At 46.3% G+C, this 144,179-nt stretch overlaps 2 protein-coding genes across 2 annotated transcripts; both read left to right on the top strand.

The window, feature by feature from the left end:
* The first annotated feature begins 74,512 nt into the window (after window positions 1-74,512).
* Window positions 74,513-88,266, top strand: LOC143974739 (interleukin-8-like). Its single transcript, XM_077476423.1, has 4 exons — window positions 74,513-74,683; window positions 80,197-80,323; window positions 84,755-84,838; window positions 87,075-88,266. Exons 1-4 carry the CDS (start codon window positions 74,620-74,622, stop codon window positions 87,091-87,093), a joined length of 294 nt encoding a protein of 97 aa, XP_077332549.1. The 5' UTR covers window positions 74,513-74,619; the 3' UTR covers window positions 87,094-88,266.
* A 25,016-nt stretch (window positions 88,267-113,282) lies between these two features.
* JCHAIN (joining chain of multimeric IgA and IgM) lies at window positions 113,283-140,555 on the top strand. Its single transcript, XM_077476422.1, has 4 exons — window positions 113,283-113,438; window positions 116,292-116,421; window positions 123,210-123,290; window positions 140,163-140,555. The coding sequence occupies exons 1-4, from the start codon at window positions 113,378-113,380 to the stop codon at window positions 140,359-140,361; spliced, it is 471 nt and encodes a 156-aa protein (XP_077332548.1). The 5' UTR covers window positions 113,283-113,377; the 3' UTR covers window positions 140,362-140,555.
* The last annotated feature ends 3,624 nt before the right edge of the window (window positions 140,556-144,179 follow it).

Here is a 144,179-nt window from a genome sequence, read left to right as displayed (position 1 = left end):
ATCCACAAAGTCTGCAGGAACGCTCTGCTTGTTAGCCACTGGAGGTGTCGGAGGACTCATAGGCCCTGGCTGGGTATTAGTCACTAGCTCTGACAGCTTGTATAGCTGATAAGCCTTCAATCTATGTGGTGGTGGATTCACAGTGTCCTTTGAATATAGAAGATCAGTCACAGGGTATTTTGAACTTTCAACTTTCACTCCCTGTTGGGAAGTTTTATGGAAGAGACTTTTTTATTTATTTATTGTTTGTATTTATTTTTATTTTCAAGTCTATATGTTCAATTTTTATAATTTTTCTTTTTTATTGGTTCACTTATTTTTTTATGTCACTTATTCATTCGGTGAATTGGTTGTCTTTGCTTATTCAATAAGTCACTTGTGTGCGTCACTTCACTGGACTATATTCATATGTCCAGTGAAGTGGTTCGTTTTGAAAGTTTGTTGATTTATGCATCAATGGCATTGGCCGCCATTTATAAGGCCATGGAGGTCTGGTATCAGAAATCCAAAGGGACAGTGGAGAATGACCTGGGCAATCCCGAGGTCCTGGCCTCATTAGCAAATTTGAAGCTAACAGTTTCGTTTATGGCTGAGACATCCATCGACTTGGTCAAGGTTCTGGCGAAAGTTATGCTAAACGCAGTAGCTGCCAGAAGAGCCCTGTGGCTGAGGCCCTGGATGTGTAGGATACCATTCGAGGGTCACTCCCTGTTTTGAAATAAATTAGACACAGCCATCGCAAAGGCGAAAGGTGGAAAATAAGAGTTTATCGCCAATGGATGAGGGGTTGCTGCATAAGAAAAACACAACCTTCAGAAACACGGCAAGATCTAGAGGCAGAGACGCCAGGTCCCACAGGCCAGGGAGGGAGTTTCTCTGCCAATGGCCGATCTCTGCGGCAAACTGCAAATCTAGAAGACCAACCTCTTCCCTGGGGCAAGAACCTCAGAAGTCTTTTTGACTACCCACCGGCTCACACTTGCCAGGTAGGAGCCAGTTTATTCAGGTTCCGTCAAGTGTGGGCAAAAAGGATAAAGGAGCCGTGGGTGATATCGACCATCAGGTAAGGTTACACTGGAGATTCCTCAAACAGCTCCTTTGTCTCAACAAAGATGACTTTAGAAAATGAATAACAGGATGTCTTTTGGAAATAGATAAAGACCCTTTTGGAGCAAGAAGCGATAGTCACAGTTCTTCAACAGGAGCTTTTTCCGGAATCTACTCGGCTCTGTTCTTGGTTCAGAAAAAATCAGGGACTTGGAGGCCAGTAACAGACCTCAGGGACCTCAACAGGTTCATCAAGAAGGATCGATGCAGGATGAAGTCGCTCCAAACAATTCTTAAGGTCATTCAACCAGGAGATTGGCTACCATCGGTGAATCTCAGGAATACGTACTTCCATGTGCCCGTGGCCACATTTTACCAGAGATTTCTTTGGTTCACAGTGAGGCAACTTCACTATAAGTTTGTATGCCTGTGCTTTGAGCTAACCACATCATCTTGCAGGGAATCCAAATACATCACTACAAAAAACAAAGCATTTTGTTCCTAAGCCAAGACAAGGACATGCTCCTTGTACACTGGAAGACAACCTTGTTGACGTTCAAGAGCTTTGGTTGGTTGAGCAATCAAGAGAAGAGTACCTTGTGCCTACTCAGTCTCTGGTGTACTTAGGCACAAAAATAGATACTCAGATAGCATCAGTGGCATTACCCAAAGAAAAGATGTCCTGTATCCTGAAGACGATGTTGGAAGCTCGAAAGAAGTTTTACCTACCAACAACAGACTGCATGCGACTTCTTGGTATAATGATCTCAACCATTCCGATGGTCAAATGGGCTCAATGGAACTCGCGCCTCTTCCAAGTGGGTCTCCTAGATCAATGGAGATCAGGGGATCTTGGTCGGAGAATCCAGATCACAGCCCAGACGAGGGTCAACTTGGACTGGTGATCGAAGCAGCAGAATCTTCTTCAGTGCCACTCCTTATTCACAACGAGGTGGCAAATAGTCCAGTTGGATGCCAGGGGAACAGGCTGGGGAGCTCTATACAAGGATCACTGGGCCCAAGGCCATTGGACATTTCAGGCTGGCAATGTGGTTTCCAATATACTGGAATTGAGGGCAGCCTTCCAGGCTCTCCTGGCTTTTAGGAGGCAGATTCAAGGTGAATTGTCTAGCTTCCTATGTGAGGGAATCAGGAAGTGAAGCGCTGCAGCTTCACTGCCTGGTTCCCTACTGTGCATGCACGAGTCGCGCCACGTGACTTCACTGGTGCCCGTTGTGTTCTGGGGAGGTGGGAAGTGATGTATCTGCTGACATTCTGCAACTATCTATGCCCCGAAAGTGGGTGCAGATACCTGTATTATACAGGTATCAGCACCCCACTCCCCCTGAAAGGTGCCAATTGTGGCACCGAAGGGGGGGAGGAATCTGCTGAGCAGAAGTTCAACTTTAGGGGGGAGCTCCGCTTTAAATGTTCTTCATACAGGCATACCCCACTTTTAAGTACACAATGGGGTTTATTTACTAAAGCTGGAAAGTGCAAAATCAAGCTCACTTCAGCATAGAAACCAATCAGCTTCCAGGTTTTATTACCAAAGCTTAATTGAACAAGCTGATTTTATGCTGCGTACACACGATCAAACAATCCTGTGGAAAAGTCCGGCAAACTCAAGTCCGCCAGACAATCCGCCCGTGTGTAGCCTCTGGCGGCCTTTTTTTACCCAAAAGACTTAGAAAGTAGTTTTGCACTACAATCTTACCGCCAGACTCGCATTTCGGCCGACAATCCGGCCGTGCGTATGCCAGTCCGCTGTACTTTTGAAATGAACGGACTTTTCCCGCCCGGAGAAAAGTCCGCTCATTTTGAGCGCGTCTCCAGGTAGCCAGGGCCAGCGAAGGAGGCGTCGCTGGCCCTGTCACCTAGTATGGACTTAAAGGGGAAACCCTACGCCGAAAAATCGGCGTGGGGGTCCCCCCTAGGTCCACATCAGACCCTGTCCGAGCGCGCTACCCGGCCGGCCAGGAAAGGGGGGACAAGCGAGCACCCCCCTCCTGAGCCGTACCAGGCTGCATGCCCCCAACATGGGGGGTGCCTTTGGGAAGGGGGGGAAGGTGCTTTGGGGTGGGGTGGGGGGGCCGCACGCCCCCCCATGTTGAGGGCACGTGGCCTGATACGGCTCAGGAGGGGGGGGCGCTCGCTCGCCCCCCCTTTCCTGGCCGGCCGGGTAGCGTGCTCGGACAAGGGTCTGATGTGGACCTAGGGGGGACCCCCACGCCGATTTTTCGGCATAGGGATTCCCCTTTAAGTCCATACCAGGTGACGGGGCAAGCAACGCCTCCTTCGCTGGCCCCTGCTACCTGGAGACACGCTCAAAATGAGCGGACTTTCCTCCGCGTGTGTGGGCGAGTCCGTTCATTTCAAAAGTACGGCGGATAGTCCGGCAGACTTAGTACGCCCTATTAGTCCGCTGAAAAAGTGCCGTGTGTGGGCAAGTAGCCCGTTCGGAAAGTCCGGCGGACAGTCCGGCGGGAAGTCCGCCGGACTAAGTCCGCTGGATAGTCTGCTACGTGTGTACGCAGCATTAGAAGCTAATTGGTTTCTATGCAAAAGTGAGCCTGATTTTGCACTTTCCAGCTTTAGTAAATAAACCCCATTGTGTTCTTAAAAGCGGCGTATGCCTGTATATATATATATATATAGTTTTTTTTTTTTAGTTTATTGAATAAATACTGCCTAGGCTTTTTATGATGATGTATTGTTCCTATCTTTCTATTGTCAGAAACCTGAAAATGTTCTAATTCTTTGTAATTCTTATTTTTTTTAAAAACCTTCAATAGGAATCATTTTGTAAATGTATCAACTCTTTCATTATTCTGGTTTTACCTCTCTAAGCCATTCTAACTTAATTGGTATTTTCTTTGATTTTCAACGTTCTTTCCAACTTCACTGCGTTCAAAAAAAATGGAATGACAGACATTTTATATATTTTTTTCCTCATCTCAATTATAGCATGAAATAAACATTGCTGGGGTCTTACCCAATTTCATCTTAATTTTGTTTAAATCTTTCTCCCAGTGTAGCTGAATCTTGGGCAATGCCACCAAATAGGCATGTGTTTCCCCACACTCTCTCCAACACTCAGAAGACAGTGCTGAATTGATCTTGGATTATTTGGATGGAACATAATACCACCTAGTCAACAGTTTATAATTAATTTATTTTATCCTCATATCTATTGAGGTAGAATATACATAATCTCTAACTTTATGCTTTAACGGGTTCCGCCCCACGTACATTTACTGCGATAGTGCAGCCCGGCTGCACAAAATCACGTACCTGTACGCGATTTTGTGCATGTGGTTTAGGGGGCACGCGTGCGCTGCTCCTGCTGTGATTGGGCACAACAGGAGCCAATCATAGGGCCACGATGGCAGCTGCGACCCACAGATCTTTCACAGGAGAGACGGATCAGCAGTCTGCCTCTGAAAACAAGGCAAACAGCAGATTTGTTAGGAAGGGAAAGAGATCTTGTGATTCAGCTAAGCTAAATCATGGATCTCTCTTTTCCTTCAGTGTGACACTGCCCCACACAGTTAGTAAGCATCTCCCTAGGGAAATTTTAACCCTATGATTGCCCCTTTGATCCTGGTGTTAACACCTTTGCCATTTATACAGAAATCAGTGCATTTTTTATAGCCCTGATCACTGTATTGGTGTCACTGGTCCCCAAAAAGTTTTACTCAGTGTCAGATTTGTCCACCGTAATGTCACAGTTCTGCTAAAAAATGCAGCTTACCGCCATTACCAGTAAAAAAAAAAATCTCAAAATCTATCCCGTAGTTTGTAGACGATTTTTGCGCAAACCAATCAATATATAAGAATACATATTGGCCTAAATTGATAAAGAATTTTTTTTACCTTTTTTTGTGATATATATTATAGCAGAAAGTAAAAAATATTGTTTTTGTTTTTTTTCAAAATTGACGGTATTTTTTTGTATAGCACAAAACATAAAAATCACAGAAGCAATCAAATACCACCAAAAGAAAGCTCTATTTGTGGGGAAAAGAAGACATAAATTTTATTTGGGTACAGCATCGCACAACCTTGCAATTGTCAGCTAAAATCACACATTGTCGTATCAAAAAATAAATGGCCCGCTCAGGAAATGGGTAAAACCTTCCGGAGCTGAAGGTTTTACCCAATAAAAATAAATAAAAATCTCAAAATCTATCCCGTAGTTTGTAGACGATATAACTTTTGGGCAAACCAATCAATATATATGCTTATTGGGATTTTTTTTTTTTTACAAAAAATATGTATAAAAATACAATTGGCCTAAATTGATAAAGAAATTAGTTTTTTACCTTTTTTTGGATATATATTATAGCAGAAAGTAAAAAATATTGTTTTGTTAATTTAGTTTTTTTTTTCAAAATTGAAGGTATTTTTTTGTATAGCACAAAACATAAAAATTACAGAAGCAATCAAATACCACCAAAATAAATCCATTCAGAAGACATGAGGGCTAGGGGTCCAGGAATGATATCAGCATCCTTTAATGATTTGAAACGCCTAAAAAGAAAAAAAAAAGTATGTCTAAAAAAGTGAGAACTATGAATCTTCCACAAATACAGCCCTCAAACCTCAAATGAAACAATGATGCAAAACATGTACCGTATATACTCGAGTATAGGCCGACCCGAATATAAGCCGAGGCCCCCAATTTACCCCCAAAAAACTGGAAAACTTATTGACTCGTGTATAAGCCGAGGGTGAGACATGGCTGTCCATCCCTGTGTGTCCGTCCATCCCTGTGTGTGTGTCCGTCCATCCATCCCTGTGTGTGTGTGTGTGTGTGTGTGTGTGTATTCATCCATCCATCCATCCCTGTGTGTGTGTGTGTGTGTGTGTGTGTGTGTGTATCCATCCATCCATCCATCCATCCCTGTGTGTGTGTGTGTGTGTGTGTGTGTGTGTGTGTGTGTGTGTGTGTGTGTGTGTGTGTGTGTGTGTGTGTGTGTGTCCGTGCAGCCTTGTGTGTGTGTCCAGCCTACCTGTGTCCCAAGCCTCCGTCCCGAGCCGCCGTCGTCCCGAGCCTCCTCTGTCCCGTGCCTCCTCTGTCCCGTGCCTTCCGGTGTCCCGTGCCTTCCGGTGTCCCGTGCCTCCTCTGTCCCGTGCCTCCTCCGTCCCGTGCCTCCTCCGTCCCGTGTCGTGCCGATGGATCGCCGCTCTTCTCGGCGGCCATTCTACGATTCAAAAGCTGCGCCTCCGTCCTCCGCCTGTGATAGGCGGAACACTCAATTTCCCAGCAGCCTGTGTTCCGCCTATCACGGACATCCTCTCATACTCGTCCGTAGTATGAGAATGAACGGATGTCCGTGATAGGCGGAACACTGACTGCTGGGAAATTCAGTGTTCCGCCTATCACAGGCGGAGGCGGAGAAGGAGGCGCGGCTTTTGAATTTTAATGTCCGCCGTCTGTCTGCTCGATACGCTGATCGAGCAGTCAGACAGCGGTGACTCGAGTATAAGCCGAGGGGGCACTTTCAGCCTCAAAAAAGAGGCTGAAAATCTCGGCTTATACTCGAGTATATACGGTAATACAAAATAGCAAAATAAAGTGCTACAAAATAAACAATGTTTTCACTTTTGCTCCACCAAAAATGCTCATAGATTAAAAACACCAAGAGTCCAATCCACACTATTTGTGTGATTTAAAGTCTAAATTTTTTTTTTTTTTTTTAAACTGAAATTCAATCAAATCTCAAAAGCAGGTATAGTTGAATTTAATTCCAAGAAACACCAGGTGAATCTTCAGATAAGGGTGACTTCACTCTCTTCACTCATTATTTGGACTGATTTACCAAAAATATTTATCTATCTTATTAAGACCCCTTTCACACTGAGGCAGTTTTCAGATGTTTATCACTAGAAATAGCACCTGAAAACTGCCTCCCATTCATCACAATGAGTGCTTTCACACCCGGGCAGTGGGCTTACGAGACGTTCAGAAAAGTCCTGAAAGCAGCATCTATGGGGTGGTTTGGGAGCGCTGTATACACCGCTCCTAAAACGACCCTGCCTATTGCAATGAATGGGCAGCGCTTCCAAAGCACCTGGAAAACACTTCGGAAGTGCCACAACAAGGGAATTTTTAACCCCTTCTTTAAAGAGTGCCCTGCCAGCAGTCTAAAATTGCCACTTACACAGCGCTAAAGCGCCACTAAAACGACCAGCACTTTAGCTCTAATGCAGCCTGGCCCCAGTGTGAAAGGGGTCTAAAGATTAGGCTGACAGAGCTTGTCTTTTCTTCTTCCGATTAGGGCAATACACCAAAACAGCCTCTAAAACCACAGAAATCCTTCGTAGTCTGTTTGCTTCACAGCTCCAAAATGACCCTGCATGGATGAATAGATAGAAAAAGACTCAGGACATATAATACTGTCACCACACTATTTATTATGTAGCGCACCCCCTTAGGAGCCGCAGATGAACTGGGATCCCCCACCCTGCACAGCCAGGCACACCATATTTTCACAGGCACCCCAGAGTCAGAGTTTTTGTTATTTACTGAGGGTTAATAACTTGGATGGGGATGGGTGGTTATGGGTTGGCTTGGCAGAAGTTCCGCAACAACTTCAGAGACATCTTCCTATATACAGTCTATATACAGTCTCCTCACTTTCCTCCTATACACACTTGCATGCTGGCTCCAGCTGAATCACTGTTGGTTTTTCTAACAGTCTCAGTCAGATTTAAGCAAGCAAAAGTCCTTTGCAGGCAGGAACTCGAAACCCCTTGTGTAGCAGAATACAGTCATCAGCTTGTACTTCTCCTCCTGTGGCTACTGGTCCCAGCACCACTGCTTCAGGCACTGCCAACAGACGTGACTGCTGTTTCCCCCTTTCACTAGCCCTCCAGGCTAACTTTCCTCTCCAGTCCTCCATACTGACCCTTTACTAGAGTTGGGGCGGACACCCACTGGTTTGGTTCACGCTTGAACTCTCGAACATTGCAAAAGTTCGGACCCCAACCCTGAATCCCATTAAATTCTATGGGATCCGAATTAGAAATATCGAAAGTTCCCATTTTGAAGGTTTTTATGCAAGTTATTCGCCATAAAAATGGTATCGGGGCACAGGTGCTGCCCTGGGGGACATGTATCAATGTACAATTTTTTTTTAAAAAGATCGTTTTTACAGGAGCAGTGATTTTAATGATGCTTTAAGTGAAACAATAAAATGAAAAAAATTCCTTTAAATGTAGTGCCCGGGGGTCCCCTTAGTCTTCCTGTGGGGCATCTGCACCGTATATAGAACCTGCTGCAGCAAAACTGACATTTATAAAAAAATGAAAAATAAATGACATTCAACTTTCTGGCAATACAATACCATTGCCGGCAATGTAAACACCCCCCCCCCCCCCCACCAAAAACAAACCATACTAGGCCCTTATCCGAGGATGCAGCCCGGCAGGTCAAAAAGGGGGGGGCGAGTGAGCATACCAGGTCACATGCCCTCAAAATAGGGGGTGCTTTGGGGCGAGGGATGCACTGCCCCCCGACCCCAAAGCACCTTGTCCCCATGTTGATGGGTACATGAGCGGCCTCTTCCCAAAAACCCTGGGCTGCGGTTGTAGGGGTCTGCGGGCAGGGGGCTTATTGAAATCTGGAAGCCCCCTTTAATAAGGAATCCCCTGGATCCCGACCTCCTCCCTATTTGAATGAGTATGGGGTACATTGTACCCCTACCCATTCACCAAAAAAAGTGAAAATAATAAATAAAGACAGAAGGCAGTTTTTGACAATTCCTTTATTTAAAAAAAATGTCCCCTGATGTAGATCCATCGTAAATCACGATGCCCCCTGCGCCCACTGCACCCGCTGCCAGCGGTTGCAAAGATGTAGGACGTTCTGGGACCCCTGTGGGTATAGGGCAGAAGTGATGTCATCTTGGGTGGTGGACCTATGCATCTCCTCCAACCCTGTGAGCACTGCAAGCGGCTGTGGTTTTGCCTTTGACATCCAAGAGATATTATGTACTTTTAACATGTGAGTTGTGATAACATTTTTTAATAAACTGTTTGTTTGCCTATTGCTGCACTTGGGATGAGATGGTGCTTTGATGGGATGACACAGGAGCGGTGGGGGAAACTGAATGAGATTTGGACAGAAATCACACCACATTCCTGTTCAAAACGCATATGTTTCTTCACAGTGCAATTTGAGCTGATTAATTTTGTATGGGTTCAAATTACACCGCAAAGGTATTGGTTTCGGGTAGCAGAAGCACTTGAAAGTGTGAGTATTCGAAGAAGTACTCTGTATTGGCACTGATACCAGTATCGGTGCATCCCTGTTACTCACTATACTTGACATAACAAAAATGTGGCAGGACAAGCATGTAAGAAGTGTGATCCTAAATCAGTGGTGGTCAACTTGCTCAGTACAAGGGTCCTTACAAGCAGGGCCATCTTTAATATTGACTGGACCCTGGGCAAACATTTTCTTGGGCCCCCTCTTCCATGCAATTTTGCTCTCCACATGTTTTGTGGCGTACAATAAATAGCAGCTAGACTCAAAATTAGTTTACTGAATCAGATCAGGCAGCAATTGCCTTGTCCCAGTGGATCTTGTCATGGGCAGACTGCTGGGCATCGATACCTGAACGGGGGGCCTGGGGAGACTTCGGCTCAACCCCTTGGAGGGTGGCAATTCAGTCTAGAGCTTGCCCTCGGGCACCATCAGGTAGTCAGGGATTGTCTAGTTAGACCAACAGAACTCACAAATGTATTGCTTATGATGGCTGTAGATGTACTGTGCTGTATTTGTGGATTCGGTGTATGTTTACATTGTGTTTTTCAATAAACTTTTTTCTGGATAAAAAAAAAAGTGAAACAATAAAAGTGAAATATCCTTTTAAATTTCGTACCTATATATATCTATAGTATGCCTGTAAAGTGGTGCATGTTTCCCGTGTTTAGAACAGTCTGAGAGCAAAATGACAGACCTTTGGGTCTGGTATGAATATTAAGGGTAACCCTGAACCAAAATTTAAAAAAAAATTGCGTGGGGGTCCCCCCAAATTTCACACTAGGCCCTTCATGTCTGGTATGGATATTAAGGGGAACCCTGCGCCAAAATAATAAAAGAATGGTGTGGGAGCCCCCCCAAAAATCCACACCAGACCCTTATCCGAGCACGCAACCTGGCAGGCCGCAGGAAAAGAGGGAGGACATCAGGCCACATGCCCTCAACATAGGGAGGGTGCTTTGGGGTAGCCCCCCAAAACACTGTGTCCCCATGTTGATGGGGACAAGGGTCTCATCCCCACAACCCTTGCCTGGTGGTTGTGCGGGTCTGCAGGCGGGGGGCTTATCGGAGTAATGGGGACCCCCAGATCCCAGCCTCACCCCCTGTGTGAAATGGTAATGGGGTACAAATGTACCCCTACCATTTCACAAAAAAGTGTGAAAATGTTAAAAATTACATGACACGGCTTGGGACATCATTAAATAGCTACACATAATATTCAGTAAATAGTATTGCATAAAACTATTATATCCAAGACTGCATGCATGCAACAGGAAAAGGTAAAAGACTGTTGACATGCTACAAAAGATGATTAGAAGCTGCAGAGGTGCTGCAAGAAATGCTCATAGACTGCTTACATGCTAAAAAGGAAGGTCAGAGACTGCTGGCATACTACAAGAGAAGGCCAGAGACTGCTGACATGCAACAAATGATAGTCAGAGATCGTAGACATGCTGTGGAAGATGGTCAGAGACTGTGAACATGCTATAGGAGTTGTTGAACTAGAGATGTTATATGAGCCTGCTAGAGCTCACTGCTATTACAGCCAATTAACTAATCCCCGCTACAACATTTGTGCTTCCCTACACTTAAAAATAACTTGCCAAATGAAGATTCTGCAAACCACCAATGTGAAAAAAAAAGATGAAATATATGGATAGAACACAAAAAAGTAGAATTGCGTGAAAGAAATAAACCAAGGCACTAAAGAAGCCAGTTTAAAGAATATTTTCCTTTGCTGGCCTATAATCATTTAGATAAAGAAAAACATAGAGGACTGTCTGCAGGGATCCAGGGGATATGTAAAATTGCCAAAGAGACACAGTCTAAGCACCATGGTTGTATGTATATGTGCTGTCTATAAATATACTATGCTTTCCCTTTAAAAAGGAAAATAAAGATGAGCGCTACCCTTGAAGGTTTTTTTTTTATAGGTGAATAGGTGACCTGAGACAAGCACAGCCATAACAACTGTTGAGACATCTGATATCCAAATACTTGTTCCAAGCCAGAGATTCACCAAACAGTGAAGCAAAAATAAGAATGACAGCCTTGAAACTTACAATGGCAGCATCAATGTTTCTGTTGAGATATATTTCCTTTAAAAAGGTACAGTAATGTCGCGTACACATGATCGCACATTCCGACAACTAAATACGTGGGATTTTTTTCCAACAGATGTTGACTCAAACTTGTCTTGCATACACACGGTCACACAATGTTGTCGGAAATTCCGAACGTCAAGAACGCAGTGACGTACAACGAGAAAATTGAAGTTCAATAGCCAGTGCAGCTCTTCTGCTTGATTCCGAGCATGCCTGTAAATTTGTGCGTCAGAATTGTGTACACACGATCGGAATTTCCGACAACGGATTTTGTTGCAGGAAAATTTGAGATCCAAAGCTCAAATTTTGTGTGTCAGAAATTCCGATGGAAAATATCCGATGGAGCCTACACATGGTCGGAATTTCCGACAAAAACCTCCCATCGAACATTTTCCATTGTAAAATCCGACCGTGTGTACGTGGCATAATTCTGCAGTAGTACGAAATAATTACGGGATGTATTCTTCTGAAATAAGGATGAATGTAGCCTGCAATCAGATCTTGAAATCTTACTGTCTTATGCATTAGAATTATATTTTTGAAATTTTTGAAATTGTAAAACATATATTGAAGTGTTTGTTTTTCAAGCAAAGGTTAAACACTGTAATGGAGGAACTTCCTAAATAAATAATATACTAATCACAAGATCTGAAACTGTAGAAAAAGTCTGCAATATATACAGACTGTGACAATTTTTAAATATTCCCCAAATGGGGAATTGTGCAACTCAAGAGATGTTGTCATGTGTTTACATCAGATTAGGAAGTCCAGAGGTCAAATCCCTAATGACTGCCAAGGCGCATTCATGTACTTCCTCAAATACTGTAACTTCCACCCATCTTCATTTATTAGAAACATTAAAATATACATTCATTGTACCATTGTTTTTTTCACCATAACACAAACTGGGAATTCTAACATACCATAACATAACATAACATAACATAACATAACCGTAAACAGAGCACATTCAGTCAAAAAAGGTATTGGTAACTACAAGCGCAAATACACAGATACATACAATACAGGGAATGTAAATAGCTCAGCACATTAGTCCATAACAGGCAGGCTGGCAGTTCAAGAGGTTTAGATAATAAATTATAATTTTACCCTAATAAACCCCACCAACTTCCCCCTCCTTAGTCTATAGATATTCCTCATATTTATTACCCATGTACTAGCTCCCCCCCCCCCACTTGTGCAAAACCATGCACAGGTACACATATCCGTGTGTTTTTTCTTGCTCCTTGTATTTTTCTAAATGCTGCATTTAACATTAACCACCACTTACATAACTATCTTAATCTATTCTTATTTTTACATTTATATTTATTCTTATCTTTATTTCCTTCTTATTTTTATTTGCATTTTTTATTATTTATTATTTATTATTTTTATCTATTTTACACTTAGGCTTACATTGTTATACATTTTATAGTGTACCAACTCCCTTATCTTTCATATACTGTATTGCCTTCCCTGTTCCCAGTCAGCACTGTGCTTTGTTTTCGGCCGACGTTGAGACCTGTTGTCCAACGGCACCAGTCTATAAGTAGCACATTGCTGACACCTCTTCATTAGGCCTATTGCAGGAGCAGTGGCTCTGAGAGTGTAGCCTTCTCACAGCCTATCCACAGCCTTCCTCCTTGGATAAGCCCTCTCCGGAAACTGATCCCAGAAGTGATCGGACGACCTGTGACGTCACGCGCGTTCCACCCGGCTACAGCCTCTTCCTTATGGCCACAGAAGGAGGTTCTGGCTGGTAATCTACCCCTTTCAGCCTGGCATCCCTGCAGTGTCAACGGATCAGGACCAGAGGGGCACACTGAGGACTACACATTAATACAGATGAGCCTTTTTATCTTGTAAGTGTAACCTTACCTGGTGTCATTAAAAGCATTTGTTAATACTACACTCAGGTGGCGCTTCCTTCTCTACCCTTTTCTTGAGCACAATCAGTGATTTAGGTCATTTTCTTGTTAATATTAGTCTTTTCTAAACGGAATACAAGCTCAACTCTGCAATCAGTATTTTAAAAAAATGTATTCCAGGAATGACAATATTATTCAGTACATAGTGTGACATTGGGGTGTTTAGCTCAAGTGGTTAGAGGCATTTTTCAGTCCACATCAGGCAGGTGTTTATAGTTAAGGGCCTGGTAGCCCACGTTTATTAAAAGGAAAAACAAAATAGTCCATTCAGGAATCCCACGCAGGGGTCCAATCTTAAATTAAATACACACAATCCAAATGAAAAATGCTAGCCCACCTGGCTACTCTTCAGCAGTAGTGCTACTATAAGTACTTGCCCCTCAAACGAGCTGCTTGGATACACACAGTCTTAGACTCCTTGGACGCACACAGCTTCAAGCCCTTCAACACACAGCTTTGGGCTCTTTGGACGCACACAGCTTCAACCCTTCAACACACACAGCTTTGGGCTCTTTGGACGCACACAGCTTCAACCCTTCAACGCACACAGCTTTGGACTCTTTGGACATGCACAGCAGCAAGCTACTCCTCTCCACCATCCCTCACACTCCATTCCCAACAGCCCTTTATTATATGGCCTGTGTGCAGCTGGGCACACACCCTGCTCGTTATCATCAAGACCTGGACACAGGGCTGGAGATATGCAAACTCTGTCTCTTTTTCCTCCGATTTCATAAGGACAGAGCCTCGCTCTGTCACATATCCCCCCCCCCCTTTGTTTCGATCCGGAGGGAGGAACACCAGCACCCATCATGATGATTGGGACACCTCTGTGCTGGCTGTCAGCCACGTAGGTCCAACCTTTTTTCCGGGTGTGCTTCCAGGCACGCCTTACCCTGGATCGCAACGGGGTCCTACAGTTCTGTATCCGCAGCCTACTTCCTCTGTCCTTGGGGTTCCTGAGCTCCCATTTATTTTCTGGTGGCCCATCGCCTTTCCTGCTACTTCCTTTCAACTCTGTTTCCAGATTCCGTAGGGAACCTGCTTCAGACACTACACCTGATGAGGAACTACCTTTTCCCTCACTGGTACTGGTTTTCCCCATCACAACAGGTCTCTTGGGTTTACCAACTCCTTTACCTTTACCCTTGACCACCAACTCCCCAGAGCTTAACATCTTTGTATCACGCTCATTTTCCAAGAAATTATTCATGTTCATATCAAGGCCATTATTTACACCAACCTTCAGTAATATACCACCATTTCTCCAATTACCAATACCGTCAGTTCTTTCTTGCTCGGGATTTGTTAGGGCCAGGCCCAAGGAGGGACAACACACAGGTGAGCAGCTATCCCCTATGGTATCTTCACAAGGCTTCACTTCACCTGTTGTCCAAATCTCTGTGGGCAATTGTCCTAACAATTGACATTGAACAACGCATGACCTAGTTTCACCAGTACCAATCTTTGCCAGCTCACACTTTTCCATGTCACAATTTTTGTTCCTCTCCATACTATATTTGAGAGTGTCTCCGGGTACCCAAACTTGTACCTCTCTGCAGGTGATAGACAGAATCTCTGCTTCTGCCGTGTCCATATCTGGCCCTTCCTTCTGGAGGGAAACATCCCTTGCAGTGACCAACGCACCCTCAACCATCGGTCGCTCTGCAATCTCCCTGTCTGGCATAGCAGTTGTTGTATTCACACCCCTGTCACTTAACATAGCCTTGTCTAACATGGCTAGTAATTGTTTGGCCCAACTGTCCCAATCCATTGTGCTTCCATAATGAGGGCTCAGCAGTACCTCATCTGCTTTAGGAGGCACCTGGGATTCTGCAGCACAATCAGTACCTTTGTCAGTTTTATATAAATCACATTTTGACGACATGCTTTTACTCTTTGCTAATGCTTCATCAAACAAGGCAGGCTGCAATACACCATCACCACCTTGCTTCTGGGGCGCAAGCACACTCAGCTGTGTACCTTCAGCTTTGGCCAGTGGATTTAACCCTTTACCAACTGGGTTACACATATGGTAAACAGACTGCTCACACAAACTATCACTGCATGGTATAGACCCAGTCTGTTCCACCAGGGCAAATTCAGTGCTGTCCTGGAAAATCTCTGGCTCAAACGCATGGAGAGCCCCTGAGACTTCCATGGACAACCCTGTGGCTCTGCGTCTGGTTGCCAAGGGAGACATCACTCTTTCCTCATTACTTTTGAACAAATCAGAATAAGTACATTTATCATCGGCAATACCTTTACCATCAGCATTCATAGACATAGCAGTGTTATAAGCTTTAACAGCCTGTTTTTGGTCAGAACACTCAGCACCCCATGTACCGCTCAGCACACCACCCTTCCTCTCCAAAGGCATTATTTTGGCTATTAGGGCGGCTCCACAGTTGTCCTGGGAAACCGCGTGCCTCACCACTGCGGGCTCCTGGTAGGTTTCCCTGGGCATCTCTGTAGCACCAGTCACTAGGGAACATGGCATACAAACTGTATTGGTCACCCCTAGGTTACCACTTCCAGCACTCTGGTGGATTACACCAGGCACACACAGAGTCCAGTCTTTTTGAGTTCTTAACCTTGCTGCAGGTTGAGCTTCAACCTGTGTGTCCCCACTACTCAGGGTAGCACACTGCAGCAAGTCCATTTTTACACCTTCTGCTGATCTCCCAGCTGGATATACTGCCACTTCACTGGGATCAGTCCCACAAACTGCAACAGTCTTACCATAATCTGTAGCAGGTAACTCTGGCTTCATTTGAGTACGTTGTCTCTCCTTTATCACGCTTTTACTGGCCAACTCTCCCTGGTGGCCATGGAACGAAACTGCAGCAGCCACTTCTGACTCCTTAGCACCCCCTGCAAGCACAACAGGTACTTCCTCACTGTTGCCAGAGGTGACTGACAACATGTTTGCACAAAAATCTAGGCTTGCGGACAAAGACTTCTGCCCAGTAACCACATCTCCAGGCATGTTCCATAACCTGGGACAAGAAAAAATTCCATGCCCCAGTTGACCACATTCCAGGCATGGTACATTTCTGCACATATCTTTAGTGGGACGCCGCTCCACATCTCCACTGTAGCTCCTCCTTCCAGTTAACACCCCATCTCTTGTTGCCAAGGGAGATGGCACTCTTCCAGCTGTACTTCGACTCTCCCAAATGCAGTGATTTTGCACTCCTTGAAGCATTGTTGCTTTCACCTTGCCACAGTCCTCTGCAGGCCATACTTTTCTCACGTGGTCATCTGCAGCCTTCACATTACCACGGTTGCTACTGGCAACCACATACTTATTGAACTTCTGATCCACCTTTTGGGCACTCCTGGGACTCAAATCAGGTTTCCTAAACATTTTAGAATTTTGTCTGGCCATGTCACTTTGTATTGGAGACAGAGACAATGGGCACGTGGCGACAACATGACCCCACTCTCTGCACCGCAAACAGCGCTCTTGTTTCAGAGCCTTAACAGGGCTTCCCCAATTGCATCCACTTTTAAAATTAGGCTTCTGCACATTGATAGCTGGCCTGCTTGCACCAGCGTTGTCAGGGGCAACAATATGCACGTCCCCTTTAACTGGGGTTGGTGTAGCAAAAAACAGTCTGCAATACTCTCCAGCAGGCTCAAACCCTTGCTTCATCTTTGCAGTCTCTCCACCAGACTTTTGCGCCTTCCAGCAAAAAATTTTTAACGCTGTCACTTTAAAGCAAGTTGCTTTTCTCTTCGTGCAAGCTCTCCTCAGCTGCACACACAGATTGTGCTGTCTCATGCACACAAACACAGTTCATAGCAAAAAAAAAAAAAAATTGACTTTTCATTCACAGGTACACCACCTGCAACACGCAATGCCTTTTGCCTGGCTGCACTTCCACACACAGCCAATAGTTCCTGACTTGAACTTACTGTAGGGCAAGGACCCGGATTCCACCGTCTTGTGCCCGCATTCGAACACTACTTGTGACATTGGGGTGTTTAGCTCAAGTGGTTAGAGGCATTTTTCAGTCCACATCAGGCAGGCGTTTATAGTTAAGGGCCTGGTAGCCCACGTTTATTAAAAGGAAAAACAAAATAGTCCATTCAGGAATCCCACGCAGGGGTCCAATCTTAAATTAAATACACACAATCCAAATGAAAAATGCTAGCCCACCTGGCTACTCTTCAGCAGTAGTGCTGCTATAAGTACTTGCCCCTCAAACGAGCTGCTTGGATACACACAGTCTTAGGCTCCTTGGACGCACACAGCTTCAAGCCCTTCAACACACAGCTTTGGGCTCTTTGGACGCACACAGCTTCAACCCTTCAACGCACACAGCTTTGGGCTCTTTGGACGCACACAGCTTCAACCCTTCAACGCACACAGCTTTGGGCTCTTTGGACGCACACAGCTTCAACCCTTCAACACACACAGCTTTGGGCTCTTTGGACATGCACACAGCTTCAACCCTTCAACGCACACAGCTTTGGGCTCTTTGGACATGCACAGCAGCAAGCTACTCCACTCCACCATCCCTCACACTCCATTCCCAACAGCCCTTCATTATATGGCCTGTGTGCAGCTGGGCACAAACCCTGCTCGTTATCATCAAGACCTGGACACAGGGCTGGAGATATGCAAACTCTCTTTTTCCTCCGATTTCATAAGGACAGAGCCTCGCTCTGTCACAATAGTTACATTGGTCTAGCTTGAAACAATGTAGTTATGTATATACCATCTGACTGACGCTCCTGGAAACTGGAAATCACTGAAATAGAGGTGTGATGAATGGTTGGCTTGCTACATTTTGAACATAGGAGGTTGGCTGCTTAGCATGGTCAGCATGGGCACCATCCATTGAATGTTTAACATTGTCTGAAATAATGAAAAGCATAGAGGGCAGAGAGCAGGGCTCAAGTCCTGCGGGAACGCATGGGAACGGAGTTCCCTTACTTTTTCCACAACAGGAACTCAGTTCCCGTTAGCAGCCATGTCCTGCAAGACTTTGAAGTATGCAAGCTGTGTGGCAGGTGCTACACCAGCAGCTGCCGACACAGCAACTGCCGACACAGCTCGCAATAGTAAGTGCCGCACACCTGACCTTTCAGGCATTGCCAGTAGGGGGCCCCATGACAGTTCCGCTACGATCTACCTGCCAATCACAGCTAGTTGATGGGTAGATCAGGTCCCTGCTGCTAAGAGATTGTATTTAGTCAGACCTCTTGTGATGCGCTCCTCCCTGCCGGCCCCTCCTGATTTTCTGTCTCCTCATCTCCCCCCCCCCAGTCTCCTGCATACTTGCTCTGTGTGTTCCGCTGAATCCCCCCCTCTTCTATCTTCAGTGCCATATGATGAGAGAACCCAGAGGAGGAGCACAGCTATTCTGCTCACAGGACATGCAGGGAGAGATTTGAGCTGAGGGAGGAACATCAGTTTGGAGTGGTAAGCTGAGCACAATACCTGGCAAAGTTTAATGCCAGGAGGGAAGTTTATGTGGAAATATGTGAAGGGTTGGAATAGCAGCGAGTGTGTGTTGGAGCCCTGCAGAGTTTGCAGCTCCCCAAGCTAACATGCATCTCCTAAGCAGGAATATATCACTATCTCCCCAAGCATTCTGTCCAGATAATGTGCAGTTAATTTATGACCTTTCCGTTTAACCCTGTGTTATCCAAACTCTGTTTAATGAAAAGTGTAAACTCCCCACATTAAAGATCAGAGCATGATGTTCACATTTGCATGGAAGCACAATTGAATGAATGCTGATTAATCAGAGAATTACCATATTTATGTTTATTGAGGATTGTTTTTTTTATGTACTAACAGTTAGTGCCGGTTCACACAGGGGCGACTCAGATCCGACTTCAAGTCGCCCCAAGTCACCTCAGGTCGCACAACATGTAGAAATCAATGTAAGTGAATGAGAGCTGTCTTAATGCACACTACTGAAGTCGCTCCGACTTCAGAAAAGGTTCCTGTACTACTTCAATCCGACTTGTAGGCGACTGGTACCCATTGATTTCAATGGAGGTCGCCTCCAAGTCAGATCTCCGTCTATACAGAGGCGACTCTCAGAGAATTATCAGCTCTCAAAAGGAGTTCCCCCTGAGAGCTCATTCTCTGATTGGCCACGGCAAGTCGTCTGGCCTGGGGCGACTTAAAGTAGTGTTGTAAGTCGCGTCCAAGTCAGGTCAAGTCAAGTCACGTCAAGTCACGTCAAGTCACATCCAAGTTGCCTCCAAAAGTCGTGTTGCCCCTGTGTGAACCGAGCCTAAAGCTTCATACACACAATATGAAAACTGGATGAAAAATACAAATTTTGAAGCATTCGTGCATATGAGCGTATCCTTTTTTATTTATTTTTTTGGTGGGGGAGTGGATCTTGGGTGGGAGTTCCCACACTTTTTTCCCCAGGACTTGACCCCTGGCAGAGAGCATGACGACACTGGCCCACCTCATCTAATCAGAGAATGATTTGCATTTTAATCAAGTACAAGTGTAGGCACTCCGCACAAATCCCAAGTGAAGATCACCAAATTAGCAGTGTCTACTTCAGTGATTTCCAGTTTCCAGGGGCATTGGCCAGGTATAGTGCATATATACACTATTTACCAAAACTATTGGTATGCCTGCTTTTACAGGCACATGAACTTTAATGGCATCCCAGTCTTAGTCTGTAGGGTTCAGTATTGAGTTGGCCCACTCTTTGCAGCTATAACAGCTTCAACCCTTCTGGGAAGACTGTCCACAAGGTTTAGGAGTGTGCCTATGGGAATGTTTGACCACTCTTCATGAAGTGAATTTCTGAGGTCAGGCACTGGTGTAGACGAGAAGGCTTGCAGTCTCTGATCAAATTCATCCCAAAGGTGTTCTATCGCGTTGAGGTCAGGCATCTGTGCAGGTCAGTCATGTTCTTCCACCCCAAACTTGCTCATCCATGTCTTTATGGACCTTACTTTGTGCACTGGTCTAAATCGTTTAGTAGAGGGGGGATTATAGTGCAGGGTTGTTTTTTAGGGGTTGGGCTTGTCCCCTTAGTTCCAGTGATGGGAACTCTTAAGGCGTCAGCATACCAAGACAATTTGGACAATTTCATGCTCCTAACTAGACTTGTGCACAACGGAAAATTTCGTTTAGTTTCGGTTCGTTGTCATTCGTAAAATACATCATTTCGTTCTATTATATTAGATATGTTACGTTAATACGTTTTCGGATAATTCGTTATTATTCGTAGAGTGTCAAATTCATTCGTTCGTATTCATTGAAATTCGCTATCCATGTATGTATGTATAGACATTCCTGATAATGATTCGTAGTTTGGAAAGTCGTTTGTTTATTGAATCTTTTAACACACACAATGACAACGTCTCTTCTCCTCGGCTGAAATACAACACCCTTCTAACTCAGTTCTCAGGAATGCACTTTGCCAGTAATCCATCCTCCGGCACAAAATTAATTAGCTGATTGGACTATAAGATTTACTTTGAGCTGACATTTTGTTTCATTAGATCTTTAAAGAATTACTGAATCATGTCAAATTCATTCGTTATATTTCTTTCATATTCGTTGTTATTCGTTATTTTTTTATTCGGATGCATCCGAATGTCCAGAAGATGCAAAATTCGGCCTAATTTCGATTCGTTACGAAACGAATTGCACAAGCCTACTCCTAAAGTTGAGGGACCAGTTTGGGGATGGCCCCTGTTCCAACATGACTGTGCACCAGTGCACAAAGAAGGGTCCATAGAGACATAAATGAATTCGTTTGGGATGGAGGAACTTGACTGGCCTGCACAAAGTCATGATCCCTCAATCCAATAGAACACCTTTGGAATGAATTAGAGTGAAGACTGCGGGCCAGGTCTTCTCGTCCACATCAGTGCCCAACCTCACACATGCGCTTCTGGAAGAATGGTCAAACATTCCCATAGATATGTTCCTAAACCTTGTGGACAGCCTTCCCAGAAGAGCTGAAGCTGTTATAGCTGCAAAGGGTAGGCCAACCCAATATTGAACCCTACGGACTAAGACTGGGATACCGTTAAAGTTCACGTACGTGTAAAGACAGGTATCCCAATACTTTGGTAATAAAGTGTACATATAGTTTCTAACTGGAACTGGACTGGACCTTGTGTACCCATGTCTGGAATTCTTTACCACAGGCACAACAATGACACTGGTTCACCATTGCAAGATTAGCTACCATCATTATTTAATTTAGGTCTACTAATGCCGCATACACACGAGGAACTTGGTCTGGCGGACCAGAGTCCGTTGTACAATTCAGCAGACTTTTTGTTCCCAAACTCAGCTTTAAGCAGACAATCCGTTCGTCTGTGTGCTAGTCCGACAGACTAAAACCGACGCTAGGGCAGCTATTGGCTACTGGCTATGAACTTCTTTATTCTACGTCATCACATTAGAATCTGTCGGACTTTTGGAGTGATCGTGTGTGGCCAAGTCTGTTCGTTTGAACGTCCGGCGGACTTTAGCCCGCAAGTCCGTTGGATTGTCCGCCGGACCAAGTCCGTTGAAAAGTCCAGTTGTGTGTAAGCGGCATAAGGGTTTGTATATTACAATAAAAGCTAAGTTGCTCACAGGAACAAAATTTATAGTCTAAAAGAATTTATTTTATGTTTCACGTTTGGTGACATGACCAAAATAACATAAAAGCCATCTGTCTCACTTCTTACAACTATTTAACCTGAAACCAGTGTCTCTGCTGTGATTGAACACAGCGGGATTTAGTCAGCTGGTCCCGGCTAATGATTCATAGCTCTGATGTACTGATCGGCTGTGCCCAATCACAGCCCAGAGCCCTGTGTTGACAAAAAACACAGGGCTCTGTACTTAGAGAATGTTCTCTGTGTTTCTTCTGCCTGCAAACAAAGTGATCTTTAGTAAAAAGCAGCACGTAATACACACATTACACATTATTAGGCATACACTTTGCCCTGAGATTACCCCGAAATGTTAAGCCCTTCCCAGCCAGTGTCATTAGTACAGTTACAGTGTATAGTATCAGCACTGATCACAGTATTGGTTTCACTGGTGATCAGTGTCAGTTAGCCAGTTCTCACAAAATGTCAGATTGCCTGCCGCACATCAGTCCTACTATAAGTCGCTGATCACCATCATTACTAGTATATAGTCCGGTATATATACCATCATTTGTAGATGCCACAACCTTCACGCAAACCAATTATTATACACTTATTGGGATTTTTTTAATCACTTCAGCCCCAGAAGGATTTACCCCTTCCTGACCAGATTGCTTTTTGCAATACGGCACTGCGTCACTTTAACTGACAATTGCGCGGTCATGCGACATTGCACCCAAACAAAATTGCCATCCTTTTTTTTCCCACAAATAAAGCTTTCTTTTGGTGGTATTTGATTACTTCAGCGGTTTTTATTTTTGTACTATAAACAAAAAAAAGTGACAATTTTGAATAAAAAGCAATATTATTTACGTATGTCCTAGGGAGTGATTCTAACTGTGGGGAGGATTGCCTCACTAGATAATGACAGAGATCGCTGCTTCCAATGACAGGGAGCAGTAGATCTCTGTCATGTTGCTAGGCAGAACAGGGAAATGCCTTGTTTACATGACACGATTGCGGGTCCGCGAGACCCATGGGCACGGCCATGCACCCACAATGCCACAATTTAAAGGGGATGTACCTGTATGCCCATTTGCTCAGCCGTGCCATTGTGCCGTCATATATCGTCCTGCGCTGGTTGGTATGTGTTTACCAAAGAGATGTAGCAGGATACATTTTGACCTAAATGTATGCAGAAATTAGATTTTTCTATATAGCAGAAAGTAAAGAATATTATTTTTCAAAATGTTTGGTATTTTTTCATTTATATAATAAAAAAATAAAAAAAAATTAAAAAAAAAGAACAGTGGGGATCAAATACCAAAGAAAGCTCTATTTGTGTGAAAAAATTATATAACATTTTGTTTGGGTACAGCGTTGCGTGATCGTGCAATAGCCAGTTAAAACAGCGCAGTGTCAAATAGCAAAAATGGCCTGGTCGTGTAGGGGGTAAAATCTTCCAGAGCTCAAGAGGTTTATACAGGATTTATATAGAGCCGTTTGCACAGCAATATACAGGGAGACAATACAGCAACAATACAATTTAATACAAGAGAGTTAGGAGGACCGTGCTCCTTGATACAATTTATAAAGAAGTGCAAGAAAAATTAAAGCAAAAATCTAGAGCAACCAAGATTCACCCTGTAAATATCTCTGTGTTCCTGGTGTTCTCCAATAAAGCAAGATGGGCTCCACCAGCTCAGTCCAGCACAACATGATTGGTAAGAGATATGTGCAGTAGCTTTCTAGCAGCTTTAAACTAAACTAATGTTAGGGTGAAGATTTTCAATAGTACACATAATGCCATTACATACAGTGCCTTGCAAAAGTATTCAACCCCCTTGGCTTTTTACCTATTTTGTTACATTACAGCCTTTAGTTCAATGTTTTTTTAATCTGAATTATATTTGATAGATCAGAATAGTCCAAGTTGGTGAAGTAAAATTAGAAAAATATATACATAAAACTATTTTGTAGAAATAAAAAACGGATAATTGACATGTGCGTATGTATTCAGCCCCTTTGTAACGAAGCCCATAAAAAGCTCTAGTGCAACCAATTACCTTCAGAAGTCACATAATTCGTGAAATGATGTCCACCTGTGTGCAATCTAAGTGTCACATGATCTGTCATTACATATACACGCCTTTTTGAAGGCCCCAGAGGCTTCAACACAACACCTAAGCAAGAGGCACCACTAACCAAACACTGCCATGAAGACCAAGGAACTCTCCAAATAAGTAAGGGACAATGATGTTGAGAAGTACAAGTCAGGGTTAGGTTATAAAAAAATATCCAAATCTTTGATGATCTCTAGGAGCACCATCAAATCTATCATAACCAAATGGAAAGAACATGGCACAATAGCAAACCTGCCAAGAGACGGCCACACACCAAAACTCACAGACTAGGCAAGGAGGATATTAATCAAAGAAGCAGCACAGAGACCTAAGGTAACCCTGGAAGATCTGCAGAGTTCCACAGCAGAGACTGGACTATCTGTACATAGGACGACAATAAGCCATACGCTCCATAGCGTTGGGCTTAATGGCAGAGTGGCCAGAAGAAAGCCATTACTTTTATCAAAAAACAAAATGGCACATTTTGAGTTTGCAAAAATGAAAACACTATGTCTGGCGCAAACCCAACACATCACATCCCCAAAAACACCATCCACACAGTGAAATATGGTGGTGGCAGCATCATGCTGTGGGGATGTTTTTCAGCAGTCTTGACTGGGAAACTGGGAAAGGGAAAGATGAATGGTGCTAAATACTGGGATATTCTTGAGTAAAACCTGTACCACTCTGTGTGTGATTTGAGGCTAGGACGAAGGTTCACCTTCCAGCAGGACAATGACCCCAACACACTGCTAAAGCAACATTTGTATGGTTTAAGGGGAAACATGTAAATGTGTTGGAATGGACTAGTCAAAGCCCAGACTTCAATCCAATAGAAAATCTGTGGTCAGACTTAAATATTGCTGTGCACAAGTGCAAACCATCCAACTTGAAGAAGCTGGAGCAGTTTTGCAAGGAGGAATGGGCAAAAATCCCAGTGGTAAGATGTGGCAAGCTCGTAGAGACTTATCCAAAGCGACTTGGTGCTGTAATACCCTGTTTCCCCGAAAATAAGACCTAGCGTGATTGACGGTGATGGCTGCAATATAAGCCCTACCCCCCCAAATAAGCCCTACCCTGTTTCCCCAAAATTAAACCCTACCCTGAAAATAAGACCCACAAAGACTATAACTAGGGCTTATTTGGGGGGTAGGGCTTATATTGCAGCCATCACCGACAATCACGCTAGGTCTTATTTTCGGGGAAACAGGGTAGTGGCAAAAGGTGGCTTTACAAAGTATTGACTTTAGGGGGATGAATAGTTGTGCACATTGACTTTTTCTATTATTTTGTCATATTGGTTGTTTGCTTCACAATAAGAAAAAAAAAAATCTAATTTGTGGGCATGTTCTGTAAATTAAATGATGCAAAACCTCAAACAATCCATGATAATTCCAGGTTATGAGGCAACAAAGCACGAAAAATGTCAAGGGGGGGGGGGGGATACTTTTGCAAGGCTCTGTATGTTATCATTTCCTCAAGGTTAAAGCTAACCTAAAGAATCAGAGCAGCCTCTCCTGCTATTGGGATCCTGCTATTGCCAAGGAAAAACACCATCCACATGAAGTCTATACACCCATGTCCCTAATTTTTGCTGTCATATAAAGCACAACCTGAAGACTTAAAACCACAAATATCCATGCTAAAATAAAATCATGAATGCTATCAGTGAAATTTAAAGCAGCTGGCACAAATCTCCTGGTAAAAGAGATGATCCAAATGATACACAACACAAATGCAGCTCTAAAAACTGATGAAAAGTCCCAATGTAGATACAGTTGTGCTCATAAGTTTAGATACCCTGGCAGAATTTATGACTTCTTGGCCATTTTTCAGAGAATATAAAATAACAAAAAAAAAAACTTTTCTTTCATTCATGGTTAGTGTTTGGCTGAAGAAATGTATTATCAATCGTGTTTACTCTTTTTTTTTTAACATAATCACAACAGAAACTACAAAAATGACCCTGATCAAAAGTTCACATACCCTGGTGATTTCGGCCTGATAACATGCACAAAAATTTACACAAAGGGGTTTGAATGGCTATTAAAGGTAACCCTCCTCACCTGTGATCTGTTTGCTTGTAATTCATGTGTGTGTATAAAAGGTCAATGAGTTTCTGGATTCCTGACAGATCCTTTCATCTTTCATCCAGTGCTGCACTGACGTTTCTGGATTCTGAGTCATGGGGAAAGCAAAAGAATTGTCAAATGATCTGTGGGAAAAGATAGTTGAACTGTATAAAACAGGAAAGCGATATAAAAAGATATCCAAGGAATTGAGAATGCCAATCAGCAGTGTTTAAACTCTAATCAAGAAGTGGAAAATGAGGGGTTCTGTTGAAACAAAACCACGGTCAGGTAGACCAACTAAAATTTCAGCCACAACTGCCAGGAAAACTGTTCAGGATGCAAAGAAACACCCACAAATAACTTCAGGTGAAATACAGGACTCCCTGAAATCATTTGGTGTGGCTGTTTCAAGATGCACAAAACGGAGGCACTTGAAGAAGGATGGGCTGCATGGTCGAGTCACCAGAAGAAAGCTATTACTACGCAAATGCCACAAAGTATCCCACTTACAATACGCCAAACAGCACAGAGACAAGTCTCAAACCTTCTGGCACAAAGTCATTTGGAGTGATGAGACCAAAATGTGTTTTTTGGCCACAACCATAAACACTACATTTGGAGAGGAGTTAACAAGGCCTATAATGAATGGTACACCATTCCTACTGTGAAACTGAGGTGGATCACTGATGTTTTGGGGATGTGTGAGCTACAAAGGCACAGGAAATATGATCAAAATTGATGGCAAGATGAATGCAGTATGTTATCAAAAAATACTGGAGGAACATTTGCATTCATCAGCCAGGAAGCTGCACATGGACTTACTTGGACATTCCAACATTACAATGATCCAAAACAAAAGGCCAAGTCGAGTGGTCATTGGCTACAGCAAAATAAAGTGAAGGTTCTGGAGTGGACATCTCAGTCTCCTGACCTCAATATCATGGAACCACTCTGGGGAGATCTCAAACATGCAATTCATGCAAGACAGCCCAATAATTTACAGGAACTGGAGGCTTTTTGCAAAGAGTAATGGGCAGCTTTATCATCTGAGAAGATAAAGAGCCTCATCCACAAATACCACAAAAGACTTCAAGCCATCATTGATGTTAAAGGGGGCAATACACAGTATTAAGAACTGGGGTATGTTTTGACCAGGGTCATTTGGGTAGTTTCTGTTGTGATTTATGATTTAGTAGACACAATTGATTGATAATAAATGGCTTCAGTCAAACACTAACCATGAGTGAAAGAAAAGTTTTTGTGTTATTCAAATTTTCTGAAAAATTGAAAAGAAATCATAAATTCTGTGTAAACTTATGAGCACGACTGTAGATTAAATATCTCCATATAGACAGTCGAATGGGTGTAATAATTCACAAATAGAAAGTGTTGGTAAGAGTCTGTCACCAAGAGGGAAATATTCACATTGACTCTTACCCCAACAAGTGGACTACTTAATCAAAACACACTTAGAAATCATCCACTTGGATATCTCCACACATAATATGTGCCATCTCTATATGACCATATAACATGCAATAAAGTGACATGTGCAAATAAAGTGAAAATTTGTGATTGCTAAAATCTTGATGGTAGAGAAGAAATCCTTCACCGTACAACATGATACAACAGCAAAAGTGCTCAGATATGAAAGCTGCTCACCAGATGGCTATGACCTCTTTATTTAAAAAGATGGTCTAATGTGCTGTAGGGACATCCTAATAGGAACCCTTAGTTAATAAATGAAGCTTCTGTGTCCTCCTCTCCCCCAAATTTCTCTCATAAGCAAACAGAAAGACAATCCATAGCACAATACTTTTTTATTTAAAAATACACAGAAATATAAAACAGGGTGCCTGCTTACATTTGTAGATGCCTTAGCCTGGTACTGAGGGTAGTTTGCATGAATTACGATAGATGATCACCGCTGGGCTTGTGTCCAAGCTGACGTGCGTTCCACTCTGGCTAGGAGAGAAACCGGAAGCTGAGATCCGGAAATTGCGTGATCGGAAACGCCTCAACATACGTTTCGTAAAAATTATGTCATCAGAAAGCACTGAGCACTTTTGGTGTTGTATCATGTTGTACCGTGAAGGATTTCTTCTCTGCCATCAAGATTTTAGTCATCACTCATTTCCACTATGGACTTTTTCAAACGTTATATTTTTATTCACTTGTTCATCCAAACATTGCCCTTTATATTTGCACTGATTTATACATATATGGTCTATATTAGTTGGTTTCTAGTTAGGTATCAACTACCTGATTTTTGCTCTTTATTTGCACGTGTCACTTTATTCCATGTTATGTGGTCGTATAGAGAAGGCACATATTATCACACAGAGCCCCCTATCACTTATTTCTCAAATTGCACAGTGTTTTTTCATTGTTTTTGGGGAGCAGCTATAGATATTAAAATTGTTTAATTGTTTGGCGCAAGGTTTCAAATTTTTTCATTATCTCCACACATAAGCTGTATGACCATTAATAGGATCCTCCTAGACAAGCTCTCCTTGCATTAGGACATTATAAAAATAGGCATAAAAAATGTCATTGTGCAGTATTACTGACAAGTGAACTTATTTTGAGCACAGTAAAAGCCAGAATAAATCACAAGCATCACGGTAAAATGTGCATGTAAATCCAATAAAACAATCAATGTTTCCATCCAGTATAATGACTGACTGTTGAGTTTGGCAATGTCAGGTGACCCGACTCCTCCCACGAGTTTCGTTGTGAACATATGTCATCAGGAGCATGGTCACGTATACGAGAGTCGCCATATATATCTAGACTAGATGCCAGACATGAATTAGCAAGCAATTACCAGCATTCCGGAAACAGGAAGTAGAAACCACCAGTATGAAACAGGAAATAATGCATCTGTGCTCCACAAAGAGGAAATAAGGGGTAACGGCAACTTCCTGACAGAGACTGCATAACAACAAAGAAAGGCAGTCAATCCAATTGTAATGTAATGGCCAAATTGCAAGAGAACCAGCCCAAAACTAATTGCACTGGTACTGGGAGAATGTTAGCTAAAAATAACCATACATAAATGTACAAATTTATAAAAATGACATAACAAATCTAGCAATAATTCTAAAAACACTGAATAAATGATAATTTCATCAAAAATTTCCAACAATTTAATGAAAGAAAAATGAAAGATACAACAACACCCCCAAAAAAGATATTAACTGTTATTTATAAACGCATTGATATCCCAATCAATATTTAAACCATGGGGCCTGTAGGTTTTAAGCCAGAAAATCCGTTTAGTCTCAAGTTTGGAGATTTCTCTCCTGGTGTGGCTACCTCTTTTATACACACCTGAAAGGTGCAAATGGTATGCCCAACATAGTGTAACCCGTATGAACAGATAATAATGTAGACCACATTTTTAGAAGAGAAAGATTGAATATCATAGGATTTAGACATGGTTTTGGACCTTAAAAAGTAAAATTTTCTGACCTTAAGATAGTTCTGACACACCACGCATCTTCTACAAGGATAAAAACCTTTCAACTGGTGAAAAAAACTAAATTTCCTAGGAGGATCAACTATATTAGGTGCAACCTGCAACCTCAGAGGGGAGACCCTTCTGAATATCACAGCACAAATCTTAGATTTTTATATATATATATAGTATCTCACAAAAGTGAGTACACCCCTGACACCTTTGTAAATATTTTATTATATCTTTTTTGTGACAACACTGAAGAAATGACATTTTGCTACAATGTAAATTAGTGAGTATACAGCTTGTTTAACAGTGTAAATTTGCTGTATCCTCAAAATAAGTCAACATTATTTTCCAGCACTGCCTTAACCCTCTTGGGCATGGAGTTCACCAGAGCTTCACAGGTTGCCACTGGAGTCCTCTTTCACTCCTCCAAGACGACATCACAGAGCTGGTGGATGTTATCGACCTAGCGCTCCTCCATCTTCAGTTTGAGGATGCCCCTCAATAGGGTTTAGGTCTGGAGACATGCTTAGCCAGTCCATCACCTTTACCCTTAGCTTCTTTAGCAAGGCAGTGGTCATCTTGGAGGTGTGTTTGTGGTCATTATCATGGAATACTGCCCTGCGGCTCAGACTCCAAAGGGAGGGGATCAGGCTCTGCTTCAGTATGTCACAGTACATGTTGGCATTCATGGTTCCCTCAATGAACTGTAGCTCCCCAGTCGGCAGCACTCATGCAGCCCCAGACCATGACACTCCCACCACCATGCTTGACTGTAGGCAGACACACTTGTCTTTGTATTCCTTACCTGGTTGCCGCCACACACGTTTAACATAATCTGAATCAAATACGTTTATCTTGGTCTCATCAGACCACAGGACATGGTTCCAGTAAGCCATGTCCTTAGTCTGCTTGTCTTCAGAAAACTGTTTTCAGGATTTCTTGTGCATCATCTTTCTGGAGTGACAGCCATGCAGGCCAATTTGATGCAGTGTGAGGCATATGGTCTGAGCACTGACAGGCTGACCCCTCACCCCTTCAACCTATGCACCAATGTTGGCAGCATTCATACATCTATTTCCCAAGACATGGATATGATGCTGAGCACGTGCACTCAACTTCTTTGGTCAACCATGGAGAGGTCTGTTCTGAGTGGGTCTGTACTGTTAAACCGCTGTATGATCTTGGCCATTGTGCTGCAGCTCAGTTTCAGGGTATTGGCAATCTTCTTATAGCCTAAGCTATGTAGAGCAACAATAATTTTTTTCAGATCCTCAGAGAGTTCTTTGCATGAGGTACCATGTTGAACTTCCAGTGACCAGGATGAGAAAGTGAAAGCGATAACATCAAAATTTAACACACCTGCTCCCCATTCCCACTTGAGACTAGGGATGAGCTGAACACCTCCGGTTTGGTTCACATCCAGAACATGCAAACAGACCAAAAGTTTGCGCGAACATTCGAACACCGTTAAAGTCTATGGGACTCGAACGTGAGAAATCAAAAGTGTGATTTTTAAAGGCTAATATGCAAGAGCGTTGTCCCTATTCAGGGGATAGATTTGTTCTAAATTGCCCCTGTCGGGCTTATTTGCTAACCTTAAAGCTTGGGTAAGCATTTCACTTACTTCTCTTTTCCACTGCATACTTTTCTATTTTTCAATTTTGCATTTTTAATTTTAGCATTTATAAAAAAAATTTAATAAATTCTTTCCACTTTTCTCTCCCCCCAGTTTCAAAGTATCTGAATCATTGTTGAACTCAGGGTTAAGGCCAAGGATAGTTAATCCTATCACTGTTTTGCCATCTAATAGTGCCTCCGTACTTTACATTAGCTTTTGTTTTTATTGGGGTATGTATATTTGGAAGGCCCTGGTGGCCTCATGCTATGTCCCAATTATATCCCTTTTTTTGGGTTCCGTTCTTGGTTGTACCCCAAATTGAATACAACTAGGCATACTTTTTACATGAAAAAAATAATTTCTCCTTTTTTTCTTTTCTAGTTTTTTTTCAGACTGCCCTTTGCCCCCTACAGTTGTACTAAGGTGGACTTTTTTTGGGGGGCCCGTTTGCGTGGTCCATGCCATGCTTGCTCCTCTCGCATTGACTTTGGAGGTATGTATTCGGCCCCTATCGGGGAATGTCGTCTATTATCCATCTGGGATAGGGTTGGAGGACATTTTGTGTTTTTTTTAGCATTGGTGGGATCCCGTTGATCTACACAGTATATACCGGGGCTCATATTTTTGTATTTACATTGTACCTGTTTTTCTTTGTTTTATAGAATCGCCTTCTCACACTGGTCTCATTCCATTTCCCCTGACAAAGCCATTTTTATGGCGAAACATGTAGGGAGGATTTGACCTACCAGCACACCAAGGCTTAGAACATCCTGGCTCCACGTTGTTATTGGATGTGCTTTTGATTATTTGTGATTGAATCAATTTCTCAGAAACTAATGTGATATTGTATTTTGTTATATTTTTATTATAAGTTGTGAATAAATTCCTTTTCATATATATATCTTTATGTCTATTACTAATTAGGCACCACAATATTCCCCCTCTTTCCCAACCACCATTTTTACTCTGCAACAATGTGCAATACTCTGCCAATTCTCTGTAACACTGTGCAATGCTCTGCCAATACTCTGCAACACTGCAATACTCTCCAATACTCTGCCAATACTCACCAATACTCACCAATACATTTTAAAAGAAACAAAGAATTTTATTTTTTTTAAAGAATTTCCAGTCTTTTTTGATTAATAGCGCAAAAAAATACCACCAAAAGAAAGCTCTATTTGTGTGAAAACAAGGTCATTTAGGTACACTGTTGCATGACTGAGTAATTGTCATTCAAAGTGTGAGAGCACCAAAAGCTGAAAATTGGTCTGGTTAGGAAGGGGGTTTAAGTGATCCAGTGGTCAAGTGGTTAAAGTGAAAAAATAAAAGTGAAATATTCCTTTAAATATCGTACCTGAGGGGTGTCTATAGTCTTCCTGTAAAGTGGCGCGTGTTTCCCAAGTTTAGAACAGTCCCTACACAAAATGGCATTTCTAAAGGAATAAAAGTCATTCAAAACTGCTTGCGGCTGTAATGTAATGTCGGGTCCCGGCAATATGGATGAAAATTATTGAGAAAAACGGCATGGGTAACCCCCAGCTCATTACCAAGCCCTTTGGGTCTTGTATGGATATTAAGGGGAACCCCACATCCAAATTAAAAAGAGAAAAGACGTGGGGCCCCCAGGCCCTATATTCTCTAAACAGCTGTATACAGGCGGTTCCCAGGTTTCAAACAAGATTGGGACTGTAGGTTTGTTCTTAAGTTGAATCTGTTTGTAATTTGGAACAGGTACATTTTGTAAGTGTAGCTATAGACAAAAAATCTATTTTTAAGCTTTTTGGATAACATAGGGAAGGGTTATCACCCCTGTTCAGAAAATTTCACCTCACTTTTTTTCCCAATGACAATTGGATTTTGAAAATTTTGGGGTTTTTAGGGAAACAAGGATTAGTGATAAAGCATCAGTGGAGACACCTTTTTCCCATATTAACACTTACAGGAGAGAATTTTGCTTCCTAGGGGTTGATTTCCTCTCACTTCCTGTTGTCTCCCTTCATTTGTAAGTAGGAGTCGTTTGTAAGTCGAATGTTTGAAAGTAGGGGACCTCCTGTATAGAATATATGGCCTGCCCTATATAATCTGCAGAAATTTAGGCCTTAGGTGTTGGTGGTTCCAGAACACTGTAAGCCCTCACAGTTACTCTTGGGGGGTGCTGAAATGGGCCCTGCTGTGAAATATTATATTAAGAATTGTAATTACATACCCCTGTTGAACAGGGGCAGAAAAATTGGGCCTTTGGTGGTGGTCGTGGTGCCACAACACTGTAAGCCCTCACAGTTACTCTTAGTGGGTCCTGGAACAGGCCCTGCTGTGAAATATTAGATCAAAAATTGTAATTACACGCCCCTGTTGAACAGGGGCAGAAAAACTGTGTCTTAGGCAGTGATGGTGCTGCCACAACACTGTAACCCTGACAGATTCTGTTGTTGAGTGCAGGAACGAGCCTTGCTGTGAAATATTACAGCAAAAATTGTAATTACACGCCCCTGTTAAACAGGGGAAGAAAAATTGGGCTTTAGGCACTGGTGCTGGTGCAACAACACTGCAACCCCTCACAGATACTCTAGTTGAGCTCAGGAAAAAGCCCTGCTGCGAAATATTACAGCAAAAATTGGAATTACACGCCCCTGTTAAACAAGGGCAGAAAAATTGGGCCTTAGGCACTGGTGGTGGTGCCCTGAAACAAAAATGTTCTTAGAAGCTATCATCATGAACATTGAGGAGGAATAGGATAGTCACTCACCATAACAGGATAGTCACTCAGCATCAGCATAGGCAGTCTTCAAGGGATCTCACATTCATAAAAAATGAATTGTTTACATCAGCATTAGTGCTTGGTAGCTGGTGATCCAAAACTGATTAATTTTTATGAAGGTGAGCAGCCGTTCAACCGAGTCTGTGGACAGGCGCACTCTGTGATCAGTTACAAAGCCTCCAGCAACACTGAATGTGCGTTCCGATGAGTGAAGGACAGGCCAGTAGCTCAACTGCGTACTGTGCAAGCTCAAGTCTGATCTTGCCCCAAGGTATTCCTGTACCATGTAAATCAGACGCTGGCGATGGTTGCTGGAATCGATCAGATCTTGGGCTGCAGACTAAAAAATTGTCTGAATGCATCAGTCAGACAGCCACCTTCTCCACCACTCCTTCTGTGACTGACCGAAGCCTCAGCAACACGTTATCCAGTTGGACCAGGAAATTGCCACCTCCCAGGCTATGGAAACGCATTGCACAAACTTTCTGCAAGGCCTCCCAAAGATGTTTCATCCTCTGCTCCCTCTGCGAAGGCTGAATAAGTTCCGCAACCTTACCCTTGTAACATGGATCAAGAAGGGTTACCAGCCAATACTGATCCCTCTCCTTGATACCACGAATCCGAGGATCCTTTCGCAGGCTTTGAAGGATCAGGGAGGCCATGCAGCATAGGTTTGCTGAGGCATTCGGTCCGGAATCCTCTGGGTCACTAAGGATTAGGGATGAGCTTCGTGTTCGAGTCGAACGTACGTTCGACTCGAACATTGGCTGTTCGGCCGTTCGGCGAATTCCGAACGTTTGGGCCGTTCGCGTCAAAATTCGAGTGACGCGCGCGCGGACCACAATGCACTGCGGTGGCGCAGTGCATTGCTGCCCCATGATTGGCCAAGCATGCACTGTGACCCCGCATGCTTGGCCAATCGCAGCGCTGGCAGCGAGGAGAGCCATGATTGGCCACAGGCATCCTGCCTGTGGCCAATCATAGCTCAGGCTGTGTAGTGCACGCCCCACACTATATAAGGCCGCCTTTGAGGCGGCCTCGTGTAGTGTGTTACTTAGCATCTGAAGCAGTGGGTGTTCTGTGTACCTTCAACACAGTACACACCAATCGTTTTTGGCTGATTTCCTATCTTGCTGCTGTGTAGTGGTTGTTGTCTGTGCCCTGACTGCAGTATACACCACTATATTCGCCTCACCTATATAGCTAGTGATCTAGCTTTAACCACTTAACAACTGCCCATTGCCGATTAACGGCTTCAGGGGGGTTGTTTAACTCTGAGAGGCCGTTAATTAACGGCCTCCCAGAATTCTGCTCTCGCGTGCCCCGAGGTGTGCGCACTCGAGAGCATCCGTGACCGCCGGGTCGCATCACGGATCACGGTAAACGGCCGCTCATAGCGGCCGTTTACCACGTGATTGCTCCGTCAAATGACGGAGTGATCACTTGGAAACAAACCGGCGTCATGTTATGACGCCTGTTCCTCCCTCCCCTCTCTGTACCGATCGGTACAGCGGAGGGGAAAGAGATCGGTGTCAGCAGCGATGTGGGCTGCATCTGCAGTGCCCACATCGCTGCTCACCGAATTTAACCCCTCAATTCCCTGCCAATACTCTGCAATACCAGTGCATACTCTGCAGTACCCTGCCATTACTCTGCAGTACCCCGCCATTACTCTGCAGTGCAGTACCCCGCCATTACTCTGCAGTGCAGTACCCTGCCATTACTCTGCAGTGCAGTACCCTGCCATTACTCTGCAGTACCCCCCATTACTCTGCAGTACCCCCCAATACTCTGCAGTACCCCCCAATACTCTGCAGTACCCGCCATTACTCTGCAGTACCCCCAATACTCTGCAGTACCCTGCCATTACTCTGCAGTGCAGTACCCTGCCATTACTCTGCAGTACCCCCCATTACTCTGCAGTAACCCCCATTACTCTGCAGTACCCCCCAATACTCTGCAGTACCCGCCATTACTCTGCAGTACCCCCAATACTCTGCAGTACCCTGCCATTACTCTGTAGTACCCCCTAATACTCTGCAGTACCCTGCTATTACTCTGTAGTACCCCGCCAATACCCCGCCAATACTCTGTAATACCCTGCCATAAATTGCCATACCCAGCCATACTCAGAGATACCCAGCCATACTCGGTGATACCCTGAAATACCCAGCCATAGACGCCCCCCACCCCTCACCACCCTCCGGTGCTTCTACCAACTCGCCAGTACGATCAAAGCCAGAATCTTTTTTTTATTTTTTATTTCAGGCTTCCCAGCCTAGAGGTGAGATGTGGGGTCAATTTAAAGAGGACCTGTCACCCCATATTCCTATTACAAGGGATGTTTACATTTCTTGTAATAGGAATAAAAGTGATCAAAAATATATTTTTGGGGAAAAAAATGTCAAACTAAAATAAATAAAGTAAAATGAACAATAAAAAAATAAAATAAAAATTAAAGCGCCCATGTCCCCATGTGCTCGCATGTGCCACACATGTGAGGTATCGCCGAGAATGTTACAGCGAGAGCAATAATTCTAGTCCTAGACCTCCTCTGCAACTCAAAACATGTAACCAGTAAAAAAAAAATTAAAGCGTCGCCTATGGGGATTTTTAAGTAGCGACGTTTGGCGCCATTCCACGGGCATGTGCAATTTTGAAGAGTGACATGTTTGATATCTATTTACTCAGCATAACTTCATCTTTCACTTTATGCAAACATTGGGCTAACAAGTGGTTAATAATAGAGCTTGCAGTCAGTAGTGTTAGGAGATAGTGCATGCTGTCTGCGTGCTCTGTACCCAGTACATACCGCTATAATATAGGGCAGGCCCCTACTTTCAAACATCCAACTTACAAACATCTCCTACTTGCAAACGCAAGGAGACAGCAGCAAGTGAGATGAAAAAAGATGGACGACAAAACAAATTATACAGGGGTGATAACCCTTCCCTATGTTTTCCAAAAAGCTTAAAGATAGTTTTTTTGACTGGAGCTACACTTTAAAAATGTACCGGTTGAAAATGACAAACAGATTCAACTTAACACAACAAACCTACACAGTCCCTGTCTTGTTTGCACCGCCTGTATACTGCTGTTCTGAGTATATAGGGCCTGGGGGCCACACGCATTTCCTTTTTTTAATATGGGTACGGGGTTCCCCTTAATATGCGTACAAGACCCAAATAGGCTGGTAATGGGCAGGGAGGGCTACCCATGCCATGTTTCTCAATGATTTTCAACCATATTGCAGGAACCAGATATAACATTAAAACCGCAAGCAGTTTTAAATGGTGTTATTTCCGTTTAATGTCATTTTGTGCAGGGACTGTTGTAAACACGGGAAACACGTGGCACTTCACAGGCATACTACAGACACCCCCCAGGCACCATATTTAAAGGAATATTTCACTTTTTTTTTTTCACTTTAATCGTCATTAAAATCAGTGCTCCCGCTAAAACGGCAGTTTTTAAAACTTTTTTTTGCAGTGACCCATGTCCCCTGAGGCAGGAGGCAGGTCCCCAAACCCTTTTTAGGACACTATCTTGCATATTAGCCGTTAAAATTAGCACTTTCCAATTCGAACGTTCGAGTCCCATAGACTTCAATGGGGTTCTAACGTTCGTATCGAGCGCGGGGGTCGTTCGCAAGTTCTGGTGCGAACCGAACCGGGGGGTGTTCGGCTCATCCCTACTAAGGATGACATGATCTGCAGCCACCTCCTTCCAGCCACCTACAAGTCCATGGGTTTCTGGGTACTGAAAACAATCCTTTGAAGACTGCTGCTGATGCTGAGTGCCAGGCTTCACCTCCATGCTGACACAATCCTCTTACTCCTCTTCCTGTGTGATAGGTGGGCCTGCAGGAATACTGACTGGATAAAGGGGACTGTCACGATCAGGGGTCAGGCTCGAAGACCAATTGCTATAGCAGTTGCAGGACTACCACTAACCAGCAGGATAGGAACACAGGCAGTCACCCTGGCAGATGACACAGGCTCACCTGAGGTGCGGAGTCTAAGTACTAACCAGTTTTCACCAGAGCTCCAGATGGTGGAGATGGATTTAGCTGCGTGTTAGTACCAGGTCACGGTTCTCAGGATCGCCCCACCAGGAGGTGAGCAAGCCAAGATTCAGTAGCGGATGAGCCGGTAAGGATCAAACAGAAGTGTGGTCAGTAAGCAAGCCAAAAGGTCGGTAACGAGTTGTTGCAGGTTGAGATCAGGCAGAAGCGTAGTCGTGGAACAAGCCAAGGGCCGATAACGAGCAATAGCAAATATAAAAAGCAGCAGGGAAGACAGGCTGGAGAATATTCTGGCAAGGAGGAAGTGCAGAGACATGGCTTATATCAGGAAGTTCATGGGAGGAGCAAAGAGTACAAGGTTAAGCTGAAATCAAGGTACAAGGCAGGGTTGTCTAAAGGATCTGACAAGGCACTGTACAGCATCTCAGATAGCTCAGAGAGTAGATTCATTGTCAGACACAGCTGAGGTCCTGGGTTCAAGTCCAGGTCCTGACAGTACTCCCCTCCTCCCAGGACGTCCACTGGAGGGAACCTCTGGTGGAATTCTCTTGTTAATCTAAGACCATGAACATTCTGCTCAGGCTGCCAAGAATTTTCTTCTGGCCCATATCCTTCCCATTGAACCAGATAGTGCAATTTGTTCCTATAGATCCTGGAATGAACAATTTTCTCCACCACATATTCTTCTTCACCCTGTACCTTAACAGGTGGAGGGGGTGGAAGAATTCTTCCCGAAAAAGTATTTTCGTGAAAAGGTTTGAGTAGCGATATGTGAAACACAGGGTGAATCTTCATACTGGCTGGAAGTTTTAGGCGAAAGGTGACTGGGTTGATCTGGGCCGAGATCTGGAAAGGTCCCACAAACTTTTGTCCCAACTTTGCAGATGGAACATGAAGCTTCAGATTTTAGTAGATAACCAAACTTGATCACCCACATGAAAGGTAGGAAGTGCTCTGCAAAGTCTGCAGCCTTTTTGTTACTTTCCTGAGCTTCCCTCAAAGTCTCAATCAATTTATCCTGGATCTCCTGTAAAGCAGTTAATGGTAACAGCAGGAATCAGAGTTGAGATAGGGAGATCAGGGATAAAAGCTGGATGATGCCCAGTATTTAGAAAAAAAGGGGTCTGAGAGGTGGAGCTATGTTTAGAATTGTTATAAGAAAATTCCGCTGTAGGAAGATAGTCCACCCAGTCATCCTGAAGATAATTAACAAAACATCGCAGGTACTGCTCTAACGTTTGATTGGTCCGCTCGGTCTGACCATTAGACTGAGGATGAAAAGCAGAAGATAGATTAATTGTTACTCCTAGAGCTGAGCAAAAGCTTTTCCAAAATTTTGACGTGAATTGTACTCCTCTGTCAGAAACAACATCTTCTGGAATGCCATGTAGTCTAAAGATTTCTCGAATCATCAACTCTGCAGTTTATTCTGCAGAGAGTACCCCCTTGACCGGTATAAAGTGAGCCATCTTCGTGAAGCGGTCAATAACAACCAAGATGGTGGTCATTTCTTTAGAGGGGGTAAATCGACTACAAAGTCCATAGAAATTGATCCCCATGGTCTTGATGGGACAGGGAGTGGCTGGAGCAAACCCAAAGGAGAAGCTCGGGGGGGCCTTATTGCAAGCACAGACCAGGCACGAGGTTACATAACCTTTGACATCTCTTTTGTACCCAGGCCACCAAAAGGAATGGGATAAAAGTTCCTCTGTCTTAGAAACTCCAAAATGTCCAGCAAGTTTGGAGTCATGAACCAACTTGAGGACTTCAACTCGAGCAACTTCAGGTACATAGAGGCGATGTGCTTGAGTCCAGAAGCCATTTTTGTACTCAAGGATGATGTCCATAGGAGGATTTTTGAGGAGTGGGTCATTCTCATACCCTTCCTTGAGGAGACTCAAGAGTGCTTTAGAACTTGTTTCACCTGGAAAGTTCTTTTGAGGCAGGACTGTGTATTCAGAGTTGTTTTCCTGGAGAGGTCCAGACAACTTTTGTGATAAGGCATCAGCCTTACCATTCCTTGACCCAGGTCGATATAAGATAATAACATTGAACCTGGAAAAGAACAATGATCAACGTGCTTGTCTAGAAGACAATCTCTTGGCAGAACTAATGAATTCCAAATTCTTATGATCTGTGAGAACGGTCACAGGATGCTTAGCGCTTTCCAGCAAATGCCTCCATTCAGAAAATGCTTCCTTAATTGCCAGTAACTCCTTATTCCCAATATCATAATTTCTTTCGGCTGAAGACATTAAAATGAGAGAAGTAAGCGCAAGGATGAAGCTGCATCTTTTCACCACGTTGTTGAGAGAGGATAGCTCTCAAGGCAGAGTCTGAAGCATCCACTTCCACTATAAAAGGTAATTCAGGATTGGGATGTACCAATACTGGTGAAGAAGTAAAAAGAGTTTTTAACTTTCCAAAAGCAGCCTGTGCCTCAGATGACCACACAAAGGGCACCCCTTTCTTTGTTAGTTGGGTAATTGGAGCTATCACCTTAGAGAAGTTCCTTATGAATTTTCTGTAAAAGTTGGCAAACCCGACAAATCGTTGGATTTCCTTAATGTTTCCAGGGGCAGGCCAATCTACCACTGCTTTAATCTTCTCGGGATCCATGCTCACTCCATCTGGAGAAATAATATACCCCAAGAACTGGATCTGGGCTTGTTCAAACTCACACTTCTCCAGTTTGATGTAAAGTCGATTCTGCCTTAATCTTTCAAAGACAGTGCAAACATGCCTGCGGTGCGCTTCCAGGTTATCGGAAAAGATAAGGATGTCATCCAGATAAGCAATGACAAATTGGTTCAACAGATCTCGAACAACATCATTTATGAAGTGTTGAAAGGTCGTAGGGGCATTGCAGAGACCAAAAGGCACGACCAAGGACTCAAAATGTCCATATCTGGTTCTAAAGGCGGTTTTCCACTTGTTTCCTGGACAAATACGGACCAGGTTATATGCCCCCCGTAGGTCAAGTTTTGTAAACACTTTGGCAGAACGAAGTCTTTCCAACATTTCCGAGATCAAGGGGAGTGGATAAAGTTTTTTAATAGTGACCTTATTTATGTGCCTGTAATCAATGCATGGACGCAAGGTGGAGTCTTTCTTTTCAACAAAGAATAGGGCTGCTCCTGCAGGAGATGTTGAGTGTCTAATAAAACCCTCTAAATTTTCATCAAGCCACTCCCTAAGCACTTTTAATTCAGGTTCTGACAGATTAAAAAGGCGGCCTAAAGGTATTTCAGCCTCTGGGAGCAGCTCAATGGGGCAATCGTATGGGCGGTGAGGAGGTAATTTATCTGCATTTTTCTTATCACAGACATCCCGGAACACATGGTATTGTGGAGGCAAGTTGTGATATGACTGGGTAGTTACCACACCAACTTGCAATTCCTTGACCAGCGGAGAACTGTTTGGTAAGATTCCCTACAGTGTTCCTTGCAGTGGGAAGATGTGAAATCTGGTCCGTGTTCCCCAGTTGATAGAGGGATTGTGAGTGGAGAACCAAGGAATGCCCAAAATGATGGGAAATTTGGGTGATGTGATCAACTGAAAGCTGATGGTCTCACAATGGTCAGCCTCAAACTGGGTTACCAGAGGAACTGTTTTATGGGTAACAAGTCCTCAGGATAAGGGTGAACCATCAACCGTCTCCATCTCAATAGGAGCAGATGTATTTCTGGCTTGAATGTTATTGCGGTGGGCAAATTCTATGTCCATAAAGTTTCCTCCAGCCACAGAGTCCAGCATAGCAGAGCAGGGGATTTCACGGCTCTCAGAAATAAGCTTAATAGGGATGACAAAATGAGACAGTGGAGAATTTACTTTATTTTCTTTGAGAATCAATGGGGAGATAGACTGGGTAATAGAGTTGATTTGTTCAGGCAGGATCACATCAGTTGCCGCAGTTGTTCTTCTAACCTTGTTAGGACAGTTAACTGCATAACTCAGGTTGAACTGGATGCACTCGGGTTGAACTGGATGGACTGGTGTCTTTATTCAACCTCGCTAACTATGTAACTATGTAATGCCCAGAGTCTCCACAATATAGACAGAGGTTCTCCGAACATCTTCTTTCTTTCTCCTGAAAAGAAATGGATCTCTTAATTGCATCAACCTGCATAGGTTCAGCTGTGTCAGAATCTGAAGAAACTCTTGGATCCTTCTGAACAAATAGACTAGCAGGGAAACGCATGCCACTATTACTTACAAACATTCCCAGCTTCTCCTTCCTCCTTTCTGTAAGCCTCTGATCAACCCAGATACATAGTTGGATGAAGGCTTCAAGATCATTAGGAGTTTCTACTCTGGCAAGCTCATCTTTTACCTGTTCAGAAAGCCCTTGGCGGAACTGACTTTTTTGCGCTGCTGGGATCCAAGTGGTATCTGCCATCCAGCGTCTGAATTCAGCTGTTTATTCAGCAACAGAGTTTTTACCCTGCCGTAAACTATGCAACTTTGCTTCAGCCGTAGCCCAGTGGTTGGGATCAGTAAAAACTTGATTCATTGCATCCTCGAAAGTCTGGAAATTATTCAGCATGGCACTGTTTTGTTCGATATAGGGGGAGGCCCAGGCTAGAGCTTCCCCAGTCAGGAGGTTGATAACAAACATTACCTTCTGTCTTTCGGAAATGAATGCAGTGGGTCGCATATGGAAATAGATGAGACACTGGTTAAGAAAACCTCTGTAATGGTAGCGGTCGCCATTAAACTTGGGTGGGTGAGGCATATGTGCGTTAGTATCATCTCGAGAACGTAGATCCAGCAATTTTTTTGTCAGAGCACGGATCTCTTCATGCTGCTCCTTCACCACACCTTCCAGTACGGAGAATTTTTCTTGGTAAGTGACACCGAACTCCTGCAGCTCTGCAATTTGCTGCCTGAACAGAGCCACAGCATTTGCTATAGCGGCCTCCATGTTTTGGGCCAGAATATTCTGTCACGATCAGGGGTCAGGCTCGAAGACCAATTGCTATAGCAGTTGCAGGACTACCACTAACCAGCAGGATAGGAACACAGGCAGTCACCCTGGCAGATGACACAGGCTCACCTGAGGTGTGGGGTCTAAGTACTAATCGGTTTTCACCAGAGCTCCAGATGGTGGAGATGGATTTAGCTGCGTGTTAGTACCAGGTCGCGGTCCCCAGGATCGCCCCACCAGGAGGTGAGCAAGCCGGGGTTCAGTAGCGGATGAGCCGGTAAGGATCAAACAGAAGTGTACTCAGTAAGCAAGCCAAAATGTCGGTAACGAGTTGTTGCAGGTTGGGATCAGGCAGAAGCGTAGTCGTGGAACAAGCCAAGGGTTGATAACGAGCAATAGCAAATATAAAAGGCAGCAGGGAAGACAGGAGCGAGATACAGGCTGGAGATAGCACAATATTCTGGCAAGGAGGAAGTGCAGAGACATGGCTTATATCAGGAAGTTCATGGGAGGAGCAAAGAGTTCAAGGTTCAGCTGAAATCAAGGTACAAGGCAGGGTTGTCTAAAGGATCTGACAAGGCACTGTCCAGCATCTCAGATAGCTCAGAGAGTAGATTCATTGTCAGACACAGCTGAGGTCCTGGGTTCAAGTCCTGCCTGACAGGGGCCTTGAGAGTTAAAGAAGTCCTCCCTCTATTCTGCCTCAAGTGCCCTGTCCTTTATTCCATGCAGTGTGTGTGCTCCAAGAGGAAGACAAGAGGGACAGTATCACTGATGCATGCACTGTCACTGTTCACCATCCTTGTGGCCTTGACAAATATGCATATATATGTAAAGTATCCCTCAGAACAACCCCCCTATAGATATTATCATTATACTTTTTTATCTATATTCACTTGGATATTTCCAACTGTACACGGTTTAGGTTTGGTTGCACAGTATATTAATGTGTTATGTGGAACACACTTTGATAGAGGGATGTGAGCCAACTGTGTGGGCACCTAGAAGTTTTTTGCTTAATTTTATTTTGTGTACCCCCTTATTTATTTATTATTTATTTATGTTTGTAATGCATCAACACTGATTGTCAGTAATTACATATGTTGTCATGCACAGGGTTACCACAATTTATATGTGACACAGTTTCCATATCTAAGGTGCACCAATTGAGTGCAACAGCATATTTTGACATATTTTGGCATATAGTCAGCATATATACACACTGATAGGGGATATTGAAGGACGTCCTCTGGGATTGGGGATCTTTGTAGATTAGCCCCCTTAAGTGTCTCAAGTGAGGGTGGAGAGGAGATTGTCGCAATCCACCATTCCTGCCTGAAGCTGGTGTGGCTTCAACCACCTCTGAACCTGCCCCTGCAGAGCTGCCAGAATCTCTGCCCCAGTGTGGCTCCTGTCCCCTAAGCAGACCAACTCAAACACCGCATGGCATCTTTTGTGCTTGCGTAGAACGCCTATGGAGCACAGGTGTTTCCGAGGACAAATTTGCACAGGAAGAGGCCATAGATGAAGAAGAAGAGGAGAGGGTGGAGGGGAGGGGTGTGGGAGGGGTGTGGCAGAATCACCACTACCAGCATTTTGGAGGTGTGGTGGCGGAACAAGCTCCAACATTACTGCACCCTGTCCTGCATCCTTCCCAGCTGCCAGCAGGGTTACCCAGTGTGCCATGAAAGATAGGTAACGTCCCTGTCCATGCCTGCTGGACCATGAGTCAGTGGTAATATGCACCTTACCACTGATTGCCCATGTCCAACGAGGCCAAGACATTGTCTTCCATATGCCGGTAGAGAGCTGGAATAGCCTTCCAATAAAAAAATGGCGTTTGGGAACCTGCCATTGAGGTACCGCACATTCCACAAATTCTCGAAAGGGGGCAGAGTCTACCAAATGAAAAGGCAGCAGTTGGAGCGTTAGCAATTTAGCCAAACTAGCATTCAGCCGCTGAGCATGTGGGTGGCTGGGACCGAATTTCTTTCAAAGGTTTAGCAACTGGGGTATGGTAAGGTATAGTGGGGTTTGAGATCCCAGCTCTGACAAAGGTCCACTATTGAAGGAATGAAACATGTAAGCTTTTAGCTTTATGCTGGGATGAACACCCCCGTTTGTTGCCCCTTTACCCCTAGCTAACACCATATAATGGGCTTAAAGGACTGAACTGGAATCTGAAGAATGTGATCTATTTAATGGTATATCAACTATGAATCAATCAGCATGATTTACCTGTATATGGACTTTTAAGACACTGTGAGTATGGACTATATTATTCTATTGGTTTATTATAGCCTGATATATATCGATAATCCATGTTGGATGTGGAATTATCACCTGTGAGCAATTATTAGCTGGAGATATCTGGTCATTACACACAGATGAACAGATCGTATCTCATCCCGTATTGGAGAGCTCTCTATGTGATCCGGTATCAGTAAGTAACAGTTATGTATTCTCACTAGTGATGGACGAACTTCCGACGGGACGTTTCACGAACGTGGCCAATAGTTCGCGAACCGTAATGTTCGCGGCGGGCCCCATTGACTTTGCAAACCTACAGGTCAAATTTGCAGCCACAAAATAATTACTAGCTGTGCAAACATAATCCCACCACATGGCCAATGACATAACACATGTATGAGGTGAATCTGGGATCGACAACTACAAGCATTCTTTTTTTATATGTGAAATTGTTGTGACAATTCAGGACTGTGGAGCGCATGAAGGCAATGGAGGAGAGGGTCAGGTCAGGGTAGGCAAAGAAGAGGGTGCAGGAGATGATCACCAGCAGCGTGACATACAGCAATGAAACCTGCACCGTGATAGAGTGATCTGACACCAGCACCGTGATAGAGGGCACTGACATCAGCAGCGTAACATACAGCAATGACACCTGCACCGTGATAGAGTGATCTGACACCAGCACCGTGATAGAGAGCACTGACATCAGCAGCGTGACATAAAGCACTAACACCAGCACCGTGATATACAGCACTGACAGCAGCATCGTGATAGAGAGCACTGACATCAGCAGCGTGACATACAGCAATGACACCTGCACCGTGATAGAGTGATCTGACACCAGCACCGTGATAGAGAGCACTGACATCAGCAGCGTGACATAAAGCACTAACACCAGCACCGTGATATACAGCACTGACAGCAGCACTGTGATAGAGAGCACTGACATCAGCAGCGTGACATACAGAAATGACACCTGCACCGTGATAGAGTGATCTGACACCAGCACCGTGATAGAGAGCACTGACATCAGCAGCGTGACTTAAAGCACTGACACCAGCACCGTGATATACAGCACTGACACCAGCACCATGATAGAGAACACTGACATCAGCAGCGTGACATAAAGCACTGACACCAGCACCGTGATATACAGCACTGACAGCAGCACCGTGATAGAGAGCACTGACATCAGCAGCGTGACATACAGCAATGACACCTGCACCGTGATAGAGTGATCTGACACCAGCACCATGATAGAGAGCACTGACATCAGCAGCGTGACATAAAGCACTCACACCAGCACCGTGATATACAACACTGACACCAGCACCGTGATATACAGCACTGACACCTGCACCGTAAGCAGCCCCAGGAGGAAGTCCACATAGCACAGGGATGGTGGGAGCCCCTCATAATGAGCATAGCACAGGGATGGTGGGAGCCCCTCATAATATGCACAGCAGAGGTACAGCCCCAGGAGGAACTCAGCACAGCACAGGGATGGTGGGAGCCCCTCATAATAAGCAGCCCCAGGAGGATGTCAGCATAGCACAGGGATGGTGGGAGCCCCTCATAATAAGCAGCCCCAGGAGGAAGTCAGCACAGCTCACGGATGGTGGGAGCCACTCATAATAAGCAGCCCCAGGAGGATGTCAGCATAGCACAGGGATGGTGGGAGCCCCTCATAATAAGCAGCCCCAGGAGGAAGTCAGCACAGCACAGGGATGGTGGGAGCCCCTCATAATGAGCATAGCACAGGGATGGTGAGAGCCCCTTATAATATGCACAGCAGAGGTACAGCCCCAGGAGGAAGTCAGCACAGCACAGGGATGGTGGGAGCCCCTCATAATAAGCAGCCCCAGGAGGAAGTCAGCACAGCACAGGGATGGTGGGAGCCCCTCATAATAAGCAGCCCCAGGAGGAAGTCAGCACAGCACAGGGATGGTGGGAGCCCCTCATAATAAGCAGCCCCAGTAGAAATATGACACCGCTCAACCTCTTCAAACAGGAGGGTACGGGCATATAGTACGGTGTGCTTTTTTTGGACAAGGAAGTGAGCCAAATGAAGAAAGAAGGCCTGTGTGCTTGATTAAAAAAATTGTTTATAGACATATACATGGTCTACTGGTCACATGTGTTGAATTCCTCCGAGATCCATGCCTCATTCATTTTTAGAAATGTGAGGTAGTTAACACTGTCGTGAGCTAGGCGAGTACGCTTATAGGTCACGATCCCCCCTGCTGCGCTGAACGTCCTTTCGGACAGGACACTGGACGAGGGGCAAGCCAACAGTTCGATTGCAAATTGGGCAAGCTTTGGCCAGAGGTCAAGCCTGCCCACCCAGTAGTCCAGGGGTTCATCACTCCTCAGAGCGTCCACATCGGCCGTTAACCCGATGTAGTCGGACACCTGACGGTCTAGGCGTTCCCTGATGCTGGATCCGGATGACACCTGTCGATGGGTCGGCTGAAAGAATGACCTCATATCCGAAGTCACCAACACATCTTCAAACCGGCCTCTTCTTGCAGGCGCTTTTGGATTGGTACCCGCAACTCCTTCTCTGGGAGTGGGAATTGCTCCTCTGCCAGCGCACGCAAAAGCAGAATGCAGCATTTCTCGAAGCAAGGCCTGGAAGTGCTCCATTCTGATAGCCCTCTGTGACGGCGGTAACATTTCTGCCATTTTGTGTTTGTACCGGGGGTCTAAGTACGTTGCCACCCAGTACTGGTCCTTGACCCTTATGCTTTTTATACGGGGGTCCCTATTAAAACACTGGAGCATGAAGGCCCCCATTTGCACTAAACTGGAAGCGGTGTGGTGGCCTGGCTCCTGCTCATCATCCAGGATAATGTCGTCCTCTTCATTCTCCTCTCCCCATCCACACACAACAACAGGGATCCCAGAAAGGTTTAAAGCATGCTCTTCTTGCTCCTCCTCATCCGCCCCGGCACCATCCTCCTCTGACTCCTCTTCAGACTCCTGTTGTTGACTTGTCTCAGATAGAGTATCTCCTCCACAGCTTGATCAAAGACACGATGCAATGCACGCTCCATAAAGAAGGCATAAGGTACCATGTCACTGATGGCGCCATGGCTGTGACTGACCAGTTTGGTGATCTCCTCAAATGGCAGCAGAAGTCTGCATGCGTCGAGCATGAGCAGCCACTGGCGCGGTGAAAAAAAAACAGCTCCCAGAACCTGTTCATACAGGTAGACGTTAACTGCACATTTCTGCTGGAGCAGCCTATCAAGCATATAGAAGGTTGAATTCCATCGCGTCGGGCAATCGCAAATAAGACGTCTGACCGGCAGATTGTGTCGCCGCTGAATGTCAGCAAGGCGAGCCATGGCCGTGTAAGATCTTCTGAAATGGGCCGAGATTTTCCTTGCCTGCCGCAAGATGTCCTGGACCCCAGGGTATTTGACAACGAATCGCTGCACGACCACGTTTAATACGTGTGCCATGCATGGCACGTGCGTAATTTTGCCCTTTTTCAATGCGCTAAGCAGATTGGCACCGTTGTCACACACCACTTTACCAACTGTCAAATTGAGCGGTGTTAGCCACTGATCTGCCTGTGAACGCAAAGCTGAAAGGAGTGCCGGGCCAGTGTGGCTCTTGGCTTCCAGGCACAACAGACGCAGCACGGCATGGCAACGTCTCACCTGGCATGTCGAATAGGTTCTGGGGAGCTTGGGCGGCGCAGCGGAAGAGACGCTAGCAGCGGAAAAGGAGGAGTCAGCCGAGGAGGAGAGGGAGGAGGATGGAGTAGGAGGAGGAGGAGAAGAAGAGCCAGGCCAGCATGCAACCGTGGCGGTAAAACCAAATCTACACGGGTGCCATGGGTTACATGCTTGACGGCCGTCAGAAGGTTCACCCAGTGGGCAGTAAAAGTGATATACCTTCCCTGCCCGTGTTTGCTAGACCACGTGTCTGTGGTCAGATGTATCTTGGCACAGACACTGTGTGCCAGAGATACATTCCCTTGCCGCTGAACATGGCCATATAGCTCTGGGATGCCCTTCTCTGAGAAATACTTCCTTCCTGGGACCTTCCATATGGTGTTCCAATGGCCACAAATTTTAGAAAGGCCTCAGAGTCCACCAGTTTATATGGCAGTAGTTGGCGGGCTATCTCTTCTGACAAGCCAGCCGTCAACCGTTGGGCAAGAGGGTTATCCGGCGTCATCATTTTTTTACGCTCGAACATTAGGCCCACGGAAGCCTGCCTTTTTGCAGAAAAACGTGAGCTTGGCGTGATGGAAGGTGGAGTGGAGGACAATTGTGAGGAGAGAGGAGAAGGAGAAGTAGAAGACGAGGCTGGACGGTGAGAGCCTGGAGTGTGGCTTTGTGTGTTCCGTTGCTCCCACTGGGCTCGGGGATGGCTGCTCATGTGCCTTCTTAAGGCGGTCGTCCCTAGGTGAGTGTTGGACTTACCGCGACTAATGCATTGACTGCAAAGATTGCAGATGGCAACGCTATTGTCAGCAGCGGACACGTTAAAAAAAGCCCACACTGCGGAGCCATGTGCCGGTGTCCTGGGAGCGCCAGATGTGACCGTACATGGTCGATGACTCGCTCCTGATACATTTGCAGTCTGCTTTGTCCCTCCTGTGCAAGTTATTCCTGCTTCTTCTCCCTATCTGCTGGTCCATATCTCCCTCTGAACTCCCCTCCTCTTCCTCTCTTGTGGGCACCCACGTGACATCACTAGACACGTCATCATCGACGTCACCCTCCCCATCGCTATAAGTAGAGATCTCGGAGTAGGCAGCAACAGCGGGGACCAACCTCCTTCTTGGGCTGATCTGGGTACTGTAGTCAGACTGCTGAGTGGCGGTTGTTGCTACCTCCTCTTCCTGATCCAATACCAAGAGTGGCTGCGCATCAGAAATGTCTTGATATGGATCGGAAAATAATTCCTGTGACTCAAGCGGAAGGTATGTGGTGGTGGTGGTGTTGGTGGTGGTAGTGTCTTTGGGGGTGCACATAGCAGAGAGTGAAGAAGAGGGCGCAGATCGAGAGGATGAGGAGGGTGCAGAAGAGTAAGGCTGAGTGAGCCACTCAACCAAGTCTGGTGCGTCCTTTAAAGTAATTTAACGCACCTTCTGCAACTTCTCCCTTTGGCTCAAGCCTGTTGCTCCTGCCCTACCCCTACCACCCCTGCGGAAGGGCCTGCCTCTTCCTCTGCCTGTCATTTTTTAAATGACCCTGTGACAAAACTCTCAGTCCCTATACTGATAAAGGACTGCTGCAGCAGAAGGTCAGCAGTCAGCAGTAGTGCACCTCAACCCTATGTATTGTGGACCTATACCAGTCCTTAACCCTTTCCCACCAAGCGTACGCAGATATGCGTACTCGGCTTCCGGGGGTTATACCGGGATGATGCCCGCACCTGCAGGCATCATCCTGGTACCGTTTTTTGCAGCAGGCGATTGGCTATCCAGGTATAACAACCGATGCGGCTAAAAGCCGCTCGGCTGTTATGCTGGAGGAGCGGGAGGGGACGTCCCCCCCTCCCGCCGCCTCTCGCCGCTGCTACCGGTGCTCCCGCTCGATCGGGAGCACCGATTCCGTGTCCGATGGCTCCGGCTGCTGCGGAGGAACTGGAACGAAGCCGTAATCGGCTTCGTTCCAGTCTCCTCATCGTAAACAAGGAAGCGACGTCATGACATCACTTCCCGTTTACTCGGCTGCCAATGGCGCCGGTTTTAAAAAAATATCCGGTATTCATAATCGCCGTTTTCGGCGATCTGAATACATTGAAGTGTAAAGGAGGGGTGGGGGGTCTTTTAGACCCCCGATCCCTCCATAAAGAGGACCTGTCACCACCTATTACTGTCACAAGGGATGTTTACATTCCTTGTGACAGCAATAAAAGTGATCATTTTTTTTTTTTTTAAACAATTTAGTTATTTTAAAATAAATAAAATAAATAAAAAAATAAAAAATTTTTTTTAAAGCGCCCGCCGTCCCCGCGAGCTCGTGAAGCAAAGAAAACGCATACGGAAGTCGCGCCCGCGTATGTAAACGGTGTTCAAATAACACATGTGAGGTATCGCCGCGATCGTCAGAGCGAGAGCAATAATTCTAGCACTAGACCTCCTCTGTAACGCTAACCTGGTAACCGTACATTTTTTTTAAAGCGTCGCCTATTGAGATTTTTAGGTACCGTACTTTGTCGTCAATCTACAAGTGCGCGCAATTATAAAGTGTGACATGTTTGGTATCTATTTACTCGGCGTAACATTATCTTTCACATTACGCAAAAAAATTGGGCTAATTTTACTGTTTTTTTTTTTTTTTATTCATGAAAGTGTCCCTTTTCCCAAAAAGTTGCGTTTAAAACACCGCTGCGCAAATACCGTGTGACATAAAATATTGCAACAATCGCCGTTTTATTCTCTAGAGTCTCTGCTAAAAAAATATATATAATGTTTGGGGGTTCCAAGTAATTTTCTAGCAAAAAATATGGATTTTAACTTGTAAACACCAAATTCCAAAAATAGGCTTAGTCATGAAAGGGTTAAGGAATAGCAGACTGTACCTCACTCAAACCTATGTACTGTAGTACCCTATACCTTACCAGTCCTTGTAAGGACCTTTGTGGAACTAATAGGTTGTGAATGATTAGCAGACTGTACCTCAGTCCCTATACTCATAAAGGACTACTGCAGCAGAAGGGCAGCAGTCAGCAGTAGTGCACCTCAACCCTATATATTGTGGACCTATACCAATCCTTAAGGAATAGCAGACTGAACCTCACTCAACCCTATGTACTGTAGTACCCTATAACTTACAAGTCCTTATAAGGACATTTGTGGAACTAGTAGGTTGTGAATGATTAGCAGACTGTACTTCAGTCCCTATACTTATAAAGGACTACTGCAGCAGAAGGGCAGCAGTCAGCAGTAGTGCACCTCAACCCTATGTATTGTGGACCTATACCAGTCCTTAAGGAATAGCAGACTGAACCTCACTCAACCCTATGTACTGTAGTACCCTATACCTTACCAGTCCTTATAAGGACCTTTGTGGAACTAGTAGGTTGTGAATGATTAGCAGACTGTACCTCAGTCCCCATACTCATAAAGGACTACTGCAACAGAAGGGCAGCAGTCAGCAGTAGTGCACCTCAACCCTATGTATTGTGGACCTATACCAGTCCTTAAGGAATAGCAGACTGAACCTCACTCTACCCTATGTACTGTAGTACCCTATACCTTACCAGTCCTTATAAGGACCTTTGTGGAACTAGTAGGTTGTGAATGATTAGCAGACTGTACCTCAGTCCCCATACTCATAAAGGACTACTGCAGCAGAAGGGCAGCAGTCAGCAGCAGTAGTGCACCTCAACCCTATATATTGTGGACCTATACCAGTACTTAAGGAATAGCAGACTGAACCTCACTCAACCCTATGTACTGTAGTACCCTATACCTTACCAGTCCTTATAAGGACCTTTGTGTAACTAGTAGGTTGTGAATGATTAGCAGACTGTACCTCAGTCCCTATACTCATAAAGGACTACTGCAGCAGAAGGGCAGCAGTAGTGCACCTCAACCCTATATATTGTGGACCTATACCAGTCCTTAAGGAATAGCAGACTGTACCTCACTCAACCCTATGTACTGTAGTACCCTATACCTTACCAGTCCTTATAAGGACCTTTGTGGAACTAGTAGGTTGTGAATGATTAGCAGACTGTACCTCAGTCCCTATACTCATAAAGGACTACTACAGCAGAAGGGCAGTAGTCAAGTATAATATTCTTTCTATATTTGGAAGAAAGAATATTATACGTGTACAAGCCTATTACCATACCAGTCCTGAAAAGAACCTTTGTGGACCCTAATAGTAACAGCTACTGATTAAACTGACTGTCCCTCACTGCATTACACAAATCGCTTCCTGCCTGTCCCTATTTAAACTGACAAAACAGAGGCTGCTGGAACAATAACTTGAATAGCACTTTTGTGGACCTAATAGTAACAGCTAATGATTAAACTGACTGTCCCTGCAGCACACAGCGTCCTGTCCCTTTCTCTACACTGACAAAAGACACTCAGGCTGCTGCAACAATCACTAGCACAGCAGTGCCTCAAACCCATATCCTGAACTACACCTAACACCTATACCAGTCCTGAAAAGAACTTTTGTGGACCAAATAGCTAGTGATTTGGGTCACTGCAGTCTCTCCCTGCTCCACACAGCAACCTCTCCCTATAGTGACAGAAGAAAGAATGTAAAATGGCCGCCAGATCGGGTCTCTTTATAAGTTAGGGGGAATGTCCAAGTGTCCATGTGCTGTAATGTCTCAATTGGCTGTCCTGTAGCCCATGATGGATGTGTCATCATAGGTCAAAGTTATTTTACACAGTAAACACGGAAGTCCGCCGGGCGAACCGCGGCAATAGTCTGCCGATTGGGCGGACGGTGAACAGCCGAAATTCGCTGCGAAACGACCGCCGGGTGAACCGTTCGGCCATCCATAATTCTCACTATCACCATTGCCTGGAGGATATACGTGCATGATTTGGGAACCCTGGCATTAGACTATACTGACGGTATCTGCGTGATCACACTTATCTGTGTTGTATACCTGAAAAAACTGGGACTGAAGTGTGCTGTGATCCATCTACTCATTACCAGCATCTGCCGTTGGTTAAACACATTTGTCATCCATCAAGATGTTACAGCAGGATCCTTTATACCTATATCTGAGAATATACTCATTGTTTTTGTGAGGAGAACATTTTCTCTCCCCTCTTTGTTTTGCAATATTTTATCCCTGACTGACTGGTTGATTTTTTTTTTTTTGTGTTAGGTTATCCTTTTTTCCATTTCAGGTCACTGTGATTATATTATTCCAGAAGATAACAACAATGTGAAATACTTCTGTGGTTACGGAATCACACTGTTCCCTTCAGGAATTATCCAGTTTAGTTCCTCACCCCAGGTCACTTGGGATATTTTTAGGGGCCTATTGGGGGTGTTTATATTGGGGGAGGGAGGGTTCTACCTCACTGCATGATTCACCCTTTTTACAATTTTTTAATCATTGGTCTATTTTTTGGGGAATTGTTTCCATGGGAGGTTTTACACTTTAGGGATCCTTGTCTGATATTTTATCAGAGAGTGTGGATATTTATGTTGGAATATAATATATTTTTGTAATTTAGCTTTTTTCTTAGCAAATAAATATTTGTAGAGTAACTCTTTAGGGTGTGTGTTTATATCATTCCGTTTGTTATTTTCTTTTGTTTATTACTTAGTTATTTTGATCACACCCCCCGCAATTTGTTTGGTGAGTACTACTATTTTTGCTATTATAGGCAGGATTCCCATTTGTTCATATTTTGTTGAGATCCCAGCTGATGAGGAGGAAGGAGAGGTCTGCCTTGTTCTTTGATGTGGGTCTTTTAAGTACTGTTGCCAACGGACTGCACGGGAGCTCGACATATGTCTGGTCAAGCATGTGGTGCCCAAGCGGCTGCTGTTTTGGCCACACTTGATACCCTTCAGACCTATTTTTCAAACAGTAATGGTGCGATCTGCTGCACACGTCTCAAAAAAAGGCTCACACCAAAGAACTTTTGAAAAAATGCCTGCCTGCCTGAAAGTACCATTGAAAACATACACCAGCATTGTCCTATAGGCAGGTATAGGCTTAGCCAGACTAGAATGCAGTGGATATATATGTAGGAGACAATATATATATTTTATGCACTGCAGATCACTGAATCACCTGCCTGCCTGCCTGAAAGCGTATTTGAAAACGTACACCAGGAGTGGACTGTTGTCAGGTATAGGCTTGACTAGACTAGAATGCAGTGGATATATATGTAGGAGACAGTATATATATATATATTGTAGGCACTGCAGATCACTCAATCCCTTGCTTGCCTGCTTGCCTGAAAGTGTATTTGGAAATGTACAGCAGCAATAGCCTGCAGTCAGATATAGGCTTGGCTAGACTAGAATGCAGTGGATATATATATATATATATGTATATATATATATATATATATATATATATATATATGTAGGAGACCGTATATATATTTTATGCACTGCGGATCACTGAATCACCTGCCTGCCTACCTGTGTATTTGAAAACGTACAACAGGAATGGCATATAGTCAGGTATAGGCTTGGCTAGACTAGAATGCAGTGGATATATATATATATATATATATATATATATATATATATATATATATATGTGTTGAAAATTGTATATATATGTAATGCACTGCAGATCTCTGAATCACTTGCCTGCCTGCCTGCCTGAAAGTGTATTTGAAAATGTACACCAGCAATGGCTTGCAGTCAGATATAGGCTTGGCTATACTGGAATGCAGTGGATATATATGTAGGAGACAGTATATATATTTTATGCACTGCAGATCACTGAATCACCTGCCTGCCTGCCTGCCTGAAAGTATATTTGAATACGCACACCAGGAGTGGCCTGCAGTGAGATCTAGCTACACAGTATACAGCTTATATATATATATATATATACATATATATATATACAAAGCCGGGATGTGTATATATATATATATATATGTTTCTACTCCCAAGATGTATATGGCCGACAGGGCCGGTACGTGCCGCTCTGCCCACTGAAGGATGTGATCGACCTCCCGTGCTGCAGCTGAGCTTTTTGTTCCTCCTTGATGGTTGACATCTGCCACCGCTGTGGCGTTGTCTGACTGGATCCTGATCGGACGCCCTCGTAGTCTCATCTATCATGTGGAGAGGCATAGCCTGATCGCTCGAAGTTCGAGCACATTGATCAGCTACTGGGATTCCTCCCTCGACCAGACCTGTGTCGACTGAGCTCCTAGTACTCCACCCCAGCCAGACAGGCTGGCATCCATTGTGATCACTGTCCAATGAAGAGGTAGGAATGACTTCCCAGACCAAAGGGTCAGAGATCTCAGCCACCAGAGAAGAGAGTCCCTGACTAACTGGCTCACCTGAATCTGTTGATCCAGGGATAACGGAGATTTGTCCCATTTCGCCAATATCTCCTTCTGCAAGACTCTGGTGTGAAATTGGGCATATGGTACCGCCTCGAAGGAGGCCACCATGAGCCCCAGGACTCGCATGAAGAAGCATGAAGAAACATAGTGACGACCACCTGCGGTTCATCAACAGCTTCACCGCGGCTCTGAGAGTCTGCAGTTTGTCTGAAGGGAGAAACACTCTCGCTTTCATGGAGTCCAGCAGTAAGTCTAGGTACTCCAGGCATTGAGTCGGCACAAGTACCAACTTTTTGAGGTTCAACACCCACCCAAATTCCTGCAGGGTTTGCATGCTGATCGCCACATCTTCCCTTAATTCTGATGCGGAAGCTGCTCTCAGAAGGAGATCGTCTAGGTAACCCACGATTGCGATCCCACGTTGTCCCAACAACACCAAAATTGGAGCCAATACCTTGGCAAAGACTCGGGATCATGAAGCCAAGCCACAGGGGAGAGCCACAAACTGATAGTGTTCTTCCCCTACTGCAAATCGCAGAAACCTCTGATGCCTGAGGCATATGGGTGTGTGCAAGTATGCGTCCTGGATGTCCAAAGACGCCAGGGAGTCCCCCTGATGGAGTGCAGCGACTACGGAGCAAACTGATTCCATTCTGAACCTCTGTACTTTCACAAAGCAATTGAGGGCTTTCAGGTCCAAGATTGGACATACCCTTTACTTTTTGGGGACTACAAACAGATTGGAATAGATCTCCTGAAACCTTTCCGTTTCTGGAACAGGCACCATCACCCCATGGCTTAGCAGGTCCCTTACTGTCCCAAACAGGGTCTCCCAGAGAGCCAGGAGTAAAGGTATGCTGGAGGGGAAAAATCTGTTTGGTGGCCAAGAGAGGAACTCTATCTTGTAGCCCGAAGAAATCAGTTTGCAGACTCATTGGTCGGACAACCGAGAGGCCCACCAGGCTGCATACTCCCGAAGGTGACCCCCCACCCGAGTGACGGGCGGGGGCGAACCTTCATGCGGTAGCACTTTTGCTTGCAGGCTTGTTAGGCTTGCGAGTCCAGGGACCCTTCTGTCCCTCAGTAGTTGCCCTGTTGGACTGGGAGCGTTTTGCTGAAGTCCCGGGTGGATGAAAAAGCCTAATTTGAGTGGAAAATGAGGGTCCTTGCCTGCGGCGTGGTTCCTTACTCTTCCTGTACTGTGGGAGCAAGGTGCTCTTCCTACCTGTGACTTTCTTAATAATGTCATCCAACGAGGCTCTAAATAGCCGCTCACCAAGGAAGGGTAGATCCGTCAAGGCTTTTTTTAGATGCCTGGTCCGCAGACCAGCATTTCAGAAAAATAAGACGCCCCAGCACCACTGCTGACACTGATGCTCTGGAGAGCAAGGGAAGCGTATCCAGGACCACATCACATACGTACTTAAGGCTGTGCACTAACTGCCAATTCCACGCAGACAGGAGAGGCCTGCTGCTTCTCCAATTCATGGTGCAATAGTTTTGCCCACTCAGGAAGTGTCTGCGAATCTAATGCTGTAGCCAGTACTGGTCGTATGGCTGACCCCGCCACCGTAAACAGGGAACGGGCCACTGCCTCAGCCTTCCTGTCGGTAGGGTCCTTAAATGCAGGAGTCCTTTCTACCGGGATCGTGGTTACTTTGCTTAACCTGGATACTGGAGGGTCCACGACCGTGGGAGCCGACCATTTCTTAAGAAGGCTCTCCTCAAAGGGGTAACGCACCGCCATTCTTTTTGGGACCGAAAAGGTCCAGTGCGGGCTTCCTCATTCCTTGTATATGAGCTTATCAAAATAAGTCAGATACGGAAACACCTTACCTACTTCAGCAGAGGATCCTGCTGTATCCTGAATTTCCAGGGTATCGCGCACAGCTGTGATGAGTGCTCCAACTAGCGCTTTGTCTTGAGCGGACCCAGACGGGGAATCATCCTCACTGTCCGATCGGTCCTGGTCAGTGCCCTCTGACACATCAGAGCAGGGACCACCAGTCACTGTGGGGCCCAAGTCTGAGTCAGAACTCTCCCCAGAGGACGGGGGAGCAGGGGCTGTTTTTTACCACCTTTGCACCCGCACACTTCCTCCACAATGGCAACAAATGTTTCAAGGACCGCCGACAAAGCATCCAAAGGCACTGCACTGTTTACAGACGGTTGCAATTGCAGGGAGATCTGGAGAAGAAACACCAGTTTCTGATGCCATGCTGACCCACCCTGTCTGCCACCCTTGGGGACTTAGGACAAGGTGCTCAATCCCAACCTCCTAGCTGCTGCAGACTGAGGACTCACCACCCCAACTTTGTGCTGTGTCGTGCTGTTACAGGTGCCTGTGTCCAGTGTCAGCTCCCAGGTGTCCAGAGCAAAAAAACACACTGTTCTGAGGTACAGGAACCAGCGCTGAGGAGAAAACCCGCACTGAGGCTACAAAAAAATGGCCACCGGGCACCCTGTATAAAGGACAATTACAGGGAAAATGGCCACCGAACTTAGGAAAATGGCTGCCAACCATGCTTTTCACAGAGACTCACAGAAAATGGGCAACAAGTAACTATACACAGAGAATGAACAGAGATAATGGCGGCAGACAGCGCTATGGTGGCAGCACATACAGAGCCCACAGACACCAGCAGAGAGACCACAGACAGCCCTAGGGACACAGACAGCCAGCGCAGTCCCCCAATCCAGGATCAGAGCCCCCCGGAGGACCCCTGGCTCAGGTACACACACCGCTCAGCAGCCCAGTCATGCAGCATCCCCCACAGAGGGGGGGAGATAAAGTAGGAACAGGGAGAGAAGAGAGGGAGAAGAGGGACTCCCTAATAAACCTCCCAGGGAATTCCCAGCTGCTCAATCCCGCCGAGGCAGGAAGAGCTGTACTTACCATCCGGATGAGCTGGGGACATCCCATCACAGACCCACGCCTGAGCAGTACAGGGTGGCTGCTGGCCACTGCACACTGTGACAAAGACATCGGTAGTCTGGTCATATGTGTGCCCCAGAGCATTGCGCTCACCGGCCGCCCCTGGAGCCTGAGGGCGCATAGCTAGGGTCTGTACACGCTCGATAGCCAGGCTGGGGAGACTACAAGGATCTATATCCAGCCTGTCACCCAACCGGCTGTTGATAGCAGATTACAGGATCTTAGAATCTTGCACAAAAGGCAAACTGTAAATTCTGTTGTTTTCACATGTATTACATGTTCTGCCTAGTCCTCTCCTGAAGGTGGTGTAATAACCCTACGGTCAAGATTACTGGAGGTGTGTCCACCAATGAATGAAAGAGAAAAATAAGACCCTGGGCAAATTTACCTATCTCTACATCCTACTCTCTCAAAAAAACATGACTAAGCACCTTCTTAAACGGAGGGGGAGCTACATCCACCCCCCCCCCCACTAAAAATCACAACTGTCCGCAGTTGTGGAAAAGAAAATCCGCAAATTTGAAAAATGTCCCTCCTTTTAACAAAGAGGGAGGCATCGCATATTCTCCTGAATGTAAGTGGAGAAACAATGATTACATCAGTGAATGAAATACAAAACAACACAAACATCAATTTTGTACATTTAACACAACCTAGCTGTAGGTCCCTACAACTAACAATGCATACAAGCAGAACCAGAGCATTGCTCCTGGAGGAGAAATACTCTGCTTACCGTAGGTCTTCTTCTGTTTCCATCGAAGAGAATAGAAAGCTGTCACATCCCAGAGTTTCCTAAGAGAAGACAAAATAATATACAAGCTAAGTAGCAAGCTAACTAACAAATTGAACCAGGTGGCATGAGTTTTCTTTCCAGGATTGTCACCCCCCTCAAAAGGAGTCTAATGCCGCGTACACACGATCAAACAAGCGGGTGGAAAAGTCCGGCAAACTGAAGTCCGCCGGGCAATCCCCCCGTGTGTAGCCTCCGGCATACTTTTTTGACCCGAAAGTACGGCGGACTTAGAAAGTAGTTTTGCACTCCAATCTTCCCGCCGGACTCGCATTTCGGCGGACAATCCGGCCGTGTGGGTGCCAGTCCACCGTACTTTTGAAATTAGCGGACTTTTCCCGCCCGGAGAAAAGTCCGCTCATTTCGAACGGCGTGGGGGTTCCCCCCAGTTCCACATCAGACCCTTGTCCGAGTACGCTACCCGGGCGGCCAGGAAAGGGGGGGGATGAGCGAGTGCCCCCCCCACTCCTGAGCCGTACCAGGCCACGTGCCCTCAACATGGGGAGTGCCTTGGGGAAGGGGGGGGCCGCACGGCCCCCCCACCCCAAAGCACCTTGTCCCCATGTTGATGAGGACAAGGGCCTCTTCCCGACAACCCTGGCCGTTGGTTGTCGGGGTCTGCGGGCAGGGGGCTTATCGGATACCGGCCCCCCACCCTATGTGAATGAGTATGGGGTACAATGTACCCCTACCCATTCACCTGTAAAATAAAGTACAAAAAAAAACACAACACACAAGATAAAATAATTTATTGCACAGCTCCGGGGGTCTTCCGTCTTCGCGGGTCTTCTCGCCGGACTCCTCCGCTATCTTCTTGTAGCTCTTTTGCTAGCGGAGGAGCCCGGCATTCTTCTTCGTCACCGCGGCCTCTTCCGACTTCGGGGTCTTGTCCCCCTCTTCGGTTCTTCTGCCGGGCCACCGCGCCTTCTTATAGCTCTTTTACAGGCGGTGGCCCGGTCTTCTGTCGCCTTCCGTTCTTCTTCTTCTTCTCCTTCTTCTCCTGGAGATGTTGACTCGAAGCTCTCTCCGGCCGCAATGCCAGGGACGCGCTGCGCAGTGACTTATATAGGGACAAGGGGCGGGGTCATCGGTTGATGTCACATGGGTTGATGTCACATGGCAACAGTCCCAGCATCCTCCGGAACTGTGACATCGTAAGGGGGTGGGGGGTCACCATGTGACATCAACCCATGTGACATCAACCGATGACCCCGCCCCTTGTCCCTATATAAGTCACCGCGCAGCGCGTCCCTGGCATTGCGGCCGGAGAGAGCTTCAAGTCAACATCTCCAGGAGAAGAAGGAGAAGAAGAAGAAGAACGGAAGGCGGCGGCGGCAACAGAAGACCGGGCCACCGCCTGTAAAAGAGCTATAAGAAGAAGCGGTGGCCCGGCAGAAGAACCGAAGAGGGGGACAAGACCCCCGAAGTCGGAAGAGGCCCCGGCGACAAAGAAGAATGCCGGGCTCCTCCGCTAGCAAAAGAGCTACAAGAAGATAGCGGAGGAGTCCGGCGAGAAGACCCCTGAAGACGGAAGACCCCCCGGAGCTGTGCAATAAATTATTTTATCTTGTGTGTTGTGTTTTTTTTTTTGTACTTTATTTTACAGGTGAATGGGTAGCGGTACATTGTACCCCATACTCATTCACATAGGGTGGCGGGCCGGTATCTGGGGCCCCCTTATTAAAGGGGGCTCCCGGATTCCGATAAGCCCCTCGCCCGCAGACCCCGACAACCAACGGCCAGGGTTGTCGGGAAGAGGCCCTTGTCCTCATCAACATGGGGACAAGGTGCTTTGGGGTGGGGGGGCCGCGCGACCCCCCCTTCCCCAAGGCACCCCCCATGTTGAGGGCACGTGGCCTGGTACGGCTCAGGAGGGGGGGGGGGGCGCTCGCTCGCCCCTCCTTTCCTGGCTGGCCGGGTAGCATGCTTGGACAAGGGTCTGTTGTGGACTTGGGGGGGACCCCCACGCCGATTTTTTTTCCGGCGTTGGGGGTTCCCCTTTAAGTCCATACCAGGTGGCGGGTCCAGCGACGTCTCCTTCGCGGGCCCCGCCTACCTGGAGACGCGCTTGAAATGAGCGGACTTTCCTCCTCGTGCGTGGGCAAGTCCGTTCAGTAGGGCGGATAGTACGGCGGACTTAGTACGCCGTATTAGTCCGCTGAAAAAGTGCCGTGTGTGGGCAAGTAGCCCGTTCGGAAAGTCCGGCGGACAGTCTGGCGGGAAGTCCGCCAGCAGTCTGGCGGGAAGTCCGCCAGACTAAGTCCGTCGGATAGACGGCTATGTGTGTACGCGGCATAAGAGACCTCCTGCAGGATGCAACCTGGGCAGACATGCCAACAGTAAAACACATGTATGCCTGTAGGCCAATATACTATCTGTTTGACTCCTAAACAGAAGTCTTTTTTTTTTCTCAAACCTAACAAAAGGAAAATGGCAGGGACAGCGCATTCTAGTGTCCATGACTGTTCCTTGTCAGGCACCCTGAGTTGCGGCCCTGGGTCAATGGGAAGGCCCACACTTACCCAGCTGCCCCCTGCAGTCAATATGGGTATTTCAACACATCTGTGACTACCTCTCCAGCAGTCCTACTGTCTCCTTTCCCTCTTACAGAGACCAAGTAGCTTTGGGTATGTTGCCTAGCCTTCAGAACCAACACTTTGTCCTTGTAGATGGCCCTCCTGAGATTTCACTCTCTATGAATGTCTTTGAACCGGACCCAGACCTCACTCTCTGGCATCCGTTGAGGCTTTGGAACATGGAGATAGTCCCAAACAAAATAATTTTCCCACTGCTCAAGAGAATTCAACACGATCTCCATAACATGATTTGGGACATACGGATAGTCCAAGCCCCACTGTTGTGCAACTCTCCACTGTAAATCCCTCTGAAACCGGGACAACCTTGATAATTCCTTGTGCCTTCCCTGCCCAGGCAGAACACAAGAGTCAGTGGCTTTGCTAACCCATCACTGATAAGTAGCAGCTCTGGTAGGAAGAGCATTAGATGAGCTAGAAGAAAGTCTAATGGGGGGTACTGGGGGTTTAAATGCACTGACTGGCCTCTCCGATACTCCTGTGGAAGCCTCCACTGAAGTAGAACTTTCCATGAACCACTCTTCCTCCTCACTGGACTCTTCAGGAGATGACCATTCAAACAAGTTCTCTAACGACTCATAATTTTCCAGTACCTGTGGTGATCCCCAGTCCACAGCCCGGCCCTTGCTCACCCTGCCCAGCTCACCTGAGGGATCCCCCTCTCCTGACTGTGGCTCCTTCCGGGCAGGCACAGCTAGGGACTTATTCCCAGCCGGTTCTTCAGGGGTTTCCTCCAGAGATTGCCCACTGACACTGGCTACCTCTGGGTCCCTGGCCAAGCTACAGGCTTCCCCAATAGCCTACCTGGTCCTCCGGTATTTCTGATCTTCCTGAATCAGATGGGAGCTCCTTTACTGCCAAGGCAGGTGATGCACGACCCTCTCCGGCCCTCCAGGTCACCTGGTCTTGCGGCAAACTGGCGGAGTAATACCTGACTTCCTGCTGTACCGGTCCCAAACGAGTGAGTTGGGTGCCACAATGACCGCACCGGGCCCAAGCACTGACACCAACCGTGGGCCTCTGACATCCAGGACACAGCATGCATAGTCTCTCCACACCTCCAATCACTCCTAGCGCCAGTCCTCCGGTGAGCTCTAACTGAATACCGGTGTCAATTAGGACCCGATCCTGCCTATGAGGTAACGGCTGCATGGTAAGAGCTCTCTGAACACCCTCCGCCATCTTCCTCCAACTTGGGTGTGGCGCGTGGCATGTTGAACACTGAAATCTTCTCCTCCAGGGCGTAGCTCTGTCCCCTTGCTTGTTGGTTCAGCACACTAGGAATTGTAGCACATTTTCTTTGTGCACCCCAGCGACACCTGGTGGCAGGCACTGTAGAATTGCAGGCTAAGGCAGCAGTCACTAGTTCACAGTAAAAATGTCCCCTTGTGATGTCCCAACTGTAAGGGACCAACTTCTCTGCAATCCCTGTTCGCAACACCCCCTGTGTCCATGTTTCCAAGGGCAACAGCGACATCCACAAGCCCCATCCACATTTCTGACTGTGATAGCAGGACAGTTTTTGAAAACAGTGGGTGGTTGTCAGTGCTATACCCGCGTCAGACACCCTGTAATCAAATGGCACGGTGCCGCTGTGATTGCCACGTATGACAACACGTTATTACAGTCACTGAATGCGAGATATTTTTTTTCCATTAGATCTGGTTTGGTTGCCATGGGTGACAGGTTGATAATAAAGATAATCTCGATGGGACCTCTATGTAGCACAGTACCCCCTTAGGAGCTGCTGTGTTTGTGTTGTGTTTCAATCTCCCATGCAATTTCATGACGCCAAACAACTCTGAACTTTATAAAGCTTTATTCTGGATGTAATCAGTGGGCTGTTGAATGGAACATATGAGATGCCCCATCCGACCCCAGCTCTGAATTCAAAAAGGATACTGATTAGTTGCTGTAATAGTCGGTAGTTGAACCCTTCTAGGGATCCTTTAGTAACTCAATTTCTATTTCTGACCTTGGCACTTCCAATGTAGACCGACCAGCATCACTCTGAATAAGGCTCCGGATACAGACTCCGCCCCACTGCCTGTTTCCATGACTCTTGTTGTCAAATTCCTGTCAGTCCTGGAAAATTGCTTGATACTGTGGCCCTTGGATGCACAGTATTTGTTACGGAATAGCACCACTGGGTTGCACTCCCTTTGCTCTCTCTCAATCAACAGTTCATGATCTACTCACAAAGTGTCGATTCCCAGTTTTCTCCATCCACTTAACTCCTACTTCCTCCTCCATGATGTCTGGCGCATCCACGCATGGGACACCCAGTCATCTTGCATTTCTACATAGTGGTTGTTCCTCCAGGGACCAGACATTGGTCTCCCTGGACTCCTCCTCCGGCTATCAGGCTCTGGAGTCTCTGAAGCCCCAGGCCTTCAAGCTCCTGGCCAGAGGCTCTGGGGTCTCTGAACCCCCCAGCCCTCTGCCCCTCCTCGACTCTCAACTCTCCATTTTCCAGCCTTCAGACTTCTGACTCCCCCGGAGCATGTGACCCCCCTGTTTGTATTAGAGACCTCCCATTGACCAAGGAAATTAACCATTGGTCAATTCTCTCACATTTCCTGCCACTCAGGCCTCAGTCCTTCCTCTCTTACCAGCAAATCCACTGTCAAGCAGAGGAGGTATCCCTGAACCCAAGTGTAGGTGCCCACACCCCCGTCTACACTGACACTTCCATCCTCAAATAAACAACCAGGTCTAGAAAAAAATAAGACCCTGGACAAATTTATCTATCTCTACATCCTACCCTCTCACAAAAACATCACTAAGCACCTTCCTAAACGGAGGAGGTGCTACATATATATCCTACAATTTGATAAGGATAGGGAGTCCCGCAGCTAGCATCCACAAGGGGGAGGTAGGCGCAGGGACGGCATGACATGTGCTGGACTGCACAGTCGCCGTCTTAAGGGGTGTGTATGGCCGCTTTAAGGGTTAGGGGTGGGCGGAGCCAGGGGCGGAGCCACGGCATCCATTAAAGTGGAGGGCCGGTTATAAAAAAAAAAAAAAAAAAAAAGTCAGCAGCTGCAAACACTGCAGCTGCTGACTTAATAAACACACTCACCTGTCCAGGGCGCCCGCGATGTCGGCCGCCCGAGGCCGACCCGTCCCTCGGCTCTCGGGTCCCGGCGCCGCCATCCCTTGTAAGGGAAACAGGCAGTGGAGCCTTATGGCTTCACTGCCCGTTTCCTACTGCGCATGCGCGAGTCCCGCAGCTACTGCGCATGCGCGAGTCCCGCAGCGCTTTCTGAATGGGACGCGCTGTGTTCTGGAACACACAGTTCCCAGAACACAGCGCGACTCATTACCCAGAAGACGCCGCGACGAAGACAGAAGACAGAAGATATCCGCGGAGGAGGAAGAGGAAGATTAGGAGAAAGTGCCTAGCAACAGGCATTTCTGGTAAGTAAAAAAAAAAAAATTTTTCATTTTTTTTTTTTTTTAGATTTTTTGTAATTTTTAACATTTTTTTGTTTTTCAGGGTGGCCCTCCCCTTTAAATGCTAGCAGGGACCATGCTAGCAGTTGGAGAGCGGAGGAGGAAGCAATCAGACGTACCCTCCCGCTCTGTTCATTTGTAAACCAAGGTGGCGGTGGTGGCGGCGGATTTTCTGGCGCAGTTGCGCTCGGCAATGGAGACACAGGGCGCCGCATGGCTCCAAGAACAAATGGCGGCGGACGGAGGTGTGGCGGACGGCGGGGGAGCGGTGATGACACCTCGGGCGCGGCATTCTCGGCCGCCCGAGCGGTACAGCCCGGATGTCGGTCCGGGGGGCCCCCATGGAGCTGCTACAGGGATGGATCGGAGGGGGAGCGGAGCGGTGGCTCACCCCCAGCTGCAGGACACCCCAGCCTCCACCCCATCGGGGGTCAGGAGCGGCAGGTATGCCACGAGGGGGGCGAGGAGGAGGGGCCCAGACACTGCAGTGGAGGAGGCCAGCTTTTCCCAGGTTCCCCCCCCACCAGCCCGGCGCAGATGTTTGGGGCGCAGCACAGACGCCAGAGGGACGGGGGCTGCAGGTCCATCCAGACAGCGGGGGCAGGAGGCTCAGCGGGTGGGGGGCCGGGCGTCAGGCGCGCCCCCCAGTCCCAGCCCAGGCAGCGGACAGCGGAGGGGTGGCCAGGGTGTTGGGCTACCATCCAGTGCAAGTGGAGGTGCAGCAGGCAGCCGGCCTGGACGGCGTGGTCAGGAGGGTCAGCAGGTGAGGGACCAGGCATCAGGAACGGCCCCCAGTCCACGACAGACCGACTTTGGGCGGAGGAGCGGTCAGAGGGCCAGCGGGGTGGTCGCGGAGTCGCTGGACAGAGGGAGTCGGTTGGACCGGCGACGTAGGAGCATGTCGCCAAGGCGGGAGGGCGGTGCTGGCGGGCGGAGGAGCAGGGACTCCCTTCCACAGCGCACCAGACCCCAGGATGAAGGAGCAGGCTCGTCCGGGATTCGCACCCCAAGCCAGCAGCAAGTGGTCGCAGACGGGAGGTCCGAAGGCGAACTGTCGGAGTCGGATGGAGAGGGAGATCGTGGTCGGTCGTCTCCGTTGGGTCCGATGTCGGCGGCTGTGAGGCCCGGTCCTGGGCAGCCCGGTGAGTGCGAATCTTCTATTTCCATTACATCCTTGTTACATGACTTGCTTGCACAGGGTAGTTCGCGAGGGGGGACAGGGCCGGGGGGGCGGAGGTAGTCCTGCCGGCGTCGGGGGAGAAGGACACGCATGTGGGGCAGAGCGGCCTGGGGGGTCTTCTCTTGGGGCTCAAGGAGCTGGTTGGGAAGTTCGAACAAGGGGCGGGTGGTCCGGCACAGGCGTGGCGCCCGGCAACTGAACTGGCCCCTGGCGCGGTTGTGACCGGGGTGCAGGCGCCCGCAGGCGCTTCGGGGGAACCTGCCGAGCTGCCGGCCAGCTCGAGTGCGGTCGGGGAGGCGGCTAAGGCGCCGGAGAAGAGCACGGATGCGGTGCGGCTGGCGGATGCAGCAAAAAGCGAGGTCTACGTCTGCTTTGAAGGCCCGTTGGAAGCCCATCTGAAGCCTGAGGTGAAGGAGAAGATTTGGAAAGGTGAGTATATTGAGATCTTCACCCTGCTGCCGCTGGAAAAGTTCAACCTGGACAGGTTGAAGCCTGAGGAGAGGAAGAAGGAGGACAAGGAGAAGCGTAGGTATCGGTTGATCCCTCGTACCTTTGCTAACTGGCTGCAGGCATTCGCCATTTTGGCCAGCGTGGTGGGGGAAAAGGCTCCGGAATACTGTTCCGCGCTGTTTGTGTACTTGGAAGCCATCAGTGAGGCACATAGGACTTACGGTGGTACAGCATGGCTTCGGTATGACGAGCAATTCAGGCAGAGGATGGCAGTCCGACCGTCGCTTCGCTGGGACCATACGGACAAAAGCGTATGGATGAAGTTAATGACCGCTGCGCGGGCACCTAACCAGTTTTTTCAGCCAGGGGTCGGAGGTTCAGCGACCTTAGGGCAACCGACCGAAAAACTTTGGGGTTTCTGCTGGCAGTTTAATGAGGGCTCCTGCAAGTTTGGGGCCAACTGCCGATTCAAGCACACGTGTTCGGGCTGCGGGGGATCCCACGCTCTGGCGAAATGTTTCCGAAAAGGAAAGGGTCGTCCCGGAGATCTTGAGAACAAGAGGGACGACTCCGGTGCGGGTGGCAAGGATGCTACCTTTTCTGCGTAGATATCCGGACCAGGTTGGGGCACGCCTGCTGGCGGACGGTTTTACGTACGGTTTCAAGATCCCTTGTTCTCTTACGGCCGTCCCGCCATTGGCAAAAAATTTGAAGTCTGCGTTGCTGCACTCGGCGGTGGTTACGGAAAAATTGGGAAAGGAAGTTGCGTTGGGCCGAATGGCCGGCCCTTTTCCAACGGCGCCCCTTCCAGATATGGTGGTCTCACCACTGGGGGTTGTGCCGAAGAAGGAGCCCAATAAGTTTCGGTTAATTCACCACCTGTCCTTCCCAAAAGGGGCGTCCGTCAATGATGCCATCGCCCCGGAGAAGTGTGCGGTGTCGTACACTTCTTTTGATGCGGCCGTGTCGTGGGTTCGGCGCTATGGCCAAGGGACTATGATGGCAAAATCGGACATCAAATCGGCTTTTCGGCTTCTGCCAGTGCACCCGGATAGCTTTCGGCTGTTAGGCTGTCTGTGGGATGGGGGGTTTTACGTAGATCTGTGCCTGCCGATGGGGTGTTCGATTTCGTGCGCCTTTTTCGAACAGTTTAGCTCCTTCTTAGAATGGCCAGTTCGGGAGGTGTCGGGCATCAACTCGGTCTTCCACTATTTGGATGACTTCTTATGTGTTGGCCTGGCAGGCACCAATGTCTGTGCAGTTCTTTTGGGGACGCTACAACACTTGGCGGAGGGCTTTGGAGTTCCGTTGGCTCTGGAAAAACGGAGGGCCCACGGATTGCATTGTGTTCTTAGGAATTGTGATCGATTCGGTGAACATGGAGTGTAGGCTGCCGGTGGACAAGCTCGAGCAGCTTCAGGCAGAAATTCGTGGGACCATGGGGATCCGGAAGCTGCAACTGTGACAGTTGCAGTCGCTCCTTGGAAAACTAAATTTCGCATGTCGGATTATGCCAATGGGCCGTGTGTTTTGCCGCCGGCTGGCGGCCGCTACCGCTGGTGTCCGGGCTCCCACGCATTACGTGATCCTTACGCGGGACCATAGGGAGGACCTGAAGGTTTGGCAGGAGTTCTTGGAGTCATTTAATGGCCGGGCGTTTTGGATGTCCGGTCCAATCAGCAATGGGGATCTTGAGTTGTTTACCGATGCAGCGGGGTCCACGGGTTTTGGGGCCATCTTTAAGGGCCAATGGTGCGCCGCTCCCTGGCCAGTGGAATGGTCCAAGGCGGGGTTGCTGAAGATCTTGGTTCTGCTGGAATTGTTCCCCATCGTGGTGGCGGTGGAGTTATGGGGGGAGGAAATATGAAGGTGAGGTTTAACTGTGATAACTTGGGAGTGGTTCAGGTGGTCAATCGGCTGACGGCAGCCTCTGGGTCTGTTGTCAGGCTTCTACGACACATGGTACTGCGGTGTCTACAGGTGAATGCTTTCATTTATGCTGTGCACTTGCCTGGAGTGGAGAACACGATGGCTGACGCTCTGTCTCGTTTTCAGTGGGACAGATTTCGGGGACTGGCGCCTGAGGCGGAGCGTCAAGGGATCGACTGCCCCACGTGGTTGTGGGGTGTTGCGCTGGAGTAACGGCGAGGTGGATTCAGCAGTCTGTGAGCGAGGCGACCTGGAGGGCCTACTCGAAGGTGTGGCAAGAGTGGTCGGCTTGCCTAGAGGTTATCGGCATGGCCCCGGGCGACGCGGGCATGGCTCAGGCGGTCTTTTATTTTCTGAGTGGGGCTATGGATAGAGGGGTGTTGGCAGCCACGATTGACCTGAAACTGTCAGCATTGGCCTTCTTGTTCAAATGGCAAGAGCAGCGGGATCGTACGAAGGAGTTTTGGTTGCGGCAGGCGGTGAAAGGCTACAGGAGGGCACACAGGAGTAGGGATGGGAGGCGGCCGGTTTCTTTTGGCCTCCTTCAGGGCTTGTGCCAGGCGGTAGCCGGTATCTGCAGTTTAGTGTATGAACAGGCGCTGTTTCGGGCGGCATTCGCCCTCGCTTTCTTTGGGGCGTTGAGGGTCGGTGAATTGGTTAGCCGGTCAAGATAGGCGGTAGGGGGTTTGGCGTTGGGGGATGTGGAGCTGGGCCGGGACAGGGTTCACCTCTGGATCCGTCGGTCCAAGACTGACCAAGACGAAAAAGGGGTTGCTGTGGAGGTGGCTGGGATTGAGGACGACGATATTTGCCCAGTGAAGGCGGTGAACACATTCCTAGCGGTGCGGCCGAGGGTCGCGGGCCCCTTTTTCATTCATTTGGATGGTTCTTCACTGTCCAAGTTTCAGTTTGTTTCGATTTTTCGTAAGTGCGTAAGGGTATCAGGTTTTGACCCGCTGAATTTTTCTTCCCATTCCTTTAGGATTGGGGGGGCTACGGAGGCTTCCAGGGCTGGTTTGGGTTCTGCGGCGGGTTCTGCAGGAGGATTGGGAGGTGGGATTCGGATCATTTTAAATTGTATGTCCGCCCGCAATGGTTAGGTTATTGAGCGGGTTGTGGGGACTGGGTAGGGGTGATGGGGTAGGCTTAAGTTGGTGATGGCTGTTCTAACCCCCCCCCCCCTTTTTTCCTCTTTTTGTTTTGTCATTTACAGGTTATGAAGTTGGTCTGGTATGGATACTGGGCCATTCTTTTGTTTTTTGGGGTGCGAAGAGAGCTGACATTCGGCCGAACGGCAGACAACTCTGCATATCTAGACAGGAGGCGCAGGTTCGGTGGATTGGGGTTCCGGGCATGCGTTGGAACAGGGTCTTGGGAGAAGTCCATAGATTTGCTAGACTGGACAGGCCTCCGAATGTTTTGCTATTTCATGTTGGGGGCAATGACATGGGTGCTAGGTCTATGAGGCAACTGATCAGGGATATCAAGTGTGATTTCCTGTGGTTGAAGTCAGATTACCCGGGAATGGTCATGGTCTGGTCGGATATGGTGGGTAGGTCATCCTGGCGTTGGGCGTTATCTGATAAAAAGGTTGACAGGGCCAGGGTGAAGGTAAACAAAGAGGTCAGCCGGTTCTTCATCAGGAATGGGGGCCTGGCTATCCGCCATAGGGAGTTGGAAGTTGACACCTGGCGGTATTTGCGGAGTGACGGAGTCCACTTGAATGATGTGGGTACTGATCTATGGTCACTGGGCCTTCAGGACGGCATTCAACAAGGACTGTGTGTGTGGAGGTACTCGAAAGGGTAAGGGGTTACCCCTTTCGGGCTGTGGCGGTTCTGGGGGCTTTAGATGAGGAAGTGAGGTACAGTTAAAAGGCCTGTTGTACTCATCCATGGGATGGGGGTGGTTATGTACTTCCAGGTTACGAGGGTTTAACCTGGAAGGGTTTAAAATGGGTAGGTCACTGCTACAGTTGGTTATAGCCTCCGAGACAGGGGTTGCCGTCTGGAGGTCAAGAGGTTACAGTTGAAGTTGTTGGCAGTGACCATTTTATGTTGTGATGCTACGTACCCATGACCCCTTGGAAAGGCTGGGAAAGTTTTTACCGTATTTAAATGTTGGTATTTATTAAATATTATATTTTGGTTAATAAAAAGTTTAGGCCTGATGGCCATTTACTCCAAAATCTGTCCAGTCGTTTGTTAAGAGGGACAAGGTTTGGGAGGGAGCGGGTAAGCCGGGTTATGAAAGTTCCAGGTAATGTAAAACATAACACTGGGTTGAGTCCTACAGATGTCATGTATTTTATTGTATCCTTTGATGTGCTATGCATAAATATATGGTTTTCAATTGTATGATGACTAACTAGGAAACTTGAAGCTGAATCCTGGCCACAAAAACTTTCATTTAAATATATTCCTCAATAGCCACAAAGGATATACATTTACTTTGAAATGTCTTTGCAAAGCTAGATAATATCTTTAAGGCCTCATTCAAACAAGTACACAGATCCATATACTCAGCTCTAGGAGCTGCGGTCAAGCATTAAAAAGAGTCTCTGTGCCTGCACACTATAATGTAACATAAAGGTGCCTGGGCCTCCCTGTTAAATACATTTTTACCTTATTGTGGTACCCTGGGTGGTCCTGGGGGTGCTATCCAGTGAACTTAGGAAACATGCAGCATGTCTGCATTTTTCAGCACTGCACTGCACTGCACATCACACCAAGGTTGTTGTGTTAGCAGGATACATACAAAACAATTGTTTTCTATGCGTCCTTGCGATAATCTGCATTTTCTTGGAGAACGCAGCTCACCACATACCCTTAAACAGCAGCCTAATAAAGTGGCTGCAACATTGTATATATTTGTATCCCTGTGCGGTCAAAGCACTCCTATTAATTCACCCCTGAATTAAACCTCTGATCATCTTTCACATGGATGGCCTCTAAAGCATGAATGATTTTGCTTATGTGAGCCGAGCCACTGGGAGCTGTTTGCAGGCACCCTATATTACTCTATGGGAATGCAGCAGCTGCACAGACACAGTCCCACATTCTAACTTGACAGGTGTGAAGGGGTGGTTGGGTTGTAGTTGGTAGCTGGCCTAGAATGTAAAAAAGTATACATTTGGGCCTGGGTCCATGCCATGCCCCTGCCTTTCCCAATCTGAGTGCTACTGTACAGTGGGTTGCAAAAGGCTGAAACCAAGTCAAATTTAAATCTTGATCTGTTTAACTAGTTGTTGCCCTCCCACCGTCATATAACGGCGTCTCAGAATGGCCACTCTCGCATGCCCATGGGGGCATGCAGGGCAGCGGTCATGCCTTGTTGCTAGGATATGGAGTGACCCCGATCTCTGTAAAGAGCCGCATCCACAGCTATTTAACCATGTGATCACAGCCAGTCACATGTAAACACAGAGATGCCGGTAATCGGCGCTCCTCGCTTCACACTAACAAAGTGTGTGGCAAAGAGAGCCAATCAGCGGCATCTCCTCACAGGAGACATCTAAACATGTAATCAGGGCACTGGTGATCAGCCACCAGTGCCACAAATCAGTGCCAGTGATGAGTGTCAACCAGTGCCAGCAATCAGTGCCCATCACTGCCAGAAATCAATGCCCACCACTGCCCACAAGTGTCAACAATCGGTGCCCATTAGTAATGCTAGTCAGTGCTGGTTATCAGTCCCGCCTATTCGTGCTGCCTATCAGTGCCCACCAGTGTTACCTATCAGTGCCCACCAGTGCCGCCTACGTTGTTACGCGTTGGGCAACGATTTATATTGGCATGGGGCGTGGTCACCGAGTTATGTAATCCGGTGACCCCACCCTTGTGACATCACTGCCCCATCATGCCCCGGACGGTGACGTCATAAGAGGCAGGGTCACCATATGACATCACCCGGTGACCACGCCCCATGCCAGTATAAGTTGTTGCGCACCGCGTACCCGGCATTACCCGCGTACCCAGCGGGAGAGAGCGTTGTATCAACATCAGAAGAAGAGAAGAGGAAAGAAGGCGACGGAGATGACCAGGCCACCGTTAAAAAAAGAGTGGGCAGAAGATAGCGCAGGAGCCTGGCAGAAGATACCAGAGAGTGCTGAGAAGAGGCCGGAGAACGCAGAGAAGAAGGAAGAGACCCCTAACGTCACAAGAGACCCCTGGAGCTGCCCAATAAAATACTTTAAAAATCTGTGTAGTGTGTTTTATTTTTGACACATTTCAAGGTGAATGGGTAGGGGTACAATGTACCCCATACTCATTCACATAGGGTGGGGGGCTGGGATCTGGGGCCCCCCTTATTAAAGGAGGCTCCCAGATTCTGATGAGCCCCCCCTGGCAGACCCCGACAACCAACGGCCAGGGTTGTTGGGAAGAGGCCCTTGTCCTCATCGACATGCAGACAAGGTGCTTTGGGGTGGGGGGCACAGAGCCCCCCCACCCTGAAGAACCTACCCCCCATGTTGAGGGCATGCGACCTTGTACGGTTGGGGGGGTGCTCGCTCCTCCCCACCCCCTTTCCTGACCGGCTGGGCTGCGTGCTCGGATAAGGGTCTGGTATGGATTTCTGGGGGGAACCCCCACGCCATTTTTTCGGCGAAGAGGGTTCCCCTTAAAATCCATACCAGATCGAAGGGTCTCATTCATTTTGGTGGGGTTCCCCTTCATCTTCGGCACACAAGTCGGATCATGTTAATTTTCTGGCTTCCATAGGGAACCATTGATTTTGAATAAAGGCAGAGAAACGCAGCTAAAAGCTAGCGATGCTGAACGTACATTAACACCAATGCAAAACGCAGATGAAATCACGTTTTCAACCAACGTTTTGTGCTAGCAATCTGGCATCCAGAAACAGCTTTTTTTTTAGCTCCAGTGTGTATGGAGCCTAAGGGTTCCTCTCGTGACATATTCTACATATTTGGGTTTTCCCAAAGTTATGATGTAACTTTTGGTCATTCTGAACATATAAAAGCAGAATTCAGTCATGATGGAAAGTATGCTAAGAAGGAATGGAAACCAGTAAGTAAACTTGAACAAGAAGCTGCACAACTCGATTACAAATTCTTATCTGCAGCATAGGCACACTGGTTAAAATGATATCACCTCCTGTGTTTCTTATGGTCCTTTTCTTCACTGGATGTATATTCTTTGGAAATGGTAAGAAATAGCTTGCTTTCTTATTGTATGCTATCTGTAAAGTCTTATTGTGTAAGCTCAGATTGCTGACTTACTGCTAAATATGCAATATAATACTAAATAAGGCAGTTCAGAAAGCAGTTATGGTTTTGGTATCATTTGTTTTTTGGCGCTATTGGAATTGTGCAAAAACTGCTAGCAACCAATCAATCATCAGCTGCCCACCATAAGATGCTGTTTGCTGTATCCTTATTACTTAAAGATTAGGGTTCATCGAAAGATCAAAAATATACACCCCAAAGAATGTTATTCAAATACCTTGGGTATACCCCATACACCAAGAGGATTTTATTCTGGGTACTGCCATGCCAATAGCTGTGACCAGCTGTCAGTTTGACAGCTAGATCCTGGCCTGCGTCTTAAATGCCATGACATAAGCAAAACATTGTTTGAGGGGTTAATTCATAAATACACTGTAACCATATTGTTACAAAGTGTTATAAATAATGCTTTTTATTCTTCGATGTACACATCATTTTTGTTTCACAACCGTGCAAGTAAACAAAAAAGTATTTTTTTTACAAAACTGTTCTTTTTTAACCACTTTTTTTTTTACTATTGATTAACCTTAATCAGTCATAATAGACCTTTTTTGTTCTCTCTTCTTAATGGTCCCTTTATATGGTTGGTCTAGTTGTTGTTGTTCAAAAAAAATGTATTTATATATACTGTATATATACACTATATTACCAAAAGTATTGGGATGCCTGCCTTTATACGCACATGAACTTTAATGACATCCCAGTCTTAGTCCGTAGGGTTCAATATTGAGTTGGCCCACCTTTTTGCAGCTACAACAGCTTCAACTCTTCTGGGAAGGCTGTCCACAAGGTTTAGGAGTGTGTCTATGGGAATGTTTGACCATTCTTTTAGAAGGGCATTTGTGAGGTCCGGCCCTGATGTGGACGAGAAGACCTGGCTCACAGTCTCCACTCTAATTCATCCCAAAGGTGTTCTATCGGGTTGAGGGGTCAGGACTCGGTTCAGGCCAGTCAAGTTCTTCCATCCCAAACTCTCTCATCCATGTCTTTTTGGACCAAAGCTGTTATAGCTGCAAAGGGTAGGCCAACTCAATATTGAACCTTCGGACTAAGACATTTGGTGACATAGTGTGTGTATGTATATATATATATTTATTTATTTATTTTTCATCCTCGGGCTCTGTACTAGAAACTTATTTTTATTGTAACTATAACTTAAACAAATCACTGAATAGAAATTTAGCTTTATTTACCGTATCACTGGAGGGCATATTTATAAAGCAGTAAATGTATCTTACATCTAACATTTGCAGATGGTGACTCTGGAAGATTCACCTGTAGTGAATGTTTGGTGAATGTCATGTTCACTGGTATATAACTATGACTTAAAGAGTAATGCCCCGTACACACGAGAGGGATTAAGTCTGACAGACCTCCAAAGGAGTTCCGCCGGAGTTCCGCCGGAGTTCCGACGGAGTTCTGGCGGACTTTTCGACCGAACGGACTTGACCACACACCATCACACCAAACTCCGACGGAGTCGAACGTGATGACGTACGACTGGATTCGACGTAGGAAGTTCCTAGACAGTAGCCAATAGCTGCCCTAGCGTCGGTTTTAGTCCGTCGGAGTAGCACACACACGAGCGGATTTTTCAAAGGGGACCGGGTCCGGCGGAGTTCCGTCGGGAAAATTTAAAGCATGCTTCATTTCTAAAGTCCGTCAGACTTTAGCTTCGCTAAAGTCCGTTGCAGCCCACACACGATCGGATAGTCCGCCGGACTCAGTCCGTCGGAGTTTGGATGTCGAAAAGTCCGCTCGTGTGTACGGGGCATTAGTAAACCCTGATGGGTTTACTTCCTCTTTCATTCCCTGCAAAGGCAAAGCATAATGGACTAGAGGTCGACCGATATGGGTTTTTCTCTGGCCGATGCCGATGCCGATATTTAGAAATCATGGCGGCCGATAGCCGATATATGATGCCGATTTTTTTGGGCCGATATGTTAGGCCGATTTTATTTTATTTATTTATTTATTTTTAATCCCCCTTGATCTAACACACCTTTCCCACTGGGGCGTTTTTTAAGGCGCTTTTGGGCTAAAAATAGCGCCTGTAAAGTGCCTGCAAAATGGCTCCCCTGCAGTCTGTGTGAAAGACAGAGTGCTTTCACACTGAGGCGATGCGCTGTCAGGATCTTAAAAAAAAAAGTCCTGCAAGCAGCACGTTTGGAGTGGTGTATACCCCTCCCCCACCACTCCTGCCCATTGATATGAATGGGCACCACTGCCGAAGCGCATGCAATGCGATTTGGCAGTGGTGCTTCATGGGCGCATTTAACCTCTTCCTTGGCCGCTAGCTGGGTTATATGTGCCCCACTAGCAGCCAAATAGCACCGCTAAAAATGATGGTAAAGAGCCGCTAAAACTTGCGTTTTACCATCAACGTCTGCCCGATCCAGTGTGAAAGCAGCCTTCATAAGTGATACAGAAAATTTCTTACACTTAAAGCGGAGGTCCACCCTAAAATGGACCTTCCGCTCATCGGATTCCTCCCCCCCTCCGGCGCCACAATTGGCACCTTTCAGGGGGGAGGGGGGTGCAGTTACCTGGATAATCCAGGTAACTGCACCCACTTCCGGGCTAGCTCTCTGCGGAAAGGGGCGTAATGTACGCCCCTTTCCGCAAGTGCCCCGCTGCCTGCTGGGAAACACACAGATCCCAGAGGCAGCGGGGACCGTCCTCATTGCGCAGCGCGGCTCGCGCATGCGCAGTAGGGAACCGGGAAATTAAGCCGAAAGGCTCCATTTCCTGATTCCCATACCCAAGATGGCGGCGGCAGCACTCGAGTGTCGATCTAGAGATCGGCTTCGGGTGCCGACATCGCGGGCGCGCTGGACAGGTAAGTGTCACCATTTTAAAAGTCAGCAGCTGCAGTATTTGTAGCTGCTGGCTTTAAAAAAAAAAAAAGAAAAAAAAAAACGCGGAGTCCCGGCGGACTCCCGCTTTAAACATTTATTAAACAAAACAAACCTCCAATCAGTTTACTTGTATGTATGATCTAGATTAAAAAAAAAAAAAAACCTAGATATTAAATAAAAACGGGTAGTCAAAACTTTGACAAAAAAAAAAAAAAAAATGGGCTAACTTTACTGTTTTTATTTTATTTTTATTTTTTAAATAGTGTATTTTTTTCCCAAAAAAATGCATTTGAAAGACCTCTGTGCAAATGCCGTGTGACATAAAATATTGCAACAACCGCTATTTTATTCCCTAGGATCTCTGCTAAAAATATATATATAATTTTTGGGGGGTCTAAGTGATTTTCTGGCAGAAAATACAGGATTTTTACTTGTAAGCAACAAGTGTCAGAAAAGATTTAGTCTTTAAATGGTTAAACTGAGAACTTCTACACACAGAGATGACTTCATTCATTCAGAAGTGTAAACATTGTATCATTTAGTTCTTTTCTTGGCAGTCTGCCCAGAGAGGAGGAAAGTGTTGCTATGACGACTCAGGCAACTCACACTGACTTCTTACAGAAGTCATTTCAAAGTCCCGCTGTAGAATCGGCTTTTTATCAACACAATCGGCCGATGCCGATTATTTAAAAAACGGCAAATATCGGCCGATATATCGGCCGGCCGATATATCGGTCGACCTCTATAATGGACTACTATGCATCGCATAGTAGCCCATTATGTGTCACTTACCTGACACAGGAGCCAGCGATGTCACCGCTGTCCCCTGTAGTCCGGCGCATTCATCTTTTCGGTGGGGTCTCGCAGCTCCGCCGCTGTCATTCGGCGGAGCCGCGATGACGTCACTCCCGCGCATGCGCACGGGAGCCGACACGTGCGACAGCTCCGTTGTTGGAAATGCTGCGCTCAGTGCGCCTGCGCGCCGCTGTCTACGGCACATGCGCCGTAGACAGTGGTGCCTGTCTTCAGGCAAATATCTCCTAAACCATATAGGTTTAGGAGATATTTCTTGGACCTACAGGTAAGCCTTAATCTAGGCTAACCTGTAGGTCAAAGTGGTTTGTAAGGGTTTACAACCACTTTAATTGTTTTAAAATGAAAGCTGGCTAAAGTGGAAACAAGGCTTCTTGCTATATGTTTGTCTTTAGCTTGCATAGAGTAACAATATAAAATAGAAGATTGTCACTCGAAATCCTTGTTTATCCCTTTAATTAAATATGTAGTTTCAGTTTTGATAGGTAAAGAAAATGAACCAACCAATATATTGGCACAACCCACTGTGCTATATTGGTTGATTTAGAAAGTAACTTATTTTACTCCTTTAAAGTTGGTGTATTATTGTGGATACAATTCTTTAACAAATGTATGACAGTTACACCAAACATTATGCTAAATAATGGTTATGAGTCGGAGCAATATAAAAACAAAATATAATCTAATTACAGTCATGGATAACAAGAGACTGCTGGCCAATATCTAGGAGTTTTGGGAACCTACGGGGTAGGTTCCCAACTGCCCTGCAGAGCAGGAGGCAGAAGGAGAGGCAAGGACTGTAGACCTGAATTTGAGCTACTGGTCTTTAACTAATATGCCTTTTGAATTTGAAATCCTTACATAAGTTAAGGTTTGCCTGGAAAACAAGTTTTAGACTCCAACTTCTGGTTGAATATATGGCTGTAATACCTTTACAGTAAAACACTGTACATTGCGTTGGAGGGAGTTAACTTTGCTTCATGGAATAGCTGATTATTGACAAATGTTGCCATTTAATGTTATGTAAAGGCTCCCCAAATGTAAAAATAGATGGATATTACAGTACCCACAATACCCAACATTGCAGTCACTGTTATTTTATTATAAACCTTTATTGCGTCTTTATGTGTATCCAGACATTGGGCTCAATGCCTTTCTCCAACAAGAGTGGCAAAAGGGATTGCCCTGAACATTGATGCCTATTAGTGAACATTCCCCGTATGTGCATGATTTTATTCCGAGGGCTAGATTTCTCTTCTTGGATTTCACGATAACATAATCTTTGGCACATAAAGCAGTGCCCCATGAGTGGCAGCCAATGAAGGGATTGGCAGAGAGGCATAGCCAGACATTGGGCTCAATGCCTTTCTCCAACAAAAGTGGCAAAAGGGATTGCCCTGAACATTGATGCCTATTAGTGAACAATCCCTGTATGTGCATGATTTTATTCCGAGGGCTAGATTTCTCTTCTTGGATTCCACGATAACATAATCTTTGGCACATAAAGCAGTACCCCATGTTAAAATCACACTATTACTCCAACCATATTGAGCAATCTTAGCAAAATCTTTTTCTGTAAGTGTATTTAGATGTAAACAGTAAACAAGTGTGCTAGATGTACTTTTTTTTCCATGTAAAGTAAGAACTGGTCGTTACTTTGTATGATTATTTGGATAAGCTGTACAAAACTTGCTGTATTTTTGAAGAGGCATAACACTATTTGTGATTAATAAAAAATGTTTTTAATGTTTATCAAATGCAGATTTCACAGTGGCAACAGATATGCGCTGTCAGTGTGTCAAGACACTATCAAAACCCATTCAAATTCAACAGGTCCTAAAACTGGAGCTTATTAATAGCGGGCCGTATTGTCCTAATGTGGAAGTTATGTAAGTATCACTAACAGAACTACTCTGATGCGTTTTTTCTAAAATAACTTAGTAGAGGTATTCTAGAGCTGTCTATACATTTTTGTTGAGTCGAGTAGTGCTGACAGGGGCACCCACGGATCAAATTTTGTCTGATTCAGCTTTTACAAGAGATATGATTTCAAAAAGTATGGCTGTTGAAAACACAGATACAGAATTGTGTGTTATTTCATTTTCTAAAAACTGGTGTGGATTAGAGATGAGAAAACACCTCGGTTCGGTTCATGAAGGTGCAGCCGAACATATCAAAAGTTCAGATGCCAAACCCTATTGAAGTCAATGAGAGCTTAATCTGTCAAATCAATTTTCTTCATTTTTAATGGAGAAAAACAAATGAAAATTACTGTTTTGCAGGGAGCAGTGAATGTAATAATGCTGAAAGTACAACATTACAAATTATTATTATTTTTATTATTATTATACAGAACTTATATTGCACCAACAGTTGGCAGAGTTGGAAATAGTCAGACAGCTTGAGGTAGAGAGTTCCAGAGGATAGGAGAAGCTCTGGAGAAGTCCTGGAGGCGAGTATGGGAGGAGGGAGCTAGAGAAGGAGGTCTTGGGAGGAATGAAGAGAACAATTTGGTTGGTATTTTGAGACTAGGTCAAGAACAAAAATGGAAGCAGATGCATGATCTGGGGAAACCTACAAGAGTATACCATGTTGCCAACTGGTGCTAAATTGCTTTCACTGGGGTACAGGGACTAGGAATGCCTGTCCTTCACTACAGCTGTTAAACTGCCCTGCAGAGCAGGAGGCAGAAGGAGAGGCAAGGACTGTAGACCTAAATTTGAGCTACTGGTCTTTAACTAGTGATGTAGCTGCTGGCCATGTTGTGGATTGCTTTGTAAGTTACTATAAGACCCTTTTCACACTGGGTGAGTTTTTCAGAGGCCTTAGCTCTAAAAATTGCGCCTATAAAGCACCTGAAAAATGCCTCATCTGCAGTCCCTGTGTGAAAGCCCGAGGGCTTTCACACTGAGGCGCTGCACTGGCAGGACGTTAAAAAAGTTCTGCAAGCAGCATCTTTGGGGTGCTTTAGGAGTGGTGTATACACCGCTTCTAAAGTGCCCTTGCCCATTGAAACCAATGGGCAAAGTGGCTGAAGCACCTACAAAGCGCCTTGGCAGCGGCGCTTTGTGGGAGCTTTTAACCCTTTATTCGGCTGCTAGTGGGGGTTAAAAGCACCCCTCTAGCGGCCGATAAGCACCGCTAAAACGGCAGTAAAGCACCACTAAAGATAGCGGTTCTTTCACTAATGCAGCAGCACTGTAGTGTGAAGGGGCTCCTAGTATTTTTAATCTAATTTGTTGAATGAGTGGCAGTCAATGGAGGGATTGGCAGAGAGGCATAGCAGACACTAAGCTGTTTGTAAGGTAGATGAGTCTGGCAACAGTATTCACGATGGACTGAAGGGAGATAGCCTATCTATGGGTAAGTCAATGAGGAGGGAGTTGCAATAGTCGAGGCAAGAGATGACCATGGAGTGAACTAGGAGCTTTGTGGTGTCATTGGTTAGGAAGGGGCATATTTTGAAGATGTTGCGGAGGTTGAGACGGCAAGCTTTGGAAGGTGATAGGATGTAGGACTGAAAAGAGAGTTTAAAAATGCACTATTCCTTAAGAAACCTGCTGGGGGTCCCCTAAACCTTCCTGTGAAGTGGTGTATGTCTACTATGTAAACAAAGTAGTATAGCAAAAATGACATTCACAAGATAAAAAAAAAAATAGGTTAAAATTCTGTTAATCCCACATTTTCCTGTAAGCTTTCTTTATTTACATTATTGTAAATAATGCTATAGGGACCCCCAAAAAACATACCAGACCATCATACATACCATGACCATGAAACGACATAGGTGCGCAGCCAAATGCATTAGGATGTACACCCCAAAGCTCACAAACATATGGATAGTGTCAGTAGGTTGGTGTCAGTAGGACAGTGAATGATGACAGTAAGGCAGTGGACTTTGTTAGTAGGCAGACAACGGTGCCAGTAGAGCAGTGAACGATGTCAGTAGTTTTTTTATTTTAATATATATATTTTTTTTTTACAATGTTATTGTTTTATTTGTTTTTACAATATTATTTATTTATTTATTTTACTATTTTTTAGAAACCCCATTGGTGAGGGGGGGGGGGGGGGCTTTAGTGAAATATCAGGGGTCTAAACAAACCTCTGATGTCTCACTTTTGATAAAGAGAAAGGGACTCAGGACAAAGATTCCCCAGTCCCTTTATCTACAGCCCCAGCTGCACTGGACAGCGAGTGAATGGGAAGTGCTCTGTGCTGAGCGGCTTCCTGTTCATTCACAAACTGAAGCATAGTAAACACAATTTACTATGTAACACCCTACACCCTACATGTCCAGTCCCCATCATTTTTTTTCTACTTTTAACTCTCTACTTCGTTTTCCACTGCCTTCGCCCATTAACTCACTCACTGCCCAAGAGATCATCAATCACTTTAAAGATAACATTTTATACAGCTCCTGATGATATCTCCACTGTACAGATATCTCCCTCACCTAACACTCCATGCCCACAGGTACACTCAATACTTCTCTTGTTTGACCCCGCAACTATAGACAAGGTTGCTAAAAAAAATGTACTGCCTACCTAACTACCTGAACCCTGTTCCCTAGCAAATACTAAAGTCATCCTGTGGTTCTATCCTACACACTATAACTCACATCTTTAATCTCTCCATCTCTTTTGGCATCTTCCCCAACTATCATAACATGTACTGGTCCCCTCATACCTAAAAAACCCTTGATGGATCCCACCAAGTGTTACTTGGTGGGTGTTAAAGTGTTACTAAACCCACAACAGTAAAATCAGCCTGTATACTGTATGCAGTAAAGCATGTGTGTTATACTCAATGTGAAACCTAAGGGGTTAATCCTCTGTATTGTGTAAAAAGGCTATTTGACCCTATGTGCACAGATCCTCCTCTTCCTCCACTGACTCCAGAACAGGTTCGGATAAGACAGAGCTATTGGAGTCAGCCTGCACATGCTCAGTTTGGTCTGTATTGCTAGAGCATTTTTTTTCTTGGGAGAGTGCATGTGATCAGCACAGAGACAAACAGCACTGTTCAGACGGAGGGTAAGGGGTCCTTGTTCTCGATAGTACAGTTCAGTGCAGTATGTAAACTCCTCCTCCAAGCTTCAAGCAGGAACTGATAGAAGTCACAAGACTGCAATATGCTGCTGATGAGAAAAGGTATTTAGCAGATTATATTTACTAAAATAATTGCATTTTCATGTTCTGTGGGAAACCATATATAGTGAATTCAGAGTCCTGGATTTAGTAACCACCTATCTAACAATCTATCAACCTATCTATTTGCCCCCGTTAACCTCCAACCTCCTTGAATGCCTGGTCTACACCCAACTGAGCTACCACCTCACTGAGAATAACCTTCTTGATCCCCTTCAGTCTGGATTTTGCCCTCAACACTCCACAGAAACTACTCTCCTAAAACTCACAAACAATTCACTAACAGCTAAAACCAACAGTCATTGGCCACCCCCTTCTCCTCAAAAAACTTCACTCCCTTGGTCTCCACAGCTGTACTCTTCATTGGTTCTCATCCAACCTATCCCTCCACACATTCAGTGTCACTTGTAATTCTACCTCCTCCTCTCCTTTTCCTTTTTCTGTCAGCCCCCCCCCCCCCCAACCACACAAAAAAAAGGGGAAATATGCATCCAGCACATGGTCAAGCATTACAATACAATATGTGCACAACAAAAGGGCAATTGCAACTTTATACAGCCAAACATTCCTCATACTTTTCCCAGGACCTTTATTCCCCATATAACCACTTACCAAGTTTAAGACAGAGCGGTGCCTAGAACAGAGGGTGAGGGACCCCATCCAGGCTTCCCCCAGCTATGTCAAAGATGAGAGGCCTATTAAAGCTTCATCTTGGCTCTGGCCTTGCGCTTCTCAGATTTAAGTTCTGCCTTTACCGCTATGCCAGTGAAGTTTCAGGGTCACAGGCAGTGTGACCCACAGATTTGCAGGGGCCCCTTCATAACAGTAACATTCTAAGCAGGTGGAGGGTGCAGTCCTAGAGCACACCTCAGATGACTGCATCTTGGGTGGACCACCTACCCCTAGGTACCCTACTGAAATTATACAACGATCCTTGTTTTTTTGCCACACCCTTGGCTGTTGATCTTAACTGGCCCAAATAAGGATTCGGTTGCAATTCTCTAACCAGTGATGTCTTGCAGCTTACTGTAAGTTAAGGAACACAGATTGAAATATCAACCTGCCCCCAGCTTGCTGAAAGAACAATTGATGAGCATCACCACACTGTGTGCAGGGGATTACAGAAATCAAATAATATCCCAATTCACCATTGTATATCCACCTTTGCAGTGTAACATTAAAGCGTGGGTCCAATGTTTGCTTAACTCCAGAAGCCAAGTGGGTGAAAAGACTAATCAGCAAGATTCTCAAAAGGTAGGTTAATTATCTACTTAAAAGCCAAGTGTAATATATGTTGCATTGATTTCCAACAAGCATGTGTGTCATTTACACATTTACACTGGAAAGTATAGCTATCAGCTATCAGCTATCAGTTATCACACTACAGCAGAAGTAACAATTTACAACCGTAAGGAGAAACAACAAACAGTCTTTGGTATGGTACCTGGTTAGGTGACAGGTTCTCTGGGAGTGAAGGGGGTCAGTGCCCTGACTCCCTCCCTAGCTTTCAATCTCTGTCGGTCACTGGGAAAGAACTAACGTTACAGAGATCTATGGCCTGGTCACTTGTTATGGAAAGAGAAGAGTTAAGTGACAGCATGTATGAGGTCCACACTATGTGCTTGGTGGGACCCCATTCTGTTACTGGGAGTGAGGTAACAGAGGTATGATGATTGGTGGGCAGAGGCTCAGCCTGTTCGTCCAAATGCAACACGTACATCAGTACAAATGGGTAGGACATGGGAGGAAGAAGCTTAAGAGAAGTAAAGGTTTTTTTTGTTTTTTTAGGAATCATACTTACCTCAGTGGCCCATCTGTCCCCCGGCGCCTCTGCACTGAGAACCAAGCAATCAAACACTGCTGATCGCTCAGTTTTCAGAGCTCCATAAGCAGAGAGTTGCTGACTGTCAGTCATAGCTCTCTGCCCTGCTCCCTCTTCGCTCATTGGAGCGCTGGGCCGTGGATGGGGTGTGGGCAGCTAGGTCAGGCTCTCAGCAGCTCATTGAGAGGCTAAGTCAGGTGTCAGTCCAGGCACCTGGCGGATCCAGACTTTATTGTTGCGGTGCCTGTACTGACTTCTGTGATGTCAGCAGAGAGCAGACTTCGGCCTGCTCTCTGCTGAAAACTTGTCACAGGAGTGCAAAATGAACTGCACTCCTGTGATCCATAGGAGAGGTACAGCCAAACGAGCTGTAGCTGGACTTCTCTTTTAAGGAGGGAACTCCATATCTTGGGTACTGCACACATGTGGCTCATCTCTGACCATCTTAATGTTTGAATTTTCACATGACTGCAGCTCCTGCCAGGTCCTTGGGCATTGGTGAGCAAGGTCAGGCATAGCCCAAAGAACCCACCTGAGGGGGAGCCTTTTGTGTGACCCTCCCTTGGTGCCCAACGAGAGAGGGAAACTTGGAGAACGTGACTACCCTCCTTACACAATTACTTCATATAATGGCTTAAGTGTAAGCATTAGGTTGTAGGTTATGTGTAAAAGTGTTAAAGAAGGGTGCTAACATTTAAAGCAAAACTTCACCTGAAAAGGGAAGTTCTGCTCATCCTCCTGCCTCCCCCCATCTCTCTCCATATTGTAAACTCTTTTTTTCTGGGAGCGGGTACCTATTTCTCACATGTAAACAATTCCACTTCCACTCAACTCTCTGCCCACAACCACCTGGGACCATTTATGAAGGACCATTCAGAAAACACAGTGCATATTTTGCATGCACACTGGGAAGCAGGCTGTGAAACACCAGGAAGTAACAGCCGGCTTCCCACAAGCAAGATGGTGGCGCCAGGGATCCAAAGAACTGCAAATAACTGGCCCAGGTGATGACAGTGCTGGATTCCTGGCAGCTACAGTATTTATAGCTGCTGACTTTTGATCTTTTTTCACAATATCTGGGGCTCTTCTTTAATTTAAGGATCTCTTCAATCCTGAAAAACTATGGGCTGTCATCTGAACATTTTGAACCCAGCTAGATTGTGCTAAGATTATTTGTTGCAATTTACTACACTTCATAGGCAACCCTTTTATACAAACCTGATGAAATGACAGGTGTTTTATTAGGCTGGGTTCACATATATGCAAAATGGGTGTGGGTTTCCCCCGCATCCAATTTACATGACTGGAGAGTGTTCCTGACTCTCAATGGAGCCAGTTCACACAGCTCCGGAGGTTGCCGTGTTCTGCATATGGAAAGGGTCCTGTGCGTCTTTAGTTCTGATTCAGGTCTGAATTCCGGCAAAAATTCAGACCTGATTCGCACCTGAATTGGTGAACAGTGATGCACCGCACCCCCTGCTGCGAGCCACGGCTGCAGCAAGTGTGAACCCAGCCTTACAGAGCAGGAAGGAAGTAAGGAAAGACTGATCCTTGTATACACTTATCTGTTAGTTAAAATAATGTGTGGTTAACATATAAAAAGCTGATCATTATATACAATATCAATAGATTACTGTAAAATAGTAACATGCTTTTATTTCCTATCAGAGCAAAAAAGACACAATGATCAAAGAAGACACAGAAAACAATTGCGTGAATGTGTTTACATATTCAATAAAGTATCAATATATTGTAAAGAGTTCATGGTGAGCTTCTGATTGATCACATGCACTGTATACTATATGTATTAACTGAATGCAACTTTTGACACTGAGCCATAAATAGACATTATACCGTATATGGTATTGAATGTAAAGTTGGTTGTGTGTGTTACCCACACTTGGATAAAATTAATGCATGTTCGTTGTCAAATCAGTCACAAAAAAACTTTTTGCTACAGAAAAATAACGATGATAAATAGATGCATATATTTATTGTGAAAGTGGCATTAAGCCCAAAGGCAAACATTGATTATATTGTAGTTTACCAATTCTTAGATGTGGTGGCTGCATTAGTTTCCTTTTTTAGTCTTTCTTTCTTCTATTTTCATCTGGTGATTCAGCCAGCAAGTCAAAAGCACAAGCTCTCCAGCAGAATGTATCAGTTTACATAGACGGGACAAACCACTTAACACTGGCATGATGATTAAAATGATCTGCTTTTATTTATTTATGTAAAACCTTTTTCTCAAAAGTAAAAAAACAGCTGTAACTGATAATAAAGTGTGAGCTGGAGTTTGGCTTCACTTTGTTAGTGGTTCTGCCAATAAATTTAACACTACCTTCCCCCCAGACTGATAATGATGCTGCCTGTTGTGCCTCCTCTTCTCATTCCTCCAGAGGTGTGTCTCACTAGTCACTAACATAGGATGTGTGTTACTGGCCAAATCACCAGGTGAAAATAGAGGGGAAAAAGCCAAAGAAAAGGAAACTGATGCACTTACCACATCTAATGATTGGTAAGCTGCAATATAATACATTTTGGTTTTGTGTTTAATACCAATTTAATCATATACAGTATATAAACAACAATGTGTTAGCATTAACCCTATTTTTTTTTTTTTTAAAACTGTCAGATCTTCAGAAAATGTGCATACATTTCAAATATGTTAAAAGTAAGCTATATCGTGGAAGAATATTCTTCATTGTTGTGTGCTAATTATATTTTTCAATAAACAGCGCTTCATTAAAAAAAAAAAAAAAAAATGTTAAAAGTAAAATATACTTAAATTTCTGGCAAAATGTGTTTCAATATATTTTTATTGGATATTTTTATAATAAAACACAGATTATGAGTTCTACTCTTGATCCTTTGTTGTCACAGTTATTTTAGATTCTAGAAGGTTGACTTTAAAATGATCGTCAATTATAATGACTTTCAGTGTGAACAATATAAAGTATACCACCATATATTAAGTCACAAGTCACAAGTTTTAATTAAAAGTATATTTGCATTTTTTAGAACACTTTCTGAAAGTTTTCTTACTCTTTTTGCCTCCTCCTTAGGACCACCCGCTTATGCCGAGTACACACGATCGCAAATTTGGCCAGCAAAAGACCGATGAGAGCTTTTGGTCGGAAAATGCGATCGTGTGTATGCTCCACTGAACTTTTGCTGGCCAAATTTTGGCCAGAAAAAGATTGAGAGCATGTTCTCAATTTTTTGGTCGGAAAAAGTTCCTATCCGAAAATCCGTTCGTGTGTATGCAATTCCGACGTGCAAAAACTCACGCATGCTCAGATTCAACTACGAGACTAAAGCTATTGGCTACTGGGTATTGAACTTTCTTTTTCTAGTCCCGTCGTACGTGTTGTACGTCACTGAGTTTTTGGCGGTCGGAATTTGGTGTGACCGTGTGTACGTAAGACAGCTTGAGCGAAATCCCTCCGGATATCCATCAGGAAAACCATCAGAGCTTTTTCCGACCAAAATTCCAATCGTGTGTACGGGGCATAACCTCCATACTCAGTGCTGGCACTCTGTCCAGCCACATCCAGTCATAATGTTTACCCCTGGTGCCTGGTCTTCTCATTCCCACTGCATGGAAGTGTACAGTAGAACCCATACAGGGGTATTCAAAACTGTTTTCTGGTGGTAGTTTTTGTTAGGAACTACTTGCGCCTAATTCAGGTAAACATTTACACAGGTGTTGGTAACATTACCAACACGTGTGGCAAATTCAGCCGGTTCTTACTATCGCCAATTAACCTCTTGGAGCTGGCTACATGCAAATATGCAGCCACTTGGTGGGTGAGCCTTGGCACCAACCAGCCACATATTTGTGGGCATTAGTGCAAAAACAGCTATGTCAAGAGCGTGCGACGTGTATGCTCCTGGCACAGTTGCCTGCGGCTAATGGAAAGGTCCTTGCTGCTTCTGAGCGGGAGCTTTCTGAACATGTGACCACTGTGATTAGCTGTCACATGATCATAAACCCCGCCTCCTAAACCCCCTTAAAGGGCTGGGAGGTTCCAGCTCCAAGGGGTTGAAAACCTGTTGCTTTGACAGCTACAAATTCCTAAAGCGTTAAACCAAATCTTAGATTAGGAAAATATCAGTATATAAGACCCGCTCTGAGCTGCCATAGATAGGTGCATCAGTACTCAGAGTGAGGCAGTTCTGTGCTTGGAAGCTATCATGTACTGTATGTCAGTGGTTCTCATCCCTGTCCTCAAGTACCCCCAACAGGCCATGTTTGCAGGTTTTCCTTTATCTTACACAGGTGCTTTAAATCAGAGTCAATGGCTTGGTATTTTGGACAGCTATTTTATCTAAGAGAACTTCCCAAAACATGGCCTGTTTGGCGTACCTGAGGACAGGGTTGAGAACCACTGCGGTATGTGACAGCTTCCTGCACAGTGCTGTATCCCCAACCCCATTTAGCTGTCAATTCACTGGGCAAAAGCTAAATGCAAATGGGGATGATGTTGTGTGATGACTTATCAATGGATGGGTGGAGCATGATGGGGAAATAGAGAGACGAGTTCCCCATCAGGTCCCCTTTACTTTTGATTGACAGCACACAACAGTGGGCGGATTCGAAAGGGGCTATTGGAGAGAATAGGATGTGCCCACTGCCTTGCACTGTCAATGAAGAGTAAAGCAGATCTCTGAGTACCCCCTCACGCTCAGCCCACCCCAGTATAAAATTCCTTGGCCATGCACCTGTCCGGGGAGGTGGGTTGGGGGCAATTGAAGGAGTAAGTGCACTGCCACATGGACTTAAATACCCTATACTTCCCGTTATGGAGCAGTATGTGAATCACATCCCTTCCTGTCATGTGACAGTGCTGCTGTTTAGCAATTGGTCAAGTGCTGTCAAATAGGAAATAAGAAAATCAACCCTATGTAAGTAGTGAGTGTACAGCTTGTATAACAGTGTACATTTGCTGTCCCCTCAAAATAACTCAACACACAGCCATTAATGTCTAAACCCCTGGCAACAAGGGTGAGTACACTCCTAAGTGAAAATGTCCAAATTAGGCCCAACGTGTCAATATTTTGTGTGGCCACCATTATTTTCCAGCACTGCCTTAATCCTTTTGGGCATGGAGTTCACCAGAGCTTCACAGGTTGCCACTGGAGTCCTCTTCCATTCCTCCATGACAACATCACGGAGTTGGTGGATGTTAGAGACCTCTCGTCCTGCTGTACTTAACCTAATTTTTCATATATTCTACATTATATGTTTTTATAGATACCCTACAACATCCGCCTCTGAAGAAGTGTTTTTACACAGAAACGCGTCCGGCTCTAAGGATGTAGCTATGGTGCCTTATTAGGATATATATCTAGACACATCATTTTTTTTAAATCTATTAAATTAACAATTATGCTGCCATTTGATAGGTGAATTGACCATGATATATACCATTGCTATGTGCTAACCATGTATACATGAATATGAATTATTATGAATATGATGGTACTACTATTATGCATATGTACATAGTAACATTTATCTATTGACCTTTTTTCATATGAATTATATGACTGTTATGTATTTATATACCTTTTACTCTAAAAATTAAACTTGACCATATTCATCTACAGGAGTCAACAACTTCATTTAAAGTCCCAAATTTTCTTTTTTTTTGTCTTAATGTTAGAGACCTTGCCCTCCTCCAGCTTTCATTTGAGGATGCCCCACAAATGCTTAATAGGGTTTAGGTCTGGAGACATGCTTGGCCAGTCCATTTCCTTTACCCTAAGCTTTTTTAGCAAGTCAGGGGTCATCTTAAAGGTGAGTTTGGGTCATTATTATCTCTGAAGGGAGGAGATCATGCTCTGCTTCAGTATGTCACAGTACATGTTGGCATTCATGGCTCCCTCAATGAACTATATCTCTCCAGTGGCAGCAGCACTCATGTAGTCCCAGACCATGACACCCCCACTACCATGCTTGACTGTAGGCAAGACACACTTGTCTTTGTGCTCCTCACCTGGTTGCTGCCACACACGCTTGACACCATCTGAACAAAATAAGTTTATCTTGGTCTCATCAGACCACAGGACATGGTTCCAGTAATCTATGTCCTTAGTCTGCTTGTCTTCAGCAAACTGTTTGTGGGCTTTCTCGTGCATAATCTTTAGACAAGGCTTCCTTCTGGGACGACAGCCATGCAGACCAATTTGATGCAGTGTATGGCCTATGGTCTGAGCATTGACAGACTGAGCCCCCCACCCCTTTAACCTCTGCAGCAATGCTGGCAGCACTCATATGTCTATTTCCCAAAGACAACCTCTGAATATGATGCTGAGCGCGTGCACTTAACTTCTATGGTCGACCGTGGTGAAGCCTGTTCTGAGTGGAACCTGTCCTGTTAAACGGCTGTATGGTGTTGACCACTGTGCTGCAGCTCAGTTTCAGGGTCTTGGCAATCTTCTTATAGCCTAGGCCATCTTTATGTAAGGCAACAATTCTTTTTTTCACATCCTCAGAGAGTTCTTTGCCATGAGGTGCCATGTTTAACTTCCAGTGACCAGTATGAGAGAGTGAGAGTGATAACACCAAATTTAATACACCTGCTCCCCATTCACACCTGAGACCTTGTAACACTATTGAGTCACATGACACCGGGGAGGGAAAATGGGTAATTGGGCCCAACTTGGGCATTTTCACTTAGGGATGTACTCACTTTTGTTGCCAGCGGTTTAGACATTAATGGCTGTGTGTTGAGTTATTTTGAGGGGACAGCAAATTTACACTGTTATACAAGCTGTACACTCACTACTTTTACATTGTAGCAAAGTGTCATTTCTTCAGTGTTGTCACATGAAAAGATGTAATAAAATATTTACAAAAATGTGAGGGTTGTACTCACTTTTGTGAGATACTGTATGTCTGCACAGCCGCGGATAATTACAATGATTTTTATAGGCTGGCTGTACAATCCACTTATCACTCATGGGCAGAGAAATGTATTTATTTATTTATATAGTGCTGACAATTTATACAGCACTTTACATATACTGTATATACACTATATTATCAAAAGTATTGGGACACCTGTGTTTACACGCACATGAACTTTAATAGCATCCCATTCTTAGTCCGTAGGGTTCAATGTTGAGTGGGCCTGCCCATTGCTTTAACTCTCCTAGGAAGCCTGTACAATTTAGGCAGGAGCCAATCGACCTACCAGCATGTCTCTTGAGTGTGGGAGGAAAACCACGTAGGCACAGGGAGAACATGCAAACTCTAGTTAGGTAGTTTCATGGTTGAAATTAGAACCAGGACTCTAGTGGTGTCAGGCTGAGATACTATACACTATGCTACCCCTACACCCAAATGTACACTGTATGGCCCTTCTACCACCCTGTGCAAAAGGCATCATGCATACTTTCTCACAATGTCATGCTGTCAGTTTTTATGAATGACGTAAAAGGATTCTTTGATGATCTAAATACTCAGCTAATAACACAGTGGTTAATGGGTTCTCATTGGGTTAAAAATATATGCAGCGCTGTATATGTGCAAAAAAGAAATAGTCCACAGATAAAAATATAAACAGTCCCTCTGGGTTTGAGTTACTAGTCTAAAAGGGATTAACTCCAGGAATACAGTGATAATTCTCCCGCTCTACAAGACTCTGGTCCGGCCGCACCTAGAGTATGCTGTCCAGTTCTGGTCACCAGTCCTCAGGAAGGATGTACTGGAAATGGAGCGAGTAAAAAGAAGGGCAACAAAGCTAATAAAGGGTCTGGAGGATATTAGTTATGAGGAAAGGTTGCAAGCACTGAACTTATTCTCTCTGGGTAAGAGACGCTTGAGAGGGGATATGATTTCAATATACAAATACCATACTGGTGACCCCACAATAGGGATAAAACTTTTTCACAGAAGGGAGTTTAACAAGATTCATAGCCACTCATTAAAATGAGAAGAAAAGAGGTTTAACCTTAAACTGCGTAGAGGGTTCTTTACTGTAAAGCTATGTGCACACAATAGAATTTTCCGACAACAAAATCGTGGATTTTTTTCCGAAGGATGTTGGCTCAAACTTGTCTTGCATACACACGGTCACACAAATGTTGTTGGAAATTCCGAACGTCAAGAACGCAGTGACGTACAACACGTACGACGAGCTGAGAAAATTGAAGTTCAATAGCCATTGCGGTTCTTCTGCTTGATTCCGAGCATGCGTGGACTTTTGTGCGTCGGAATTGTGTACACACGCTCGGAATTTCTGACAACAAGTCCTCTTGTCGGAAAATTTGAGAACCTGCTCACAAACAGTTGTCGGAAATTCCGACAGCAAATGTCCAATGGAGCATACACATGGTCGGAATTTCCAACAACAAGCTCACATGCAGGAAAATAAAAAACAACTGTTTTTTTGCTTGCACATGTTTGGATGATGTAAGTCAGCAGAGCTTTTGCTCATTTACTAAGCTCAGAAGCAACTTTGCAAAGTGCACAGTCTATTAGCCTTTAGTAACCTCTCTGTGTTCTGTGTTAAACAGAAAATATCCTCCTGTGGATCCAATTGACAGACATGAAGCGTAAGGCCGCGTACACACGCGGGGACTGTTCGCCCAACTTTGTCCGCTGAACAGTGTTTCGGGCGGACAGTCCGCCCGTGTGTGGGCTTTCAGCGGACAGTTTCAGCAAACAGTCTGCTGAACAAAGTTTTTCGGAAATTCCGAAAAACTGTCCGCTGAAACTTGGTTTTAGCGAACAGTCCCCTCGTGTGTAGGCTTGTTCGTCAAACTAAGTTCCGCGCATGCTCAGAAAGGATTTACACGCCGAAAGTTGTAATGCAGTGTATAGGACGTCGTATTTTCCGTCCCGTCGTACGTGCCGTTCACGTCATCGCGCACGGTTTCAGCAAACTGTTCGTTCGTCGTGTGTGGGCAAGTCCGTCCATGCTAATTTTGAGCGGACTGTTTGCTGAAACTGTTTGACGGACAAAGTTGAGCGAACAGTCCCCGCGTGTGTACGCGGCCTAAGAATATTCTTTCAGTGATTATGATCAGAGGCTTACCAGAAATATTGGCTGCTCAATAAAGTGCAGCAAGCACACATAAACAGCATCACGCTCAGGGGACAAATGTTTCTTCTTAGTAATCCTCAATATTTAGGATTTCAAACATAAATCCAAAAAAGAAACAAATATAGGGGGTTATTTACTAAAGGAAAATCCACTTTGCACTGAAAGTGCACTTGAAAGTAAAGTCGCTGTAGATCCGAGGGGGACATGCAAGGAAAATAAAAAACAGCATTTTAGCTTGCACATGATTGGATGATAAAATCAGCAGAGCTTCTCCTCATTTCAGATCTATCCCTTAGATTTAGAGTGACTGCACTTCCAAGTGCACTTTCAGTGCAAAGTGGATTTGCCTTAGGTAAATAACTCCCATAGTGTAATACTGCTTAATATAAGCGATAATCGCACCCAAGTGAGTATAGTGACAAAACATACAGATAAATGTGCAATCACTGATCATCAGCCTTCACCCCCATGCAATGCGCACTCACTACCAACTACATTTTAAACAGAGTTATGAGTGAAGTGGACACTAATAGCAGGCAACTGAAAACTCCTTCCCAGACTCTCTCCTTTCACTGAGTAGTGCTTCATTCATATGACCCAAAGTACCACGAGCAATAAATAAAAAAGATATTCCATAGTGTAATATTTATTGTAGTACTTGGACATACAGATTAAAACATCAGGATAAAATCCAAATGTATAAAAAAAACCCAGACGCATAAAAACAACTAAAACAACTAAAATGGAAGACCGCTTACCTCACATTTCCTGACGTTCACACTATAGGTCCCTACCCTTCACGATTATCCCTGTTTAACACAGGACACAAAGGGACTGTTTATATTTTTATCTGTGGACTATTTATTTTTTGCACATATATTTTGTGCTTATTTTGGAGGCTTTGGTATATCCAGTGGCAGAACTATAGGGGTCGCTGCAGTCGTACTTGCGACTGGGCCCTGTTGTTCTCCCGCTGTGGGGGGGGGGGGGGGGGGCGCCAAGACCTGGCATCCATGGGCGTCCGCAGAACTTTTTCCAAGGGGGGGCATCATTTCAAGGCCACTCATGCTCCACCCCTTTTCGACAATCTCATGAAAATCTTTACACTGGTAATACATTTGTGTTATATAACAGATAATTCATCTTCACTTTGTATTGGAAGTGACTCTGGCGGCTGTGTTCCATGCCCATATAGCCTAGAGAATGTACATCTTTTTACATTGCAATACATCTGTTGTGGCCATATTTTGATCTCATACTGTCACTGTATAGGCTGTTTTCATCAAGATAAAAATATGGCCACAACAGATGTATTGCAATGTAAAAAGATGTACATTCTCTAGGCTATATGGGCATGGTACGCAGCCACCTGAGTAACCTTGCGGACGCCCATGCTTTCAAAAACCAGCCCTGGAAAAAATTTCATACCAGCCTCACAGCATTATTATACCAGCCCAACAGCATTATTATACCAGCCCAACAGCATAACGTCATTATTTTCTTGTTCATGAAAGGGAAAAACCATACATTTTAAAGCACATTTGATGAAGAGAGTATTAGATATAGATATGAAATCACATAGGGCTTTATATATATATATATATATATATATATATATATATATATATATATATATATATATATATATTCAAATTCCAGTTAATAGTGGTAAGTGATCAATCATCAAGGGGGACCCCAGAAACTCTGAACGTGGGGGGGGGAACCACCTTCTGCAGAAAGAATACTCTAAGGTAAGGGGGGTGGGTTACTAATATAAGGAGGAAACCCTTTATATCAGTGCCCCTTACATTATCGTATTCACTCCCCCCTTACATCAGTGACCCCCGACTGGCCTGGTGGTGCTTTCACTGACCTCCTCTCAGGTGCACTGTGCAGGGCTCAGTCAGTTGGCTCCAGCTTGGAGGTCTTATCCTATAGTCTCCTATCCGCAGTCCACACAAATCTGACTTCTCCCATGACCCCCATCCCGGCGATGCTCCCACTTTTGACTCCTCTCCAGACTCCCTCAGAGACTTCAGACATGCTACAGGAGATGGACAGAGACTGCAGACTTGATGCAAGAGCTCAATGCAGCCTCACCAGTGCCCATCAAATTCAGCCTCACTGTGCCCACCAAATGCAGCCTCACTGTGCCCATCAAATGCAGCCTCACTGTGCCCATCAAATGCAGCCTCACTGTGCCCATCAAATGCAGCCTCACTGTGCCCACCAAATGCAGCCTCACTGTGTCCATCAAATGCAGCCTCACCGTGTCTATAAAATGCAGCTTTGCCGTGAATGCAGTCTCACTGTGCACATCATTGCAGCCCCTCCTGTGCCCCATGTCCCAGTCTGCAGTCCCTGTCTGTGGGAAGGTGTGTTGTTTATGCTCGGTACAGTACCTTGCATGCCAGCAGGATATCCATGACGGCCAGCAGCAGGCAGGGTCTGTTCTCGTTTTGGATGGGGACGGTGCTCCTTCCAGAGGATCTGTCTGCTGTGAGATGGAGTGGTCCCTGGCCACCTGCACCTTCAGCCGTCCTCATTTTCTGGCCCCAGTCTGCCTGCCCTCTGGTCCTGGGGAAGTGGAGTGAAGTGGAGAGCACTGAGTGGGAGTTGGAGAGAAGGGGGAGCAAAGAGTTGGAGAGAAGGGGGAGCAAAGAGTACTGGCGGGGTTGGAGAACACATGGGTGGGGGCAAAGAGTGAGGGGGAGTGGAGATCACAGGGGTGGGGAGCGGAGAGCGCTTGGGGGGGGAACTTGAGAGCACTGGGGGGGGCAACAAGAACAGGGGTAGAGAGCACGGTAGGCTGAGAGCACTGGGGGGGCTAAGAGTGTGGGGTGGTGAAGAGCACTGGGGGGGGGGAACAAAGAGCAGGGGTGAGTGGAGAGCAATGGGGGGGAGCTTGAGAGCACCAGTGGGGGCCAGAAAGAACAGGGGTGGAAAGCACGGGGGACTGGAGAGCACTATGGGGGGTGGAGAGCACATGGGTGGGCGCAAAATGCAGGGGGAGAGGAGAGTACAGGGGTGGGGAGTGGAGGGTGTTAAGGGGGAGCCAAAAAGTATGGGGGAATGGAGAGCACGGAGGGTAGAGAGCACTGGGGGGGGGGGGCTGGAGAGCACCAGGGGGGCAGATAGAACAGGGGTGGGGAGTAAGGAGGGCTGGAGAGTACTGGGGTGGGGGCTAGAGAGTGATGGAGAGAGCTGAAGAGCACTGGGGGGGGGGGAAGAACAGGGGGGGAGCATTGGAGGGAGGGGAGAGCACTGAGGGGAGAGCACTGGAGGGGAAAGAACAGGGGGAGAGAGGAGAACACTGGGGGAGAGCACTGGGGGGAGTGGAGGGCACGGGGGGGGGAGAGCACTGGGGGGAACAGGGGCGGAGAGCACTGGGGATGGTGGCTAGAGAAGGATGGGGATAGCTGGAGAGCAGCAAGAACAGGGGAGGAGAAAACTGGGGGGGGGGGGGCAGGAGAGTGTGGTGGTGGTGGAGGAGAGCACTGTGGGGGGGGGGGGGCAGGAGAGTGTGGTGGTGGAGGAGAGCACTGGAGGGGGTGGCAGGAGAGTGTGGTAGTGATGGAGACCACTGGGGGGGGGCAGGAGAGCGTGGCGGTGGAGAAGAGCACTGGGGGGAGGCAGGAGAGTGTGGTGGTGGAGGAGAGCACTGGAGGGGGTGGCAGGAGAGTGTGGTGGTGGAGGAGAGCACTGGAGGGGGTGGCAGGAGAGTGTGGTGGTGGAGGAGAGCACTGGAGGGGGTGGCAGGAGAGTGTGGTGGTAGAGGAGACCACTGGGGGGGGGGAAGGAGAGTGCGGTGGTGGAGGAGAGCACTGGGGGGGCAGGAGAGTGCAGTGGTGGAAGAGAAGAGCACTGGGGGGGGGCAGGAGAGTGCGGTGGTGGAAGAGAGCACAGTGGTGGAAGAGAGCATGGGGGGCAGGAGAGTGCGGTGGTGGAGGAGAGCACTGGGGGGGGGCAGGAGAGTGCGGTGGTGGAAGAGAAGAGCACTGGGGGGGGGCAGGAGAGTGCGGTGGTGGAGGAGAGCATGGGGGGGCAGGAGAGTGCAGTGGTGGAGGAGAGCACTGGGGGGGCAGGAGAGTGCGGTGGTGGAAGAGAAGAGCACTGGGGGGGGGGCAGGAGAGTGTGGTGGTGGAGGAGAGCACTGGGGGGGCAGGAGAGTGCGGTGGTGGAAGAGAGCACTGGGGGGGCAGGAGAGTGCGGTGGTGAAGGAGAGCACGGGGGGCAGGAGAGTGCGGTGGTGGAGGAGAGCACTGGGGGGGGCAGGAGAGTGTGGTGGTGGAGGAGAGCACAGGGGGCAGGAGAGTGCAGTGGTGGAGGAGAGCACTGGGGGGGTCAGGAGAGTGCGGTGGTGGAGGAGAGCACTGGGGGGGCAGGAGAGTGTGGTGGTGGAAGAGAAGAGCACTGGGGGGGCAGGAGAGTGCGGTGGTGGAGGAGAGCACTGGGGGGGGGCAGGAGAGTGCAGTGGTGGAGGAGAGCACTGGGGGGGCAGGAGAGTGCGGTGGTGGAAGAGAAGAGCACTGGGGGGGGCAGGAGAGTGCGGTGGTGGAAGAGAGCACGGGGGGGCAGGAGAGTGTGGTGGTGGAGGAGAGCACGGGGGGCAGGAGAGTGCGGTGGTGGAGGAGAGGAGCACTGGGGGGCAGGAGAGTGCGGTGGTGGATAAGAGGAGGACTGGGGGGGCAGGAGAGTGCGGTGGTGGAGGAGAGGAGCACTGGGGGGGTCAGGAGAGTGCGGTGGTGGAAGAGAAGAGCGGGGGGGGCAGGAGAGTGCGGTGGTGGAAGAGAGCACGGGGGGGCAGGAGAGTGTGGTGGTGGAGGAGAGCACGGGGGGCAGGAGAGTGCGGTGGTGGAGGAGAGCACGGGGGGCAGGAGAGTGCGGTGGTGGAGGAGAGGAGCACTGGGGGGGCAGGAGAGTGCGGTGGTGGAGGAGCGCACTGGGGGGGGAGGAGAGTGCAGTGGTGGAAGAGAGCACTGGGGGGGGGGTCAGGAGAGTGTGGTGGTGGAGGAGAGCACGGGGGTCAGGAGAGTGCGGTGGTGAAAGAGAAGAGCAGGGGGGGGGCAGGAGAGTGCGGTGGTGGAGGAGAGCACTGGGGGGGGGGTCAGGAGAGTGTGGTGGTGGAGGAGAGCACGGGGGTCAGGAGAGTGCGGTGGTGGAAGAGAAGAGCAGGGGGGGGCAGGAGAGTGCGGTGGTGGAAGAGAAGAGCACTGGGGGGGGCAGGAGAGTGCGGTGGTGGAGGAGAGCACTGGGGGGGCAGGAGAGTGCGGTGGTGGAAGAGAGCACTGGGGGGCAGGAGAGTGTGGTGGTGGAGGAGAGCACGGGGGGCAGGAGAGTGCGGTGATGGAGGAGAGCACGGGGGGGGGCAGGAGAGTGTGGTGGTGGAGGAGAGCACGGGGGGCAGGAGAGTGCGGTGGTGGAGGAGAGGAGCACTGGGGGGGGCAGGAGAGTGCGGTGGTGGAGGAGAGCACTGGGGGGGCAGGAGAGTGCGGTGGTGGAAGAGAAGAGCACTGGGGGGGCAGGAGAGTGCGGTGGTGGAGGAGAGCACTGGGGGGGGCAGGAGAGTGCAGTGGTGGAGGAGAGCACTGGGGGGCAGGAGAGTGCGGTGGTGGAAGAGAAGAGCACTGGGGGGGGCAGGAGAGTGTGGTGGTGGAAGAGAGCACGGGGGGGCAGGAGAGTGTGGTGGTGGAGGAGAGCACGGGGGGCAGGAGAGTGCGGTGGTGGAGGAGAGGAGCACTGGGGGGGGCAGGAGAGTGCGGTGGTGGAGGAGAGGAGGACTGGGGGGGCAGGAGAGTGCGGTGGTGGAGGAGAGGAGCACTGGGGGGGTCAGGAGAGTGTGGTGGTGGAAGAGAAGAGCAGGGGGGGGCAGGAGAGTGCGGTGGTGGAGGAGAGCACGGGGGGGACAGGAGAGTGTGGTGGAGGAGAGCACGGGGGGCAGGAGAGTGCGGTGGTGGAGGAGAGCACGGGGGGCAGGAGAGTGCGGTGGTGGAGGAGAGCACGGGGGGGACAGGAGAGTGTGGTGGTGGAGGAGAGCACGGGGGGGACAGGAGAGTGTGGTGGTGGAGGAGAGCACGGGGGGCAGGAGAGTGCGGTGGTGGAGGAGAGCACGGGGGGCAGGAGAGTGCGGTGGTGGAGGAGAGGAGCACTGGGGGGGGGGCAGGAGAGTGCAGTGGTGGAGGAGCACACTGGGGGGGGGCAGGAGAGTGCAGTGGTGGAAGAGAGCACTGGGGGGGGGGGGGGTCAGGAGAGTGTGGTGGTGGAGGAGAGCACGGGGGTCAGGAGAGTGCGGTGGTGGAAGAGAAGAGCAGGGGGGGCAGGAGAGTGCGGTGGTGGAGGAGAGGAGCACTGGGGGGGGCAGGAGAGTGCGGTGGTGGAGGAGCGCACTGGGGGGGGGGGGGTCAGGAGAGTGTGGTGGTGGAGGAGAGCACGGGGGTCAGGAGAGTGCGGTGGTGGAAGAGAAGAGCAGGGGGGGCAGGAGAGTGCGGTGGTGGAGGAGAGCACTGGGGGGGGGTCAGGAGAGTGTGGTGGTGGAGGAGAGCACGGGGGTCAGGAGAGTGCGGTGGTGGAAGAGAAGAGCAGGGGGGGGGGCAGGAGAGTGCAGTGGTGGAGGAGAGCACTGCAGCCCCCCTCCCCCCCTCGATCCTCCTATCCAGGCACTGTAGCACGGATCATGGGCATCTACTCCTGTGTATCACAGCACTGGATGGCTGTGTTCGGCAGCCGCTCTGTAACACAGTCCCGCCCCCCCCAGACCGGCTCATGTGATAGGCGGAGCGTTGATTCTCTCTACTATCACACGAGATGGTCTGGGGGGGCGGGACTGTGTTACAGAGCGGCCGCCGAACACAGCCATCCAGCGCTGTGATACACAGGAGAGAGCGGACTCAGAAAAAAAAATAATGCAGCATGGCAGCGGCGGCGGCAGTGGCAACACCTTGGGGATTCCAGGGGGGGGCACTTGACCCCCCTTGCCCCCTGCTGCGACGCCCATGCTGGCATCTTCCCCTGCACCACTGGCTATCCATTTAACATGCGGGAGGGAGGTGGGAGGAGGCGATCGGCAGCTCTATGGTGTCCACGAGCCACAGGATCTCCCTGGAGCTTGTAGTTCTCTCCCTGAATGTATACAGTGGAGAGGGGAGGGGCCTCTGACCCTGGCATGTATCGGCTTCACTCTTCAGTGAGTTGCTCTGCTTCTACACGCTTGATGATACATGCTCGGGTCAGAGGCCACCCCTCTCCAGTGGATACAGTCGGAGAGAGAACTTCAAGCCTCAGGGAGATTGCGCGGTCCATGGACACCAAAGAGCTGCCGATAGTGGGGGTGCAGAGATGTGCTGGGGGTTGGAGGTGCACAGCAGAGACCAGCCAGGTACAGGGGAATCTCTGGAGGGGGGGTGACTGTCTGGGGATCCTGATCTAAGGGGGGCTCTCTAGGGACCGTAAAGTAAGGAGCGCTGTCTGGGGACACTGATGTAAGGGGAGGCCCTCCACAGACCCTGATGTAAGGAGGGATCTCTGGGGATGCTGATATAAGGGGAGGCTCTCTGGGGACCCTGATGTAAGGAGAGGCTCTCTGGGGACCCTGATATAAGGGGAGGCTCTCTGGGGACCCTGATATAAGGAAGGCTCCCAGGGGACCCTGATCTAGGGGGAGGCTCTCTGGGGACCCTGATGTAAGGAGGGGCTCTCTGGGGACCCTGATGTAAAGAGAGGCCCTCTGAGGACCCTGATGTAAGGGGGGCTCTCTAGGGACCCTGATGTAAAGAGAGGCCCTCTGAGGACCCTGATGTAAGGGGGGCTCTCTGGGGACCCTGATGTAAGGGGGGCTCTCTGAGGACCCTGATGTAAGGAGGGACTCACTAGGGATCCTGATGTAAGGGGGGCTCTCTGGGGACCCTGATGTAAGGAGGGGCCCTCTGGGGATCCTGATGTAAAGAGAGGCCCTCTGAGGACCCTGATGTAAGGGGGGCTCTCTAGGGACCCTGATGTAAAGAGAGGCCCTCTGAGGACCCTGATGTAAGGGGAGGCTCTCTGGGGACTCTAAAGTAAGGGGGCTCTCTGGGGACCCTGATGTAAGGGGAGGCCCTCTGAGGACCCCAAAGTAAGGGGGATCTCTCTGGGGACCCTGATGTAAGGGGGAGCTCTCTGGGGACCCTGATGTAAGGGGGAGCTCTCTGGGGATCCTGATGTAAGGGGGAGCTCTCTGGGGATCCTGATGTAAGGAGGGGCCCTCTGGGAAACCTGGTGTAAGGGGAGGCTCTCTGGGGACCCCGAAGTAAGGGGGATCTCTCTGGGGCCCCCGAAGTAAGGGGGATCTCTCTGGGGACCCTGATGTAAGGCGGAGCTCTCTGGGGACCCTGATGTAAGGAGGGGCCCTCTGGGGATCCTGATGTAAGGGGAGGCTCTCTGGGGACCCCAAAGTAGGGGGGGCTCTCTGAGGACCCTGATGTAAGGAGGGGCTTTCCGAGGACCCTGATGTACAGAGGGAGGCTCTCCGGGGACCCCGGTGTAAGGGGGGACTATCTGGGTATCCTAATGTAAGTAGGGAGGCTCTCTGGGGACCCTGGTGTAAGGGGGATACGGACTCAGATATGTTATGATATTTTATATATAGATAGATATAGATATATACACACGCACATATATAAATAAATAAATAAATAAATATATATATATATATATATATATATATATATATATATATATATATATATGTGTGTGTGTGTGTGTGTGTGTATGCCCCCCAAGCATATACCATTCTTTACTTTGCTGCTATGGGCTCTAGCCCGAGATCTTTTGTAGGCCTAGCAACAGGGCCACTGATAGGCCAGTACAACTGGCCCTGCTGTACCGGGCCTGACCAGCAGGGGGGCCCGGGCAACCTGAACTGCAAAATTTTATGGGGGGGCGGGGGGGCGTGCCACCCCGGGTGCCACACACTGAGGGGGTGTCAGGCCAGCTGAAGAGGAGACAGCGCCATGCCTCGGATTCACAGCCCACACAGAGAGAGCCCGAGGCACTGGCAGTGGGCGGCATTGCAGGGGGGAGGTGCGAGCAGCACCCAAATGGAGTGACATCTGCCGGCTCAGTGATCCGGGACCCGGCGCAATAATCCCCTTCTCTCTGTGGTCACGTGACTCACGTCGCGCCGTTCTGATCAGTCTCGGCAGCGGCTGTCACTCACAGCCGAGCAGAGTGAAGCCGCCTCCCCCTCCTCCATGCACAGCACTGTGTAGACATAAAGGAGGAAGGGGAGGTGGCTTCACTCTGCTCGGCTGTGAGTGACAGCCGCTGCCGAGACTGATTAGAACGGCGCGACATGAGTCACGCGACCACAGAGACAAGGGGATTATTGCGCCGGGTCCCTGATCACTGAGCCATTAGGTGTCACTCCACTCGGGTGCTGCTCGCACCTCCCCCCTGAAATGCCGCTGCCTTGGGATTGAGGTACATTATGGGTCCTTAGGGGAGTCTGTGCACTGTAGGGGGGTTCTATACTGTGGGGGGGGGTCTGCACTGTGGGGGGTCCTGCACTGTAAGGGGGTCTGCACTGTAGGGGGGGTCCTGCACTGTAGAAGGGGTCCTGCACTGTAGGGGGGTCTTGCACTGTAGAAGGGGTCCTGCACTGTAGAAGGGGTCCTGCACTGTAGGGGGAAGATTCGGCACTGTAGGGGGGTCTGTACTGTAGGTGAGGATTCTGCACTGTAGGGGAGTCTGTACTGTAGGGGGGTCTGCGCTGTAGGGTGGAGGGGCCTGTACTGTAGGAGGGCCTGCACTGTAGGGGAGGATTCTGTACTGTAGGGGGGTCTACACTGTAGATGGGGGTCTGTATGGTAGGGAGGGGGGTCTGCACTATAGGGGGTCTGTGTAACATGCAGGAGGTCCAGAGCTGTGAGGGGCTGTGTAATGTAAAGGGGTCCAGAGGTACAAGGGCTGTGTAATGTAAAGGGGTCCAGAGGTTCAGGGTGCTGTGTAATGTAAAGGGGTCCAGAGGTACAAGGGCTGTGTAATTTAAAGGGGTCAGGAGGTTCAGGGTGCTGTGTTATGTAAAGGGGTCCAGAGGTACAAGAGCTGTGTAATATAAAGGGGTCCAGAGGTGCAGGCTGCTGTGTAATGTAAAGAGGTCCAGAGATGCAGGCTGCTGTGTAATGTAAAGAGGCCCAGAGGTGCAGGGTGCTGTGTAATGTAAAGAGGTCCTTAGGCGCAAGGTCCTGTGTAATGTAAAGGGGTCCAGAGGTGCAGGGCGCTGTGTAATGTAAAGGGGTCCAGAGGTGCAGGGCGCTGTGTAATGTAAAGGGGCCTAGAGGTGCAGGGTGCTGTGTAATGTAAAGGGGTCCAGAGGTGCAGGGTGCTGTGTAATTTAAAGGGGTCCAGAGGTGCAGTTGTGGAGAGGGGGTACACAGTAGTGACAAAAAGATATTGAAGGATGCCTGAGGTATGCAGGGGACACAGTGGGTGTTTTTAAATTTTATGGTGGGGGATGCCAGATTAAGGATCCGCCCCGGGTGCCAAATGCTCTAGGTACGCCCCTGCGCAACCCCCAACCCCCCTCCCCCCCTGTTCGGTAAAGTTTTTTTTGTTTTTTTTTAAATGTTCTATGCGCTCATTGCGCTGTGTTCATTCCAGTATGCGGCTGCAGGGGAGGGACTCTTTCCTGTATTTCGGGCGCGGAAGAATAAGTCTTCTGCACCCGCTCCGCACACCGCACAAGTCCCGGCCAGCATATAATGTTATGGTGTTGCAGAGTGATATTCCCAATCCTCTCTCTCTCTCTCTCCGCGTGACAAGAACATAGTAGCACTAGTGAGAGGTGACTCAGGCGAGCAGAGAGAGCAGGGGCCGGGCGAATCGATCGAGTCGAGATCTTGTGGACAATTACAGGTGACAAGGTGAGGTGTATGCTTGCTTGGGGGGGGGCTTGAAGTTCAACATCTGCAAATGCAATACATACCCTGCCAATACCCTGCCAATACCCAATACTCTGCAATACTTACCCTGCCAATACCCTGCCAATACTCTGCAATACATACCCTGCCAATACTCTGCAATACATACCCCGCCAATACTCTGCAATACTTACTCTGCAATACTTACCCTGCCAATACTCTGCAATACTTACCCCGCCAATACTCTGCCAATACTCTGCAATACTTACCCTGCCAATACTCTGCAATACTTACCCTGCCAATACCCTGCCAATACTCTGCAATACTTACCCTGCCAATACCCTGCCAATAATCTGCAATACTTACTCTGCCAATACTATGCAATACTTACCCCGCCAATACTCTGCAATACATACCCCGCCAATACTCTGCAATACATACCCCGCCAATACTCTGCAATACATACCCCGCCAATACTCTGCAATACATACCCCGCCAATTGTTTCAAGGCGGGGTCTGGGGAGGGGCAATGGGTGGGGCCAAGGGTGGGGCTGAAGGAGGGACCAGGGGCGGGCCAGGGTGGAGCTGAATGGGGCCCCATCAGGTAGGCTGTACGGGGCCCCATGATTTCTATCAGCGGCCCTGCCTAGCAACGCCCCTGGTGGGGGCCCTTCATGGTTTCTTGCACCGGGGCGGGTATATCACCTTTTTTGCTAGCAGCTGTGTATAACAGTGTGCATATCGCTCACTATTTATATTTCATATATACTACCAAACAGTGATCCCTACATGTAGCAGTTAACAAGGGTGCAGTAAGCATGCAGAGACCTTCAGACATGTTGGAAAATATCAGTGCATCCAAGTTTCTATAGCTTTTTTTTATAGAAAATATACCATGACTGTTTGTTTACCACTTTTGTTCACTGGCTGAGTCAGGAAAAAAGATGCAGCAGATTCAAGTGCCTGGTGATACAAGAGAGGAAGAGCAGATGTTTCACTGTCTGTTAATTTGGTTAAAACATCTGTTTGTTAGTAGTACTCTACTGAGGTTTGGGTGTAGGCAGAGAGAGCTATACTGGGTAGATAGAGTTCATCCAAGAAGTCTCAGAATTCCCAGATAAACTGCTGTAAATGTTAACCCTACCCTGCTACAACAGTCCTAATGCAAATCTATTTTTTTTCACCTAATGAGAGAAAAATAATTGTCTGTTGCCTTTTACTAATATGAAATCTTTTTACATTCATTAGTTAATAAAGCATTTTTTGCCTTTACTTAAAATTACTGTTTTCCACTTTCTGGTTGAGTGAGGCATTGGTCGAGATGTCACCATGGCCTCACAGCTGGATCCTGGGAAGTTCCTGTCACGTGTTTCAGGAGACAGATCCAGGGGTCTAGGCAAAGTTCCAGGAAGTGAAGAGAGTCATCTGTCCTTCATGAAAAACCACCATATAAGAGGAAGATTGCAGATTGCCATTACTAAACATTTCTAAGGTGTCCTTTGTTATAATTTTTTTAATAAAGCTGAAGTTCCAGCTGAAGTTCCACTTTAAAGGATACCTTTGTAAAAAAAAAAAAAAAAAATGCACATCTTTTTTGGCAGGTAAAAAAATGTGACTATATTTGTTTCTTTTTTTATTGGGAGCTTGCAGAGAATTGCATCTGCGATCAGCAGATTACAGGTGCAATCTCAGGCTTCTGCAGACTGTCAGTGTAGCTCTTAGGGGTGGGCAGTTACTGTATGACAGGAAGCATCAATGAACTACCTAATGTGCTCATCAGTGCCCTGGTAGTGGCAGTGCCCAAGCCGTCAGCCACAATGGATGATGGTAGTTGTAGTTCCCCCATTCACAGAACTCTGTGAATGAATGAAGCAGTCTCAGTTTTTTTTTTCTAAATTGTGACTGTGGTTCTGGGAAGAAGATCCCTGTTCTGCTGTCAGTGGGGGTTGGGGTGTGGGTGGTGCTGCTTCTGTAACATGTTGCATGTTACATGTTACACCCCGGGTAAGGGTGTAACATGTAACAGAGGGTGAACTCATCCTTTAAGGAGACAATCACTGTCTGAAATTTCCCATGCAGATGTAAACTTAGGCTGCTACAGACAGTCCAACTATGTCTGAACAAAAATCACAAGTGTCAATCCATGGTCATCTACTGTCTATAGGTACATGTATGCTTGTACACCCTCATGTTTCTAATAGCAGATGTCTACACTGAAGCTGTAGTGTAGACGTAGACACAGTGATTTCTGAATCTCAGTATTAGTGAATATGGTGAAACTGCATTCACTTTTATTACTCAATCATATACAAACAAAAATCCCTTTTAACCCCTTCCCACTCAGCCCTGATGTCCTGGGAAAGACTGACTGATAACATGACCACTGTGATTGGCTGTTACAGTGGCTACATGATAGAGAGCTGGTCCTGTTGGCTCCCAATCATTGTTAGAGATTGGGAGCTGTCTACATGAGCTTGTGCAGAAACTTCGGCCTCCCTTGTGCTCACACGTCCAGCATGTAGGTATGGTTGAAAAAAAGACACAAGGCCATGCAGTTCAACCAATAGAAGGGGAAAAAAATGTATAGAATCCTATATACACAATCCTATACTCACAGTTGATCCAGAGGAAGGCAAAAAAAGACATGATCCAATTTGCTCCATCTTGATGGATCCTGATCCCCCCAAGAGACAATCGGATATTCCCTGGATCAACTTTACCTATATATATCAATCTCACTACCTATAAATAATTGTATCCAGTGTTACATGGGGGGCATATGACTCGGCATTTAAAGTAAACATAGATGATTTAGCTACATTTATACCTTTAGTAAATCAACTCTACTGTGTACAAAACTGTCCTATTTGAGCAGTTCAGTGCTAGGTTTTTAATGCAGAAAACGTAGTTAAATGATTTTCACTGAAATTCAATACATAAATTGCTTCTGGTTCTTGATGTAGTATGTTTTACAATAAGGAGCTTAAACAGGCATAGCCTACAATTTAAAAAAAAAACAAAAAAAAACATTTTCATGTCGTATGTCTTGATGTGTAAGTTTGTTTTAAACCAAATACAGATTTATGAGTAAAAGAGAAATAATTAATTGGCAGTAGACACAAAAATTACAAAAATCAATCATAAACCACAGTAAAGATGTTTCAGACAGGATTTAAACGTAATCATTTAGCAAGCTTCCAGAAGCCCAGTATGCAAATAGTCTAACAGAAACTAGATTTCACAATTCATAGTCAGGTTTTTAGATGGTTGATTGTGGTTGCTTATAAAAACAGATTAGAACAATTTTGGAAATGTACCTAAAAAAACAAAAAAAAATGTTTTAAATTAAATGCATGATGCTGAGCTTAATAAAACTTTAAAAAGTCCCAGTAAGCACTAAGCCTTTGAAAATCTTACCTTTATTACTGACTATATTATCCAGTTGAAGGTCTGTTCTGTTCTCTGAAAAGGCCTTCTAAAATAGGATGCAGTGTCAAAGGTATATTATAAGAACCCTGATTTTATTATAACATATACCCACAGCTTACTGTCAACCCTAACTAAAAATGCTTGTACCATGACATCACAGTTGAAAAAAATGTAATTTTCACATCTCATCCAGTTTCACTTCGCATCCAGTGATCTCTTCCCCAAAATTATCCTGCGGTTGTCCATAGTTGACTATGTACAGCACTAATGTGCAGAAGTCTTTTATCCTCTAAACTTTTAAAAAAATACAGTACATTTTCACATTATATGCAAATGCATTTTAAAGCGAAAGAGCTACAAACCTACAGCACAAGTTCATATGTTTAAAGATGTTTAGATTTTTATTCACAGATGAGTATCTAAGCCCAGAAAAAATGACTTTGCCTTATTACTACAGTGACATTTGCATACCTGGATTGTACGTGGATATAACACAGCTATCTGTGTTGCATAAGTTCTGGACTGGCCAATTACTGCCCCTTCTCCGTTTTTTTTTTTTATATTTTAAAAATTCAGCAAAATAAAGACTCCAAAAGATGCCTTTTATTTAGCAATAAAAAAATAAATAAAAGCTGAATTTAACCTAAAACCATTTTTCTCTGCAGCTTTAGTTACATTACAGAGCCGTTACAATCTTCACTGTAGGGCGGCCCTGTCCTCTTCCTGCTGAACTTCTGGTGCTGTGAGGGTCCCTGGGCTTAGCTGCACTAAAGGTGATCTGATGAGGACATACCCCTTCTTGTCCTCTCCTACATTGAGAAAAGTTGTATCAATGGTTACAATCAATGTAACACAAACTGTAAATGAGGTAGGGAAAGAATCCTGTGACTGATCAGACTCTTCCCCATTTACAGATCATGTGTCCATCACTCATGAAAGTTTGAAGGCCAAAAACACTGAAGGAAGTTACAAGACTGAAACAGGAAAATTAGGAGACATGCTACCAGGGAGGTGAGTCCAGCATTTCTTCAAGTGATGGGTACTGCCTTTATAATCTGTTTCGACAGAGTCTCTTTAACCGCTTGCCGACCGTCTCACGTCGATATATGTCGGCAGAAGGGCGCATACAGGCATATTAACATACCTGTACGTTGCCCTTTAAGATCTCCGTGAGTGTGATCACGGGTCCCACGGACTCGATGTCTGAGGGTATACTTCCGATTGACTCACAGAGAGGAAGAATGTGGAAATGCTGATGTAAACAAGCATTTCCCGTTCTGCCTAGTGACATAACACTGATCACAGCTGCCTGTGATCGGGAGCGGTGATCAGTGTCGTGTCATACATAGCCCCTCCCCCCACAGTTAGATTCACTCCCTAGGACACACTTAACCCCTACAGCACCCCCTATTGTTAACCCCTCATTGTCAGTCACATTTACACAGTAATCAATGCATTTTTAATCGCACCGATCGCTGTATAAATGTGAAAGGACCCCAAAATAGTGCCAAAAGTGTCCGATCTGTCTGCCATAATGTCCCAGTCATGATAAAAATTGCTGATCGCCCCCATTACGAGTAAAAAAAAAACATTATTAATAAAATGCCATAAGACTATCCCCTATTTTGTAGACGCTATAACTTTTGCGCAAACCAATCAATAAAGGCTTATTGCAATTTTTTTTTTTACCAAAAATATGTAGTAGAATACGTAATGGCCTAAACTGAGGGAAAAATTTTTTTTTTATATATTTTTGGGGGGTATTTATCATAGCAAAAAGTAAAAAATAATGCTTTTTTCAAAATTGTTGCTCTACTTTTGTTTATAGCGCAAAAAATAAAACCTGCAGGGGTGATCAAATACCACCAAAAGAAAGCTCTATGGTCCGGTCTGTAAGTGGTTAAACAAAACCTTGCACAGAGGAAATATGGAAAGTTGCTGACCTCTCATTGTGAGAATGCTAGTTCCTGGGCTGTCATATAGATCCAATGTCTGCATCATTTTTGAGTCACTGACCTAGAACAACTATGCAAATTAGGTGTCCTGTTTTCAACCTGACTACTAATAAGCATGTTTGTTCCAGCTCAGTAATTGTGGAAGGATTGAAGCCAGTGATTGGCAGGTAACTATCACTTTCAAAAGCCCCGATCACTTTCAGAAGCCCCAAAAAACGAACATACTTCTCTCATTACAGGTTTCATTTACTAAGAAATGAATCCAAAAACAAAGCTGAACATGATTTTCCAAAACTTTATTCTGCATTGATAGTATAATCTCATTTTCAATCAAAATTTTGTTAAACAAGACAAAGTATGTGTGCAAAGTATAGGAAATCATGAAAATCTAGTAATTCATACATGATATACAAGATTGTCTTAAAGGTCTAACAAAACATAATTCTAAATCATTTTGAGGGGGACAATGAAGGTACTAATGGAGGTATTAGAATGAATGTACAAGATACAAGAAAATGATAAAGAACACAGTTAAGAAATGGCTAATGTATGGTGAGTCCATTTTCTTCTAATTGACCAAATGACATTGCTGCCCATGTTGTGTACAATGAGCCTTTTCAGAAATATAGCATTCTCTGATTGGATGAGGAAGAGAGGTGGGTGGTGATGTTATGCTCTCCAACTCGTCCAATCAGAGTATGCTTTGCATTAATTGAGAAAATGTAAATGGTGCCGTGTTAAATGGCTGCCACTTGTGCTCACAATGCAGTAGGGCATGTGCTCAGCACAGGACCAAGAATAGTGGTGATCACTGGAGTAGCAGTGCCTACTTAAGCAATTTTAAGCTTCTAGGGATCCCACAGGTATGGTATTTGCATATGACAGGTAAAAAATCTGGCACATGGACAATGTCAGAAAGGGATAAACACAAATACTGAGAGAACAATATAGTAAAAAACACTTAGAAGATGTTAATCTATGCACTACACCAAGAGAAAATGTGATGGACTTGTTAAGTTCCAGATAAAAACAGGGGTAGCAGTAGGACTGGGCATGTTTAGGGGAAGCAGCTCTGTGGAATATATTAAAGGGGAGCTGTAAAAGTCCATGCAAACAATAAAGTCCATGAAATAGTTCATAAAAAGGCAAAGTATATAAATGCTGTAAGGCTGGGACACTGAAGGCTGCTATTTTCAGAGATGACCCGACTCTGAAGAGGTATAGAAGAAAAAGAAGATAAACGCCACCTCAGTGTAGCATAAAACAGAATCTATTACAGGATTAAAAACACTCACACAATCCAAGATAGTACGTGCTTGTATGCTGTGGGGATGCTGCCACTTTCTCGATTCTGCAGGGGGTGCCCGTGGTCCAAAAACGTTGGAGAAATTAGGGCTTGGATACCCTGTGTCACCAGGAAATCTACTCTGATCAGCATGGAACGCAGTACGGAAGTGACATCACCGGGAGGAGCGGAGAAGGCTGTGGGATTGCTAGGCTATGCGCTCTGAGCTATCTGCTCCTTCTAGAGGTCTGGGGTGTAACATGTTACAAAGGGTGAACTTATCCTTTAATTCAGTACTACTCTCTAAAGCAAGGGTCTCAAACTGGTGGGACTTGTAGTTTCGCAAAACAGCTGGAGGGCCACCAGTTTGAGACCCCTGCTCTAAAGAAATGATTTTGCTTGTCATTTATTGTAGCTCAAGGTAAGAAAAAAGAAAGCACCATATGACGCTAACTTTTGGCACTCAAGAACATTTCAATGCAGCTTTGTCAGGTCAAAAAAGCACATATATTTTTTTACCATTAAGTTATCATGATTTGCAAATGTACAGTAGAGCTTTCCTAAAACAAAAAGTATTTGCAAGTCAAACTTCTGTATTAAAGACAAAAAATAATAAGGGCTTAATTCCTTATACTAGTTAGAGAGGGAACTCATCTATTTATGCTCTTGGGTCACCTGCTCAAGAACAGCCATTTTTTTACACAGATACACCCTAGAAATGTTAAAGCAATTTTATACAAACAGGATACAGCTACTTCAGACTTGTCAGTCACCATCAGTTCCTATAAACCATTGCTTCTATACAGGTGGGTTTGGAGACTAACAAGAAGCTATAACGAGACCGGTAATGGGGAAGTAGGTCAAAATGAGCCATAAAGCCATTGATTTAACCACTATGAAGCATAGTAGAACCTACTTAAACATAAATTATGTGCATGTCATGTCAAATCCTAAAATATGCAGATTATTTCTCATTCATTTTTTGATAGTGGGAGGGCCACGTAAATGTGTTTTTTTTTTCCATATGTCAACTGAACTGTTCTGGAAATCTGCGGTTTTGGATGCACCATTGACGAACGGGACCAAAAGCCTTTAATAGCTCACATCACAGCCTGGTTATACAATCGAGAAAATAAAAAGATAGATAATTTTGCTAATCTTAAATAGTTGCTGTCTCTTTAACATTAAATCCTGCAGATTGCAGAAATGCGCTTCTAGAGAATAACATCTGTTTTCAGTACTGAAACCACCCAAGACTGTTATTTTTGGCAGCATATATTTTCAGAAATGACCCCCACCCCCTCTTATAAGAGTCAATACTCACCTGGATATCGTCATAAGAAGAAGCTGAAGAATGGACAAGTGCAGAGTATTATCAGCAGCCCTGCTGCTGCTATTTGCTGTATGTGTGACAGGTATGTGAACAAGGAATAGGCAAGAGTAGGCCATTGCATAATCCCCAACTTATACTATTTTTACTTTGTACTATTCAATGCTTCAGTTTCATAACATATAGAAACATTTATTTCCAGTTCCTTGCAGACTAACTTAATTTACATAAGTGTTAGTCTGTATAAAAGTTACTAAAATATATCCCTTCAAATAGTTTTGTCATCTATTATTTACAGTGTGTGAGCAAAAAAAGATGGTTCACACTGCATCTTAGCACATGCTGGTCAGTACAACTGTGCTATATAAATTAATGGGAAGTTACCTGGTATTAAAAAACAAATCTTTTAATATGTATTTCTTATTGGCTTACCCGACATCTCATTTAACTAGCACATACTTAAGTTAAAATAAGGGTATTTATCCATATACCCATTAAAGACCTATCTGCAAATCAAATGTGAAATTAATTCTGTCAATATATGCTTATAATGTGTATAAATTTAGCTAGTTTCACTTCTCCTTTGCTTAAAATGTACAGTATCTTTAAAAAACGTTTTATATAGCCTTTACTTATGCTTCTATCACCCAAAAGGTGAAATTGATGTGTAACAAACTGATTCATACTCGTATTTAGTAATAAAGGTGAGCTTGGGCATCCTCCAAACTCCTAATTTTTTTGTATTTAAGTGAGCTGCGGGCTCAATTCCCCATCCCTGCATCTGCATTGGAGTTCTAAAAATGCGGGAGTTCAGAATTTAAGTTAAACATACATTCGATGTACAACTTCATCTCTATTTAGCAATATAGGGCATACAGGCATACCCCACTTTTAAGTACACAATGGGGCTTATTTACTAAAGCTGGAAAAGGCAAAATCAGGCTCACTTCTCTATAGAAACCAATGAGCTTCCAGGTTTTATTACCAAGGCTTAATTGAACAATCTGGGGTTAGAAACTCATTGGTTTCTATGCAGAAGTGAGCCTGATTTTGCGCTTTCCAGCCTTAGTAAATAAACCCCATTGTGTACTTAAAAGTGGGGTATGCCTGTATAGAAGCTTGGGTTCTGCTTTAGTAGACCACCAGGTCATTGCTCTAGCTCTACTTCTAGAGGTTCAAAAGGAATTCATTACCAAATTTACTAAAATTGAATGCATTTAAACTACTTAAAATACTTTAAAATGTCTACACTACAATTACCTTGTTACCATTCTACTTAACAAAACACAATGCTTACAGCAACATTTTTGGAATTTCTTTTTTTATGTTATATCTGACATATCTATGCCTGCAAATATCTGAATTCTGGCAATTGTTATTTGAATTGTAGCTATATCAGTACAATTCTAACACACTTAATTGTGATTGGAAAGCAATCTCTAGAATTTAAAACTTATCTATAAGATGGGTGAAGTTAGGTGTAGTGATACTTCAACTAACTGTAGTAAACCCCTGTAGCATGTAAATGTGATAAAGCATTTATGAGCATTAATAATGCCATAATTTGTCTGGACATATGCATGCACATACTACCAGAGGTGCTCTCAGCTTGTCATCCTGCCACAACCAATAAATAAAAATGCAAAGGTGTACATTCACATGAGCAGTTTGAAAGGCCTTTCTTTACTAGAATCGGAATAACAGACAGTGGACTTTCACATCAATTTAGAAAAAAATATTTACATATTATTTTATAATGGATTCCATTCATATTGTTTAAAGTGAGATTTTTTAATAATTGTAATTATTTATTTAATTGACTTTTACTAAATGGAAATAAGTCCCTATTTGTTGGCCCCCAACCCCATGTAAAACTGTTAACTAAAAATGTATATATAAAAAGTATCAATAATATATAGAAAAATTTACTTACCATAGACTTTGGCTTTCAGCCCATTCTCCTAGGCGTCCGTGTTGGCAAAAAGTCTCCTCGGAAATCTGAGTATTACGAATCTCATTGAAGTGCCTCTATATGTAACATTTAGTCAAAGTGTATTCTAAGACAATACAAAAGAAATGTTAAACTTGTAGTGCTAGGTATAAGGAGTATTTCTATGCATTTCTTGCTTGCTTATGATTGATTATTGGCAGGTAGATGTGAATCATTTTGCCCAGTGACCTGGTACAGGGTTGCAAGGGCATTCAGTGAGTAAACTGCATACTCCCAACTACCTCTGTTCTGTGAATGAATACAATCCACTAATAATGACAGAGGGGGCATGGGATTAGGGTCATTGCACTAGAAAGTACAATACTTCCTTATTAGGTACTGCCCTATAGGGGCTTGTGCCAGAACATAAGGTTGCCACCAGGGAGATTGGCAATGTTGTACAGAAAAATAAAGCACTGTTTACTTATGTGCGATGATGGTGCAGTAGGCTGCAGGTGTATTTTAGGTATACTTTACCATTGAACTTCATGCAATACACATTTTGCAGAAAACCACATGAGAGATAAAGAGAGCAAGACTTTTTCTTACCTAGTGTACCTGCCATGCAATATTAACACGCAGATTTAAAGACAGCCTTCATGAAATTGCTCATTCAAACAGCAAAAATAAAACATATTTCCTGACGTAGCCTTCATTAACAAGTTCAAAGAATTTCTAATTCATAAATCAAATAACTGAATTAAATAAAGTTTGGAACACAACATTGTAATACCTTTACTATGTATATGATAATTGAATTGTACTCTGAACATAAAAAGTAAAATTGGATCTAGTTTCAGAAATAGATGCAAATGAAATGTTATAGTCCTATGATTACCGCAGCTTTTCTTTCAAGATATCAGCTTGTGTCTGCTTTTTATTTTTATATTCTTTACTATCACATATAAGCCGAATTCTTTTCCTGAAGTCAATAACATGTATTTGCAGGGCAGAAATATAGGGAGCAAGAATACATTTTGGCAAATAACAAATGCAAATGTGTCAAGATTTCCTCAAGATTTGTCCCATCAGAAGAAAGGCCAGGAAAAGAGGTTTTAGAAAGAAATATTCAAATAAAGTAAGTTTATTGTGTTTCATTGCAGATTGAACATGTGATAGTTTTTGGTCAAAATCATTTTAATTATTTATAAAACATTAAAACTGATATTTTATGGACTCATGTACACAAATCAACATACAGGCATATGGGAATACAGGCATACCCCACTTTTAAGTACACAATGGGGTTTATTTACTAAAGCTGGAAAAGGCAATATCAGGCTCACTTCTGCATAGAAACAAATGAGCTTCCAGGTTTTTTTACCAAAGCTTAAAGCGGGAGTCCACCGGGACTCCGCGTTTTTTTTTTTTTTTAAAAGCCAGCAGCTACAAATACTGCAGCTGCTGACTTTTAAAATAGTGACACTTACCTGTCCAGCGCGCCCGCGATGTCGGCACCCGAAGCCGATCTCTAGATCGTCTGTAAGGTGCTGCCGCCGCCATCTTGGGTATGGGAATCAGGAAATGGAGCCTTTCGGCTTCATTTCCCGGTTCCCTACTGCGCATGTGCGAATCGCGCTGCGCAATAAGGACGGTCCCGGCTGCCTCTGGGATCTGTGTGTTTCCCAGCAGGCAGCGGGGCACTTGCGGAAAGGGGCGGGCACTTGCGGAAAGGGGCGTAATCTACGCCCTTTTCCGCAGAGAGCTATCCCGGAAGTGGGTGCAGAATACCTGTACTGTACAGGTATCTGCACCCCCCTCCCCCCTGAAAGGTGCCAATTGTGGCGCCGGAGGGGGGGAGGGTTCCGATGATCGGAGGTCCACTTTAGGGTGGACCTCCGCTTTAATTGAACAATCTGGGGTTAGAAGCTCATTGGTTTCTATGTAGAAGTTAGCCTGATTTTGCACTTTCCAGCTTTAGTAAATAAACCCCATTGTGTACTTAAAAGTGGGGTATGCCTGTATAGCATAAAATATGTCTGTTTTTTTCAGCTCCCAGCTGGTGCATAATTCTGTCCATAGGACTGTATTGACAGAATATGCTGTATGATGTAAGATGGTACTCGCATTTACATGTCCTATGGGGTGCAATTTCCCAAACTTGGAAGTTTGATGTTTGTGAAAATACACATACATGTGTGTGCCTGAAAATGCGAGTAGCAAGTATAAACTATGCCAGTCACCTACCTGTTGTTTTTGAGCTATAACCCCATATTGTGTGAGACTTTTCCAGGCCTGAGGCATACCCACACACATATATCTTGTAAATACAGTCACTTTTCAGCTTAGCATTCATTAATATGACTCACTAAGCAGAATTCTGAAATGCAGATCACTATTCCTCCTTTACATGACTTCCTGAGCAGCAGCTGCTCAAGTGCAGAACACTCACTAAAGTCTGGTACACACTAGTTTTTTTTCCTTTTGAACCCAGCAGGCTGAACAGCATGGGAGGAGCCGCTGTACTAACTATCCAATGTTAGTACAGCGATCTCCCCTGCTGTGTTATTGTGTTCTGACAGGGGGGTGGCCCCCCCTGCCAGATCTGGTGCCGATGGGCAGACCCTTCAACATAAGCTAGTTGGACTGGCGGATCAGCTGCCGTACACACAGGCCCAATGTCAGGTGGTTTCTATTGAACTGGCCTATGCTGCCCCATATTTGGGCAATCAGCCACTACAGTGTGAAGAGCTGTTGTTTTATCTATTTGTACTAGTGCTCACTGCAGTGCAAACAAGTTTGTCAGGTATGCAGAGATGGGTACATGACCCCGGGCACACAGGACGCAGTGGAGTGCGCCCATACAGCCAATGCATAACCATTCACTTATACAGGTTTCCTGCACACAGTTCAGTACTACTACAAAAAGATAAGCAAATGGTTCTTTGTGCTGTATGGGGCTGAACATCCCTAAGACCCCTTTTACACCTAGGCAGTTTTTAGGCGTTTTAGCACTAGAAATAGCGTCTGTAAAGTGCCTGAAAACTGCATCCCATGCTGCCCGAATGTGAAAGCTCGAGTGCTTTCACACTGGGGCGGTGCACTTGCAGGACATTAGGATAAGTCCTGCAAGAAGCATCTTTGGGGCAGTTTGGAAGCACTGTATACAGTATATAGCAGTCTAAATTCCATCTCTGCTGTCACCCCTGCACAATCCACATAACAAATCCACATTGTCTCTCTGGTGGCCTCTTAATTTCAATCTGAATGACTTACCTTGACATAAGTTTCTACCCTTACTATCCTTTATGCCAGTGGTCCCCAACCGTTTTAGCACCGGGACCAGCTTCGTGGAAGAAAATTGGGCCAGGGACCGGAGGGGGGTTATCACGTGGGGGGTAAAAGGATTTTTCACGGACAATGGTTGGTGTTCAATCATCATGGCACCATACTTGATATGGTGTCAGGGTGATTGAAGCGAATTCTTTCTATTATTACATTGTAGTGATAAATGAAATAGTTCAACTCACCATAATGCAGAATCAGTGGGACCCCCGAGTGTGTCATGTGCCCCTGTCACCTGCCACTAGATGTGGATTGTCACTTGCCACACCACCTGCCACGTTGCCTGTCACCAGATGCAGAATGTCACTTGCCACGTCACCTGCCACAAGATGTGGATTGTCACTTGCCACATTGCCTGGCACCAGATGGGGAATGTCGCTTGCCACTTCACTTGCCACGTTGCCTGTCACCAGATGCGGAATGTCACTTTGCCACATCACCTGCCACGTTGCCTGTCACCAGATGCTGAATGTCACTTGCCATGCCACCCACCACGTTGCCTGTCACCAGAGGCGGAATGTCACTTGCCACGCCACCTGCCACGTTGCCTGTCACCAGATGCTGAATGTCACTTGCCATGCCACCCACCACGTTGCCTGTCACCAGAGGCGGAATGTCACTTGCCATGCCACCTGCCACGTTGCCTGTCACCAGATGCGGCATGTCACTTGCCACACCACCTGCCACATTGCCTGTCACCAGAGGCAGACTGTCCCTTGGTGGCAGCACTGTTCCATTTAGTACAGAGGCAGGCCCCTGTACAGTGGTGGGTCCTGAATGAAGGCATGTGAGCAGTGATGCAGGGTGGGCAGTGACAGATGATGTCATCTATCTTCTCCCCGCCGCACCTCTGACACTGAGGCTGACAGGACACCACCTGTGAGGGTGGTAGAGTGGTAATGCGGGAGGTGGAGAGAGAGGATGTCATCTCTGCTTGCCCGCTTGTTTCTCCCATCCACTACTCTCTTATGCTGGCCGCTCGGCTGTCTCATGCCGTCCGCCTGGCTCTCTTATGCCAGCTGCCCCGCTCTTTCCTGGCCGCCTGCCCGGGTGTCTCATGCTGGCTGCCTGCACCCGTGGCCCGGCTGCAGAAAGGCCATGGCCCGGTAGTGAGTTGACAACCCCTGCTTTACGCCATTGCCTCCAAAAGCTATTCCTTTCCCTGCTGTCAATCTTTCCATGAAGATTGAGCTATGTGTGTATGCATTCAGGAGGAAATTCTCACCAAGGCCACCACAACAGGCACAATCTCGCCCACCATTGTTACCAAAATGGGAACAAACGCATCTATAATTCCATCTTCTATTTAGGAGGGCTCTGCTAGGGAAAAGGCATATATCAAATTCTGGCTTCTCCCACTAAACAGGAACTATGAGTTCTGCCAAAAACAGCAACAGAGCAGCGATGATGTCATTGAGGTTTTCAAAGAGGTATATTTCCTATATTCTACATTTTCTTATAGAGATATATATTCCAAGAGTACATCGGCAGATGGGGGGTATAAGGGAAAGCATATATTATTTTAATATTATTATACAGGATTTATTATATAAAACATATACTAAACTTCAGCTTTACTTACATTATCATAAATAACAGTTTCACATATGCACATGAACCCCTCAATTCAAAGTTGTTGTTTTTTTTTGTAAGGGATGCAACACAGGAGTATGGAACATACAATCGGGGTATATAATGCAGCGTTCAGGAGCTTACAGACAGAGTGCAGGAATATGTAATGTGCAGGGGTCAGGAATATAATGCGCGGAGTGCAGTGATTGGGAGTTTAAAACATACATAGTCTAGGGGTCAGGAAGGTATGATGTACATGGGTCATTATCTTACAGGCCTGGATAGTAAAAACATTGGACATGCTGCAAATTGAAATTAATAGGTAAAAGACCATAAGACGATACTTTTTTCCAGTATGTAATATACAGTGTAGTGGTTAGGTGTATGCAAGGTACAGATAGATAGATTTATGTAATGTACAAAGGTAAGATATATGTAATGTACAGAGTGTAGGAGTCAGTGTATGTAACATACAGAGTGCAGGGTCAGGTGCATGTAACATACAGGCACACGTTTCCTTCAGGATCTGAAAGGATGCAATTAAGAAATGCTGTGACAAATAGTTAGGCTCGGTTCACACAGGGGAGACACGACTTCAGGACGACTTTGTGAGGCAACTTGGAGACGACTTGAACACGACTTAGACACAACCTGGGGCGACTTACAACACAACTTTAAGTCGCCCCAGGCCAGGCGACTTTTGCCGTGGCCAATCAGAGAATGAGCTCTGAAGGGGAACTCCACGCCAAATTTCTGAAAAAAATTTGGCATGGGTTCCCCCTCCGAGAGCATACCAGGCCCTTAGGTCTGGTATGGATTCCAAGGGGAACCCCCTACGCTGAAATAACGGCGTGGGGGTCCCCCCCAGATCCACACCAGACCCTTATCCAAGCACGCTACCCGGCTGGCCAGGAAAGGGGGTGGGGACGAGCGGGTGCCCCCCCTCCTGAGCCGTACCAGGCCGCGTGCCCTCAACGTGCCCTCAACATGCGGCCCCCCCACCCCAAAGCACCTTGTCCCCATGTTGATGAGGACAAGGGCCTCTTCCCAACAACCCTGGCCGTTGGTTGTCGGGATCTGCGGGCGGGGGGCTTATCGGAATCCGGGAGCCCCCTTTAATAAGGGGGCCCCCGGATACCGGCCCCCCACCCTATGTGAATGAGTATGGGGTACAATGTACCCTTACCCATTCACCTGTGAAAAAAGTAAAAAAAAAAACACAACACAGGGTTAAAATAGTTTATTGCACAGCTCCAGGGGTCTTCCGTCTTCGGGGGTCTTCTCGCCGGACTCCTCTGCTATCTTCTGCTAGCTATTTTACTAGAGGAGGAGCCCGGCTTTCTTCCTCGCCGCCGGCCTCTTCTTCCGACTTCGGGGGTCTTGTCCCCCTCTTCGGTTCTTCTGCCGGGCCACCGCTTCTTCTTATAGCTCTTTTACAAGCGGTGGCCCGGTCTTCTGTCGTCGCCGCCTTCCGTTCTTCTTCTTCTTCTTCTTCTTCTTCTCCTTCTTCTTCTTCTTCTTCTGCTGGAGATGTTGACTCGACGTTCCCTCCGGTCGCAATGCCAGGGACGTGCTGCGCGGCGACTTATATTGGGACAAGGGGCGGGGTCATCGGTTCATGTCACATGGGTTGATGTCACATGGTGACAGTCCCAGCATCCTCCGGGACTGTGACATCGTAAGGGGGCGGGCGGGTGACATCAACCCATGTGACATCAACCGATGACCCCGCCCCTTGTCCCTATATAAGTCGCCGCGCAGCGCGTCCCTGGCATTGCGGCCGGAGGGAACGTCGAGTCAACATCTCCAGAAGAAATTGAAGAAGAAGAAGAAGAAGAACGGAAGGCGGCGGCGACGACGACAGAAGACCGGGCCACCGCCTGTAAAAGAGCTATAAGAAGAAGCGGTGGCCCGGCAGAAGAACCAAAGCGGGGGACAAGACCCCTGAAGTCGGAAGAAGAGGCCAGCGGCGAGGAAGAAATCTGGGCTCCTCCGCTAGTAAAAGAGCTAGCAGAAGATAGCGGAGGAGTCCGGCGAGAAGATCCCCGAAGACGGAAGACCCCCGGAGCTGTGCAATAAACTATTTTAACCCTGTGTTGTGTTTTTTTTTACTTTTTTCACAGGTGAATGGGTAAGGGTACATTGTACCCCATACTCATTCACATAGGGTGGGGGGCCGGTATCCGGGGGCCCCCTTATTAAAGGGGGCTCCTGGATTCCGATAAGCCCCCCGCCTGCAGACCCCGACAACCAACGGCCAGGGTTGTCTGGAAGAGGCCCTTGTCCTCATCAACATGGGGACAAGGTGCTTTGGGTGGGGGGGGGCCGCACGCCAAGGCACCCCCCCATGTTGAGGGCACTCGGCCTGGTACGGCTCAGGAGGTCCCCACCCCCTTTCCTGGCCGGCCGGGTAGCATACTCGGATAAGGGTCTGGGGGGGACCCCCACGCCGTTTTTTTGGCGTAGGGGGTTCCCCTTGGAATCCATACCAGACCTAAGGGCCTGGTATGCTCTCGGAGGGGGAACCCACGCCAAATTTTTTTCATAAATTTGGCATGGAGTTCCCCCTTCAAAGCTAATAATTCTGTAAAAGTCGCCTCCGTATAGACAGAGATCCGACTTGGAGGCGACCTCCATTGAAATCAATGGGTACAAGTTGCCTACAAGTCGGATTGAAGTAGTACAGGAGCTTCTTTTGAAGTCGGAGCGACTTCAGTAGCGTGCATTAAGACGGCTCTCATTCACTGACATTGATTTTTAAATGTTGTCCGACCTGAGGCGCCTAGGGGCGACCTGAAGTCAGATCTGAGTCGCTCCTGTGTGAACTGAGCCTTAGAATTGATAAAATGTGGCATACCCTAACTGGTCAAAGCAGCTACGATAATGTTTAGTTTTATTGAAGCTCAGCAAAGAAAAAGTGAAAATGCATTCCTAGGTGATAGTGCTGAGATGAGTATTATTAAAGTAATTGTTTTATAAAACATTTCATATTATTTTTTCTTTTCACAGGGTTCCAACAAGTAGCAGAACGAACATTTCAGACCCTTATTCACCACTCAGGACACAATTTGTTTATAATTTGTGGGACATGTAAGTTTTAATTATCCTTTAAAAAATATATATATTGTTTATTTTATTTTATAGGAGATGAGTAGAGATAGGTCCATGATAGGACATGCAAGGCTGTATACAGGCGCACGATTAAAATATGACAATGTGGGGAACACAAAAGGCATATTTGTATATACTGTATGTTTCACATGTATGTCTTTTTGTCATTCAGTCTGTTGTTTCCTAATAGTCAGACTATTGGGATGGTGATGGGCCCTCCGTTAGCATCAGTCACCAATGCTTTTGGAGGAATCCATCTCTTTTGAAGGAGACACCTCTTAAAACACCAGAAGAACATGTGGACTGCTATCATTATCACAGGGGGTGAATGTTATCCAATCACTGTGTCTAAAAAGACATGTGTATTGGACGCAACAAAAAAATCTACTTTTCCAAATAATAAATCACCAAACTGCTTCTCTATATCTATACATTAAATACTTTTTATTTTGCAATTTTCATTTCATTCGGTCAAAGCTCAAAGTTATTGCAAAGTCTCTCTTTTTTTTTTTTATAACAAGCATTACCTCCTTTATGCAGTTGGTTTTGCACAAAGCAACCCGGATCCTCCTCTTCTTGGGGCCCTCTTCACTGCTCCTGGCCCCTCCCTCCTGTTGAATGCCCCCACAGTCAGCAGCTTGCTTTGGGGACACCAGAGCCGAGCTGCAGTTCCCTGTGACCATTCAGACGTGGAGCTGCCATTCGGCCCCGTCCTCTCTCTCTCCTGATTAGTTAATTGACTTTAATCAGTGGCTGGTGCTCAAAAAATTTTTTTTTGGGGGGGGGGGGGCGCAAACAAACTGAAAAGTTTGGAAAAAAAACCCATTAATCGCAGCCACTGTGCCATCAAACGCCGCCACTGTGCCCATCAAACGCAGCCACTGTGCCCATCAAACGCAGCAACTGTGCCCGTCAAGCGCAGCCTCACTGTCCCATCATATGCAGCCTCCCTGTCCCATCAAATGCAGCCTCACTGTCCCAACAAATGCAGCCTGTGTCCCATCAAATGCAGCCTGTGTCCCATTAAAATGCAGCCTCACTGTCCCATCAAATGCACCCTCACTGTCCCATCAAATGCAGCCTCACTGTGTCTCATCAAATGCAGCCTGTGCCCCATCAAATGCAGCCTTTGTCCCATCGAATGCAGCCTCACTGTGTCCCATCAAATGCAGCCTCACTGTGTCCCATCAAATGCAGCCTCACTGTGTCCCATTAAATGCAGCCTCACTGGGTCCCACCAAATGCAGCCTCCATGAGTTCAATCAAATGCAGCCTCACTGCCCCATAAAATGCAGCCTCACAGTCCCATCAAATGCAGCCTGACAGTCCCATCAAATGCAGCCTCACTGTCCCATCAAATGCAGCCTCACTGTGTCCCATCAAATGCAGCCTATGTCCCATCAAATGAAGCCTCACTGTCCCATCAAATGCAGCCTCACTGTCCCATAAAATGCAGCCTCACTGTCCCGTCAAATGCGGCCTCACTGTCCCATAAAATGCGGCCTCACTGTCCCATAAAATGCAGCCTGTCCCATCAAATGCAACCTCACTGTCCCATAAAATGCAGCCTCACAGTCCCATCAAATGCAGCCTGACAGTCCCATCAAATGCAGCCTCACTGTCCCATCAAATGCAGCCTCATTGTGTCTCATCAAATGCAGCCCCGTTGTATCCCATCAAATGCAGCCTGTGTCCCATAAAATGCAGCCTCACTGTCCCATAAAATGAAGCCTCTCTATCCCATAAAATGCAGCCTCACTGTGTCCCATCAAATGCAGTCTCACTGTCCGATCAAATGCAGCCTCACTGTCCCATCAAATGCAGCCTCACTGTGCCCCATCAAATGCAGTCTCACTGCCCCATCAAATGCAGCCTCACTGCCCCATCAAATGGAGCCTCTGTCCCATCAAATGCAGCCTGTGTCCCATAAAATGCAGCCTCACTGTCCCATCAGATGTAGCCTGTGTTCCATCAAATTCCACCTCACTGTCCCATAAAATGCACCCTCACTGTCCCATTAAATGCAGCCTCACTGTCCTATCAAATGCAGCCCGTGTCCCATCAAATGCAGCCTGTGTCCCATTAAAATGCAGCCTCAATATCCCATCAAATGCACCCTCACTGTCCCATCAAATGCAGCCTCACTGTGTCTCATCAAATGCAGCCTGTGTCCCATCAAATGCAGCTTTTGTCCCATCGAATGCAGCCTCACCGTGTCCCATCAAATGCAGCCTCACTGTGTCCCATCAAATGCAGCCTCACTGGGTCCCACCAAATGTAGCCTCCCTGTGTTCCATCAAATTCAGCCTCACTGCCCCATCAAATGCAGCCTCACAGTTCCATCAAATGCAGCCTCACATTCCCATCAAATGCAGCCTCACTGTCCCATCAAAAACAGCCTCATTGTGTCCCATCAAATGCAGCCTCACTGTCCCATCAAATGCAGCCTCACTGTGTCCCATCAAATGCAGCCTCACTGTGTCCCATCAAATGCAGCCTATGTCCCATCAAATGAAGCCTCACTGTCCAATCAAATGCAGTCTCACTGCCCCATCAAATGCAGCCTCACTGCCCCATCAAATGGAGCCTCTGTCCCATCAAATGCAGCCTGTGTCCCATAAAATGCAGCCTCACTGTCCCATCAGATGTAGCCTGTGTTCCATCAAATTCCACCTCACTGTCCCATAAAATGCACCCTCACTGTCCCATCAAATGCAGCCTCACTGTCCCATTAAATGCAGCCTCACTGTCCTATCAAATGCAGCCCGTGTCCCATCAAATGCAGCCTGTGTCCCATTAAAATGCAGCCTCAATATCCCATCAAATGCACCCTCATTGTCCCATCAAATGCAGCCTCACTGTGTCTCATCAAATGCAGCCTGTGTCCCATCAAATGCAGCCTTTGTCCCATCGAATGCAGCCTCACCGTGTCCCATCAAATGCAGCCTCACTGTGTCCCATCAAATGCAGCCTCACTGGGTAACACCAAATGTAGCCTCCCTGTGTTCCATCAAATTCAGCCTCACTGCCCCATCAAATTCAGCCTCACAGTTCCATCAAATGCAGCCTCACATTCCCATCAAATGCAGCCTCACTGTCCCATCAAAAACAGCCTCATTGTGTCCCATCTAGGAAGCCTGTGTCCCATTAAAGGAAGCCTGTGTCCCATCAAATGCAGCCTCCCTGTCTCATCAAATGCAGCCTCACTGTTCCATCAAATGCAGCCTCACTGTGTCCCATCAAATGCAGCCTCACTGTCCCATCAAATGCAGCCTCACTGTGTCTCACCAAATGCAGCCTCACTGTCCCATCAAATGCATCCTCACTGTCCCATCAAATTTAGCCTCACTGTGTCCCATCAAATGCAGCCTCACTACCCCATTAAATGCAGCCTGTGTCCCATCAAATGCAGCCTCCCTGTCTCATCAAATGCAGCCTCACTATCCCATCAAAGGCATCCTCACTGTCCCATCAAATGTAGCCTCAGTGTGTCCCATCAAATGCAGCCTCACTACCCCATTAAATGCAGCATGTGTCCCATCAAATGCAGCCTCCCTGTTTCATCAAATGTAGCCTCACCGTCACATCAAAAGCAGCCTCACTGTACCATCAAATGCAGCCTCACTGCCCCATCAAATGCAGTCTGTGTCCCATCAAATGCAGCCTCACCGCCCCATTAAATGAAGCCTGTGTCCCATCAAATGCAGCCTCCCTGTCTCATCAAATGCAGCCTCACTATCCCATCAAATGCAGGCTAAATGTATCCCATCAAATGCAGCCTCACTGTCCCATCAAAGGCAGCCTCACTTCCCCATCAAATGCAGCCTCACTGTGTCCCATTAAATGCAGCCCATGTCCCATCAAATGCAGCCTCACTGTCCCATCAAATGTAGCCTCATTGTGTCTCCTCAAATGCAGCCTCAAGGTCATATCAAATGCAGCCTCACTGTCCCATAAAATGCAGCCTCATTGTGTCTCCTCAAATGCAGCCATGTTGTATCCCATCAAATGCAGCCTGTGTCCCATAAAATGCAGCCTCCCTGTCCCATAAAATGCAGCCTCACTATCCCATAAAATGCAGCCTCACTGTGTCCCATCAAATGCAGCCTCACTGTCCCATCAAATGCAGCCTCACTCTGTCCTATCAAATGCAGCCTCACTGTCCCATCAAATTCAGCCTCACTGTGTCCCATCAAATGCAGTCTCACTGCCCCATCAAATGAAGCCTCACTGCCCTATCAAATACAGCCGGTGCCTCATCAAATGCAGCCTCACTGTCCCATCAAATGCAGCCTGTGTCCCATAAAATGCAGCCTGTGTCCCATAAAATGCAGCCTCTCTGTCCCATCAAATGTAGCCTATGTTTCATCAAATTCCGCCTCACTGTCCCATAAAATGCAGCCTCACTGTCCCATCAAATGCAGCCTGTGTCCCATCAAATGCAGCCTCACTGTCCTATCAAATGCAGCCTCACTGTCCCATCAAATGCAGCCTCACTGTGTTCCATCAAATGCAGCTTCACTGTGTCCCATCAAATGCAGCCTCACTGTGTCCCATTAAATGCAGCCTCACTGTGTTCCATCAAATGCAGCCTCACTGTGTTCCATCAAATGCAGCCGCACTATGTCCCATTAAATGCAGCCTCACTGTGTTCCATCAAATGCAGCCTCTCTGTGTTCCATCAAATGCAGCCTCACTGTCCCATCAAATGCAGCCTCACTGTCGCATCAAATGCAGCCTCACCATCCCATCAAATTCAGCCTCACTGTGTCCCATCACATGCAGCCTCACTGTGTCCCATCATATGCAGCCTCACTGTGTCCAATCAAATGCAGCCTCACTGTGTCTCACCAAATGCAGCCTCACGGTCCCATCAAATGCATCCTAACTGTCCCATCAAATGCAGTCTCACTGTGTCGCATCAAATACAGCCTCACTACCCCCATTAAATGCAGCCTGTGTCCCATCAAGTGCAGCCTCACTGTGTTCCATCAAATGCAGCCTCAATGTGTCCCATCAAATGCAGCCTCCCTGTCCCATAAAATGCACCCTCACTGTCCCAACAAATGCAGCCTCACTGTCCAATCAAATGCAGCCTGTGTCCCATCAAATGCAGCCTGTGTCCCATCAAATGCAGCCTGTGTCCCATCAAATGCAGCCTCACTGTCCCATCAAATGCAGCCTCACTGTCCCATCAAATGCAGCCTCACTCTGTCCTATCAAATGCAGCCTCACTGTCCCATCAAATTCAGCCTCACTGTGTCCCATCAAATGCAGTCTCACTGCCCCATCAAATGAAGCCTCACTGCCCTATCAAATACAGCCGGTGCCTCATCAAATGCAGCCTCACTGTCCCATCAAATGCAGCCTGTGTCCCATAAAATGCAGCCTCTCTGTCCCATCAAATGTAGCCTATGTTTCATCAAATTCCACCTCACTGTCCCATAAAATGCAGCCTCACTGTCCCATCAAATGCAGCCTGTGTCCCATCAAATGCAGCCTCACTGTCCTATCAAATGCAGCCTCACTGTCCCATCAAATGCAGCCTCACTGTGTTCCATCAAATGCAGCTTCACTGTGTCCCATCAAATGCAGCCTCACTGTGTCCCATTAAATGCAGCCTCACTGTGTTCCATCAAATGCAACTTCACTGTGGCCCATCAAATTCAGCCTCACTGTGTCCCATTAAATGCAGCCTCACTGTGTTCCATCAAATGCAAATGCAGCCTCTCTGTGTTCCATCAAATGCAGCCTCACTGTGTTCCATCAAATGCAGGCTCACTGTGTTCCATCAAATTCCGCCTCACTGTCCCATAAAATGCACCCTCACTGTCCCATCAAATTCAGCCTGTGTCCCATCAAATGCAGCCTGTGTCCTATCAAATGCAGCCTCACTGTCCCATCAAATGCAGCCTCACTGTCCCATCAAATGCAGCCTCACTGTCGCATCAAATGCAGCCTCACCGTCCCATCAAATGCAGCCTCACTGTGTCCCATCACATGCAGCCTCACTGTGTCCCATCACATGCAGCCTCTCTGTGTCCCATCAAATGCAGCCTCACTGTGTCTCACCAAATGCAGCCTCACTGTCCCATCAAATGCATCCTCACTATCCCGTCAAATGCAGCCTCACTGTGTCCCATCAAATTCAGTCTCACTACCCCATTAAATGCAGCCGGTGTCCCATCGATTGCAGCCTCACTGTGTCCCATCAAATGCAGCCTCACTGTGTCCCATTAAATTCAGCCTCACTGTGTCCCATCAAATGCAGCCTCACTGTGTCCTATTAAATGCAGCCTTACTGTGTCCCACCAAATGCAGCCTCTCTGTGTTCCATCAAATGCAGCCTCACTGTCCCATCAAAAGCAGCCTCACTGTCCCATCAAAAGCAGCCTCACTGTGTCCCATCAAAAGCAGCCTCACTGTGTCCCATCACATGCAGCCTCACTGTGTCCCATCAAATGCAGCCTCACTGTGTCTCACCAAAAACAGCCTCACTGTCACATCAAATGCATCCTCACTGTCCCATCAAATGCAGCCTCACTGTGTCCCATCAAATGCAGCCTCACTACCCCATTAAATGCAGCCTGTGTCCCATCAAATGCAGCCTCCCTGTCTCATCAAATGTAGCCTCACCATCACATCAAATGCAGCCTCACTGTGTCCCATCAAATGCAGCCTCGCTGTCCCATCAAATGCAGCCTCACTGCCCCATCAAATGCAGGCTGTGTCCCATCAAATGCAGCTTCACTGCCCCATTAAAGGAAGCCTGTGTCCCATCAAATGCAGCCTCCCTGTCTCATCAAATGCAGCCTCACTGTCCCATCAAATGCAGCCTCACTGTGTCCCATTAAATGCAGCCTGTGTCCCATCAAAGCACCCTCACTGTCCCATCAAATGTAGCCTCACTGTCCCATCAAATGAAGCCTTACTGTCCCATCAAATTCAGCCTCACTGTCCCATCAAATGCAGCCTGTGTCCCATCAAATGCAGCCTCCCTGACCCATCAAATGCAGCCTCACTTTCCCATCAAACGCAACCTCACTGTGTCCCATTAAATGCAGCCTCACTGTGTCTGGCCAAATGCAGCCTCACTGTATCCCATCAAATGCAGCCTCACTGTGTCCCATCAAATGCAGCCTTACTGTCCCATCAAATGCAGCCTTATTGTTTCCCATCAAATGGAGCCTCACTGTCCCATCAAATACAGTCTGTGCCCCATAAAATGCAGCCTCGCTGTGCCCTCAAATGCAGCCTCACTGCGTCCCATCAAATGCAGCCTCACTGTGCCCCATCAAATGCAGCCTCACTATGTGCTATCAAATGCAGCCTCACTGTGTCCCATCAAATGCAGCCTTTGTCCCATCAAATGCAGCCTCATTGTGTCCCATCAAATGCAGCCTCACTGTCCCATCAAATGCAGCCTGTGTCCCATCAAATGCAGCCTCCCTGACCCATCAAATGCAGCCTCACTTTCCCATCAAATGCAACCTCACTGTGTCCCATTAAATGCAGCCTCACTGTGTCTGGCCAAATGCAGCCTCACCGTATCCCATCAAACGCAGCCTCACTGTGTCCCATCAAATGCAGCCTTACTGTCCCATCAAATGCAGCCTTATTGTTTCCCATCAAATGGAGCTTTACTGTCCCATCAAATGCAACCCGTGTCCCATCAAATGCAGCCTCACTGTCCCATCAAATGCAGCCTCACTTTCCCATCAAATGCAGCCTCACTGTGTCCCATCAAATGCAGCCTCACGATGTCCTATCAAATGCAGCCTCGCTGTGTCCCATCAAATGCAGCCTTTGTCTCATCAAAGGCAGCCTCATTGTGTCCCATCAAATGCATCCTCACTGTCCCATCAAATGCAGCCTGTGTCCCATCAAATGCAACCTCACTGACCCATCAAATGCAGCCTCACTTTCCCATCAAATACAGCATCACTGTGTCCCATTAAATGCAGCCTCACTGTGTCTGGCCAAATGCAGCCTCACCATATCCCATCAAATGCAGCCTCACGGTGTCCCATCAAATGCAGCCTTACTGTCCCATCAAATGCAGCCTCATTGTTTCCCATCAAATAGAGCCTTACTGTCCCATCAAATGCAGCCCGTGTCCCATCAAATGCAGCCTCACTGTCCCATCAAATGCAGCCTCACTTTCCCATCAAATGCAGCCTCACTGTGTCCCATCAAATGCAGCCTTTGTCCCATCAAATGAAGCTTCACTCTCCCATCAAATGCAGCCTCACTGTCCCATCAAATGCAGCCTCCCTGTGTCCCATCAAATGCAGCCTTACTGTGTCCCATCAAATGCAGCTTCACTCTCCCATCAAATGCAGCCTCACTGTCCCATCAAATGCAGCCTCACTGTGTCCCATCAAATGCAGCTTCACTGTGTCCCATCAAATGCAGCCTCACTGTCCCATCAAATGCAGCCTTGTTGTGTCCCATCAAATGCAGCCTCACTGTCCCATCAAATGCAGCCTGTGTCCCATCAAATGCAGCCTCCCTGACCCATCAAATGCAGCCTCACTTTCCCATCAAATGCAACCTCACTGTGTCCCATTAAATTCACACTCACTGTGTCTGGCCAAATGCAGCCTCACCGTATCCCATCAAACGCAGCCTCAGTGTGTCCCATCAAATGCAGCCTTACTGTCCCATCAAATGCAGCCTTATTGTTTCCCATCAAATGGAGCTTTACTGTCCCATCAAATGCAACCTGTGTCCCATCAAATGCAGCCTCACTGTCCCATCAAATGCAGCCTCACTGTCCCATCAAATGCAGCCTCCCTGTGTCCCATCAAATGCAGCCTTACTGTGTCCCATCAAATGCAGCTTCACTCTCCCATCAAATGCAGCCTCACTGTCCCATCAAATGCAGCCTCACTGTGTCCCATCAAATGCAGCTTCACTGTGTCCCATCAAATGCAGCCTCACTGTCCCATCAAATGCAGCCTTGTTGTGTCCCATCAAATGCAGCCTCACTGTCCCATCAAATGCAGCCTGTGTCCCATCAAATGCAGCCTCCCTGACCCATCAAATGCAGCCTCACTTTCCCATCAAATGCAACCTCACTGTGTCCCATTAAATTCACACTCAATGTGTCTGGCCAAATGCAGCCTCACCGTATCCCATCAAACGCAGCCTCAGTGTGTCCCATCAAATGCAGCCTTACTGTCCCATCAAATGCAGCCTTATTGTTTCCCATCAAATGGAGCTTTACTGTCCCATCAAATGCAACCTGTGTCCCATCAAATGCAGCCTCACTGTCCCATCAAATGCAGCCTCACTTTCCCATCAAATGCAGCCTCACTGTGTCCCATCAAATGCAGCCTCACGATGTCCTATCAAATGCAGCCTCACTGTGTCCCATCAAATGCAGCCTCTGTCTCATCAAATGCAGCCTGTGTCCCATCAAATGCAACCTCACTGACCCATCAAATGCAGCCTCACTTTCCCATCAAATACAGCATCACTGTGTCCCATTAAATGCAGCCTCACTGTGTCTGGCCAAATGCAGCCTCACCATATCCCATCAAATGCAGCCTCACTGTGTCCCATCAAATGCAGCCTTACTGTCCCATCAAATGCAGCCTCATTGTTTCCCATCAAATGGAGCCTTACTGTCCCATCAAATGCAACCTGTGTCCCATCAAATGCAGCCTCACTGTCCCATCAAATGCAGCCTCACTTTCCCATCAAATGCAGCCTCACTGTGTCCCATCAAATGCAGCCTCACGATGTCCTTTCAAATGCAGCCTCATTGTGTCCCATCAAATGCATCCTCACTGTCCCATCAAATGCAGCCTGTGTCCCATCAAATGCAACCTCACTGACCCATCAAATGCAGCCTCACTTTCCCATCAAATACAGCATCACTGTGTCCCATTAAATGCAGCCTCACTGTGTCTGGCCAAATGCAGCCTCACCATATCCCATCAAATGCAGCCTCACTGTGTCCCATCAAATGCAGCCTTACTGTCCCATCAAATGCAGCCTCATTGTTTCCCATCAAATGGAGCCTTACTGTCCCATCAAATGCAATCCGTGTCCCATCAAATGCAGCCTCACTGTCCCATCAAATGCAGCCTCACTTTCCCATCAAATGCAGCCTCACTGTGTCCCATCAAATGCAGCCTTTGTCCCATCAAATGCAGCTTCACTCTCCCATCAAGTGCAGCCTCACTGTCCCATCAAATGCAGCCTCCCTGTGTCCCATCAAATGCAGCCTTACTGTGTCCCATCAAATGCAGCTTCACTCTCCCATCAAATGCAGCCTCACTGTCCCATCAAATGCAGCCTCACTGTGTCCCATCAAATGCAGCTTCACTGTGTCCCATCAAATGCAGCCTCACTGTCCCATCAAATGCAGCCTTGTTGTGTCCCATCAAATGCAGCCTCACTGTCCCATCAAATGCAGCCTGTGTCCCATCAAATGCAGCCTCCCTGACCCATCAAATGCAGCCTCACTTTCCCATCAAATGCAACCTCACTGTGTCCCATTAAATGCACACTCACTGTGTCTGGCCAAATGCAGCCTCACCGTATCCCATCAAACGCAGCCTCACTGTGTCCCATCAAATGCAGCCTTACTGTCCCATCAAATGCAGCCTTATTGTTACCCATCAAATGGAGCTTTACTGTCCCATCAAATGCAACCCGTGTCCCATCAAATGCAGCCTCACTGTCCCATCAAATGCAGCCTCACTTTCCCATCAAATGCAGCCTCACTGTGTCCCATCAAATGCAGCCTCACGATGTCCTATCAAATGCAGCCTCACTGTGTCCCATCAAATGCAGCCTTTGTCTCATCAAAGGCAGCCTTATTGTGTCCCATCAAATGCATCCTCACTGTCCCATCAAATGCAGCCTGTGTCCCATCAAATGCAACCTCACTGACCCATCAAATGCAGCCTCACTTTCCCATCAAATACAGCATCACTGTGTCCCATTAAATGCAGCCTCACTGTGTCTGGCCAAATGCAGCCTCACCATATCCCATCAAATGCAGCCTCACTGTGTCCCATCAAATGCAGCCTTACTGTCCCATCAAATGCAGCCTCATTGTTTCCCATCAAATGGAGCCTTACTGTCCCATCAAATGCAGCCCGTGTCCCATCAAATGCAGCCTCACTGTCCCATCAAATGCAGCCTCACTGTCCCATCAAATGCAGCCTCACTTTCCCATCAAATGCAGCCTCACTGTGTCCCATCAAATGCAGCCTCACGATGTCCTATCAAATGCAGCCTCACTGTGTCCCATCAAATGCAGCCTTTGTCTCATCAAAGGCAGCCTTATTGTGTCCCATCAAATGCATCCTCACTGTCCCATCAAATGCAGCCTGTGTCCCATCAAATGCAACCTCACTGACCCATCAAATGCAGCCTCACTTTCCCATCAAATACAGCATCACTGTGTCCCATTAAATGCAGCCTCACTGTGTCTGGCCAAATGCAGCCTCACCATATCCCATCAAATGCAGCCTCACTGTGTCCCATCAAATGCAGCCTTACTGTCCCATCAAATGCAGCCTCATTGTTTCCCATCAAATGGAGCCTTACTGTCCCATCAAATGCAGCCCGTGTCCCATCAAATGCAGCCTCACTGTCCCATCAAATGCAGCCTCACTGTCCCATCAAATGCAGCCTCACTTTCCCATCAAATGCAGCCTCACTGTATCCCATCAAATGCAGCCTTTGTCCCATCAAATGCAGCTTCACTCTCCCATCAAATGCAGCCTCACTGTCCCATCAAATGCAGCCTCCCTGTGTCCCATCAAATGCAGCCTTACGGTGTCCCATCAAATGCAACTTCACTCTCCCATCAAATGCAGCCTCACTGTCCCATCAAATGCAGCCTCACTGTGTCCCATCAAATGCAGCTTCACTGTGTCCCATCAAATGCAGCATCACTGTCCCATCAAATGCAGCCTTGTTGTGTCCCATCAAATGCAGCCTCACTGTCCCATCAAATGCAGCCTGTGTCCCATCAAATGCAGCCTCCCTGACCCATCAAATTCAGCCTCACTTTCCCATCAAATGCAACCTCACTGTGTCCCATTAAATGCAGCCTCACTGTGTCTGGCCAAATGCAGCCTCACCGTATCCCATCAAACGCAGCCTCACTGTGTCCCATCAAATGCAGCCTTACTGTCCCATCAAATGCAGCCTTATTGTTTCCCATCAAATGGAGCTTTACTGTCCCATCAAATGCAACCCGTGTCCCATCAAATGCAGCCTCACTGTCCCATCAAATGCAGCCTCACTTTCCCATCAAATGCAGCCTCACTGTGTCCCATCAAATGCAGTCTCACGATGTCCTATCAAATGCAGCCTCACTGTGTCCCATCAAATGCAGCCTTTGTCTCATCAAAGGCAGCCTCATTGTGTCCCATCAAATGCAGCCTCACTGTCCCATCAAATGCAGCCTGTTTCCCATCAAATGCAGCCTCACTCTCCCATCAAATGCAGCCTCACTATCCCATCAAATGCAGCCTCACTGTGTCCCATCATATGCAGCCTCACTGTGTCCCATCAAATGCAGCCTCACTGTCCCATCAAATGCAGCCTCATTGTCCCATCAAATACAGCCTCACTGTGTCCCATCACATGCAGCCTCACTGTGTCCCATCAAATGCAGCCTCACTGTTCCATCAAATGCCGCCTCACGGTGTCCCATCAAATTCAGCCTCACTGTCCCATCAAATGCAGCCTCACTGTGTCTCACTAAACGCAGCCTCACTGTCACATTAAATGCATCCTCACTGTCCCATCAAATGCAGCCTCACTGTGTCACATCAAATGCAGCCTCACTGTGTCCCATCAAATGCAGCCTCACTACCCCATTAAATGCAGCCTGTGTTCCATCAAATGCAGTCTCACTGTGTCTTACTGCATAAGATAAAAAAAACTAAATTTACAACTCCTTTATTTAAACAAGCTGAAGTTAGAAGCTGATTGGCTACCATGCACAGCCACACCAGATTTTGCACTCTCCAGTTCTGGTAAATCAACCCCTGTGTGTTGAAATGTCATTACTACGCGCGGGGGTTGATTTACTAAAGTCAAAAATAATGTGCACTGCAAGTGCACTTGCTCCAGAGCTCAGTAAATAAGGTAAAGCTTTGCTTTGCAAAGAATACCCAATCACATCAAGGAAAAAAAAAATATTTTTTGCTTGTACATGATTGACATGTGCAGAATGAAAAAAATAGTTTTGTTATGTTTCGATTCATTATTCACAACAATTCCTTTAGTTAAATTCCTTATTATTCATTTAATTCGTTTTCAAAACGATTAGAATTTCTATAACTCAAATTTTTTTTGAATTAGAATTTAATTAGAATTTGAAAAGTTTTCCATTTCCAAAGAGAATGAAATACAATAGAAAATAAAGGAATAGAATAGAAAAAAAATTGAATAGAAAAGAATATATCAGAAAATAAAAGAATATAATATAATAGAGTAAAACAGAACAAAATAGAATAGAAGATAAAAGTATGGAATATAATAGAAAGGAATAGAATAAAAAAGAATAGAATAAAATAGAAAGATTATAACCATCTTCTGAAATTCAAATAGAATAGAAAATGATAGGATTAAAAAAAAACAATAGAATAAAATAGAAATAATATAGCCATTTTTCAAAAATCAAATATAATCAATTCAAATTGGAATAGAATAGAAAATAATAGAGTAGAATAGAATAGAAAATAACACAATAGTATAGAAAAAAAAACAATAGAATAGAATGAATATAACCATCTTCCTATTTTAATCTATTCTTTTCTATTCTATTCAAATTCGAATTGATTCTATTTGAATTTTGGGAAATGGTTATAATCTTTCTATTCTAATCTATTCTATTATTTTTTAATTATTTTTTTTAATTTGTTTATTCTATTATATTCTTTTCTATTCTATTATTTTCTATTCTAATTCAATTTTATTCTATTTGAAAAAATCTAATTTTGGAAGATGCTTATATTCTTTCTATTCCATTCTGTTTTTTTCTATCATTTTCTGTTATTTTCTAATCTATTTGAATCTATTCTTTTCTATTCTGTTTAAATTCAAATTGATTCTATTTGAATTTTGGAAAATGGTTATATGCTTTCTATGTTATTCTATTCTATCCTAGTTGTTGCTACTATATTCTAGTCTATTCTGTTCTTTTATTTTCTATTCTTTTTTTGTTCTGTTTTACTCTATTATATTCTATTCTTTTATTTTATGTTATGTTATTTTCTAGTCTATTTTTTTTCTGTTTATTCCTTTATTTTCTATTCTATTGTATTCCCTTTTGAAATTGGAAAACTATTAGAATTCGAAAACTTTTCAAATTTAAAAACTATTCGAATTCTAAAACTTCTCGAATTTGAAAACTATTCGAATTCAAAAAGTATTCAAAAACGATTCGAATTTTAATCTCATCAGATTTTTTTACCTTATTTGGGATTCATTTAAATTAGGTACTATTGTATTTTGGAAATTTGGATACATTCAAATTTAACAAAAATTTAAATTTGTCCAAATTAAAATTCGGAACGAAATGGACCGCACATCATGGCATGGCATGTCATGGCCTTAGGCGGCATGAGTACTGCCAACACCGGGGAGCTACAGTTCATTGAGGGAACCATGAATGCCAACATGTACTGTGACATACTGAAGCAGAACATGATCCCCTCCCTTTGGAGACTGAGCCGCAGGGCAGTATTCCAACATGATAACAACCCCAACCACACCTCCAAGATGATCACTGCCTTGCTAAAGAAGCTGAGGGTAAAGGTGATGGACTGGCCAAGCATGTCTCCAGCCCTAAACCCTATTGAGCACCTGTGGGGCATCCTCAAATAGAAGTTGGAGGAGAGCAAGGTCTCTAACATCCACCAGCACCGTAATGTCATCATGGAGGAGTGTAAGAGGACACCAGTGGCAACCTGTGAAGCTCTGGTGAACTCCATGCCCAACAGGATTAAGACAGTGCTGGAAAATAATGGAGGCCATGCAAAATATTGACACTTTGGTCCTAATTTGGACATTTTCACTTAGGGGTGTACTCACTTTTGTTGCCATTGGTTTGTCTGGGGAGTTATTTTGAGAGGACAGCAAATTTACACTGTTATACAAGCTGTACACTCACTACTTTACATTGTAGCAAAGTGTAGTTTCTTCAGTGCTGCCACATGAAAAGATATAACAAAATATTTACAAAAATGTGAGGGATGTACTCACTTTTGTGAGATACTATATTGCAGCTTCCAAGTCCTTAGATCCAGTTGCTGCATTTGTTTCCTTTTTTTCAAGCTTAAGTTCCCTTATGTTTCAACTCATGGGGCCACAATATTCACCCATTGTACTGCATCCATGAAGAAGTAGCATTCCCACCCTAGGTTGCTCACTCCTGATTTGGACTACAAAACATACCCCATCTTTTTGCCTCCATAACATAGAAAATTGATGTTCTGCTGTCCCCAGAAGTAACTGAACAGTGCTGATAACAATGCTACATATTTCAGTGCAGCACAGACAGAGTGTACAGTTAGAAGCTCATAGGATTTCTGTCAGGATCAACAGGTATTTGTCAGAATTTGCAGCATTTTAAAAAGACAAAACATGTGGCAAATGTTCTGATAGATAGCAGGAACATTTTGCGATGTTTACATGTTTACATGTAATGTTTTCTATTGGAGCCCACAGTATCCTAGCAATGAAGGATGCTAAGCAGCAAGAGCCACCCAGGGTTCTTCTATTGCTAGGCCCCAGGTAGCAAGAGCCACCTAGAATCCTTTGGTTTTGATTTCCCATCAAGGCTGCCCTGACAGCCAAGGGATTTGTTTCTGCCTATGTCTAATTTGATTTGCTTTGGGCCAATCACATTATACAAAGGCAGAAGTGCCTCCTCCCATTGCCAATCAAAGCGAACTTGACAGGATATGGAGTGTGGAGCCAGCAGGGGCCAATCAAATTATACACAAGTAGAAGTGGTTTCCTTCTACTGGCCATCAGAGTGGGCATGAAGGGACGCGGAGGGCAGAGGCAGCATGGGGTCTTTTGCTTGCTAGGAGGTAGACAGCTTGAGGTTGGTTAGCATCCTTCTGTTGCAGTTTCCCATCAGGTCCACTTTTAAGGTCTATTGAAAGAACCTTTTTTTACCTATGCATAATTTGATTGGCCAATTAAATTATACACAGGCAGAAATAGCTCCTCCAACTGACCATCAGAGCTGACTTGAAGGGGAACCTTACAGAAGGATGCTAGGTAGACTCAAACTGTCTATTACTTAGCAAGCAAAATATGCTAGGCAGTTCCTGCTGTCTAGTGTCCTTTGTTGCTAGGATTCAGTCACCTCTAATAGAGTACATTTGCGCTCTATGCTGAACACATGTAAATGTTATCACAAATGTTTACATGCATACAGTATAAATATGGTCCAAACTTTGAAGCTCAGATGCACATTTTCCTATTTTTTCACAAAGCAAGTTTACAGATTTTTACATGGCTGTGTGCATTGGCCCATGGAAAAAAATAAAACAAAAAAAAATGTGATAGTAATTTTTCTACCTGTGTGCAAGAGCCCCAAGAATGGCGGTTCTTAAGAATAACACTTTATATATAAATCCACAATGAATCATTCTGAAAGTGGGATATTAAAATAATAGTATATTTTATTGGTTGCTGGTCTACTAATTTATATGGATGTACATACAATATGAAAATACATAGTATTCTATTCAAAATTCATAATAAATGTACATCAAGAACTCTATTTGGGAGTTTTCTGTGCATCCCCCAGCTCACATATATTTTATGTCGTAACAAATGTCTATAATTTTGTTTCAGCTGCCAAAAATGTGATCCAGTACAGCTTGAAATTGGTGGAATACCAGTTCTAGCATCTCAGGCCACCTGTAGCAAATCGGATGACGAGTGCTACACCTATGATCGCAACAAGTGCTACACTACTGATGTTAACTTCAGATACAATGATCAGATCATAAAGAAGAAAGTACCACTGACTCCTGATTCTTGTTATGAATAAAACATGAAAATACCTGGCATTTAATTTGGTTTAAAAAGCAAATTATTTTTTTTTCTTTAACAAGTGCAATTATTTTCTGCTTTGGAGCTTTTCTTTTTTTCTTTTTCATAACTTTTTTTTTAATTTACAATTTATTAGATTTTTTGCAATAAAGCTCTTTATATACTATGCAAATAAACTCGAAAAACTTTCAACCATATGAAATATTTCATCAAGTCATAAATCATTTATGAAATGTCAACTAGAAATATCTTGGAAAAACAAATGCTATAAACAAACCAAGAGAGAATGGTATTTCCTGCTTCATGCCAACTCTGACAGGGAACTTATACACTAGTGATGGACGAACTTCCGACGGGACGTTTCGCGAACGCGAAACGCGAACGGACACAAACGTTCGCGAAAACGACCGTTCGCCGCGGGCTCCATTGACTTCAATGGGAGGCGAATTTCGCAAACCTTTAGGTCGAATTTGCGGCCACGGGGTAATTATTAGGGGGTAGCACGTAGTCCCACCACCTGGACAATAGCATAATACATGTATGAGGTGAATTTGGGATCGATAACTACAAGCATTTTTTTTTTATTTGGGAAATTGTTCTGACAATTCAGGACTATGGAGCTAATGAAGGCAATGGAGGAGAGGGAAGGTCAGGGACCAGGGTAGGCAAACAAGAGGGTGCAGGAGATACAGAGCACTGACAGCAGCACCGTAATACAGAGCACTGACATCAGCACCGTGACATACAGCGCTGACAGCAGCTCCGTGACATACAGCGCTGACAGCAGCTCCGTGACATACAGCGCTGACAGCAGCTCCGTGACATACAGCGCTGACAGCAGCTCCGTGACATACAGCGCTGACAGCAGCTCCGTGACATACAGCGCTGACAGCAGCACCGTGACATACAGCGCTGACAGCAGCTCCGTGACATACAGCGCTGACAGCAGCTCCGTGACATACAGCGCTGACAGCAGCTCCGTGACATACAGCACTGACAGCAGCTCCGTGACATACAGCGCTGACAGCAGCTCCGTGACATACAGCGCTGACAGCAGCACCGTGACATACAGCGCTGACAGCAGCTCCGTGACATACAGCGCTGACAGCAGCTCCGTGACATACAGCGCTGACAGCAGCTCCGTGACATACAGCGCTGACAGCAGCTCCGTGACATACAGCGCTGACAGCAGCTCCGTGACATACAGCGCTGACAGCAGCACCGTGACATACAGCGCTGACAGCAGCTCCGTGACATACAGCGCTGACAGCAGCTCCGTGACATACAGCGCTGACAGCAGCTCCGTGACATACAGCACTGACAGCAGCTCCGTGACATACAGCGCTGACAGCAGCTCCGTGACATACAGCGCTGACAGCAGCACCGTGACATACAGCGCTGACAGCAGCTCCGTGACATACAGCGCTGACAGCAGCTCCGTGACATACAGCGCTGACAGCAGCTCCGTGACATACAGCGCTGACAGCAGCTCCGTGACATACAGCGCTGACAGCAGCTCCGTGACATACAGCGCTGACAGCAGCTCCGTGACATACAGCGCTGACAGCAGCTCCGTGACATACAGCGCTGACAGCAGCACCGTGACATACAGCGCTGACAGCAGCTCCGTGACATACAGCGCTGACAGCAGCTCCGTGACATACAGCGCTGACAGCAGCTCCGTGACATACAGCGCTGACAGCAGCTCCGTGACATACAGCGCTGACAGCAGCTCCGTGACATACAGCGCTGACAGCAGCTCCGTGACATACAGCGCTGACAGCAGCTCCGTGACATACAGCGCTGACATCAGCACCGTGACATACAGCGCTGACAGCAGCTCCGTGACATACAGCGCTGACAGCAGCTCCGTGACATACAGCGCTGACAGCAGCTCCGTGACATACAGCGCTGACAGCAGCTCCGTGACATACAGCGCTGACAGCAGCTCCGTGACATACAGCGCTGACAGCAGCACCGTAAGCAGCCCCAGGAGGAAGTCAGCACAGCACAGGGATGGTGTGATCCCCTCATAATAAGAACCCCCAGGAGGAAGTCAGCACAGCACAGGGATGGTGGGAGCCCCTCATAATAAGAACACCCAGGAGGAAGTCAGCACAGCACAGGGATGGTGGGAACCCCTCATAATAAGCAGCCCCAGTAGAAATATGACACCGCTCAACCTCTTCAAAGAGGAGGGTAGGGGCATATAGTACGGTGTGCTTTTTTGGGTCAGGGAAGTGAGCCAAATGAATTAAGAAGGTCTGTGTGCTTGATTCCAAAAATTGTTTATAGACATATACATGGTCTACTGATCACATGTGTTGAATTCCTCCGAGATCCATGCCTCATTCATTTTTAGAAATGTGAGGTAGTTAACACTGTGGTGAGCTAGGCGAGTACGCTTATCGGTCACAATCCCCCCTGCTGCGCTGAACGTCCTTTCGGACAGGACACTGGATGAGGGGCAAGCCAACAGTTCGATTGCAAATTGGGCAAGCTCTGGCCAGAGGTCAAGCCTGCCCACCCAGTAGTCTAGGGGTTCATCACTCCTCAGAGCGTCCACATCGGCCGTTAACCCAATGTAGTCGGACACCTGACGGTCTAGGCGTTCCCTGATGCTGGATCCGGATGACACCTGTCGATGGGTCGGCTGAAAGAATGACCTCATATCCGAAGTCACCAACACATCTTCAAACCGGCCTCTTCTTGCAGGCGCTGTTGGATTGGTACCCGCAAATCCTTCTCTGGGAGTGGGAATTGCTCCTCTGCCAGCGCACGCAAAAGCAGAATGCAGCATTTCTCGAAGCAAGGCCTGGAAGTGCTGCATTCTGACAGCCCTCTGCGACGGCGGTAACATTTCCGCCATTTTGTGTTTGTACCGGGGGTCTAAGTACGTTGCCACCCAGTACTGGTCCTTGACCCTCATGCTTTTTATACGGGGGTCCCTATTAAAACACTGGAGCATGAAGGCCCCCATTTGCACTAAAGTGGAAGCGGTGTGGTGGCCTGGCTCCTGCTCATCATCCAGGATAATGTCGTCCTCTTCATTCTCCTCTCCCCATCCTCGCACAACAGGGATCCCAGAAAGGTTTAAAGCATGCTCTTCTTGCTCCTGCTCATCCGCCCCGGCACCATCCTCCTCTGACTCCTCATCAGACTCCTGTTGTTGACTTGTCTCAGATAGAGTAGCCCCCCCTGGGAATTCATCCAGCATTGCGACTTCCTCATCTTCCCGCTCCTGCTCCTCCACAGCCTGATCAATGACACGACGCAATGCACGCTCCAGAAAGAAGGCATAAGGTACCATGTCACTGATGGCGCCATGGCTGCGACTGACCAGTTTGGTGATCTCCTCAAATGGCCGCAGAAGTCTGCATGTGTCGCGCATGAGCAGCCACTGGCGCGGTGAAAAAAAACCCAGCTCCCCAGAACCGTTTCTTTCGCAGAGTTCATACAGGTAGACGTTAACTGCACGTTTCTGCTGGAGCAGCCTATCAAGCATATAGAAGGTTGAGTTCCATCGCGTCGGGCAATCGCAAATAAGACGTCTGACCGGCAGATGGTGTCGCCGCTGAATGTCAGCAAGGCGAGCCATGGCCGTGTAAGATCTTCTGAAATGGGCCGAGATTTTCCTTGCCTGCCGCAAGATGTCCTGGACCCCAGGGTATTTGACAAGGAATCGCTGCACGACCAAGTTTAAGACGTGTGCCATGCACGGCACGTGCGTGATTTTGCCCTGTTTCAATGCGCTAAGCAGATTGGCACCGTTGTCACACACCACTTTACCAACTGTCAAATTGAGCGGTGTTAGCC

The sequence above is a fragment of the Lithobates pipiens genome, unplaced genomic scaffold, assembly GCF_037356315.1.
Source record: "Lithobates pipiens isolate NorthernLeopardFrog02 unplaced genomic scaffold, aLitPip1_a1.2 Scaffold_13, whole genome shotgun sequence".
Taxonomy (NCBI): Eukaryota; Metazoa; Chordata; class Amphibia; order Anura; family Ranidae; genus Lithobates; species Lithobates pipiens.
The sequence above is the reverse complement of the archived record's forward strand: the minus strand, read 5'-3'. Positions and strand labels throughout refer to the sequence as shown.

Coding starts and splice junctions, on each gene's coding strand:
- JCHAIN (XM_077476422.1), top strand. CDS start 113,378: ATGGACAAGTGCAGAGTATTATCAGCAGCCCTGCTGCTGCTATTTGCT. Junction 116,422..123,209: donor GAAAGAAATATTCAAATAAA/GTAAGTTTATTG, acceptor TTCTTTTCACAG/GGTTCCAACAAGTAGCAGAA. Junction 123,291..140,162: donor GTTTATAATTTGTGGGACAT/GTAAGTTTTAAT, acceptor ATTTTGTTTCAG/CTGCCAAAAATGTGATCCAG.
- LOC143974739 (XM_077476423.1), top strand. CDS start 74,620: ATGATATCACCTCCTGTGTTTCTTATGGTCCTTTTCTTCACTGGATGT. Junction 74,684..80,196: donor ATGTATATTCTTTGGAAATG/GTAAGAAATAGC, acceptor TATCAAATGCAG/ATTTCACAGTGGCAACAGAT. Junction 80,324..84,754: donor TGTCCTAATGTGGAAGTTAT/GTAAGTATCACT, acceptor CCACCTTTGCAG/TGTAACATTAAAGCGTGGGT.